General features: G+C 52.8%; 6 protein-coding genes across 13 annotated transcripts; 3 read left to right on the top strand and 3 right to left on the bottom strand.

The window, feature by feature from the left end:
• Window positions 1-1,607: 1,607 nt before the first annotated feature.
• Window positions 1,608-16,529, bottom strand: HROB (homologous recombination factor with OB-fold). Of its 2 annotated transcripts, XM_082602700.1 has the most exons (10): window positions 16,361-16,529; window positions 14,502-14,552; window positions 10,136-11,305; window positions 8,827-8,910; window positions 7,689-7,829; window positions 6,979-7,087; window positions 6,705-6,790; window positions 6,202-6,327; window positions 4,227-4,344; window positions 1,608-2,259 (listed from the first exon to the last, which is right to left on the bottom strand). In XM_082602700.1, the coding sequence occupies exons 1-10, from the start codon at window positions 16,361-16,363 to the stop codon at window positions 2,168-2,170; spliced, it is 1,980 nt and encodes a 659-aa protein (XP_082458826.1). In that variant the 5' UTR covers window positions 16,364-16,529; the 3' UTR covers window positions 1,608-2,167. The 2 variants fall into 2 exon arrangements, 1 of the variants encoding a protein (XP_082458826.1); XR_014291809.1 differs by lacking the exons at window positions 1,608-2,259; window positions 6,705-6,790 and having other exon boundaries at window positions 4,258-4,344.
• A 14,816-nt stretch (window positions 16,530-31,345) lies between these two features.
• Window positions 31,346-66,571, top strand: HDAC5 (histone deacetylase 5). Of its 5 annotated transcripts, XM_082605474.1 has the most exons (27): window positions 31,346-31,516; window positions 36,950-37,160; window positions 44,045-44,119; window positions 55,003-55,262; window positions 55,359-55,503; window positions 55,614-55,728; window positions 56,011-56,141; window positions 56,278-56,424; window positions 56,514-56,626; window positions 56,919-57,050; window positions 57,271-57,493; window positions 58,817-59,028; window positions 59,291-59,602; window positions 60,362-60,527; window positions 61,345-61,478; window positions 61,861-61,981; window positions 62,442-62,491; window positions 62,634-62,741; window positions 63,109-63,164; window positions 63,301-63,388; window positions 64,346-64,465; window positions 64,718-64,815; window positions 64,968-65,086; window positions 65,562-65,695; window positions 65,961-66,045; window positions 66,189-66,354; window positions 66,446-66,571. In XM_082605474.1, the coding sequence occupies exons 2-27, from the start codon at window positions 37,139-37,141 to the stop codon at window positions 66,483-66,485; spliced, it is 3,372 nt and encodes a 1,123-aa protein (XP_082461600.1). In that variant the 5' UTR covers window positions 31,346-31,516; window positions 36,950-37,138; the 3' UTR covers window positions 66,486-66,571. The 5 variants fall into 5 exon arrangements, with proteins under 5 accessions (XP_082461600.1, XP_082461598.1, XP_082461597.1 ...); XM_082605472.1 differs by having other exon boundaries at window positions 44,048-44,119; window positions 55,003-55,503; XM_082605471.1 differs by having other exon boundaries at window positions 55,003-55,503.
• A 1,942-nt stretch (window positions 66,572-68,513) lies between these two features.
• G6PC3 (glucose-6-phosphatase catalytic subunit 3) lies at window positions 68,514-72,871 on the bottom strand. 2 transcript variants are annotated; one of them, XM_082604624.1, is made up of 6 exons: window positions 72,552-72,868; window positions 70,560-70,666; window positions 70,059-70,149; window positions 69,743-69,861; window positions 69,418-69,559; window positions 68,514-69,183 (listed from the first exon to the last, which is right to left on the bottom strand). In XM_082604624.1, exons 1-6 carry the CDS (start codon window positions 72,767-72,769, stop codon window positions 68,820-68,822), a joined length of 1,041 nt encoding a protein of 346 aa, XP_082460750.1. In that variant the 5' UTR covers window positions 72,770-72,868; the 3' UTR covers window positions 68,514-68,819. The 2 variants fall into 2 exon arrangements, with proteins under 2 accessions (XP_082460750.1, XP_082460751.1); XM_082604625.1 differs by lacking the exon at window positions 69,743-69,861 and having other exon boundaries at window positions 69,016-69,183; window positions 72,552-72,871.
• Window positions 72,872-75,501: 2,630 nt separating this feature from the next.
• LSM12 (LSM12 homolog) lies at window positions 75,502-95,950 on the top strand. The gene is made up of 5 exons (XM_082602690.1): window positions 75,502-75,689; window positions 77,531-77,664; window positions 91,356-91,465; window positions 92,880-93,006; window positions 93,792-95,950. The coding sequence occupies exons 1-5, from the start codon at window positions 75,566-75,568 to the stop codon at window positions 93,882-93,884; spliced, it is 588 nt and encodes a 195-aa protein (XP_082458816.1). The 5' UTR covers window positions 75,502-75,565; the 3' UTR covers window positions 93,885-95,950.
• Window positions 95,951-107,463: 11,513 nt separating this feature from the next.
• On the top strand, window positions 107,464-110,993 carry TMEM101 (transmembrane protein 101). The gene is made up of 4 exons (XM_082605225.1): window positions 107,464-107,641; window positions 107,953-108,133; window positions 109,018-109,164; window positions 109,947-110,993. Exons 1-4 carry the CDS (start codon window positions 107,505-107,507, stop codon window positions 110,253-110,255), a joined length of 774 nt encoding a protein of 257 aa, XP_082461351.1. The 5' UTR covers window positions 107,464-107,504; the 3' UTR covers window positions 110,256-110,993.
• Window positions 110,994-111,080: 87 nt separating this feature from the next.
• NAGS (N-acetylglutamate synthase) lies at window positions 111,081-116,875 on the bottom strand (the record flags this gene model as incomplete). 2 transcript variants are annotated; one of them, XM_082605224.1, is made up of 7 exons in its annotated part: window positions 111,081-112,578; window positions 113,778-113,960; window positions 114,059-114,230; window positions 114,782-114,962; window positions 115,262-115,475; window positions 115,590-115,864; window positions 116,435-116,875. In XM_082605224.1, the coding sequence occupies 7 exons, from the start codon at window positions 116,858-116,860 to the stop codon at window positions 112,425-112,427; spliced, it is 1,605 nt and encodes a 534-aa protein (XP_082461350.1). In that variant the 3' UTR covers window positions 111,081-112,424. The 2 variants fall into 2 exon arrangements, with proteins under 2 accessions (XP_082461350.1, XP_082461349.1); XM_082605223.1 differs by lacking the exon at window positions 113,778-113,960 and having other exon boundaries at window positions 116,435-116,860.
• Between the last annotated feature and the right edge of the window lie 20,476 nt (window positions 116,876-137,351).

Raw genomic sequence — 137,351 nt, 5'->3', positions numbered from 1 at the left:
GGGGGATGAAGCACACAAGAAACCAGGGCATCTGTCAGGATCGTGAGCAGTAGAGACGAGAGCTCAAGGGGGCTGAGTGCAGATGGGCACCGCAGGCCAGGGGCAGGGGTGGTTTAGGTGCAGGAAGACCACCCGGCATAGATGGGCGGCTCTGGCCCAGATCTAAGCTACAGAGGTGGAGCTGGGGGGTTAGCAGCCCGGGGAAGAGAAAGAAGTGTGTGGTGTGCTCAGGGAGGAAGACCCAGTGAGAGTGTGAAAGGGCCGCGCTGGTGAATTAGCCCCTTCTTGTTCCTGGGCTTGGGCCACAAAAGCCTTCTAGAACAGAGCCCCACTGCCACCAGCAGCCAGCTGAACACGGAGTTCCTAAAGCATCTGTTCACTTCAGCTTTGAGACTGGGATCCGTGGGATCAGCTTTTCTTTGGAAAAAGGGAGACTAACACCTTCTCCCAGAGCCGTACCAAGCCCATTGGAGGTCCTGACTCACAGCTGAGGTGAAGGCTGAGGCAGAGGCAGGTGAGGTTGGCTGTCAAACTGGGGTCTTTAACCCACACCCCCTCCACCATGTGTTGAGAGAATCTTCCTTTCCTCCCTTCATTCCAGAAAGGAAAACAAGGTTGGTTGGCAACTTGGTATAATTAGACCTTTTACACCCCACCCATGACCCTTGTCCAATTCTTGCCTGAAAAGCGGTACAGAGAAGCTACAGAGGTGAAGAGTTGCTTGGCAACAAAATAAATAAAGTAGTAGTGGACTCTAACCCAAAGTATAAAATAAATATCCATGAGTCCACACTGATATAAATGGGTGGTTGAACAAAAGATAAGGGAAAACAGACCGATCTCCCATGCAGAAGAATTCCAAATAATCCATGTAGATATTCTGCCCTTAAGAAGGTAGAACATAACTCCTCATCCCTTAAGTGTAGGCAGCAGAGTGAATTCCTTCCAAAGGGTATCGTGCATAAAGGGAGAAAAAGAGTAACTTGACAGTGGAGAAATGTGGCAAATCTGACAATCCCTACGTCAGCCAGGTGATCAAGGTCAACACCAACCCTTGATATGATGTGATGAGAAAAGCACCTTACCTCTGAGGTCTTCCCCAGTCTAATCATGGAGGCACACCAGACAAATTCCCATAGAGGGACATCCGACAACGTGCCGGACCTGCGCTCCTCGAAGTTGTCAAGGTCATTAAGAAAGAAGGAGAGTTGGAGAAACTACCACAGCCAAGAAGAACCTAAAGGGACGTGATGACTAAATGTAACGTGAGATCCTGGAAGAGAAAAAGGACATCAGGGGGAAACTGAGAAATGTGAATAAAGTATGGAATTCAGTTAATAGTAATGTACCAATACTGGTTATTTAGTTGCAACAAATCTACCACACTAATGTAAGATGGCAGCAATAGGGGAGACCGGGTGTGGGGTATATGAGAACTCCCTGTAACATCTTTGCAATAATTCTATAAATCTAAAACTGTCTACAAGAAAAAGTTTATGGTAAAAAAAAAAGCAGAGAGAGAGAAAACAAGTGGCTTGGCTCTGCCCTGGCCAAGGTACCACCGGCAGGGCCGACCGAACAAGGAGCGGCGAGGCTGGAAACGAGAGGGAGGTGGGTGAAGCAGGCGGCTGCTTTATTTCAGAATAAGGCACCTCAGCCATACCCCTGCCCCCGCTCCTGGGAGCCCTGGGCACAGGCGAGCTGGCCAGCTACAGGCCTCAAGAGACGAAGCAGAGGGAAGTCTGAGCGTTCCTTCCTTGTCCAGAGGGACAGGTCGCCACTGCTGTGGTGCAGCTCCTCTTAGCTCCTCAGCTGCCCGCGGACTAGGGAGTAAAGGGACCAGGCCCAGCATCCTCTAAATTCAAGCTGAGGTGGGAGAATGGCACACCTTCCCTGTTGGAGGAGGAGAAGGAATATGCACCCGAGGGCTTGGAGGACAGTAGAGCTGGAGAGTTGATCCTGGGCAGAGTTCCGGTTGCCAAAGGAAGACCCAAAGTGACGGCACTGCAGAATCCGAGGGATGAGGGTGTTCTCAGGGTAAGTGTCCAGGGTGGGAGCAGCAAGAGAAGTCCCGGAACCTTGTTTTCCAATTGTGTTGGTCTTCCTCTCTCCCCGGACGTGATCAGACACAACCAGAGCTTTGCCTGGGTGCTGAGAGGCTGCCGGCTCATGGTGGGTGCCCTGCCTTGGGGAAGTCCCAACTGCTGGTGCCACGGAAGAAGTCCTCAGGGAGCTCGCTCAGGAGTCCATCTAGGTCATCTGCGGAGGGGGAAAGAGAGGGCAGGGAGACTTAGTGATAATATTAGGGCTCCACGTGACTCAGAGCCAAGGCTCCCGCCCCTCGGGAGGGCTGTCAGGAAGGTGGCTCGCCCGACCGCCAGCTCCCACACTGACCGGCCTGAGGCCGGCCCGCCTTCCACCTCCCCTCTGCCCCCCACATACCCACACACAACAAAGGCAGAGGCAAACGCCCGGGCCACTTTGCTAAGCAAGAGGCTCCCCAGGGCCTTCCTGGCTCCTCTTTCCATCCAGAGGTACAGTGCCCGAGCAGAAAGGCTTCAGAGGTCCCCTAGTGCAACCTCTGCTCTGGACAGAGGGAGAAAGAGGGCCAGAAGCGTCATTACATGTGTTCAGAATCACACAGTTCATTAACCTGGTTTCTCATAGGCAGAGTGGGAGACATCATTGTCCCCTCCCCCAAAGTGCCTTGTGGGCAGAGGGGACAAAAGTAACTGTCCCCGACTACAGTTCTTGGATGGGGTGCTTCTGTCTGAGAACTTGGAAACAGAGCTGACCTCAGTAAGCCCTGCTGCTCCTCTGACTGCTAACAAGGGCAGCTAACACGTGCCGGGGTGTGCTGGGTGCCAGCACAGGGCTGCACACGTTATACTCATCACTTTATTTCGGGCTCACCGGGCCCCTTTCGAGGGCATCTCATGGTAGATCGTGTTATAATCCCCACTTTACCTGAGAGAACAGGGTTTAAAGAGGTCAACAACTTCCCCAAGTAGCATCCCTTTGACACCAGAGCCATAGCTTCCAACTAGAAAACGCCCGCTGAATGGACGGGATCAGGCAGCCCTAGAGTCAGTCAGGCTGGAAACGATACCTGCAGAGGCCAGCTCCCAGTCTGGCACAGAGCAGTCGATACACACTGCTGCTGGAAGGACAGACGTCAGTTTGGGGGCATTCAGATTCAATTAGGGAGACCAGCACTGCACTCAGGGAAGCAGGACTGGAATTGGATTCTAACGAAAAAAGCTGCCTCTCACTAGCTACACTGTGACCGTCGGAAGAAACACTAGGTTAAATGGAGTGAGCCAGCCAGCGTGACCCTAGGAAAATGGGAATCATAGAAGGAATCCGCATTTGTGTCTCCTAGCGCTGCCCGGCCACCACCAGCAGCTGCCTTCCTGACAGGTCTGTCCCTACAGTGGAGATACGACACCAACCACACCTTCTACAGGCAACTCGCCTCACTCTTATACTATGACCACCAGCAACCTTCTGATGATGGTTCGGCTTGTCATCAAGCTGACTTACAAGGAGACAGTGCAAGATTCTAGAGAAGATTCCAGCATACAGGGTAGATGCTATTTCATACAAAATAAAGAAATGGGCTTTGTGGTTTATCCATTGGTCTACTGTGAATTTGGTTAACATTGAGACACCTATTCATAATCCCACGAACTTTGGGGCCAAACAGGGTTGAATTTATGGAATCAAAGAGCTAAGGACCAGACCTGGACTGTGTTTAGCTTCACCTGGGTAAGGCTCCCTCCAGAGGAACAAGTTGGCCCTGCCCTAAAAGGTCTGTATTTGGGCCTCTCAGGTCTGTATCCTGGTCCCACCCTAACCACATGGATGTCTGACCCCTCAGCACCACCTGGAGGGCCTTGGAGCTTAGTCACTATGGGGAACTCTGCCTCTGAGGTCTGGCCATCAGCCCACAGAAGACTCAAGGATGGTGCCAGTCTATGTCCCCCTGTGGCTAACAGCACATGGCCTGGAAACTGGGGAGCTTCGGTTCACATTCTTTGTGTTAATTAGTTTGTGGCCTGCAGCCTTGCCAGAGAACACACCACATTTGATTTCTGTTAAGATTCTGTAAGATCCAAAGATTCACAGGAGGAGGAACAAGATGCAGCCAGAACAATCTGGCTGAGCTATTCAAGAGGGAACAGAAGGAGAACCTCTTTTGCTCCTGGGTGGGCTGACGGCCTTACCTGCTTCTGGGAGTTCTTTCTCAGGTGATGCCCCTGCCTCTGGGTTCTGTGCTATTCGGAGGCCTTTCCCAGGCTTCTCGGGCTCATGCTGGAGGCTTTCATGGACGCTTCCTGGATCCTGGGGACAGAGGACCTGGTCACCAACACCTGTGCCCCTGACATCCCTCTGGACAGTTCTGCCCAAACAACCTCAAAGGAACAGGTGGGGGCTCAGGAAAGACAGGAGAGAGGAACGTGGCAGCGGCCAGTCACCCAGGCCCATGCTGTGGGGAGGGGGCAGAAACGCCAAACACGCCAAACAGCAGACAGTTAAAAAAATAAAAGAGAAACAGAAAACTTTGGGCTGATTTTCTTTTCTAATTCTGCTGGTATCTGATGTTTTAGGGAATCTCTATAACTGGAGCAGAGAGTGAAGACGCCATTCAGAATTATGCTGAGGAGTTAGCCTGGAATTAAAAATGAGCTGTTAACAATCCCCAAACTAGCTAATATATGAACAGGTAATTAAAATTAGTAATTAAAGCTGTTAACCATGGTTAGCCCTAGGGAATGGAAGTGGAGAAGGGTCAGTTTCATATTGCTTTATTCTGTACTATTTCAATTTTTTTCAACAAGTATGGATGACTTGAAAAAAAAATTTTTTTTTTTTTTTTTTTTTTTGGCTGCACCTTGCAGCGAGCGGGATCTTAATTCCTTGACCAGGGATCGAACCCATGCCCCCTGCAGTGGAAGCACAGAGTCCTAACCACTGCACCACCAGGGAATACCTGGGGTGACTTGAAATTTAAAAGGAAATCAAGATGGGACTTCGCTGGTGGCACAGTGGTTAAGAATCCACCTGCCAATGCAGGGGACACAGGTTCGAGCCCTGGTCGGGGAAGATCCCACATGCCGGGAGCAACTAAGCCCGTGTGCCACAACTACTGAGCCTGCGAGCCACAACTACTGAGCCTACGCGCTGCAACTACTGAAGCCCGTGCGCCCTAGAGCCCGCGCTCCGCAACTAGAAGCCACTGCAATGAGAAGCCTGCGCACTGCAGTGAAGAGTAGCCCCCGCTCGCCGCAACTAGAGAAAGCCACGTGCAGCAACGAAGATCCAACGCAGCCAAAAAAATAATTTAAAAAAAAAAAGGAAATCAAGATGCTTTTTTTAGAAGTGGGGTGATATTGAGAGAATGAAGAAGGTTAGGGAGAAAGATGAGAAGCAGCAAGTTAGAACTAAACATGTAACTTGACTAGATGTCATCGAGTCTAACCCACTCATTTTATAGACAAAGCAACAGCAGGGGAGGGGACAGGACTTGCCCAAGGTCGTGTTACAAATTTCCAGCAGAGCAGGGCCATGACCTAGGTCTCCTGACCCCCAGGCCAGGTCATGACGACAACCCAGGATCCCAGGAAGGTGGGGGTGGCCACAGATGGGACACTGTGTGCCAAGTCAAGGCCGGGCCCTGCACACTCACCCTGGAGTGGAGCTGCCTGGGACCCAGCCTCCCTTGGTTCCCAAAGGAGTTCTGGGCCGGCGCCCCCTCACCTAGCAGAGGTGGGAACCAGGAGGGAAGATGCAGAGCAAGTGCTGGCCCACCTGAGACCACCTGTAGCTGGCTGCTCTCTGCACTGCCACCTGCAGCAAATCCAGCCCTCAGCCACTCACTGAGGGCCCCACCCCATCGTGGACCCTCAACTCGGTTAGTTCTCAAGTGACTCCCACGCTCTCCGACGTTCAGGTCTGCCATCAGACACTCAGGGATCCACCCAGAAGCCAGCTGCTCCTCTAGGTCCTGTTACTGTGCCATCTGGCAGGTGGCTGGACCAGGGACAGGAGGAGATGGCCCTGTCCCCAAAGGGCATCTTTTCACCTCAGGGCAACTGTCCACTTCACATCCCTGCTCCCCAGGATAGAAGAGGGGAAGAGATCGGAAGACCCAGGCGGAAAGCGGCTCTACCCATCCCCACTCCATCTTGCTCCTCTTACCTTGGGGAAGGGCTGAGATGGCTTGAGGAAGTTCCCATCCCCAGAATCTGGGCTATAAACGTGGACCAGGTTGTTGGGCGTCACGTTGAGGTAGTGATTTCGGAGGGAAGGAGAGAACACTCCGATCTGGAGTAGAGAAAGGGGGGGAAGGTGTCCAGTGTCCTGACAGAGCGCCAGGTGCTGCCGGACGGCCACCCAGTCCCGCCCGCCTCACCCGTGCTAGCCTCTGCACCAGGGTCACAGAAATCACTCCTGCTGCAGCCCTGCTGCCAGAGTAGAACCGCGTACCCCATCCTCGGCCCCTCACAGCACGACCCCCACCCCCATCTGCCCCCTGAAGGATGGCAGTCAGGCCTTTACTCGGCTCCAGTGAGCCAGGGTCTTCCACTAGGGCAGCCACTCTCTGCCTGGGCCCTGGGAGGACAGGGAGCCAGAGAGACAACCCCCGGGCTTTCTCCAGGGCAGGAGGCGGGAGAGCAGGTCCCCACCTGGAGCTCCCGTACCTGCTTTAGCAGCAGCACTGAGCCAGGCTTCAGCTCATTCTGGCGTGTCTCCAGCAGCAACCTGTGCACCGTGCCCTGCATCTCTCCTGCAAACACCACACCACCCGTCAGTATCAGGGTCAAGGGCAGCACAGCGACTGGTTTGGGCCCTGGCTGGGAAGGGGGTTGTAGACTGCCTCAATTTTCCTAACTGCAAATGGAGAGGGTGGCTCCTCCTCACCTCCTGACCTCAATGCGGCCACTCGTCAGACACTCCCAGGACTTAACTCCTCACCCGTGGGGTCCTTGAAAACCGCACTGGCGTCCACTGTGCTCCGAGTCAGGGACTTGATCATCACTGCCATGTTGGGGACTTTGTTCCTGGGCAGCTGCTTCAGGGCTGCCTGGTTACAAGGAGAGGCATTTGCTGAGCCAGCCACGTCCCACCTGTAAGGCTCCCAAGTGTGCCAGGGCCACGCAGGGAGTGGGGGCAGACCACTGGTGTGGTGATGATCTTCCTTTTCAGAGGGCACAGGGGCAGCCTAAAGGGCTCATCCCACCTCCCTCTGGCAGACCCGAAGCTGGCGGGCCTTTCGTTTGTCTCCCCTGCCTCCTTTCTTTTGTGTGTTTATGTGTATGTATTCATATAGAGCTCCGTCACACAGGCCACAGGCAGGAATACGTCAGCACATGGACTAACATGAGTCTGCACGTGACCTTTGACCTCTGGGGAGCTCTAGGGGTAGCAGTGTGTTTACCTTACCCCATTCAGGGCCCAGATGTGCAGAGACATGCCCATAACCCACCTCCACCTCTGCCAGATACTGTGAAAAGGCAGGTGAGTGGAAGATACGGCCAAAGGGGCTTCGTGTTGCCACTCAGAGACAGGCCTGGGGTAGCAGGGAGCAAACAGAGAGCCCCTTTCCTAAGGTGGAGCAGGGCAGGAGGTTGGTGAAAGGGATAAAAATGGTCTTCCCTTTGGGTCTCAGCACCCAGGACCCTTACCTTCCGCAGCACCATGATGATGCTGTAGGTACAGAGGAAACAGGTAGGGTCTCTCTCATCCAGGCCCAGAGCCGATTTCATGGTCAGCCAGGGCCCTCGTCCAAAGTCCTCCTCCACCGATGCCTGGGAACTAGTAACAATCTGGCACAACAGAGCACAAGGGGAGCCTGCATTAACGGGTCCGCTTTGCTCGAGGCCTTGACTGAGCTGGGATGGAGGGGTGGGAGAGCAAGGGCGAATTCCCTGCAGCACGGTGGCCACACTCTCTCCCTTTATGTATCTCCAAGTTCAGAAAATGGTGTGTGAAACCTTGTGGCATATCACATCTTCCACTGAGAAGCAATAGCAAAGGTACACTAACAAAGGTACTTTCACTGAGGTATTTGTTTACTTTAAATCAGGCCCTGATTTTAATTCCATTAATGCAAAAGGCTATCTATGCTTGTCTCTTACAATGGACTTGCAAAGTCTTAGGGCTAGGGAGCCCCCACATACATCTATAGGCTTCCAGGCAATTTTGAAACCAATTATATTTTATTTGGGGTGCCTCTGGCTTTAACTATTCACCTTCTTATATTAAAAAATGCTTTGAATCCAGGTGAGTATTTATTGCTTTGGAGCTGAAATGGACTGGTGGGTCTGCAGAGCTACAGCAAAGAGAAAAACTTCTAGAGAGAATTAAAAGCAAAAGTGGGTCTGGGAGCGGAGCAGGCCAACCAGAATCCCAGGGAGGAGGGAGGCTGGGTCTCACCCACCAAGAGGGAACCCACCAGAGGCAAGATGAAGCCAGATCCTTCCCAGCTTGATTCCCAGAAACCTGAAAGGCAGGGTTCCTGAGATACAGTTTCGACAGCTATTACACTCTCCTCCTCTGAGGGAAGATGGAGTTAGCTGGGCCTTTCTTTCTTAGCTGGGAAAGAAAGCTGGGCTCATGGTATCGGTACACACATCTCTGGCATCAGGATAGGCTTCACTTTATGCCAGGAAAATTGCCACCTCCCCATATGCCCTGTGGTGTGTGACCCCAGGGAACAGGCCGAGCAGCACAGACTCTGATTCTCAGCTACTGAAACATGTAGGGATGTCCCTCACTCTTAAATGATCCCCAGGAAGTTAACATTTGCATGGAATTAGTTACCTCTGCCCGGAATTTAGCCAGAGCACCATGAGTCGGAGTCTGGGGCGTGGAAACCATGATGTCGTCCAGATTTTTCCCACTGTGCTACAAGGGGAGAGAGGAGGAGAAGGCAAGAGCAAGCTCAGCAGCTGTTATTTACAAGTACAGCTTCTTGTCTGGGTTACATAATGAGTTCAAGAAACTATCAGGGACAATTAACACATAGTACATCTCTCCTAACGAAGTCTCAGGAGCCTAGTTGGCAGCTCAAAAAAGATGCTTTGGGGATCGTTTTGGGAGTGTGAGGAAGCTAGAGCTGGCCCAGGAACAAACCCCAGGGCTTCCTGAAGGGGGCGATGACGAATAGAGAGGCCTGAGATGAGTAAAAGGCAGCTTTCCCCAAACCCCTGCTCAGGGACCTCATCCTTCCCTACAGAGATCCATCCCAGGAGGAATGTACATGATCTCCTTGGATTTCTCTTAAAAGTGCCAGGGAAGAGCAAGTTAACAGGTAGGAATCGTTTCAAACACCCTTCAAATGTGAGGAAAGGGGGTAACCTATCACAACCAGACCAGATCCTCAGAGTCCAATTATCTGGGATCTGATCCAAGAGTAGTTTGATGGACCCTGTCTCTCCACTGCTGCCGAAATCTACACACGCAGCTCAGCCCCAACTCCCCCACGTTGACCCCACACCAGCTATGAGTGATTCTGTGGATCTCCCAGAGCATCTGTGCCTTTGCACACGCTCTCCCGTCTTTCCACTGCTGAAATGTCCTCCAGGACAAGCCTTCCGACACACCCTCCGTAAACCTCCTACTCATCCCTCCAGAGCCCACGCAGCAAGCCCAAGGAGCCTAAAGTCTCCCCAGCAGCCAGGGAATGACCTCTACTCTCCCTGTGCCTTTTATGTGTAATCGTTTGTTTGTGTCTGCTTCTTCCACTCTCCTGGGAGCTCCTTAGGATGGGAATTATTTCTATGTTAATCTCTGTATTCTCAGGTCCAAGCAAAATGCCCAACACATACCAGTCCTTAGCAAATATAAATGAATGAATCTTCCTGCCCTGGTGCTAGGAAACAGTAGATGTTCAACGAATGTATGGAAATTGTGACATTCTCAAGCCTTAAGCATCTCACACGTGGGTTTTCGAGCATTCAATTCTTCCCACTTCTTCTGACTTCCTCCACAGCTTTGGAAACGCTCCCTCTCTGCACTTCCTTCCTCTCCTTCCTGGGGGGCGTGAAGATCCTCTGGGACTCTGCTGCTCTCCTGGGCCCACAGCAGCCTGGGGAGCTCCAGCTCTGGCCAGAGAGAAGCTGTCACTCACCTGGTGAGGCAGGAGCCCAGCTGGGCCGGGGAAGCGGCGCGTTTTGGCACGGGTGGAGGTGCAAGTGGGCTGCTGGGGTGTCCGGTTGGCAGCAGTGACGAGCTGCACCAGGTGGTTCGTGACGATGGGCGTCTGCAGAGCGGCTTGAGGGACTGGGGAAGGACGGGGGCCCTTCAGAGTGCTGACAGGAGACTCGACAGAAGATGCTGGAGCTCGGGGCTGGAAGGGCCCCCGAGGAAATAATCCAGAGATAGTCCTCGAGGGAGTAGCACAGCTTGAGTTGGGAGTCCGTGGTGTAAGAAAATGAGGTTTGCCAGCTAAGCAGGCATTTGGAGACTGGAATGGCTGACCAGGGAAATGATTTTGAGGGCTGCTCTGAATGAGCCTGCCAGCAGCTTGGAGAGGCTGGGGTGCTTGAGGAGGGGGACCACCGGGAGAGACTTCCCAATGGGGCTGCTGACCGCGAGCCATTGCGGCAGTTGGGACAGGAAGGTTACCCGTGGCACCAGGCCTCAAGTGGGACTGTGGAGTCCCACCGCGGACAACAGGATCCGGGGGCACATCCCGGGCTGACGGGACACCAGTTATGTGGGTTGCAGGCATGGGCCCCTTTGGGCAAGGTCTGCTCAGATCAGCTGCCCGGGCCTTTTTAGCCAAGGTTGAGTCCTCCCGCCGCCAGGTGGGCAGGATTCCTGTGGCCTCACCGCTAACTCCAAGTTCCAGTTCCATGACGGGGCCCTCCAGCTCCATGCTTGCCAGGACCTTATCAAATTCATCTTGTTCAGGCCCCTCAAAGCCACCAATCACCTGCTGTTTGCTCTTGAAGGTGAGCTGGGGGTGGGAGACTGAGGACTGGGGTCTCACTGGGGTCTCACTGAGCGCTTCTGTCAGTGTCACTCTTCCCCGATTGCCAGTCCAGCTGCTGGATGTTGAGACAGGCCTTAGGGGAGCTGTTCCTGTGGAAGGTGGACCTCCAACGGCCCTGGGCATGCTGGAGGTAGAAAGGCGGAGTCCCAGGGCTGGCAGGCCCGCAGCCTCTGAAGGAGCAGTGGGGCATGGCAGTAGCTGGGCCTCCTGTGGCCGGGAAGAGACAGGTCTCAGGCACCCAGCATTTACAGGCCGTGAGCCAGCAAACTGGTTCTCTGCATCCTCCACAGCCGACAAGAAATCCTACAAAGAAGCAGAGACAGCGGGTCTTGGCATCTGGAAATCAAGAAACACTCCGCTTTTACCGTTTCGGGCACGTGGTGTGTCTGTGTATGCAGATACTCGCAAACAAGAAACCAAGGTGTGAAAGGCAGTGGTGGACTCTCTCACCACCTTTGACCTTGCCCAGGAGCCCATAACGAGGCTTCTACCAGACGCATTCTAAGGCTAAGTCTTCAGGTAGCTTCTCTCTTTCTTCAGTGTCAGGTGAGGGGTGGGGAGGGGTGGTGGCGGCAGTTGGGGGAGCAGTAGGAGAAGAAAAGGAACCAGGTCACCCAGGAGTCAAACAAATCATCCAAGGTCACACACACATCTCAAGGAAACTAGCTTTGTGGTGTCGAGCCTGTGCACCAGGCATCTAACCATCTGGTCCTGCTGCCTGTCCTCCACCCACTCCTCACCCCCACCACACACACACACACACACACACACGCACATGCACATGCTTAGTCTTCAGTAAGCCAGAGAGTCCTTGGAGCCTGCAAAATAGACAGAAGTTAAATATAGCTTTTCAGGCAAGGTAAATTAAGTATGGATTCCGGTTGGGAAGCAAGGTGAGATTGACACCTTCAAGAGCAACAGACCTGCTCCGAAGGTGTCAGAACTGCTGATTTAACTGACAGGAAGGCCCCCTCCATCCCCACCCCCCGCTGCTGCACTGGACTGTCCAGGCTAGAGAAAGGATCTTTCTTGCTTCGTGTATTATCAGGAGAGTAGCATACTCTTAACAGGACTACTTTAGGACTTAGTAATAATAATATTGTAATTACAGCAGCAATAAAATCCTGATGACCCTGGGAGTTGATGGAGCCCTTTTCCGCTGAAGAGCTCACTCTCAGACATGATGTCATCTGTCTTGGGAAGGGGGAAAGGGACTGGTCATGGAACAGAAACTTGAGCTGTCAGAGTTCTTCACTCTTAATTCCATTACTAGCCTAGCAGTCCTACCATGACCTGGTAAGACCCAGGAGGGTCATTTTTTTCAGCCCGTAATTACACATCTCCAAAGCTGAAAGACAAAGACAAGGACGCATATCTCCTTGACAAAGCTGGCAGTTTTGAATTATTTGTAAAAACAAAAATCAAGTCCCCAAGTGATAACAAAACACCTAACATTTGAAAAACCTCACCGGGTGCCAGGTACCATGTAAACATTTTACCAGAATTCTCTCCATGAGTTCTCATGATGACCCTATGAATAGGTACTATTATTGTCCCTGTTTTATGGATACAGAAACGGAGACTCAGAGAGGTTAAGTAACTTCACAGAACCAGGACTGGAACCCATAAGTGCCTTTGTCACTATGTCTTGGGGCCTCAATGAATGAGACAAGCCAGAGATGGAATTTTAAGAGGTCTGAGGAAGGTCTGTTTTTCCCTTCAAACCTCGGGTTCCAAAAGCCTCAAAGGAAGGGAAGCGTGGGACTGTGGCTGCCAGAAGGGTCCCTGGTGCAGCATTCACCATCTCACTAGGCACCAGTTAGGCAGCCGGACAAATTCTAAACGTGATTTTTAAAGCAAATCACTGGGAGACAAAAAAGTAGATTTGAATGGCTTGTCATTGATAAACTAGAGCAACTCTATTCTATAAATGTAGTTTAATAGCTTCCATGTACTTTAGACTGGAGTCAGGAGGCCAACCTGGCTGTTGGTGTTCTATTCTTATTTATTTATTTATTTATTTATTTGGCTGGGTTCACTCTTTGTTGCTGCACATGGGCTTTCTCTGGTTGCATCGAGCAGGGGCTACTCTTCGTTGCAGTGCGCGGGCTTTTCATTGCAGTGGTTTCTCTTGTTGCGGAGCTCGGGCTTTAGGCACCTGAGCTTCAGTATTTGTGGCACGCAGGCTCAGCAGTTGTGGCTCGTGGGCTCCAGAGAGCAGGCTCAGTAGTTGTGGCGCACGGGCTTAGTTGCTCCGCTGCACGTGGTATCTTCCTGGACCAGGGCTCGAACCCGTGTCCCCTGCATTGGCAGGTGGGTTCTTAACCACTGCACCCCTAGGGAAGTCCCTGGTGCTGTATTCTTAAGCAATTTAATTTACCTTTTGGAGATTTACTCACTTAAATCCTGTTTCTTTCTGAAAAGGATTTGAGATAGCAATTTTGGGCCTCCTAGATGAAACTATATCTGTTAGATCTGAGTGGGAAGACAGCTGTGCAGATCACTACTTCAGTGGTCTCTGGCTGCACCCAGAGATTAGAAATACCCCTGCCTGGGCCCATTCCCAGAAATTCTGATGTAACTGGTGTGTGGTAGGGCCTCGGCAGAGGTGATTCTAACATGCCAGCTTCAGATCTAGTCTAACGTGTCATCTTCTGAGGAGAGAGGAGGAAGGGAAGAATGTTTATGGCAGAAGAACAGCCATCATGTCATAGGAGAGAAAATGGAAGGCCACAGAATGCAGTACTTTGCCCTGGCTCAGGTAGCCAGTTGGTGACCCCGAGCCTCCTGTTGTCCAGTAACTGTGCTGTCTCTGACTCTCCCTAAACTTTCTTCCCACATCAAGTACGTCATCGTGGGGCTTCCCTGGTGGCTCAGTGGTTAAGAATCCACCTGCCAATGCAGGGGACACGGGTTCGAGCCCTGGTCCAGGAAGATACCACATGCAGTGGAGCAACTAAGCCCATGTGCCACAACTACTGAGCCTGCGCTCTAGAGCCCGCGAGCCACCACTACTGAGCCCGCATGCCACAGCTACTGCAGCCCGCATGCCTAGAGCCTGTGCTCCACAACAAAGAGAAGCAACCGCAATGAGAAGCCCACACACCCCAACAAAGAGCAGCCCCCGTTCGCTGCAACTAGAGAAAGCCCGCCTGCAGCAACGAAGACCCAACGCAGCCAAAAAATAAATGAATAAATAAACAAATTTATAATTTAAAAAAGTATGTCATCGTGAAGGTGAATCCAATCATCCACGTGACACAGCTTCCAGGCAAGGGCCCTTATAATTTAAAGGTATGACAATTAAGCAGCTCATCTTTCTGGTTTTTCATTTGTTTCTAAGACAGTTAAGTGGGTTGTTTACATTTCTCATTATTTCTCAGCCTCTCACAGACAAAAAAAGATATACATGCCAAGTAAAAGGAAACTTGGGTTCTGGGCCTGGGTGTTTACATCTTAAGACCTTCTCTGCCATCTCTGTTCACCAACACTTCCTTACCTCATCTTCAAACTCCTCTTCCACAGCAAACAGCTTCTGCAGACTGCATGCCTGAAAGGAAAACAAAGCAGTTGAGGTTGGAGGAGAAATACCGTTTGCAAGTACCTTCTGTCCTCTCTCTGCTTTTTCCCAATTCTAACAAGACCATCAGGTTTACTGTTTTCTGTTTGTTTTTCTGCTAGTGTTGGGGGGAGGAATAAGGGATGAGGAGAGAAGAGATGGGATTTACTTAAAGACTTAGATGACTTAGAATCCTTTCTTGTAAAATAATTCACTCAGGTCCATTTGCACTAATCTTTTTTTTTTTTTTGCCTGTGTTAGGTCTTCATTGCTGTGCACGGGCTTTCTCCAGTTGCGGCGAGCAGGGGCTACTCTTCGTTGCAGTGCGCGGGTTTCTCATTGTGGTGGCTTCTCTTGTTGTGGAGCATGGGCTCCAGGCACGCGGGCTTCAGTAGTTGTGGCACGTGGGCTCAGTATCTGTGGCACACGGGCTTAGTTGCTCCGCGGCACGTGAGATCTTACCAGACCAGGGCTCGAACCTGTGTCCCCTGCATTGGCAGGCGGATTCCTAACCACTGCACCATCAGGGAAGCCCTGCATAATCTTGTAATAAGAGGGAGGAAGCAAAGAGAAGACTGCCCACGGGAGCCTGGTCATTCTTTAGACCCAGCACTGTGCAGTGGGCCTAAGGATTTTGCAACATCCCAAAGGCTTGGCGTTTGGAAACTTTGTCAAACATAAGGGACACTCCCATAAATCCAAGCATGCCCAGCCTAGTGGCCTTGATTCTGAAAGTCAAGCCAGTGGTTTTTATCTAATCCAACACCCAAAAGCTAGGGTCCCAGGAGGTTGGGGTGCCTCCCAGTCCACAGTTCAGTTCCTTCTTTCTGGGCAGCAGGGCTGCTGTGGTCAACATTAAAAGTGTGTCACTCTGGGCTTCCCTGGTGGCGCAGTGGTTGGGAGTCCGCCTGCCGATGCAGGGGGCGCGGGTTCGTGCCCTGGTACGGGAGGATCCCGCATGCTGCGGAGCGGCTGGACCCGTGGGCCATGGCCGCTGGGCCTGCGCATCCGGAGCCTGTGCTCCGCAGAGGGAGAGGCCACGGCGGTGAGAGGCCCGTGTACCGCAAAAAAAAAAAAAAACAACAAAGTGTGTCACTCCTAGAGTCAAGGGCTGTGCCTAAACTCAGACGCCAGAGCAGCGAGAGCTATAGTTAGGGAGACCTATCCCGGAATGTCAAGGATCAGGCTGGAAGGGTTAGGGGGAGGAGGTCCCAAGAAGCGTGACGTTTGAGCACACCGGTTAGGATGAACAGGAGTCCTGCAAGATGAAGTGGGGGCTTCCCTGGTGGCGCAGTGGTTAAGAATCCGCCTGCCAATGCAGGGGACACGGGTTCGAGCCCTGGTCCGGGAAGATGCCACATGCTGCGGAGCAACTACTGAAGCCTGCGCGCCTAGAGCCCGTGCTCCTCAACAAGAGAAGCCACCGCAATGAGAAGCCTGCTCACCTGCTCACCGCAACATAGAGTAGCCCCCGCTGGATGCAACTAGAGATAAGCCCGCGCAGCAATGAACACCGAACACAGCCAAAAATAAATAAATAAATTAATTTTTTTAAAAAAAAGGAAGGCAAGAGGCAGGAAACTGAGGCCCAGAGGGAGGTGAGTGGAGAGACCTTCCCTGGGGGTCCGGGCGTGTCCATGTCGAGTCCTGACTAGGGCCCAGGCCTCCCGACCCCACCAAGCTCTCCCCTAAACCCTAACCCGGCCCTGCAGCTCGCACGGGGGAGGGGCTGGAACCCGGAAGGCAGGTCCTAGCGGCCTGGAGACCGGGAGGCCGGGTGGTCCCATGCAGGGCATTACCATGGCGACGGCCGGTAGTCTCCCGACTCTAGGGGTCACCGGGGCCAAGGTGGCAGTGTCAGAGTCCGGGCGACAGAGTCTCTGGTGCGAGCTCGGAGAGAGGCGTCTTTGTAACCCAGATGGCGGCCGAAGGTGGGTGGTCGGGAAGCTGACCGCTGGCGTCCTAGGCCGCTTTCGAAGCCGCCGCCACTAAGCGTCTCCGCCCTCTTAAAGGGGCAGGTCTATTTCTATCCCGCCGACACAAAGGCCATTCACCGCAGTCTTCCGCCCCGGCCTTAAAGGGAAACGGATGAGCTCTCGGTCGCCCCCCAGCGGCCCCTAGGGCCCAATCCGCTTGTTCAATGCGCTCTCAGGTGAGAGCAAGGTTGGGAATTTGGGGCCCATTGCATCCCATCCTGCCCACCCTCCTCTCTTGTGTTAAGCATACTAGGGACTGAGTACTACAGCGTGACTCTCATTCACACCAGAATCTACCCTGTTGGTTTGTCTGTCTGTTCATCTCTCCATCCGTCCATCCATCTATTCTTGCCACGCGTATATTAAGCAAGGTATTCTCCGTCGGGCTCTTTTCATCCTTCATGTTTCAGCTTAGATCTCAGATCTTCCTTGTCACCTTATCTCTCAAGTAACATCCCTCCCCCCATCACAACGCTTAATTTCCTTCATTGCATTTTTCATTATTTATAATTGTCATGGTTTACATCTTTTTAAAAATATTTATTTATTTATTTATTTATTTATTTATTTATTTATTTTTGCGGTACTTGGGCCTCTCACTGCTGTGGTCTCTCCCGTTGCAGAGCACAGGCTCCGGACGCGCAGGCTCAGCAGCCATGGCTCAAGGGCCCAGCCGCTCCGCGGTATGTGGGATCTTCCTGGACCGGGGCACGAACCCGCATCCCCTGCATCGGCAGGCGGACTCTCAACCACTGCGCCACCAGGGAAGCCCCAAAATACTTATTTATTCATTTTTGGCTGCACTGGGTCTTAGTTGCGTCACCCCGGATCTTTCGTTGTGGTGCAATGGGCTCTTCATTGCATCGCACGGGCTTCTCTCTCTAGTTGTGGCGCAGGCTCAGTAGTTGCCGTGCACAAGCTTAGTTGCCCCGCGGCATGTGGGATCTTAATTCCCCAACTAGGGATAGAACCGGCGTCCCGTGCATTGCAGGGCAGACCACTGGACCACCAGGGAAGTCCCATAATTTACATCTTTACTGTCTGTCTTCCTCACTAGAATATGAGCTCCATGAGGGTAGGGACCTTGTCTGGCTTGTTCAACTTTGTATCCCAGCACTTAGAACAATGACCCATAGAGTTACTGAATGAATGACACAGTGACTACTATTTAACAGGCACAGTGCTTGACACTGGAGATAAAGAAATGAATGGCTCCTTGTGCTCTCAAGTTCATGGACAAGTCAGGGAGGGAATTCCCTGGCGGTCCAGTGGTTAGGACTATGTGCTTTCACTGCCATGGGCATGGGTTCAGTCCCTGGTTCAGGAGCTAAGATCCCACAAGCCGTGCTGTGGCCAAAAAATATATAAAATAAATAAATAAAATATGAACAAGTCAGGGAGATACAGATCAAAAGATAGAGTCCAGGAGAGCTGTGCAGACAGATGGGCAGGGGCCCAGAGATCTGGGAAGGCCAGCTCTTATCACTAAAGCCTACTGTGGTTACTGATTCAGCCCAACCTCAGTTTCCCTCTTTGCTTGTCACAAGAGAGGTAGTCAAAGACACAAGGGTTGCATAGTTTTGAGGACTCAAAAGGCAGGAGGAAGGTAGCTGACTTGAGTTCTTAACAATCTGATCTGAACCAGCCATGGATCTTCCCTAGGGTATCCTGCTTGGTCTGGCCTGATCCCTGGGCAGCCTATGGCTTCCATCATTACTCCGTGTGGACCAACTAACCTGTCATATGTCAGAATGGAGGCCAGAATGGTGATGAGAGAGGAAACCTGGACCTCTAATTCTCATTCAAGTTAGGAATTCCTTCAAGGTCTCTGTGCTTCTGAGCTAGAGGACAAAACCCCAACCCTCCCATTTATAGACCCCCTCTCCTCCCAGGAATCCCAGGCACAGCTCACCCTGTGCCCAACTTTCGATAGTCCTAGAGATCCAGTTACAGAGCTCCCTGTGGATCTGGGCTCTGTCAGCTCCAGTTGAAGGGACACCACAGAGCCCAAAAAGCCAAAAGGAATAATATCAACTCCTACTCACACCGTAATTTCCATCTTCCAATTTTATTTTATTTATTTATTTATTTTAATTAATTTATTTTTGGCTGCGTTGGGTCTTCGTTGCTGCCCGCGGGCTTTCTCTAGTTGTGGCGAGCGGGGGCTACTCTTCGTTGCGGTGTGCGGGCTTCTCATTGCAGTGGCTTCTCTTGTTGTGGAGCATGGGGTCTAGGCGCGTGGGCTTCAGTAGTCGTGGTATGTGGGCTCAGTAGTTGTGGCTTGTGGGCTCTAGAGTGCAGGCTCAGTAGTTGTGGCACACGGGCTTAGTTGCTCCGCAGCATGTAGGATCTTCCTGGACCAGGGCTGGAACCCGTGTCCCCTGCATTGGCAGGCGGATTCTTAACCACTGCTCCATCAGGGAAGCCCCTGATTTTATTTTTATTTATTTGTTTGGCTGCACTGGATCTTAGTTGCAGCATGTGGGATCTTTCCTGCAGCATGTGCAATCTTTTGTTGCCGTGCAGGGGCTTCTCTCTAGTTGTGACCCACAGGCTCTAGAGCACAGGGACTCAGTAGTTGCCGTGCGTGGGCCAAGTTGCCCTGAGGCATGTGGGATTTTATTTCCCCGACCAGAGATGAACCCGCATCCCCTGCACTGGAAGGCGGATTCTTTACCACTGGACCACCAGGGAAGTCCCCACTATGTTGTTTTGCCTTTTAGAATTCCAACAAACTAGGTTCTTAACCTGGGGATTCAGGGAATATGAATCCCTTATAATTGCCCAAAACATCATGTGCCTATGCACATATGCCTTGTTCTGAAAGAAAATCATGGCTTTTATTACATTTTCATGGGTGAGAAGGCTTTGCCTTGCACTGTGTCAGGACCAGGATACAGCCTAACCCCTCATCTCCCTCCATCCCTTATCTTGTCTGGATGCCTTACACTCTACATCAGACCTCACCATCTCCTGCCTGGACTATCGCCATAGCCTCCTGCATGGTCTCCCTAGTCCAAGCTCTCCTCCTTTCTGCCCACTCTTTGAACATGCAAATGGCATACTATCTTTCCACCGTAAAAATTCTTCAATCCCTCCCAGTCACCTGAGGATGACATATAAAACCCCCAGGGACTGCAATGCCCTGGCATCTGATTCCCTGCCCTATCTCATCTCTCAACCAATATCCCAATCAATACCAATCCTTCTCCACCCCACTCATTCTTCATGCCTCATATCACATGCTGCCTCCCCCAAGAAGCCTTCCTTGACTGCCCCAGGCAGACCAAGATTTCCTTCTTGGTTCTCTGCACTTGGGCGCTACCTCCATGATAGCTTAGGTCCCTTGTATGCCCTGTATTGCCTTCAAATTTCCCTGACACCTCCCTGCTGGCCTTTGAACTCTTTCAGGGCAATTGACCATAGGGTTTCACTTTTGTGAGCCAGCACTTGGCATAGGACCTGGCACACAGAAGACATTCAGTAAGCGTTTGTTGAATGACCTAATGCCCTTTGTCAGAAGGGAGTGCAAAGGAGTCTAGGTAACTCCATGCTCATTTCCCTGTATTGTACCTGTACTTATTGGAAGAGGAGCCTCAGCTTCTTAGACACAAGAGAGAGAACACCTGTATTTGTGTGTGTGTGGTGTGGTGTGTGTGTATGTATGTGTGTGTATGTGTGTGGGTGTTTGGAGACAGCATGCCGCACTGCCTGTGGAGTTAGGCAAATGTTGGTTCATATTTGACCCTGCTGCTAACTGGCTGTGTGACCTTGACTAAGTTGCTTTCCCTCTCTGAACCTTAGTTGTCCCCTCTATGAAAATGGAATAATGCATCTTCCTCACAGGGTTGCTGTGAGATTAAAGGAATTAATGCATTGAAATGGCTAACTCCATGCCTGGCACATTGGCAGGGGCTAAACAATGTGGGTTCCCTTCCCCCCTTACTTGAGTTTGCAAACCTGTGCTGAGATTTGTTATGGGAACCACATGGCTTGAGTTTGTATCTATTTCAGCATATTTGCAAATGCATTTCTTCCTAATTTGTATTTTGATCATATGAACAGTTGTATGCAATTCAGGGTGATGATGTGTGTTTATGTGTTTACGTTTGTCTTGGTATGGACAGTGGCATACACTGGAAGTGTGTACACACACTGAGAGCTTTGCGTGGCTGTGTTGGTGGGTGGGTGTTGCATGTTGAATGAGTGTGTGGAATGTGTGTGGAATTAAGTGTGTGTTGTGTGCTACCTACGAGGGTGGGGGTCTGAGTGTATGGGAGTGGGGGAAGGGCTGGTCTGTTTGTGTGGCATTATGTGTGTGAAGGCTGTGTAGACCAGCACTGTCGCATAGAACTTTCTGCCTTGTCCAATAGAGTAGCTATTAATAAGAGCACATGTGGCTATTGAACACTTAAAGTGTGGCTGGTGAGACTGAGGAACTGAAGCTTTAATTGGATTTAATTTTAATTAATTTAAATGTAAATAGTCACAGGTAGACTATTGACAGAAACCTCAAACTTATTCTCCAATGACCAAGTGATGTGCTTCCCCCTCCCTCTTATCATGGAAACCCATCCATCGCGTCCCGACCCCAGCAGGGAAATAGACCCGCTGGAGCCCCGCCCGCGCGTGTATGCGCGTGTGCGCGCGTGTGAGACGTACAGAGGGGGCTGCTACCGCCTCCCCCCAGCCAGCTCCCCCTTCCACCCCCCGCAAGTCCCCAGGCGAGCAGTGAATCAGCCTGACAATGAGGTGAGTCATTCATGAACTGCTCTGGCCGACCCAGCAGGCGGGAAGCTAACGTCAGCCAGCCTCCCAGTCCTACCCCCCAACCCCCCGGTGGGATCGCTCAACCCCACGCACTGCAGATGTTGAAGAGACTGACGCGGGCGGATCAAGGCACTAAAGCTCATCTCCTTGGCCCCTCCCTTTGGTTTGCAATCCATTCATCCTCCAGCCCCTTTCTCCCCTCCGGTGGCATGTGAATCATCACAAGATCCAGTCCAACACCCACCTCCCCCAAGCCTCTCGTGGACGGTCTTCTTCCAAGGTTGGGAGGAGGTGGGGGCAAGGAGGCTGGACACCTGGTGGGGCGCCAAGGTCTGGCTTTGGACGGGAGGCTGACACTCTCCGAACCGTGGGGGTGGGCGGGGCTCAGGGCAGGCTGCAGCCGGCTGGGTCTCTGCGAGCCGACATCCAGCTTGCCTGGAGCATCAAGACCAACAGGGGTCAGCAGGGAAGGAGTTGGTGAAGCTTGCTGCCTGGAGCACCTGTGGCTGGTGGTGAGGCGGGGATGGGGCAGGGGCAGCAACATTCCTCTGGTTTCCAGGGAGGTCCCACATAGTCTCTCCCCAGTACCTGACAATCTTCAGAACCTGGTAGATTCTCTCATCTGCCCTCCTCTACCTGTTCCCCCAACCCCCAGCCTGAACCCCACCACCCGGCATCAATCAGTCTTCTTCTCTTGGGCTGAATGTCACCTGGGCTTGGACAACTTGGTCCCACGGTGGTGTCCCTTACAGGGTCGGAAATAAATCATCAAACACCTTAAAAATGTGTAGACCCTTTGACAAAACAGCTCTACCTCTAAGAATTTATCCTAAGAAAATAAAAACTGACGTGTGCAAGGATTTAGCTACAAGAAGGTGCATCACAGCATTATTTAAAATGGTGAAAAATTTGAAACAACCCAAATTTCCATCAAAAAAGGATTGAATAAAGAAACTGGTAAAACAACACAATGGAATGCTGTGCAACCTTTAAAAATGATGTTGCGGGGCTTCCCTGGTGGCGCAGTGGTTGAGAGTCCGCCTGACGATTCAGGGGACACGGGTTCGTGCCCCGGTTCGGGAAGATCCCACATGCCGCGGAGCGGCTGGGCCCGTGAGCCATGGCCACTGAGCCTGCGCGTCCGGAGCCTGTGCTCCGCAATGGGAGAGGCCACAACAGTGAGAGGCCCGCGTACCACAAAAAAAAAAAAAAGAAAATGATGTTGTGGAAGAAGATTTGACGCCATGGGAATATTTTCATGATGTATTACATTAAAAAATTAGATAGTAAGATATTGTATATTGTGTGATATAATTTTTCTTTTTTTTGAATTTATTTATTTACTTTATTTATTTATTTTTGGCTGCGTTGGCTCTTCGTTGCTGCGCGCAGGCTTTCTGTAGTTGCGGCGAGCGGGGGCTACTCTTCGTTGCGGTGCGCAGGCTTCTCATTGTGGTGGCTTCTCTTGTTGCAGAGCACGGGCTTTAGGCGCGCGGGCTTCAGTAGTTGTGGCTCGCGGGCTCTAGAGGGCAGGCTCAGTAGTTGTGGCACACGGGCTTAGTTGCTTGGCGGCATATGGGATCTTCTCGAACTCATGTGCCCTACATTGGCAGGTGGATTCTTAACAACTGCGCCATCAGGGAAGCCCATTTCTTGAAAAAATATGAACATAGGAAAAAGATTAGAAAAGCATTTACCCAATTACTAATAATTGTTCTCAATGAATTATGCACTTAGGAGTGATTTTATTTTCTTCTTTGTACTTCTCTAATCTCCCTCTACATTAAGAGTTTGTGATTTTTGGGACCTCCCTGGCAGTCCCGTGGTTAAGACTCTGCACTTCCACTGCAGGGGGACATGGGTTCGATCCCTGGTCGGGGAACTAAGATCCTGCATGCTGCTCCACGCGGCCAAAAAAAAAAAAAAAAAAAGTTAAAAAAGAAAAAAAGAGTTTGTGACATTTTACAACAGAAAAAAATAATTATTCAATATTTTAAAAAGCCATTTGTGAGGGTGGTAATGGGAATTAACTGTAAATGGGCATTTTATTGGGTGACGAAAATGTTTTAAAATTGGATTATGTGATGGTTGTACAAATTGGTAAATTTACTAAAAAAAATGTTGAATTGTATACTTAAATGGGTAACTTTTTTTTTTTTTTTTTCCCTCGGTACGCGGGCCTCTCACTGCTGTGGCCTCTCCCGTTGCGGAGCACAGGCTCCGGACGCGCAGGCCCAGCGGCCACAGCTCATGGACCCAGCCGCTCCGCGGCACGTGGGACCCTCCCAGACCGGGGCACGAACCCGTGTCCCCTGCATTGGCAGGCAGACTCCCAACCACTGCGCCACCAGGGAAGCCTGGGTAACTTTTTGTTTAAAAACTCTTAACAAAAGCCATTTGCTGGGCTGTCTTCCAACCTGAACTTGAGGTCTAGGAGTAGGGATGCCAGATAAAATATAGGACATAGGACACCCACTTAAATTTGAGTGTCAGATAAGGAATAATTTTAAAATATAAGTATAAAAATAAATAAGTTTTGAAAAGTCAGGAGCTCTTTATGTAAGTATACAAAATTATTCCTTGTTTATCTGAAATGTAAATTTAACTGGGAATCCTCCCCCACCCCCCCACGCCCCCCCCCACCCAATTCTGGCAACCTTAGTCTGGAATCCTTGTTCCTACAGCATCCCTGGGGCAGAGAAACAGACCTGGGGGTGGACATCTGGGCTTGCACCTCCACCCACCCCTAGGGCAATTCTATAGATACTAAGTCTGGGAGAGTGGGATGGGGATCTCAGGAGCTGGAAACAGCAAGGTGAGAGAGGGTGGGGCAGAGGTCATTTCCTCTGTGTAGAAGGTGAGTTCCTTGCTCAGGGAATGGGAGTGTCAGTAGCATTACAGCTGGCCCTGAACCAAGGGGTGGTAACACCAAGGCTGGAGGTGAGGGTCGGGCTTACCCTTTGCCATGCCCTGGGCTAGCTCTTCACACAGGTACCCCACGTCCTGCTCTAGCAACCAAGGGAGGAGGAGGTCATTGTCCTTTCTTATGAGTGAGGAAATTCTAAGAGGTAAAGTAAATTTCCAAGTTCACATAGCTGGTAAGTGGCAGAGTGTCAGTTGAGGTCTAGGTCTTTACCCTTTCATTGGGGCTGGGTCCAGTGGTTAAACTGATCGTGCTCTGGGCTCTGAGAACCTGGAGTCAGATCCCTGTATCCTTACTTACTGAGTCTGTCGCTTTCGGCAAGTTCCTTAAGTCTCCTGAGCCTCAGATCCTTCATCTTTAAAGTGGGGGCAGGGCTTCCCTGGTGGCGCAGTGGTTGAGAGTCCGCCTGCCGATGCAGGGGACACGGGTTCGTGCCCCGGTTCGGGAAGATCCCACATGCCGCGGAGTGGCTGGGTCCGTGAGCCATGGCTGCTGAGCCTGCGCGTCCGGAGCCTGTGCTCCGCAACGGGAGAGGCCACAACAGTGAGAGGCCCGCGTACCGCAAAAAATAAAATAAAATAAAATAATAAAGTGGGGGCAATAATAATAATAACAACAATAATAATAATAGCAACACGACACTCATCTTGTGGAGTTGGGAGGATGAAGTGAAATGGTGCAGGTAAAGTCTGTTGCCTGCTGCTCTGTCTGTCTGCTGGGCAGGATGAGTCCTCAGTGGGTGTGCTAGAGAGGCCCTACTGCTTGAGGATGATGGAATGTCCTTTCCAGACATGTAAATCAAGCCCTTCTCATTGGGGTGTCCTGGGTCCGCAAGGAGTTCCCAGGAGAAAGATGACACCGGGATGACCCTTCAAACCTGGGGAGACCTCACCGGGCACTGTACCCACAGAGCCTGGGTTCTGCCCTGGTCCTGACACTTACTGATTGCTTAACCTCACTGGGCCTCTGTCTCCTTATCTATAAGATGGAATACATAGCATCTACCTTGTAGAATTGTGAGAATGGTAATACATGTGATGGGGCCTTTCAAAAGGAAGTTGCTCAATAAATGTTTAGCAGAAAGGGGGCAAAATGTATGTCAGGACTTCCCTGGTGGCACAGTGGTTGAGAGTCCGCCTGCCAATGCAGGGGACACGGGTTCGATCCCTGGTCCGGGAAGATCCCACATGCCACGGAACAATTTAGCCTGCGTGCCACCAACTCCTGAGCCTGTGCTGTAGAGCCCACATGCCACAACTACTGAAGCCCGCTTACCTAGAGCCTGTGCTCCGCAACAAGAGAAGCCACCTCAATGAGAAGCCCGTGCACCACAACGAAGAGTAGCCCCTGTTCACCGCAACTAGAGAAGGCATGTGTGCAGCACAAAGACCCAATGCAGCCAACAAAACAAAACAAAAAGTTTGTCAGCCGAAGACGACTTGCTGGAGGGACACAAATTGGGCCAGTTTGGTGTGGCTGTGGCCCATGCCCCTCCGTGTAGCATCAGTCCACTGTGTCTTGTTCTCTATGGTTTCCTGACCTCAGGGCCAAGAGGGCCTTCCAGAATTGCAGTGTCCAATCCTCCGATCACAGAGGGGAAACTGAGGCTCAGAGAGGGCAAATGATTTGCCTGAGCTTCTATAGGCAGAGCTGGCCTGTGTCTCCCAGGTTCCCTCCTTCACCACTGCTTCACTCTGCTTCTTGGGGCTCTGTTGTTTCCACAGGATCATAAGCTCCCAGAGGGCAGGCACATTTGCACCCTCTGTCCTCTTCCCGACATGCATGCCCCGCCCAGAGAAGATACCCTGGAGGGACCTGCAGACATTCGGAATGTGACTGGCCATAACTGCCCTTGCACTGTTGTGCTCGGGTGGCCTTGACTCCTGAGCAGGCAGACAGGAACCCCGTATAGTCCAGGAAATCCTGGGCCTCACTTCCGGGTCTCGGCAGGGCGGTGGGGGAGAGGGTAGGTTTCCTTTTTGGCTACAGTCCCCTGGGCCTCCTGCTCTTCTTGCTGCTAGAGGGGTAAGAAGCCTCAGTGTGGGTCACTCTGGGTCCTGGCGGGTGGGGGGGTGGAGTTAGGCTGAGAAGCTTTTTCCCACCTCTGTCCCAGGCCTACTGGTCACCTGCTGTCCTTTAGCAGGTAGCTAGCTGCTATGCGAGGCTCTTGGTCGATATACTGGCAGCTTTTTTCTGCTTTCTCTCTCTCTACATAACATATATATTAAAGGTACCATGACAAATGGTTGTAGCTGCACCCAGAATTGTCTTTGTTTTTAAACAAATTCACAGCTTATTCCAGGGGCCACAGTGCTGGCTTTCTCAAGGCTCGGCCACTGCCGAGTGAAGAGACAGTGACCCGCTTCCAATCTCTGGGCCAGGAAGGTAGGAGGTAGGAGGCCTGGGAAAGGACAGAAAGTGTCGAGGGCTAGGTAAAGCTTTCAAGTGAGGCATGACTGAGGCCCTCACCTCTAGCCACTTGTTTTGTTTTTGGTTTTTTAGAGCTACAGCTGTAGAATTGTTAGCTCACAGAGCTGGAAAAATCCTCAGAAGTCATCCGTTCAATTATACCATTTTACAGATGAGGAAAGTGAGGTCCAGTGGGTAGCAGCCTTCCCAGGCACCTGTATGTTGCTCTTCCTCCAAACATCTCAAATAGTCAAGCATGACTCTATCCTGGATGCTGGCCTGAAACAGGTTTCCTTCTGCCCCAAGCCTGGAGGAGGGGGTCCTGGGAGGAAGGCAGGAGAGGGAGGGGAGGAGGAAACTGTTTTTCCATCTTTCCTTTTCAACTTCACCTGTTGGACCCTCCAGAAATGTCTCCAGCTGGAAGGAAGAAAATCCAGTCCAACCCTCTCATCCTACAGGTAAAGAAACAGAGGCCCACAGAGAGGAAGGGACTTGTCCAGGGTCACGCTGGGAGGCCTGGGCCAAACTCAGGCATCCCAGGGGCAGTTTTCATTACACTCTGCATAGCTCAGTCCTCAGTGACCTCCTTTGCTTTGTGCCTTGGGGCACATGAATTATTTGCCCTGAAATAAACTCTCTTGACTCTTGAATGTATTGTAAACCGCCCATGGGCAGGACTGGACCTTAGAGCACGCTGAAGGAATGAAGGTCTGGCCTGAACTCTGAAGCCTAGCACTACACCGGATGTTGTCATCACATCTAATTTGGGATTCTCAGAGGGTCAGAACTGAAAGGAACCTTGGAGAACAGAAGGCCGGTCCTGTTCCCCAGATAAGGACACCAAGGCCCAGATGGACTCATCCAATAGCACACGAGGATGGAGCTGATCCTAGGACATAGGTTTTCTCATCTCCTGTCCTGTTTCCTTATTCATTCATTCATTCATTCATTCATTCATTTATTTTGCAGTCCCCAAAGTACCTAGTATTGTGCTAGCCTGATCATTTTTCAATGAGCTCAATAAATTCTTGCTGAATGGACTAGAAACAACATGCCTCTAGTTACAAGTTGCCCTTGGTAATTGATAAAGGCTTTAAAGAATGCGTATTTCCTTTGATAAATATCCAGTAAATCCGTGTTGCATGAGTTTATCAGCTCAGTTCTTCCTTGTGCTATATTAAATATTTTCCACCCGAGGCTGTATTTAGGCACAGCTGGACTATTTCCACACCAGGCACCCTTTGGAGGCCGGCAGGGCCACCTAAAAAGTGTTGCTCCACCGGGGACCAGAGCTGTGGGCTGGACCACTCTGACAAGGGCCACCCCAGAGCCTCTGGAATTCTATCCATGGATCTGAGGCTTTCTACCCCAGGAGAGATTCTGGGTGAGAGTTTGCAGGTAAGGGCACATTGGCACTGGGTGCCCTGTCTGTTCCCCAGGTAATGCTAACTTTATTTATTTATTTATTTATTTTTAAAATTCATTTATTTATCTATTTTTGGCTTCATTGGGTCTTCATTGCGGCACGTGGGCTCTCTCTAGTTGTGGCGAGCAGGGGCCACTCTTCGTTGCAGTGAGTGGGCTTCTCATTGCGGTGGCTTCTCCTGCTATGGAGCACGGGCTCTAGGCGTGCGGGCTCAGTAGTTGTGGCGCGTGGGCTCAGTAGTGTGGCACACGGGCTTAGTTGCTCCGCGGCATGCGGGATCCTCCCGGTCCAGGGATTGAACCCGTGTCCCCTGCATTGGCAGGCGGACTCCCAACCACTGCGCCACCAAGGAAGTCCCTAATGCTAACTTTAGATGCTGTGTGAGTGAGAGGGATGTGGAGGGAGATGGGTGTAGCTGTTAGTTCCGCAGCATTCACCGAGCAGGGAGGAAGGTTGCTCTCTGTCCTGCTCTAAGAACTGGCCAGGACATTTCTCATGATTTTAGATAGGAGTAGCCGCACCCAGAGCCCCTGGCACTGCTGCTCACCACTCCTCGTTTTTCTCCCCAGCCCTGATGCCTCCTTCTCAAAGTCCAACGGTGCTGCCAACCTGTCAGGCTATAGGTTAAACACCTGGCTCTCCTCCGAGATTGATATCCTTCTACCAAGAGGCCAAATTCACCACTGGGTTCCAGGGTCAGAAGTTTTCCCATCAGCTACTAGATCCCATCTGCCCGATCATTCTAAATTGGGAAACTTAGGCACTGGTTAAGGAGACAACCCCGTGACTCCTGTTTCCATGGTGAATGGTCCTGGCAATGGCCCACCCTAGGGACTCATAACAAAAGATAGTTTTATTCTCTGTGAGAGACCCTAAGATCCTTAAAGGCAGTTTCATCTCTATATCTCCAGCACCTACCGTTTGTGCTCAAGAAACGTAAGAAGAAATCATGTGGAATTATTTAACCCCACTTACCAGAGAAGGAAAAATCTGAAGGCTCATCAGGGCCCCATATGGTGAATTCTCCCAACTTCTGGGGCATTTGGCCATGGCGGGGACAAGGTGTTGATCTCAGAAATCTACAGAGAACAGGGCTGGAGTGCTGGGCTTGGGAGCCCAGCTCCCCCAGGCCCTTTTCCTAGTATTTGGTGGGACAGCCAGAGAGACATGGGTCTCAATCCTAGTTCTTGCTTGCATGAACTCTGTGACTGGGCAAGTTATTTAGCTTCTCTGAGTCTCAGTCCCTTCATCTGCGGAATGGAAAGGGCCTGGCCATAGGACAGTTACTGATGTCTATCATACCACATGGGGAGATTCTTCCCCATGTTCTGAGATCTTGAGAGAAGAAATTCCAGAGTCTTCAGTGTCCCTGAAACTTTATCTGCTATATGTCAGGCGATGTACTAGGTGCTGGAAAGGCAACAAAATATATATGATCTTACGGCTTTTCTCAAGTGGCTCATACTCTGCTTGGGGAGGTAAAATATAAGCACTGAAAAAGCAAAATCCCAACCCAACCTAACTACCCAAGAGACATCATAAGATTGCACAAGAATAACAGGAAATGGATGGCACCATCATTACGGGATAGAGGCAAGAAGACCCCTGTCTTGGAGTGACACAGGATGACTTTGTTGGGGTGGCCTTTCTGCTCAGAGTCCACAGTCAAAAAGTGCTTATGCTGGCTAAGTCATTTAACACTCATTAGGGGAAGAGAGCCATATGCCATAAATAGATGTATAGTTACAAATTGTTATCAGCATCAGTGAAAGCATACGTGGGCTTCCCTGGTGGCGCAGTGGATGAGAATCTGCCTGCCAGTGCAGGGGGCACGGGTTTGATCCCTGGCCTGGGAAGATCCCACATGCCACCGAGCAACTAAGTCTGTGAGCCACAACTACTGAGCCTGTGTGCTGCAGCTACTGAAGTCCGCAAGCCTAGAGCCTGTGCTCCGCACCAAGAGAAGCCACCGCAGTGAGAAGCCCGCGCACCACAATGAATAATAGCCCCCACTCACCGCAACCAGAGAAAGCCCGCACACAGCAATGAAGACCCAATGCAGCCAAAAATAAATAAATAAATAAATAAATTTATTACAGAAACATTTATATATTCACTTTTTCCGATCAGATAAGTAACACATGATAATTGCAAAATTTCAGATATACAGAAAAAGATAAAGAGGAAAGCAAAGGTAAATATTTTGCATATATTTTTATAGACTTTTTGATATACAAACATATTCAGACATATGGATCTAGTTTTTTGTTGTTTATAATAATAGAACAATTCTGTAGTACTTGTTTGATTTCTGATTTTCAAGAAAACTGTATATCTTGAGCACCTTTTCAGGTCAATACAGACATATCATTTTAAATATCTGGATCTGGATGGTATTCTACTGAATGGATGTGCCTTAGTTTATTTGCCAATCCCCTACTGATGGATATTTAGGTTTTTTCCAACTTTTCACATCATTAGAAGCAATCTCTTTCCTTCTATACTCATTTTTGAACACAACAATATTTATTTCCTTAGAATACATTTTCGTTAGTGGAATTACCGGGTCACTGACAAACCACCTAGGTTCTATCACACATACTTATATTGTGTTCTAAGGGGAGCTGTGGAAGAGGATAGCACCGAAGCCAGGGACCGGAAGTCTTCCCTTTGAAGGCCTTGGACTATTACTACATTACAGCTCTACCCTGGCCTTTCCCATTCTTTTTTTTTTTTTTTTTTTTTTTTTGCTTGGCACACAGTTAGCGTGTGCGGTCGGAACTGGCGGGTTCGAGACTTGTCCCAGACATCCACCCCCAGCCTGGACCCCTAGCTGGGGCCTCCACGGCCCTCCCAGCCCCTAGGAATCCATCCCCAGTTCCCCTCCCCCACCGCGGGAGGGCGTGTTAGGGAGACGCTTAGGCAGGCAACGATTGCACCATCCACGGTTTGAAAAGGAAGTGGAGGAAGCGCAGGCAGGAAAATCGTGCATCCCAAAGGCCGAGCCCCCAGCAGCCAGGCCCGTACGCCTGCAGCGCTCCTTCAACCACTACTCTCAGGGCTCCTTCAACCACTACTCCCAGGGCTCCGATCCCTTGCCTTCCTTCCCCTTCCCAGCCCAACTCTTTGCTGGCTACTGGCCCTTTTAGAAGCTGTCACGGTGGCGCTGTTGGCCCCGCCCGGCGGGGAGGGCCAAGAAGGAGGGGAGGGGTTGCTGGTGGCTGAAGCTGGGGGTGGGGGTGTGTGTGGGGGGGTGGTCTGGGTCTATTTTTAGCTCCGGGTCGAGTCACGTGACGGCAGTGACGTCTCGAATGTTGTTGTTGGTGGCGGCGGCGAGCGGAGCCGGAGGAGCCGCCGCAAAGATGGAGGAGCCGTCGAGGAGGTGCTGCCGCTGCTGCCGCCGCCGCTGCTGCCGCCGCCGCCCGCGAAGCCGGAGCTCGAGCCGCAGGGGGTGAGCGCGCCCCACCAGCCCCGATCCCATCTCCCCCGGGCTCCCCGGACTCGACGCGGCGCCCCCTCCTCCCGCCGTCGCTGCCCGCGGGCTCCCCGAGCGCGCGTCGCGCTCCGCGCCCCCCTTCGTCCCTCCCGGCGCCCGAGTGCCAGTAGGCGCCCCCCGGGAGCATCGCCAGCCGGTAGCCGGGCCTCTGGGTTACTGCGCGCGCCCCTCCGCGCCCCTCCCCGCCCCTCCCAGGCAGGGGCGCCTTCCCTGCAGGTAAGGGAGGGGCCCGTCTTCCCGCTACCTACACCCCCAGATGGCCGGGAGACCGGCCGGGGATGTCTGATTTGCCCTCTCCCGGGAGGCGCGTGGTGCGTTGCAGGGCGTTTTGAGCCCTGCACCCGGATTCTGTGCAAAGCCCTCTTCGCTGGACACCCTTTCTTGGTACTCTGAGGTGAGGGGCGCTGCCCACCCCACAGCGCTTCTAGCCATACCTCAGAACGCATCCTTGATTTTGTGTCCTTGACATCCGTGCTTGAGGAGGGGGCCTGCGGGCCCACCTTACTTCTCTCTCCCATTATTCCCACCCCCTCCCCCGTGAGGCGTTACTGCGTTTGTTCCCACCCTCTTCTCCCGTCTGACACCCTGGAGCCAGAGAGAGAGAGCTAGGAGGTGAAAGCTGCCCCCCTTCTTGTCTGGGGTGGAGGCCCCCCATTTTTCATCCTGGGTCTGTATCTCACCGAGAGAGGGACACTGCCTGTGCCTTTTAACTTGGGCAGGCTGCTTCCCCACCCCACCCTTCTCTGGGCCCCTGGGGAAGATGAGAATTGGCTGGGTGATAAGTAATTAATCTGGGAGTCTGGTTGTGGGGAGAGAAGAGGGGAACGTGGGAGCACCCCATTTGGGGGAGGAGGTGACCACCTGATGTCCCCCGTTGGCCTTCTGAGATGAGGTGTGTCCCTAAAGAGGAATGGTAGCAGCTGCAGTTGCTCTTGGGGGTGCTCAAGAGACCCACCACTCCGACAGTGACCACTGTGCTCTGGGGCCTGGAATGAGCTTTGGCGACTGGGGGTGATGATGCTGGTGACTGGGTTCAGGGTCCAACTGGGAGGGAAGGATGGAGCAGACCATAGGAACAAAAGGAGGCAAGGGGGTGGGAGATCAGGAGTCTTAGCCAGAAGGACCCATGACCAGACTGCTTTGCAGGACTGGAGCCTGGAGCTGGGTCCTGCCCTGGGCCTCCTCAGGTTCAGAGGATGTAGGCAGGGAGGGTCCTCAGTTCGAGTTCCAGGCAACAGGGGCCCTGAGCCTATGCTGGCTGTTTAGACGCCGGGCTGGGCTGGGCTGGGGATGGTGGGTGAGCCATGTTGGGGGCTGCCTGCTTCTTCATTTCAGTCTTCCTTCCTTCCTCTTCCTCTTAAACACAAAGCTTGGGGAGCCCTTGGGTTGCCTCCCGCCCCTTCTCTTGAATCCTCTCTTTGCTCTCTCTCCCCTTGGACTTGGATCTGGGCTATGTCCAGACAAGGCAGGGTGGGCGTCTCTGAGTTAGAGGGGTGGGCCCCTAGCGTCCCCATTCTATGCCGGGCATGTATGCCTGCCAGGGGCCAGAGAGACAGATACCAGGTGCAGTTTACTTGGGGGCAAAGGATGGAGGACATGCTAGCTCTGTGCCAGCCTTCCCGTCCCCATATATCCTCCCCTGTGGCTGGATGGAGTAATCTGGGGGAGGGGGGAGGGCAGCACTATCACATGCCCCACCCACTCTAAGTAGCAGCAGAGACAAAGGTTTGCATTCCCTTCCCTTGGGGTGGCATCTTAGCTGTGTGTTTAGAAATGGGGGCTGGGGCTGGGGGGTGGCGGTGTGGGGCGGGGAGTTTGTGTTTCTGCAGGGGGGAGGGGGCATCAGCTATAGGAGCTGGGGGGAGCGCAGTTGGTACCGAAGTACCAGCTGCTCTTTAATAATTAATTCTTCCTACTCACATCCCTTTGAGGAGGGATGTCTGGAACACGGCATCAGGCTCAGCCAGCCTGCTGGAGGACGCACTCCTGTTGGTGGGGGGTGGGGGAGAGACGGCGAGGGGGTGCGGTTCTTGGCATTTTTGGAGCACTGTTGCTTGCTCATGAATGAAAACCTGATGCAGCCCGTGAGGGGGCCTATTGTAGCCGACTTTGGCTAATTAAACTTTCTCTGCCTTTCTTCTCCCCCACCCCACCTCACCCCAGCCTCGGCCCCAGCCGTTTCTTGGATGGGGACTCTGTCTGGTAGTGCTGGTGAGGGGGTACCCTTCTGCGTGAGGTTTTAGGGCAAACAGACCCGGTCTTCTGCCCTTTGCCTCCGTCTTGCCCCTCCCTCCCCTCTCACCCCCCCCCCCCAACCCTTTTTCTTTTTCTAGAAATAGCAGCCTCCTCCATCTGGCTTGTGCAGATGCCTGGAGCTGCGTCTGAGCAGACAAACAGAAATGGGCCGATTGCAAAAATGAATTTGTCAGCCTGGTGCCTTTTTTCCTCCCCTGTTGCCCTCCCCCCTCCCTTAGTTTGGGCCCTGGACATCCAAGTCAGCCATCCCTCCTGGCTCTGATCATCTGCAGGCTTCTGGTGGGCCAGCTTGGGGGAAGGCACACGGCGATGGAAGCTTTTGGAGGCTGGGGAAAGTGATCAGCCGTGGCCACGGTCAGGAGGGGTCAAGATGAGAGTTCCTTTGTGCCTTGGGATGGGATGTCTGGGCTTGTAGCTTTCTGATGACGTCTTTGGGGCACATCTCATATTGTGAGCAATCTCAGGCTCACAGGATTTGGTTCAGACAGCTCACCTGGCTGCCTTGACCTGGGGACAGGTCCCCAGCCTCAGTGCTCAGGACTTGGGCCTGCCTCTAGCAGGGCCAGAGCTGGTGTGTTGGCAGAGCGGCTGCCTGGTGGTGCTGGAGTTCAGGTTCCTTGAGGGACAAGATACCTGCAGGGCAGCATTGTGAACTTCGGGCCTTTGAGGCATTGCCTCCTCCTCATGTCCCTCACTTGGCTGCTCTTCTCCTGCCACCCTCTGCCAGAGTTTTTATTGCTCGTGAATGGAATGCGGGATATTCCCCTAGGGTTTTTGCCTTTCCTCCCCCGGCTTAGCCATGAGCTTGTAGGGTGAGATGCAGCTGGTTTCCTGCCGTCCTGGCTGGAGGTGGGAAGTGGGTTTGGATCCTGGGGTGGGACAGAGGTCTGACTGGAAGAGAGAGTTCTCAGGGGATGGGGACAGGGCCCTGGGGTCTGCCTACTTGTGATGTCACGGAAGCCAGGTAGCTCACTGGTTTGGCATCGAAGTGCCAGGAGCCACACAGCTCTTGGTCCCTGACTGCCCACCGAGACCTTCCTATAACAATGGTCAGCAGTGAGTTTCTCTGGCTGAGGAGGCACCCAACAGCTCAGGTTTTTGTTTTTCTTTTTTCCAGCAGTTCGGGTTTTAACCATAAAGCTGCCCTTTCCCCTTGCATGGCCCTCCTTAGTCAAAAATCTACACCTGTCCTGCCTGTCCTGATTAGACCGTGAATGCTGCTTTGTTTCCCAGGGAGGCTTGATGGGGGTGTTGGCAGACACTCTCCACAGGTGGATGGGGGTCTGGGGTCCTGCTACATCCTGCAGGGTGGGCAGGAGTGCAGCCTAACAGAGTCCTGAGCCCCTTGGGAGTTCTAGGAGCCCCTCCCTTCCTCTTCTCCCCAGGGGGTGAGGAAGATGGGGGCTCAGGGCAGATCTTAACGTCGTTTGTGTACCATGGAGGCTCTGCCCCTCCTGAGTGCCCTGTTGTGGAGGGCAGATGGGCTGGGGCACTCGGGCTGCTGGGAATCGTGGGAATTTCTGAACCTGTGTTCCCCAGCGCATGGGAAGGGGTGTGAGCAGGACTGGGTGCCAGCCCCGGGGTGGGCATGGGCTGAGCTGTCTGCCCACGCGGGCCCTGCCAGGGCACCAACAACCCCACCTGCCGCCTTCCTGAGCTTGGCCCCAGTCCTGCGCAGCCTCTTTTGTCCTTGCCCCACACCTGTACCTGCTGGGAGCAATTCAGCCCCTTCTCTCTGCCTCCTCCCACCTCCCCGTCTGAGTGCACCCTTCTCCAGCTACAGAGTCCAAACCTGGGGGCAGCAGGTCTAGGAGGACTTGAGGTCTTCCCACTCTGTGCACGGCATACGTGTGTGCATGTCTGTGTGTACGTTCTTGTGTCCCTGCCGTGGCTGACTCCTGCGCCCCTCGGCTCCAAATGGACCCCACGCCTGGCGATGCTTGATGAGAATGCAGGGCTTCCCGAGAATTTATCCTGCCAGGAGGTGGGCTGTCCTGGGGTGGAGCTGATTGTCTCTTCCTAGTTTGGGGGGCAGAGTTAGGGTTTAAATCTCGGCCTCATCAATCGCTTCCAGCTACCTCGATTTCACTGGGTGTTGGAGGGCCTGCCTTCATCTGGAAGAAAACGAATGAGATCATGTCTAGGGTGGATCGTGGACTGTTTAGGGATGGGCCCGGGTGGGTGCGTGTGTAGTGTCTGAGGCTTGAGGACTCGCTGTGGGGCTGGAGCGAGGTGGGGAGCTGGAGAGGTGGGGACAGGTTGGCAAACTCATGGTCCTGTAATACGGGGACATCCTCTCTTGCTATATTGGCCTCAGCAGGAGTACTGCTGGGCCTTTTGGTGCCTTTGTACAAACTGGAAAACGGTGTCCCTTATTCTGGGTGGATTTAGCCTGTGTAGCTTGGCAGGCAGAGCAAAGGCTGGATTTCAGACCTCGTTGCACAGGGCACAACCTATACAACACACACAAGGCCCTGGGCTTGGGCCTTGGACCCCCAGTCCAGAGGGCACCGGATGTGGGATGAATGTCTTTGTCTTTCGAAATTCTTGGAAACAGCATGGTTAATGGGTAGAGGAAAAGCAATCGTTGCCCTCTTTTCTCTGACCTGTTGTTTTGTTGAATGGGGGAGACCAAGACAGAAGTACATCACGTTTCCAGAGTTGGGTGGCACAAGGATCAGGGAGTACGGAGAAGATGAGAGTCCCACCTCAGGCTACTGGGGCTGGGATACCAGTCTCTCCCTTAAGTTCTGCGAGGGGCTCCAGATCAGCCCTGCGTCTCCCCACTGCCCTGGACAGAGTTCAGAAGCACTTTCCCTGCACTTTCTCCTTTGGTGAGCACCATCTCCCACGTCAGGCACCCTTGGGAGTCTGTGAGGTCTCCCCACCTGGCAGCGGACATTGTCACCTAAAAAAGAATTTTGTTGTGGCTACTGTAGCCATTTCCCTTCCCTTGAGGGCTGACGTCCTCACCAGTAAGAAAGAGAAGAAACCAGGGTCTGGTCCAGTTCTGTGCCCCTGGGCAGGTGGCCCTCCCTCTCTTCCCTAGGTGTAACTGACAAGCTCCAAGGTCTCCTTCGACTCTCAGATTCCAGAGTTGGGGACCTCTAACCCTGCTCCATCTCTCCCCAGGGATGCCGTTCTGAGTGCCTGACTGCCTCGCCCCGAAGGATGGCCTCGGATGGGCGTTAGAGGCACAGCGGCCCCGGGCTCCTGTCCCGTCCGTCTGTCTGTTATCGTCTGTCTCTCTTGACATCACCGCAGCTCCACCCCCTCCCGTCCCAGCCCCCAACGCCAGCTTCCTGCGGGCCCAGAGCCGGCATGAACTCTCCCACCGAGTCGGGTAAGAGCTGGGAGGCTGGAGAAGGCACCTGGGGTGGCTTTGGATGTAATGGGCTGTATGGGTATCCAGCCCAGGCAAGCTGACCTTCAGGGTCTGAGCTGTAAGGGAACAAGGGGTCAGGAGTGGAGAAGCATCGTGAGAAGAGAACAGAGGCAAACCCAAAGTGATTGACCATGGGGTAGACCTGAAACTGACGGGTTGACAGTCCAGCCTGGCCCTGGGAGGGCATGGGTTCAACTCTGTCCCCAGGCCTGCCCTCTCAACTCAGGGACCTTCAATTCCGTGCCACCCTGCCCTGTTCACCAAGACAGGCAGGGCTGAGGGGGATGTGTGCCCCTGAACCTCTGCAGCCGGTCCGGGGATGATGTTGGACGAAGTTCCCTATGATAGCTGAATGTCCAGCTTCCTTTTTGTGGTGGTGTCCTCTCTTCCTGGTGGAGTGTTTCTCTGTGTTCCATACTTTATTCTTAGTGGAGCTTTGCAGGGCCTTCAGCCTCAGCCTATGTTGGGATATGTGGTATTGGGGTGGGCATGCAGTGACATGTTGGCGGAGGAGACTTGGATCTCTCCTTTGAGTCCAGGTAGACATGCCCTGGACATGGAAGGGTCCTAATTTGGGGTCTCTGAGGTTTCTTATTCCCCTCTGCTCGTGGGAGCCTGCCTAGTGCTTCCAGAAATAATCTATGGGTGGGACTCCAGGCAGCTTTGTGTACCGGTGGGTCTGGGTTTGTGCCCATGAGGATGTGTCCAAATGGCCTGAGCTGGACCCTCAGGAGTTTCACAGGGGGGTCTTGGGTCAGTGTGGTCAGAGTAATAACTGCCTTACCTCCTTGGCAGTCTCCTTCTGCACAGACTTAAAGGATCAGAGTCCATCTTGCTCAACTTTAGCCCCCCCCGCAGGCCATCCGGTCACTTAACATCTTTTTCTGTAGGGATGGGAGCTATTTCTCCTTCTTTAGAGATAGGGAAACTAGGGCCTAGAGACCAAAACCCACCTGCAGGATGGTACTGAAGCAGCACCAGGGAGGAATCCAGGCCCCTTCCCCTCTCATTCCCTGTCCTTGTCACTGTGCTAAATCTCATGCTTCCTGTTGTGAGGATCCCCTGCTGGCGACCTGTGGCCCTGACCACAGCCCCAGGGCTTCCAGCAGATTCGATTCAGGGAAGCCGAAGCTGGCGGGATTGCTTGGATTTGTGACATTTGTTTTGGTCAAGGCTGTGCCCCCTCCCCTTTCCAGCATGACACACCCCGGGCACAGACAGAGTAGAGTGCCAGCTGGAGAAGGCTGGACTTGCCAGGTCAGCTTTGCCGATGGGCCCCCTCCTGCAGGGTCTGTGGCTCCCCCTCAGGTCCTCCCGCCTCTGCCTGCCTTCATTTCCCCTGCAGGGGCTGTGCCAGGTGTTAGACGTGGAGAGGTCTGTGTGACTCTGGTGCTGGAGGGGGGCTGCCCTGACTTCCTGCTTCCTCCTCTGAGGCTGGGCTGGCGAAGGGAAGGAGAGGCCTGGTGGGTTCTCATCGGCCCCTCGGCCATCTCAGCTGGACACTGCCCCTTGCAGGGTCAGTTGTGCCCGGCAGGGGTGCCAACCACTCCCTTCCTCTGAGCTACTATGCTGACCTGTCCAGGAGCCACTTCCAGTCACACCGGGCCTGGGGTCTAACCCTTGGCCAAGGGAACAGGAGCCTCGCAGAGACATCCGTTGGTGGCTTGGGGAGGACGTTTTCCAGCTTCGGGAGTTTATTCCCTTACAGTGAAAGGCTGAGATAATCAGCCTCAGATAGATCAGGTCAGTGGGTTGCCTTTCCACATGCAGGTGGTCCGAGTCCCCCTTGTAGCCACTGGTGCCAGGGCTGGCAGGGGCTGGAGGTATCCATCTGCCCTGAGCCGGGCCAGGAGGGGCCTCCAGAGTGGGGCCTATGGAGTTGGCCGTGCCTCCTGGCTGGCTTTCCCGCTCCCCCCAGCAGGGGGAGATGCCGTCTTCTCGTGTTCAGGAAGGAGGGCGAAAGAGAGGGGGCCAGAGATTGGGAAGCTGCTTTTAGGACTGTGGCCAGACCTCAGAGCTGGGATCGTCGTCGTTGTTCAGGGCAGCGCCCTGAGGCCTTTCCCACCGAGTTTTCCCGGGGCTCCAGGCCTGGCTCTCCCGCTTGTGGAGTTCCAGCTGCTCTGGCCCAGGGAGAGGGCCAGCCTCCACACAGCCTCCCCCTTCGAGGGGCCCAGCATCTGCCATTCCCAGAGCTCAGGGTGGCATCTGGGCTGGGGTTGTGGGTGTCCGGCGCCTGGCAGAAGCCTGGAAACCACGTGCTTGGACTCCACGGAAGTCAAATGAAACCATGAATTGTAGCTGGGTGTCCACATCCCGGGTAGACACCTCACAGGGCGCCCCAGGAAGAGCATGAGGCTGTGGGGCTGGGGATAGAGGTGGGGATGAGAATGGTTAGTACCCGGGGCCTGGGTGCCCTGGCCCCTGAGCACCTCCCACCCCCTCCCGAGACTCACTTCTCTTTCCTTAGGGCGCAGAACGGCAGGCCTGGGTGAGGGGCAGTTTCCCTCCATTTCTCTCAGTGCAGGAGCTTTCCTGTTTGGAAAAGAAAAATAGAAGATGGTCCATCCCGGCCTTCATAGCAAACAAGTTAGTAAGAGAGCACATTCCGGGTGAGGGGTGGCAGGTAGAGACTTCGAGAGATTTACTTCTGGGGCTCACCCGTCCTCCCCGGGGAGTGGGAGCTGATCCACTTACCTCTGGGCTGGGCCGAATGCCAGCATTTGACCTGTTTTGCCTCTCTTGCAGTCTTGGGAGTACAGGCAGAGGCCATTGATGGGGCTGCCCGCTTCCCTGAGGAGGCCACTGCCTGGGGTCTGGCTTCTCTTCAGGCAAAAGGGGACTTGAGGAGTGAGGCTTTATTTTCATTTCTGCTTCCCTTAGTGGGACTGAAGGACTGACAGAATGTGCCCCTGGCCAGCCTGGAAGAGCTGCCCTGGGGCCTGGGCCCACTCTGGTCACTGCCCTGTCCTCCATGCTATTGCCCAGAGGAGAGGGCAAGGGTGAGGCGCGAGCCAGTCTGTGTGGCGACAGGGCCCCAGGAGAGAAGGTGGCCAGGTTCCTTAGCCCCGGCTTGGGAGGGAGAGAAGCTTCATGACAACACCTGCCTGCCCAGCACCTCCCAGCTCGCTGCACACTTTCTCTCCTTCCCTTTCCTGGCTGCCCCCTCCTTTCTGGGTGACCAGAGAAACTGGGGCATAGGCGTGGGGTGGAGCCAGGAACCTCGGTGTCCCGCCTCCCAGCCTTGGGCTCCGCCTCTGAGCCCCCGGGGAAGGCGGAGAAAGTGGGTCAGAGTCGGCGTGGGGCGGGGGTCTGGGAAGTGGACTCTGGTGTCCCTTCTCCACTTAGATGCCCCCCTGGCACACCTCTGCACTCACTATAGATCAGGATCTGCCCCGCTCTCCCCTCCCCTGTCCCATCATTCCAAAGGGATTGAAGGCTTAGCATGGGACGTCCGGAGGAGGCAGGCTCAACCCTGAGGGGATGTGCAAGATGCCAAAGTAGGTGTTCACATTTTTCCCAGACTTGGTCTCAAATGAGAGGGTTCAGCCAGCACCTAGCATGGGACCTGGCGCATGTCAGCTCCTGGGCGATGCTGACGGGCTCCAGCATGACTGGGCTCTAAGGGCAGGAGAGAACCGGAGGGCAGGCAGGCCCGATATCTCCAGGACCCCAGGGCAGCGGGCACCCCACACTCCATCTGGGGTGCTCCCCGGCCAGCCCTTGGCTTTTTTACTGTGCACAAAGCAGACTTCGCTTTTTTTCTTTTCAGTCGGGCCCCCACTCCAGCCTTTTGAGCCCAGGAAATGGGAGCCTTCAAGAGCTCAAGGGGCCCCATTAGGTTCTCCTCCTCCAGATTTAGAGGGTTAGGAGGCCTGAGCCCAGCCTCCAGGGGAGGGAGCAAGGTGAGCAAGGTCATTGCGGCACCAAGGAGGGGTTGGTGCCTGCTTCTAATGAGGCTCCTGTAACCCACGCTTTGTGGGTGCTCTCTAAGGTTTGTGGGATGACACATGGGAGAGCTAGATGCGTGGGGATGGAGAAGAGACACGAACCACAAGGACAGGGGCTATAAAGCAAGAAGGATTGAGGTTAGACATTAGGAAGACTTGGTTGCATGACTTGAATCTCCGAAGGAAAAAAAAGACACTTGTCCCCGTCCCAGGCCTCCTCTCTTATTCCCCTGGAGGATTCTGGGAACTACATTGAGGATTGTCTGGCTGTGTCTGACACTTCACTTCCCACTTCAAGCTGTTACTGGAATTCATAGTAGTGCTGGGAACTGCCCCGAGTCCCCGGCTCTGGCCACCTCTGGGTGCCCAGTCTCCTGGGTGCTCCCAGCTTTCCTAAACAGGGAGTCGTGTTTCCTAAGGTTTCTGACTGCTCCACGTTCTGGGGCCCCTGCTTTTGAGTCACCGTAACTGATGATTTCCTCTCTTCCAGAACAGGGCTGCCCTACCATACTCTCCTGCGCCTGGGGCAGGCAGGGAGAGCCAGGACAGGGCTAGCCAGCCCTTCTGGTTGCTTTCAGCGTGGGTGGGTGGAGTCCTGGCTGGGAGGGGCTGCTGCCCCCAGCTTTCTGGGTTCCCTTGAGTCTGCTGCCCTGTCACCTGTTAAGGAGACCTTGACCTTCCCTTCCCTTGCTCTTGAGAGAGCCTGGTTGGCTAGGATGAGGTTGGGGCAAGGGGTGCTGAGCAAAGTCCCCAGACCTACCCTGAAATGTCCACCAACTCCAGACCCCTGTGGGGAGCACCGCTCCATCACCAGTTTTCTGGAGTCTGCCCTGGCTGAGAAGCTGAGGCTCCAGAGCTTTGTTTCGTTCCTGTTGACCTCCAACTCCCCCAGTATACATCTTGCCAGCCAGTCTAGGGCCTGGGAAAGCCCACCTCTACCACTTACCCATCCATGTGATCCCCCCACCTGAGGGCAGGAGGCCCCTTTGCCGTCCCCAGCTGGCAGGAGCCACAGCTACTGTGTCCTTGGTTGGCCAGCTCCTCCTGGCCTCCCGACAGGAGGGTGAGGTCATCCAGTCCAGGGAGAGGACAGGTGTCCCTGGCTCCATGCCTAGAGTTGGGGGCAAAGGGGGCCAGGAGGGGGCTCCAAAATAGCAACTGTGACATCAGGAAGGGGGAGGGGGACACAGACCCAGGAATAACCAGGCTATTAAAAGGCTCCAGTGAGGTCAGGGGGCCAAGTGGGATCTCTGTATCAGTGGGAGGCACAACCTCTGGAGGAAGGTTGGGCCAGCAGTGGGCTGGGTAGGCGGGTGTCACCAGTCTTCAGGGCGCTCTAGCCTTAGGTCCCAGCAGGGCCGCAGGAGCCGGGGCTGCTCTGCCAGGCCTGGGGCTGGTGGCTGGTGGGGAAGGGCTGGATGCTGGCAGCCCCTTGACTCTTCTTGGAGGGGCTCCAACCTCAAGTCTCTTCCTACCTGGGTACTGGGGGTCATTATACCTGTTAATGGAAACCCTGGGGCAGCTTCGTGTGCTCCCTGTGCAGGAGGCAGTGGGCTGTGGTGGTTAGAGCTCAGACTTGAACTTCAGACATCCCAGACCTACCACTGAAACAGCTGTATGACCTAGGGTGAGCGACTTCATCTCTCTGTGCCTCAGTTTCCCCGTCTGCACCTCTCTTCTGAGGTCATCGTGTAGAATAAATGAGGTGACGTATGTGCTGCTCTTAGCATTACACCTGGCACATTGCCACAGGAAGAGCTACCTGTGCTCTGAGAACGGGCAGGTGCTCCCAGGTGCCCTTCCCTGGGTGGGGTGAGGCCTGTCCAGGAAGTCTCCCTGCCCCCTGGAAGGAAGCTGAGCAGCCTCTGGAGGTGACACCCTTAATGGGTAGGAGGGAGCTGCCATTTAGCTGCTGCTCAGGGGTCTCCCTGCTGGTCAAGGGGGTGGGGGAACCACCTCCCAGCTCGGAAAGAGGGCAGAAATTAAATCAACTCCCATCCGTCGGCTGTTAGAGGGACTCCAGGGAAGATGCAAGTTTAGGCCAGGTGGCCCTGTCTGCCACCCTCTCCCGGACCCTTCCAGTTCCTTTACTTGCTCTGGACGGCGAGAGGGCGGATAGAGGGTGAAATCTGGCTTTTTGGTCTCTAGCCCCTCGCCTGCCAAGAGCAGCGCCAGAGCTGCTCCCAGATGCGTGGGTATTCTAGCGCGTGCCCTTCCCCAGCGCAGGCTCTGGCCACCCGGCTCTGTGGCGTTGGCCCTGAATGCAGGCCCTCCCCTCTCCCCATCCCCCTGCCTGGCGCTTCCTCCTGGGGTGGAACGCGCCTCCCCCTCCCCCACTTGGGGCCTCCGCCAGGCCCGGGCTCCTGGCAGCCGGCCGGCGGCTCCCTGAGCATGCTCCACCTATTTATAGACAGGGCCCTCCCCCAACTGCTATTTCAGTCTCCTGCCAGCTGCCGGCGGCTCATTCGGGAAGGAGGAGCAGGGAGCCGGGCCCAGAGCTGTCACCCAGGGCTGGGAGGGAACGCAGAGAGCCCGCCTGCCTGCTCAGCTCTCCTTCCTGTCCCCTGAGTGCTCAGCCATACCCGCTCCTGGGAGCTCTGGAAGGGCCAGTGGTTGGATGCCCCTCTAGCAGGGAGCTGGGCCTGTGGCTCCGGGGCTCCTGGCTCCTCCTGCCGCCTGGAGTGCCCAGGCCGGATGAGGCACCTCCCCACAGCGCGGGTCCCAGCAGCAGTGGCCTGAGGGAGCCCCTGAGCAGCGAGGGCCCCGCCCAGCCACCTTCCCTTTGGCCGACTCCCGCCTCAGGCGGCCCCCTGCCGGGCATGCTGCTGGTGCCCAAGGCTCAGGGGCTTGTGGAGATGCTGCAGACCATCTATGAGACAGAATCCTGTTTCTCAGCAGATGGGATGCCAGGCCGGGAACCATCCTTGGAAATCCTGCCTCGGACCCCTCTACATGGCCTCCCTGTGGCAGGTAAGTGCCTCGGTGTCCCCGCCTGCCCTCTGCCACTGGGCAGCCTTGTCTCTGGGGCTGAGCGTCTGGCTCCAAGTCTCGCCCAGGTGGGGTCCTGCTTAGATCTTTCTGGAGGTCTTTGTTGAGGATATGTGCAGTCAGGGGAGGTGTGCTTACTGGGATGAGCTTCCCTCCTCTCCCTGGGCCAAAACCTGCCCCCCCACCATGCCCTCCAGCTGCACTCTGCTGCATCTCTTCGAGTCCCTTTGGCCTCCGGCAGGGTCTACATCAGCTGCTGGGGGCTGTGGATTACTAGAGGATCCTGGCCTAGTTGGCACCATGGTCAGAGGGGAGGAAGTGGGTCAGTGACCTGCCTCCAGGCTGTCTGCTCCCCAGGTCTGGACAAGACAGGAACCCATAGCCCGAGTGTCCCTAAGAATAAAGGCTACCCCCACTCCTCTGGCTGGGTTCTTAGGGCCAGAGGGTCCAGTGCAGTGATTTCTGCGAGTCCCCAGTCAGGAGTGCCCTGGGAATCAGACACCTGGGGAGGAGGCTTGATGCAGTTGTGGTGGAGGTAGGCAGAGGCTGGCAGCTGGGATGTTGGGGGTCTTGGCTGCCTTGGCTTCTGGCTCCCCCATATCTCTCCTCCCCCCAAGCTTTGGTTTATTCTCAACACATGAGGATGAAGGAATGTTACTCAGGCTCATAGGGCTTGAGGACTCCCTAGCCCTCCCACCTTCTCAGCAGGGACGTTTTTGGCTCTTGGCTGGGGGTGGCGTCCCCCAGAGCCGGGCCACTCCTTCCCTCCCTCCCAGGAACCTGTTGGCAGCATCAGGCCTTCCTGGCACAGCCTCCCCACCAGGCCGGCACCACAAGATGCTTCCTCTAGGGAGGGGCCTGCTGGACCCATGCCCGCTTGGCACTTGGGTGTGGGTGTCTGTGTGTGTATGTATGGGGAATCTTTGCCTCTGGATATGTGGGTGTGGGTCCCAGGCTTTGAACTGGAAGGTGGGAACCATGTGCCTGTGCAAGTGCCAGTGATTTGGCTCTAAGCTGTCCAGGGATAAGGTTGCAGCTGGACTGGGATGTGTGAGAGGATGGAGGTTTGGGGAACATTTGGAAAAGCCTTCAAACCAAGCCTACCGTCTGCCTGAGCAGGGAAGCCCATGTAGTCTCCTAAGGTCACAGCATAACCCTGGGGACCAGCCCTGAGAGTGTCCGTGCAGGCCCCTGGGATGGGGGGTGGAACCTTGGGGCCAGCCGTGCAGAGTCTCTGCACAGTCCCCTGGGAGGGGTGTAAACGCAGAGGGTCGTTCTAGCCCTGGTCTGGTGGAGCCCACAGCTCTAGCTAAAGACCTGCCTGCTCACTCCTACCCTGAAGCCTCTGGGAGTCAAGGTGGTCCCTTGCCAAGCAAAGGGCTGACTGTGCAGAGCATCTGCCTGGGAGGTGGTCCTACCCCATTTGGCAGATGCCATATCAGTCCACCCATCCTGTCCCCCCTGCCCCTTGCCTCCCAGAAGCAGTTGGCGGTTGGCCTGAAGTTTCCTCCTCAGCATGTTCTCTCATCCTCTTTCAAGTTGGGCCCCAGAGTCCTTGCAGGCTGGAACCCCGCTGATCCCATCCCTTCCCTAAGGCTCCCCGTCCCCGCATAGACCCCCCAGCCAGTCCCTCCCCCACCCCGCCCCGACACATGCACACTGCCTAGCCTTCTGAGCGGTGGCGTGGTCCATGCTGGCAGGAGGGAGGCGTGAGTCACCTCAGCGGCTCGGGGAGAGGGCTAAGAATGTTCCCCCTGCGCAGCTCTGATGCTGTGTCTGTGACGCGGCTGGGGACAGATATAGGCCTGGAGCTCGGCTGCCTTGTTTTTTTTTTTTGGACTCTGGAATGTAAATAGATGTTTCAAATAGAAACGCTTTAACCTTTGGGTTAAAAAAAAATCCACCCCGGATAAACACGGCCATGAGGGCCAGGCAGCCTGGTGTTCCCCCCCCAACCCTCCCCCGCCGCCTCCTCTCTCCATCTCTTGATCAGTCTCCAGACAGGATGCAAAAGCCTGTGGCTAAAAAAGCAGGTGTCCAGGGACGCTTCTTGGGCAGTGTGTGTTGCCAGGCCTCCCCAGCCCGAGGGTTTGAGGAAAAGGGGCTTTCCAGGGTGGGTGTCTGCCCTGAACTCTCTGCCCACTCCAGCAGTAAGTCTTTGGAGCCCTATTTTAGGGGCATCCTTGGCTCTCTGGACTGTCCTGTGCGCACTTAGCACAGTGCCTGGCACATGGATGAATGAATGTTGCTTGAGGGGACTGGCATCCAGGGCTGACAGCAGGATTCCTGGGCTCTGTTCTAGGGCTTGGCCCTCGAGGTGAATAGACAGATATGGTAAGTTGCCCTGATGGGTGAGCCAGAGTCTTGGCAGGCGAGCCCACGAAGGGTGTGGGGTGCTCTCCTCTGTTCCTGCTTGAGGACGGGGACAAAACACAGCTTCTGCTAGTGCCGTCAGGTCTTCCTTGATGGATGGGGTCTCTGCCTGGCTCCTTCTGCAACAGCCCAGCACACAGGGGACACCCCTCTCATACAGGCTTGGTCCCGGCTCAGGGAGCCCAGGCGCTTGAACTCTGGTGAGGGATTCCCAAGGATGCAGTGCCGGGGGATCCCCTGCCTCCCTTCTGTTGGGCCTTGGATTTCCCTCTGGCCTGGACTGGGCAGCGTGCTGCTGCTTGGGCAACGTGTAGGATGTTAAAAGCAGGCATGGAGGAGGAGTCTTCTTTCCCCAGTGAGGGAGGGTGTGAATCCCGCTTATGCCAGGAAGGGATGCTATGGTTGTTGGGAAGTGCCATGGGGTCTGAGTTTGGTATTGGGATTTCCCCTGGATATTCTTATTCACGTTCTTCATACCATTCCAAGCTTGGCTAGGTAGGTGGGTGCGTAGGCATAGGGGTGTGGGTAGGTCGGAAGTGCGAGACTGGGGTGGGAGGGGAATTAATATTATAATCTACTAAATGATGGGTATTAGGGTGCTTTCCTTACCTTATCTCCCTTGGAAAGGTATTAATAGCTATGTTTTACAGTTGAGAAGGATCTGAGAAGTTAAGGAACTTGCGCAAGGTCACAGAGTAAATGACGGCTGGGCTTCAGACTCAGGTCTTTGTGTAGGGCCACGTCTAACCCATACAAGAGCTTCCCTGTACAAAGTTTTTTAAAGGCGGCCCTTCTTCCAGGTGGCTATATCCTCAAGCCAGAGTGCATGGCTTAGCACTGGGAGCATGGGCTAGACTTCAGCCCCCAACTTGCCCCTTCAGTTGGGTGCCCTTGTGCAGTACACAACCTGTACAACCTTATGTGGTGGGTCTGTCTTTGTTGCTTCCAAAGTTTTTTCTCCTCGACAAGAGAGACCATTCTGGTCTTGGGGGGCTCCTGAGGTTTCTGGGAGGAGACTGTTTTCTACAAATACTGGGGGCCGCTGAATCAGCTATTTCCCTCCCTGTAGGGATTTCGGCCCAAGCGGGGAGAAGGGGGCTCAGGAACAAAGTTGAACACCCTGTCCCATTCAGACAGCCTCCCCTGCCCCCATCCCCTCCTACCCCACCCCCTCTTCTTGTTTTTGAGACCCTCAGCTGTCCCTTCCCTGCTGCACAGCTGCCAGACAGGAAATCAGATTAACCGTGTCCACGCACACAGCTGTAACAGCTGTCAGGTTGGCAGCAGAAATGCCGCCAGCGGGGGGACACTGTGAGAAGGTAGTTCTCAAACTTTCAGTTGCTGCAGAATTACCGAGGGGAGCTATTAAAATGCGGATTCCCAAGCCTTACCCCCCACCCCAAGGTTCGGATTCCGTAGGGCAGCCCAGGAACCAGCATTTTTAACACATCTCAGATGATTTTGATGTGAGTAGGCTCAGACCATGCTTGGAGTATGGGCAGGGATCCTGTGGACAGGGGTCATGGGGCCTAGCAGCCTGCCAGTGGATGTCACCAGTCTCCCTAGAAGGCCTCGATGGGCTTTGGGACTCTTGGGAAAAGGCCAGCTACAGAGGGAGGGAGGCTGTTGCCTCAGTCAGATTCAAATCCAGCTCCCAGCAGCCTGGCCCTCTGGAGACGGAGGATGTCTTAAGACACTGGGGAGCAGGTGTCTGAATCCCAGTGGGGCAGGGGATTGTGACAAGTGGCCAGGGGGACAGGGCACTCTGCTGGACGCTCCGGGCTGGGCTGCGCTCGGGGAGTAGTGCAGGCAGAGCTCCTGCCCTGGAGCCCCTGCTGTCCACCCCAGGTGTGGAGCGAGCAGTCCCAGCAACATCTGCAGACTTTGAATGGTTAGTGTGCCTTTTAATTGCCTCTAGCTTAGTGCCCAAGTGTTTCCTGGAAATGGCTGGGCTGGGAGAAGTGAGTCTACTTATCCTCCAGAGAGCTGCTCAAGACCAGTGACTAACTCTGTTTTTGCCGGTGAGAGATGCTTTGTGCCTTCCACCAGGGCTCTGCATCCCTTAAGCTTAAGGTCCTTGAGAGGCACAGTCTACCTCAAGGTTTCTGGCGGTCCCGTTCACTTGGCCCCCTTTCCCCCTGCACTCCCGGCTCTGGGGTTCTGGGGCCAACCAGGTCTCCCATCTAGATCCCTGGATCCTTCATACGGAGTTTGGCGCCCTGCTCTCATTAAGTTCAGGGATAGCCTTCAAGATTTCTCCTGGGTTTTGGTGGGAGGCAAGAGAGAACCAGAAGACCCAGGGTTAAGCCCCGGCTCCTCCGCCTCCTTTCCAGGTGACTTTGGATGAATTTCTTCCATCTCTGGCTTTACTTTCTTCCTCTGTCAACTGGGGGAGTTGAGTGGCTGATCCGGCTGGCACTTCCTTCAGTGACATTCTAAGTCTTTGACATCAGTTTCACGTTGCTTCTGCCTAAGAGGGGCTTCGGGTCGCCCGAGTCCTGGCCCCAGGTGGATGTAGAATGGTACTGGGGAGAGGGGTGTTGCCTGCAGCAAGCACAGCAAAGTTAGATACCTGGAAAGGCTTTCTGACTGCCGGGAGCTGGGGCCCAAGAGCAGGGACCAAAGCTTGTGTTCACCTGTGTTAAGTAATGCTTTTAAGGGACTGAGGGATCCCACCGCTGTGGGCTGAGCCTCAGAGGACAGGGTGGCCCTTCTTGGAGCTAACAAGGCAGGGGAGGCTGGAGAGACAGGCTAGAAGCGCTGCCGTTGGGAGGAGGCTCTTCCCAGGGATGCCTCCTCCCGCGCTGGGATCCAGCTGCCGGCCGCTCCAGCTTGTGTTGTGTGGGGCCCACCGGCAGGGCTTTGATTGGGACAGGTTCACAGAATGACCTTGGGACGGTCTGAAATGAGAGCGCTAAGAGAGCTTAGGCTTCACCAGACCGCCAGAGGGGTCCAGGACACACAAAAATGTCAGGAGCCGTTAATAGCCTCTATTAGCACCTCCTGAGATTCTCCCAGGCTCTGCGCCAAGCTCCACTGCACGTGTTATCTCTCCGGAGCCCTAGCAGCTCTGGGAGGTGGGTGCTATTCTTCCTCCCATTTCATAGGTGCCCGCACGCAGCACGAGGAGGGGCTTGGTGTCTTGCCCTAGGAAGTGGCAGAGGCTGACTTGAACCCTGGTGTTCTCTTATTCCAGAGCCCTCGCTCTTAACCATTATGTGATGTGTGTTGGCTTGCACTGCATGGGGAGTTGGGAAAATTGCTAGGTGAGCGTCATCCCCAGCTCGCACATGTGGAAATACTGTCTGCATTGTGGTAGAACCTGTCGAGCCTAAATTGGCCTCCCTAGTCACGTAAGAGCACAGAAATAGATCATGGGAAACCATCCTTGGTGGGGAGGGGTCATCGGCGTCATGGGGAGGAGTGTGAAATGCTGTTCCCTGCCTCCTTCCAAAATCCCTCAAGGCCAGCAAGGGGACAAGAGCCTTTTCCCATTCTCCAGAGGGACAGGACGAGGTCATCTGACATTTAAGGAAGCTGCTGACACCCCAGACTGCTGAGGGAGCTCCCGAGGGCCTGGGTGCTGGTGGAAGGCACTGCCCTCTAGGGTGGGCTGCCAGCCTGTTGCTCTCCAGAGGGGCCAGTTCTCTGAGCACCTGGGATGCCCCGCATTGGAGTTAGCACTGCATAGGTTAGTGTTCAGACGGAGCCCGCCTGAGCTGGGAGCCAGGACACCTGGGTTTGAGTCCCTGCTACTTAAATGGTGAGATCTCCTGCACAGCAGCCTGAGAGGCTTGGTTTCCTTGCCTGTGACACGAGGCAGCTGCAACAGATGATCTCCCCTTTCTCCCTCTTCGCTCTTTTTGTTGGGGGTAGCTCTTCAGATCCAGGGCTTATCTGCAGAGGCCTCATTTTCATCCTGTGTAGACATTCCAAACGGCTTAATACACCCCTCCCTCAAACTCCGTGCACCCTGGCTCCCCTCCTCCCCCCAGCCTTCTGTGGCTGGTGGCTTCTGGGAGCAGGGTCTTTTTAGAGCCAGTTGTTAAGCTTCTTAGGTCTGCCAGGTCGGTCCACACACTGTGGGGCCCCTCCCCCTCCAGTGCTTCTCCAGGGGGAACTCAAGGTACCATTTCCTTGCTGCTAGGGTTTGGGTCACAGGGATACTGGAGTTGGTGACTTCTCCAAGAGAAGGCTGGGAGCCGGGGCATGGCCTGTGGTGTGTTCAGAGCAGGAGGAAGGCTTGACCTTGGTTTTTATTTTGAACCCTTTTCCCAAAGTTGCTGCTAAAAACCTGCTCTTGGCGTGCTAGAACCCCTTGTCTGCTCGGGGGCAGTGTCCCTTTGCCTGGACACACTCCTTTTAGTCTAAGCCTGTGCTGGCAGTCATCCCAGAGGTTACCCTGTCAGCACCTGCGTCATCCTTCCCTTCCCCCCGCCCCCGCCCCGAGGAGTCAGGGTAACCCTGGCTGTGCTGCCCAGAGAATCTGCTGGGGGAGCCCCCGCTGGGCTGATCGGAAGCCCAGCTAGATGGGAAGGAAGTGTCACTGAAGTATCACTGGCGCTGCTCAGTTGTACCCATGAGCTGGGCAGAGTGGTCCCCTCTAAGCCAGAGCCTGGTGTGTGTGGGGCCCTTCTGACGGCTGCCCACCCAGCTGCCTGGGCTGGGGCTTCTCCGGGGAGGCAGTGTTGGTTAGTCCTTCCGAAGGCCGGAGGACAGGATGCTCTTGCTGCCAGTTCCTAAGGCCACAGCTCCCAGGCAGGGTCAGAGTCCCCGGAAGGGGAGGAGTATGGAGCAGGCCGACCTGGACCCTTCTGCCTGCCTCTGCAGGAGGTCCCTGGGTCAGTTACCGGCTTCCTCTCCACTTCTGCAGCTCCCTGTCAGGAGGAGGCCTGGGGTAGGAGGCCGTGCCCTCCCATGTGACCCCTTCCCAGGCCTTTGCTGGCCAGAGTCCCCAGCCTGTCCTCTTAGGGACCAGTGTCCCTCCATCTACTTTCTTCCCTTTCCAGAGGTCCTGCCACCTTTCTCAGTCCACCAGGAGGCGGTCGAGAGCCTCCTCCTATCATGACACTCCCATTTCCCCTTCCAGGTGCTTGGTTCTCAGGGCAGCCACTGCCACCTGCTCTGCTCATGCTAAGCTTGCAGAGGGCACAGATCCTCGAGGGGGAGCAAGGCCAGCCACACTCTAGGTTTCATGCCCAGAAAACTGCATCTGGGGGGCTCTGTGCCTCCCCGCACCCTTTCCCTGACTCCAGCTGTCCAGCCGCAGCCCCTTCCGTCTTGGATGGAGCCGGGTTACTACCTGCAGACCCACGGGCTGCTGCGTCCTGTCCAGGCCCCACAGGGCCTGCAGATTACTATTCCGTCGCTCGTCCTTCCTGCTGGTGTGGGAACAAGGCTGTGTGGCAGAGCCCGCTGGCCGCCCCGCCACCTGCATACCAGTGGGCCTGAGGCTGCGGCTGTAGCACAGGACCTGGCATCCCTGCCACGGTGGCAGCGGCTGTGCAGGAGCCCTGGTGGGAGAGTCCTCTTGCCCGAGCCCGTGCCCTCTCTGCAGGGCTCCTGCAAGGGAAGCCAGCACTGCTGGCGGCAGTTCCAGCCCAAGCAGGGTTATCTGCCGGGAGCCAGGAGCACCTGGACCCCTGCCCTTCCCTGGGCGGGCGGGCGGGCTGGCATCCGGCTCCCACAGCCCCGGCACTGCCGGGAGCAGCAGGTTGAAGCCTGTCCACCTCTTGGCTGAGTGATCAGGGTGCCATGGGCCAAGCCAGCCTTGCCTAGGAACAGATAACACTCCGGCCAGCCTGGGACCTTGCTGAGTGTTTCCAGGGCTGGGGACACCTGAGGCTGGCTGCTGGTTCCTCGCTGCCCACCCTACTTTTGCACCCTGGACAGGGCCGGCCACCTCCAGAAAGGGCCTCTGTAGTTTCCCAGGGCCTTTCCTCCTGGTGCTGGGGCAGGACATGGGTTAGGAGGGAAAGTGTGTGTGTGTGTGTGTGTGTGTGTGTGTGTGTGTGTGTGTGTGTAACCCCACCCTCCTTGTCACATCTGGCCACTCCTGCAGATGTGGCTCTGGCCTTGTGGCCGCAGAGTCGTCAGTGTGGCTGGCGGGCAAACCACAGAGGAATGTGCCCGGCAGTGCTGGGGGAAGAAGGGCTAATGGGGAGCATGAAAGATACTGTGCTCAGGCTACCTTCCCTCTCCCATCTCCAGTGGGTCCCAGGAGCCATGTTCAGCCACGAGGGTAGCATGGCCTTGGCCTTCAGCAGGCCTCGTCCCTGCCTTGGGGGGACACTCATTCAGTGCAGGCTCCCTGGAGAGATCCAGGCTCACAGACTGCAGTGGGTGTGGGAGCCTTTCTTAGCTCAGCCCTTAGCCCCCCTCCCGGCTCCCTCTCCACTCCTGATAAGAGATGGCAGTGGGGGCCTGGGCAGAGGCCTGCTCGTGAGGGCAGGGGACTCCGGCAGCCGTCAGGATGGGGGGGTCTTTCCTTCTGCAGGCCTGGGCTGGAGTGGGCCCCCTTGCCACCGGAAAGTCTGCCCAGCTCCCTGTGGCCTCCCTGGGCTGGAGTGGGGAAAGTGAGGGCTGTCTTTGGAGAAAGAAGTGGAAAAGAAACAAGACGGTCGGGCCCTGCCTCTCACTTCCTCCTTTCCAGGCAGTGGGTAGCTTGCCTTCCCTTTCCTGCAGGCGTCAGGAGGCTTTGTGGGGTGTGGGCTGGGCTTGGGGCTCCCTGCTGGCGTGGTGTTTGCCCAGTTGCCCTGGCAACAACAGGGCAGTGGTGGAGAGTGACATTCAGTGACCAGAGGACAGTATACAGGGATCAAGAGGTCGAGACCCATCTTTCCCATAAGCCCATTGGAATCTTTTGCCACTTCCTGGGGCCCCTTGGTCCATGCGGGCCTGGACGCAAGGTCTTGGGACCCAGCAGGTCCCCTCCACCCCTTTCCACTTTCCCTGCGGGTTCTCCCTGGGACTGGAGTTCTGAGATCTCTGCCTTGGCTCCAGCCAGCCCCCCCTGCCATTACCCTTCTTCCTGTCTGATTCCCTTTCCTTTCCTGTCTCCTCCTCCCACCTCCTCCCTGCGCCTGCCCGCCCATTCTCTCTCTCTTTCCCCCCTCCCCCCAGGCACAGCTGCTCTTTGGCTCACTCTATATATAGCGGCATTTTCAGGGTAATTACAATAAAACTGTTGAAAGGAGATAATCCAGCAAAGGAAGCGAGTCTGACTCCCAGCCCCCTCCTGTCCCTGGTTTGGTGCAGCCCTGCACCCCCCCTTTTCCTGCGGCCTCCTGCTCCCACCCCACCCCGTATTCCCATAGCCTCTCCTGCCCGCCCCATCTGCCCTAGCTGAGTGTGGGGCAGAGAAAAGGGGAACGGATAGGGATGCCCAGAGGGTCTCCACAGGCCTCTCCTGGGCTTAGCGAGGTCCCTGGCTGCTAGCCACATTAGTTCTAGAACTAACGTCTGTGCCTCCGTTTCTCCTGTAGTATATAGACCTCTTGGCAGGGATTGTGTGGTGTTGAGAGGTGGGGGAGGAGGCACAGGAAGGACGGTGGTTAAAAGTATAGGATTTGGGCTTCCCTGGTGGCGCAGTGGTTGAGAGTCCGCCTGCCGATGCAGGGGACACGGGTTCGTGCCCCGGTCCGGGAAGATCCCACATGCCGCGGAGCGGCTGGGCCCGTGAGCCATGGCCGCTGAGCCTGCGCGTCCGGAGCCTGTGCTCCGCAACGGGAGAGGCCACAACAGTGAGAGGCCCGCGTACCGCAAAAAAAAAAAAAAAAAAAAAAAGTATAGGATTTGGAATCACATCTTGGTTCATTGATCACCTGGCTGTATGTCTTTGGTCGTGTTACTTACACCTCTCTAAACCTCAGTTTCCTTATCACTAAAGTAATTCACATAAAATGCCCAGGGGCCTTAACTATCAATGACGATATTCTTTGTTGAACACTCGTGATCTTCCAGGTACCCTGCTTTGCTTATGCATGTTTTCTTTCTTTTTTCTTTTTTAAATAAATTTATTTATTTAATTTTGGCTGCGTTGGGTCTTCGTTGCTGCACGCGAGCTTTCTGTAGTTGCGGTGAGCAGGGGCTACTCTTCATTGCGGTGCGGTGGCTTCTCTTGTTGCGGAGCACAGGCTCTAGGCACGCGGGCTTCAGTAGTTGTGGTGCACGGGCTTAGTTGCTCTGCAGCATGTGGGATTTTCCCGGACCAGGGCTCGAACCCGTGTGCCCTGCATCGGCAGGTGGATTCTTAACCACTGCGCCACCAGGGAAGCCCTGCACGTTTTCTTAGTGAAATTCATGGCTTCGATCTCATTTAATTAAGGCAGAAGGTTGTATCCATAGAGCAGAGGGATTTGAGTCCCCCCTCCCCCATTCTCTTTGGGTCTAGTAGTCCTGCCTGGTAGCTTTCTGGGCCCCAGGCATGGCAGCCAGGGCCCGGTGGGGTCTGGGGTGGCCCACTGACCCCTTCCTGTCTCTTCTCCCTGCAGTGGAGGTGAAGCCGGTGCTGCCAGGGGCCATGCCCAGCTCCATGGGGGGCGGGGGAGGAGGCAGCCCCAGCCCCGTGGAGCTGCGGGGTGCGCTGGCAGGCCCCGTGGACCCCGCGCTGCGGGAGCAGCAGCTACAACAGGAGCTCCTGGCGCTCAAGCAGCAGCAGCAGCTGCAGAAGCAGCTCCTGTTCGCTGAGTTCCAGAAACAGCATGACCACCTGACCCGGCAGCATGAGGTCCAGCTGCAGAAGCACCTCAAGGTGAGCGAGGGAGGGCGCGGGGGTGGGGGGCCACCCAGACCTCTGACCCCCGCCCGGACCCGGCTCACCCAGCCTGCTCCCCCTGCGCCCCTGCAGCAGCAGCAGGAGATGCTGGCAGCCAAGAGGCAGCAGGAGCTGGAGCAGCAGCGGCAGCGGGAGCAGCAACGGCAGGAGGAGCTGGAGAAGCAGCGGCTGGAGCAGCAGCTGCTCATCCTGCGAAACAAGGAGAAGAGCAAAGAGAGTAAGGCCTGGGGCCGCCCGGGGCCAGCTGGGACTCCTGCCCCGCCCCCACGCCTCCCAGCTGTGGGGACCTGGCCCCAAGCTCCCGGTCAGCTGTGCCCTGTCCCGCAGGTGCCATCGCCAGCACTGAGGTGAAGCTGAGGCTCCAGGAATTCCTCCTGTCGAAGTCAAAGGAGCCCACACCAGGCGGCCTCAACCATTCCCTCCCACAGCATCCCAAATGCTGGTAATGGCCCCTGGCAGGCATGGGTTGCAGAGGTGTCCTGCTCAGGGGCTGCTTGGCTGCAGGATGGCAAGGGGCTCCTGGCCTGAAGCCATATAGGGGCCCTGTAATCTCTCCTAGGAGACGAGACTCCCACCCCTGTTTGTCTCCTCGCTGCCCTCCCCAGGATCCATTTCCTATCCCCATGTGCAGTGGATGTTTCATAAATGCAGATTGCTTGGTGGCCGGTCCAGCTGGCTGGGTGATAACCTACATCTGTTTCCATCCCCTCCCTCCACCCTGCAGGGGAGCCCACCATGCTTCTTTGGACCAGAGTTCCCCTCCCCAGAGCGGCCCCCCTGGGACGCCTCCCTCCTACAAACTGCCTTTGCTTGGGCCCTACGACAGCCGCGATGACTTCCCCCTCCGCAAGACAGGTGAGTGAGTACAACCTGGCCTCCCAGGATATGGGGGGGTGGGGGGGGCAGAGGTGGGAATGTGGAGGGGCCAGGCTAGGCTGCAGGTGTGTCCGTTTGTGTGCGTGTGTCTGAGCCCCGGCTGCCTTCTCCCCAGCCTCCGAACCCAACTTAAAAGTACGTTCGAGGCTAAAGCAGAAGGTGGCCGAGCGGAGAAGCAGTCCCCTCCTGCGTCGCAAGGACGGGACTGTCATTAGCACCTTTAAGAAGAGAGCTGTTGAGATCACAGGTGCCGGGCCTGGAGGTAAGGGCTCCTCTCCTGTCCCTGTTCTGAGGGCCGGGGAGTGGGGGATGGCTCCGAGCAGGCCCAGGTGACAGCCACTTCTCCCGTAGCGGCAGCCGTGTGTAACAGCGCGCCAGGCTCCGGCCCCAGCTCTCCTAACAGCTCCCACAGCACCATCGCCGAGAATGGCTTTACTGGCTCAGTCCCCAACATCCCCACCGAGGTACAGGCCTGCCAAGGGCTGGGCGGGTGGGCCAGAGCTGCTTTCTGTCCCGTCCGGTCTGTCTGGCTGAGAGTGCCCAGCAGGGACCCCTCTGCCTGCGTGGACAGGCTAGAGGGACCTATTGCCCCGAAGTGGGATCTGTCCCACGGGCCTCTGAATGGCTCTTACCTCTCAGTCCCCCCAAGGTGGGGCTTGGTGCAGGAAGCGGGGCGCCATTCAGAGCCCTCAGCCTTGGCCCCAGGTGGCCCCCCTTTGCCTGCTCTCATGCTTGTCTCTCCCAACTGCTCCCCAGATGCTCCCCCAGCACCGGGCCCTCCCTCTGGACAGCTCCCCCAACCAGTTCAGCCTCTACACGTCTCCCTCTCTGCCCAACATCTCCCTAGGGCTGCAGGCCACGGTCACTGTCACCAACTCGCACCTCACCGTAAGTACGGGGCACATACCCTGTCCTCCCTCTGGTGTTGAGGTCTTCGGTCCTGGATGCCCCCGGCTGGGGCTGTTGTCCTCCCAGGGTCCTGATGGAGATCAGATGGCCCTCCTGCAGAGCTGGGGGTGGGCAGAGGGTAGGTGAGGGATGCTGGTCCAAAGTCGGCAGGACTGGGGCCAGTATAAACCCCTCCCTCATCTCCATCTCCTCTCCCCAGGCCTCCCCGAAGCTTTCGACGCAGCAGGAGGCCGAGAGGCAGGCCCTCCAGTCCCTGCGGCAGGGTGGTGCGCTGACGGGCAAGTTCATGAGCACATCCTCTATCCCCGGCTGCCTGCTGGGCGTGGCACTGGAGGGCGACACCAGCCCCCACGGGCACGCCTCCCTGCTGCAGCACGTGCTGCTGCTGGAGCAGGCCCGGCAGCAGAGTACCCTCATCGCTGGTGAGTGGGCGCAGCTGTCCGAGGACGGGGTGTCAGGCCCCCCGCATTCTGAGGGCTCAAGGAAGGACCAACTGCCAGGGAGAAGTAGCCAGGGATACTTACCAGCCCTGTCACAGCTCCCCTCCGTGGCATCACTGATTTCTTCCATATTCTACAGACGTTACTGAGTACCTACAGCCGGCCAGGCACTGTTCCCGAAATCTGCCGTCGTAATGGAGCTCACGTTCCAGGGCAGTGCTGTCCAGTAGAAATATAATACGAGCCGTGTGTGTACTTTAAAGTGTTCTAGTGGCCACGTTAAAAAATGTAAAAAGGAACAGGTGAAATTAGTTTGAATAACATATACTTAACTCAGTATATCTAGGATACTATCATTTGAACATAAAATGAATATAAAGAGTTAGCAATGAAATATTTTTTATTTATTTATTTTTTTTAAAAAATAAAATTATTTATTTATTTATTTTTAATTTTGGCTGCGTTGGGTCTTCGTTGCCGCGTGCAGGCTTTCTTTAGTTGCAGCGAGTGGGGGCTCCTCTTGTTGCGGAGCACAGGCGCTAGGCACGCGGGCTTTAGTTGTGGCATGTGGCCTCAGTAGCTGTGGCTCGTGGGCTGCAGAGCGCAGGCTCCATAGCTATGGCGCCCGGGCTTAGCTGCTCTGCAGCATGTGGGATCTTCCCGGACCAGGGCTTGAACCCATGTCCCCTGCATTGGCAGGCGGATTCTTAACCACTGTGCCACCAGGGAAGTCCAGCAGTGAAATATTTTACTTTGTTTCATACCGTCTTTGAAATCTGGTGCGTATTTCACACTTAGAGCACATCTCAGTTGAGACAGGCCATGTTTCAAGTGCTCAGTGGTCACGTGTGGCTGGCAGCCATGGGATTGGACAGCACGGCTTTGGACAGTCAGCCCATAAGTAGCTGGCGGCATCAGAAGAGGTTCTGCTTAAAAGACACGTGATCCTGGCCTCCAGGCTTCCCAGCCCGGGGTGGGATCCTCCACGTCCATGATCAGGGAGGCCTTGCAGTTGGGGACAACTAGTCATTGTTCATGCACACGGAGGGCCCGAGACTATACGTGCTCGTAAGTGAATCCAGGAAGTTTTGCTGGAGGTGGTGGCTCTGAGCTGCGAGACTGTTCAGTTGTGGGGAGGAGGAGGAATGGGGCTCAGGTTTGGGGGCAGGGTGCTCCAGGCCCCTCGCGGGTTTTTCCTGAGTATGGAGGCGGCGCTGTTCCAGGAGGGGGAGAGTCTCGGGGTGGGAGTGGGAGCCTGGCGCCCTGACAGTGATGGTTACTTCCCTCTCCCCACTACCTCCACAGTGCCGCTCCACGGGCAGTCCCCGCTGGTGACGGGTGAGCGCGTGGCCACCAGCATGCGGACGGTGGGCAAGCTCCCGCGGCACCGGCCCCTGAGCCGCACTCAGTCCTCGCCGCTGCCCCAGAGCCCCCAGGCCCTGCAGCAGCTGGTCATGCAGCAGCAGCACCAGCAATTCCTAGAGAAGCAGAAGCAGCAGCAGCTGCAGCTGGGCAAGGTGAGCCGGGAGAAGCAAACATCCAGGGCCGTGCTGGGGTCAGGACACAGAGGGTGCCGGGCTGGCAGGGGGCTGGCACCCAGGCCACTCCCCAGGCTGCATCAGAGGAGCCACCTTGCCTTTTTCTAATTCACATCAAAGGTCTGTACGGGCTGGGCGGCTGCCTGCCGGGGAGAGAGGAGGGAAGGATAGGCCCTCCTGGGCCACAGGCTGCACAGCTGCGCCCCCTCCCAGCTGCTGTGCCTCCTTGATCTGCTCCTAGATCCTCACCAAGACTGGGGAGCTGCCACGGCAGCCCACCACCCACCCTGAGGAGACAGAGGAGGAGCTGACAGAGCAGCAGGAGGCCTTCCTGGGGGAGGGAGCCCTGGCCATACCCCGAGAAGGCTCCACGGAGAGTGAGAGCACACAGGAAGACCTGGAGGAGGAGGAAGAGGAGGAGGAGGAGGAGGAAGAGGAGGAGGAGGAGGAGGAGGAGGAGGAGGAGGACTGCATCCAGGTCAAGGATGAGGAGGGCGAGAGTGGTGCTGAGGAGGGTCCCGACTTGGAGGAGTCCAGTGCTGGTTACAAAAAGGTGTCCCCTCCGCCCCGGCCCTTGATCACCACCCCTGTGTCCTCCCCGCTATCTTTCCACCTTTGCCCTTCCCTCTCCCCAGTCTGCAGTTTCCAGGCTGTGCAGGAACAACTTTTTTAGAGTGAAAGGGGAGCAGGAAAGAGACAAGGGGCTGTGGAAGGGAGGGAGCTGCTTGTGTCAGTCTCGGAGCTGTCTGTGCCCCGTCTGCCAGCCCCTCCCTGCGTCTGGGACTGCCCCCGCCTGTCTGCTTCAGTGTGTGTGTGTGTGTGTGTGTGTGTGTGTGTGTGTGTTTGCGCGCTCGCGAGCATGCACGTGCACGTGGTCTGTGTATATCTGCGTTTCTGCCTGCGTAGGGCCGGTTGTGCGTCGGTCTCTGCGTGCGTGTGTACACACACGCCCCCGCTGTTACTACAGTCTGCCCTGGTGCCTAGCTCGCACTCCATTCATTGCGGACACAGCTGAGCCCTCCGGGCCTGACTCATCCCACCCCCTCTCACACCCCCGTCCCTCCCAGCCTCTTACCTCAATGCTACTCCGGTAGCATGACTCATCACGTCCCCACCCCCATCTCTCTCCATCTCCTCGGGAGATGGAGATGAAGATGGCTAAGGCTGGAGTGTCTCCTGTCCCTGTGGGGAGGAGGTGATACAGAAGAGAAGGGCTGGATTCAGGCCCCCCACCCCCTGGGAGGCCACCTGTCCTCTCTTCCATTTCAGACTAAGCCTCACCCAGGCTCTCTCCCACTCTCCTCCTTCCCAGGTGTTTGCAGATGCCCAGCAGCTGCAGCCGCTGCAGGTGTACCAGGCGCCCCTCAGCCTGGCCACTGTGCCTCATCAGGCCCTGGGCCGCACCCAGTCCTCACCTGCTGCCCCTGGGGGCATGAAGAGCCCCCCGGACCAGCCCACCAAGCACCTCTTCACCACAGGTGAGCCCCGCGCCCGCACGAGCTGTCCTCACATCGTGTGCCAGGGGGCCTGTGCATGGCATCCAGCCTTGGGCATCGTGAAGAGATAAGATACAGCCCCTGCCCTGGAGAGATGGCCAGGGCCCCTCAGAGCGTCCCGAAGGGAGGGAAAACAGGCCTTGGCTCCCTCCCTCTGCACCAGAGCCACCTGTGGTAGTGGTGGCAGCCTCTGCCTCAGTGGGAGGGTGGTGAGTGTCCCTACCCGCTGGGGCAGCGTCTTCTTTCAGGGGCCCACCCCACCACTGCTGAGGGACCACCAGTTTGCGCCCTCGCCACACAAGCCCTGGAGGCCTAGGTGGAGGGAGCCCACTGCCTCAGTTTGGTCCTGCTGTTCTAGCTCCCTCTCTGCCCTGTGAGGTTAAATGTGAGGCCTCAGTCCATTCCAGAAGGCTCTTCCATGTGAAACTGCCCTGTGCTGGGCTCTGAGGGGGCACAGATGCTTGAGGACGGTGTTGGGGGGTAGAGGGGCAGCACACAGGGGCTGTGACGGTGGGGGGGAAGGAGGATGTGCCATGAGGTCAGAACCGACGGGGGTGTCAAGGGCGGCCTGCTGGAGGCTTGAGGAGCAGGGAGGCTTTTGACAGGCGGTGATGGGGGAAAGGGATTTCATGAAAAGAAGAGGGGCAGGTGTGTGGGAGGGCCGCTGGGGTGCCTGTGAGGAGGTGCTGGGACCAGGGTGGGCTGGGGAAAAGCTCAGTGAGCTCTGCTGAGGATGGCGGGGGCCAGGCTGTCACACGGCCCAGAGCAGTGCTGGCTGACAGGTGTGTCTCTGGCCCAGGTGTGGTCTACGACACGTTCATGCTGAAGCACCAGTGCATGTGTGGCAACACACACGTGCACCCCGAGCACGCTGGCCGGATCCAGAGCATCTGGTCTCGGCTGCAGGAGACAGGCCTGCTCAGCAAGTGTGAGGTAAGGGAGCCCCTCCTTCCAGCCTCCACCTCAAACCCAGCGAAAGCCTTTGTGTTTCCCCTGTCGGGGAAGCCTCTGTCTGGGTCTCTTCCTCATTCTCTCTTCAACGCCTGACTTCAGGGCCAGGCCCCCCAGGCACCTCCCAGTTCCATCCCTTGTAACCTGGTTCCCCCATGGTCCCCAGCTGAATGGAGGAGGGTCCTGGACTGGGTTCCCTGGGGGACCGGGGCATACTTTTTCAACAACCTTTGGATCTCCCAAGGCTAGAAAGTGGCTCCATGTGCCCCAGGCTGTGGGGCAGAGAGAGGGGCTGGGCCTCGGGGGAGCTGGGCCTGCGGTGCCGTCCCTCTCACCGGCCTCTCTTCCTGCTCTCCCCTGGCAGCGGATCCGGGGTCGCAAAGCCACGCTGGATGAGATCCAGACGGTGCACTCCGAATACCACACCCTGCTCTATGGGACCAGCCCCCTCAACCGACAGAAGCTGGACAGCAAGAAGCTGCTCGGTGAGCTGGCCGGCCGATGGGGGCGGCGTGGGCCAGGCCAGGTCTTCTGCCCCGTGGGACGGGGGCTGTCAGGAAGACCACCACTGGGGTAGGCAGGTGGGTTCCCGTGGGCGCAGTTGCTACATTGCACGCCTCCAGAGGGCGCCATTCACACAGACTACAACATGCTGGTGGGATGTGTGCAGGAGGATGGGAGGTGACAGGTCAGGCCCGGTGATGGGCTTTGCCCTTCTCCCTAACCTGTCAGGCCCCTTTTTCTCCCTGCCATTTGCCCCAGAGGTAGGATGCCCGCCCCCCCAGGACGGGGGACAGACATCTCCCAGCTGGCATGGGCTGCAGAGGCCTGTCGTGTGCTGGGGCCTGGCCGCCTTTTTCTGTGATTGAGGTTACTGCACACCCCAACCCGCGGCTTTGGCGGTTGAGGCAACTTCCAGAGTAACTCTGTTCCTCTTCCCTGCAGGCCCCATCAGCCAGAAGATGTACGCCATGCTGCCTTGTGGGGGCATCGGGGTGAGTAGGGCACCTGCCAGTGGGGATGGGCGGGTGGTGCTCCCAGCTCCAGCCCCTCCCTTCCTGCCCACCACAGCTGCACCCCCATTCTCGCCCTCCCCCTGCAGGGGGCACGCTGAAGCCTGCTCTCCTGCCCCCGCAGGTGGACAGTGACACCGTGTGGAATGAGATGCACTCCTCCAGTGCCGTGCGCATGGCGGTGGGCTGCCTGGTGGAGCTGGCTTTCAAGGTGGCGACGGGGGAGCTCAAGGTGAGTGTGTGTGGGGCCTTGGTCCTGTTGCCTCAGGAGCAGGGGATGGGGGCAGCCGTGGCCTTCCTGTCGGTAAGACACCATCCTCTGTAATCTCAACTCTCAGGTGTAGGTGTGGGGAGGAGGTGCCAGCTCCAGGCCAGCTGGGGTGTGAGGGGTAAAGAGGGAATGACCAAGAGGCACTAACGTCTGTGCTGTCATGGGTCTCATGTGGCCCTCGGCTGGCGTTCCTAAAGGTTGTGGGATTGATGCTTATGACTTATGTTCTCGTCCTGGCTTATGCTTCTCTCCTGTGTCCACCCACTTCGTGGCCACCTTGCCCGCCTGTCTGCCTCTTGTTTCCGTCCCTCCGTCTGTACCTCTCCAGAATGGTTTTGCCATCATCCGGCCCCCAGGACACCACGCGGAGGAATCCACAGCCATGTGAGTGCCACCGCAGCCCTGCCCCAGACCCACTGCCCTCACACCATCTCCCTCTCAGCAGAGCTGATGCGCGTGTATCTGTGAGCAAACATCCCCTAAGGCTGACGACCTGCCCTCTTCTCTGCTCACCCCCCAGGGGATTCTGCTTCTTCAACTCTGTAGCCATCACCACCAAACTCCTGCAGCAGAAGCTGAATGTGGGCAAGGTTCTCATCGTGGACTGGGTAGGCAGTGGGCTGGTGGGACCAGGGTCAGCCTTCAGGAAGCCTCCACCCCAACCCCACGCCCTCTTCCTCAGGTGCCCGTGCTGGGGCTGTTAGCCCAGCCTTCACAGTCCCATGGGGCCCCCCTCCTCACTAGTGGAGACTCAAAGTGCTTTTAGCCCCTGGTCCACCTTGGCCCCCAGCCCGCAGCCTTGAGCAGCCGAGGAGATTTTCTACCTTGAGTGGTAGAGACAGCTCCTGCCGTTGCTGGAGTCCCTCTTGACTGGGGGCTGACCGTGTGCCAGACACATGGTGCTGCTTCGTGGCCGCCTTGCTACCTAAGTAGTAGGATGTCCATTTCGATAAACAGAGACACTGGGCTGTTGGGGGACTTACCCAACCAAAGTTACTTAGCTTGGGATGTTGGTACTGGGTTTCAGATCAGGCCTGTGGGCCCCGGCATTTCTGCTCCTGCTGCCACGCTGTGCTTCTCCGCCCCTGCCTCTCACGACAGAGGGAAAGGCCCCCACCGCTCCCTGTGGGGAGCAGGCCTCAGCAAGGAGGGGTCTAATCTCTTCGAGGGATCTAATCTCTTGCCCCTGTCACAGGGCTTGCCCCAGCTTGGGCTTCAAAGTTCATGATGTTGGGTTCTTCTTCAGAATGCATCTGTTTGCTTCCAATTCCTGACTAGCCGTACTGTTTCCCTCCACACTGCTGAGCAGAGTGGGCTCGCAGGGAGATCCACCACGTTCGTCCCCTGGCTTTGTGTCTCCTCTGTGCAGTGCCGTGTCCCGGCCCGCAGACCCTGGTTAGAAAAGCGTGGGGTGATTCCGTGGCGAACAGAACACAGATGCCCTGTAGCGAGTGGTGGGCTGCACCCCCAGAGTCCACCACAGGGTCGGGGTGGGCCAAACAGAATTCTGACCTTTGGGTCAGACCCTGGGCCTTTTCCCTGATGCTCCCACCCCTTCCCACTAGGACATTCACCACGGCAACGGCACCCAGCAAGCGTTCTACAACGACCCCTCCGTGCTGTACATCTCCCTGCATCGCTATGACAATGGGAACTTCTTTCCGGGCTCTGGGGCTCCTGAAGAGGTACAGCTCCTGGGCTCAAACGTGGGGCCCTCGGGGAGATAGCAGAATGGGACCTGGCAGGGAGCCATGGAGGCCCATGGTGGTGCTGGTACCTGGGGAGTCTGGGCTTCTAGTGGGAGGACCACGCCAGCCAACTGCCCCTCCATGCAGAACAGAGGTCAGTGGAGTGAGGGCTGGCGGCAGGGCTGAGGGCGGGGCAACGTCTGGGATCCCCAGGCAGTGAGAGTAACCCCTCCCCCACCGTGCTGCCAGGTTGGCGGAGGGCCGGGCGTGGGGTACAATGTGAACGTGGCATGGACGGGAGGTGTGGAGCCCCCCATCGGAGACGTGGAGTACCTAACGGCCTTCAGGTGGGGACTGAGAAGAGCCGAGGGAGGGGTGGGAACCGCCGGGCCCTGCCGTGGGAGGGGCAGAAGGCACTCAGTTCCGCGTGGGTGGAGGGGGTCGGCTCTGCGGGGGGCAGAGCCACCTGCCAGCGTCAGCTTGGGCCCTCCCTTTGCAGGACAGTGGTGATGCCCATTGCCCACGAGTTCTCACCTGACGTGGTCCTGGTCTCCGCCGGGTTTGATGCTGTTGAGGGACACCTGTCTCCGCTGGGTGGATACTCTGTCACCGCCAGATGTGAGCCTGTGGGGGCACCGAGGGAGGCTCTGGAGCAGTGAAGATAGGGTCAAGTGGGAGGTTGGGAGGACGGTTGAAGGCAGGTCTAAGACTTGGAATCATCCTGGCAGCATCCTCCCACTCTCCCTCTGCCAACCCTGGCCTCGAGGGGCAAGCAGGTTGGGGGTAGTATCTCCTCCAGGAGTTGTAGGGATGGAGCTCACTGGTCCCTCATGTTTCAGTGGTGGTTTTTCATGGTGCTCCTTAGGAGACGTGTAATTGGATCTTTTTAGCCTCTTATGTTTTGTCTTTTATGGAGCATTTAGTCCATTGACACTGAATTTTATTATGGATAATCTATTTGGGTTTAAATCCACCATCTTCTTTTGTGCTGTTTGTCCCATCTCTTGTTTCTTTTTCTCTCCGTTCTTACTTTTTCTTGAATTGAGTTTTTTCTTTAACCGTTTCCTCTTCCTCCCTTCACCCGTCCCTAAAGGTTTTGGCCACTTGACCAGGCAGCTGATGACGCTGGCAGGGGGCCGGGTGGTGCTGGCCCTCGAGGGAGGCCATGACTTGACCGCCATCTGTGATGCCTCTGAGGCCTGTGTCTCCGCTCTGCTCAGCGTGGAGGTGAGGGATGCACAGCGGGACTGGGGGAGGTGGGCCAGTAGGCCAGGGGGTAAGGGGCCAGCGAGGGAGGGTCCCTTTCCCGGGTCAGGCGGCACCGAGGGCCCTTGGGGAGGTTTTCCTGATTCCTGAGGACAGGTGGTGGCCAGGGAAAGCTTTCTAAATAGAGGTTTCCCCAGAAGGGCTATGCTTGCCCCTGTCACGGGGCTGAACGGCGGGATGGTTAGAGGGGCAGCCACTCTAAGCCTTCTCTTCCTTCCCCTGCCAGCTGCAGCCCTTGGACGAGGCAGTCTTGCAACAAAAGCCCAACGTCAACGCAGTGGCCACGCTAGAGAAAGTCATCGAGATCCAGAGTGCGTGGGCACAGGCAGAGGGACTCAGGGCCCAGCTTGCCGAGGGGGCGGAGCTTGCGTGACGCCAGGGCCAGGGTTGGGGGTGTCCGTACGTTTGCGGGTTTCTGGCTCTCCCTGACCCCCGGCCCATCCCTCATCCACAGGCAAACACTGGAGCTGTGTGCAGAGGTTCGCTGCTGGTCTAGGCCGTTCCCTGCGGGAGGCCCAGGCCGGTGAGACAGAGGAGGCTGAGACTGTGAGCGCCATGGCCTTGCTGTCGGTGGGGGCCGAGCAGGCCCAGGCTGCTGCAGGCCGGGAGCACAGCCCCAGGTGAGGTGCCCCCCACCTCCCTGCCCTCGCCCAGACTGCTCCCCCCCATCCCGCATTGCTTCAGTGCCCTTCTCTGTGCTTGTGCCCACAGGCCGGCAGAGGAGCCCATGGAGCAGGAACCTGCCCTGTGACGCCCTGGCCCCCACCCCTCTGGGCTTCATCATTGTGATTTTGTTTATTTTTTCTATTAAAAAACAAAAAGTCACACATTCAACAACGTGTGCCGTGTGGGTCTCTCTCAGCCTCGCCCCTCCTGCTCCTCTAAGCTGCCTCAGGCCCCCCCTTCCCCCACCCACTGCGGCCCATGTCTCAGCTCTAGAAGTTTGCGCCCTCTGTAGGGCGAGGGGTACCCTTTCTAGCCCTTCCCTCACGTTGTACCCCACACCCACTTCCTGAATTCTGTCTTTGTCGCCCTTGGAGCTTGGGCCAGCTCAAGGTGGGCCTGGGGCCCAGGTAGCACCTTCCGGTTCTGGGGTCCCCCTGAGCGAGGAGGGAACAGTAAGTTTGGTGCCTTGGCTTCAACTGACTTAGGGGGAAATGCCTTAATTTCACCCTCCTCCCCTCTCCAGCCCCAGGGGAGGATCCGGAGGGTCCCTCTACAGTCTAAAGATGTAGAGTGGAGGGGAGGTGGGCTCCCACCCTGCGATTCTTACTCTTTTCCCCCAGTGTCCTCACCATCTCCACACAGACCCCTCTCTCCTCCTCCTTTCTCCTGGCCTCAGCACCGAAGGGAAGCTTTGTGCTCTAGGATATGGGCCTGAGGTCTGCGGGCAGGGCTGTCTTGCTTTACCCTCCTCAGGGCCTATTTCCCCTTCTCAGGGGCTGGAGAGGGTGAAAGCGTGTGGGGAGGTTTGGAGCTGCACTCCTGGGTTCTGAGGGGCCAAGAGGAGGCATGGAGCCAGGCCTGCTCTCCATCTTCGGCCTCCCTGACCCTCTGCTGGCACAGTCTGGGGAGCGGGGAGAAGGTGGTCCCTGCAGGGGGGCTCCAGGCTGGTGAGAGCCCCCCTGCTGTTCAGGACCAGATTTCCCCAGCCATCTAGCATGCTACAGGCAGAAGGGTCAGTGGCCCACCTCTCTCCTGGGGCCTTTGGCTTTGAAGCCTAGGGATGGTGAGTGGGAGTTCTAGAAGGGCCAGGGCCAGAACCCAGGAGTCTGCCCTCAGCTGTAGCTTGCCTTCCTCCTGGGCTTCCTCTGTGGGCCACCAGCCCAAGGGAACTAAGACCAGGATGGGGCTGGGCACTGCCCTTTCTCTTTCCCAGAAGCCCTGCTAGCCTTCTTGTTTCCAGGGCTAGGAGCCCACAAGGCTTCTAGCGAATGCTCTCCAGCCTGTGGGAAACCAAAGATGGGAAGCAGCTCCTAGGGGGCTGAGTCTTCCTCCCTCCTTCTCCCCAACACCGCATAAACTTTCTTTCCTCCCATCCCCAGGGCTCCACCAATCTGTTTACATATTTATTATCCTAATGGGGGCCTGAGCAGGGTTGAGGGAGCCAGGGGAGGGGCAGGAGTCCCGCCACCATTGGTTCATTGTGCGCTTGTGTCTTGTTAGTGTGTTCTAGATCCTCCTGGGGGATGGGGATGGGGCTGGGCCCAGTGTACCAGGCCTCCCCATGCTGAGCCCCAGCTCCGGGCCGCTTATCCTCCCTCTCCCCACGGCCGGTCTGGTTCTCATGTAAACCCACTCCTTGCTTTGTCTCCTTGGACATGGATTTCAGTTAAGTATTTTGTAACCTGTTACACTGTGTGTCCTTGTGTAAATAAACTTGTTTCTGGCGCCAATGTCTCTGTTCTCTGGGCTCTCAAATGGAGTTGAGGGTCTCATTCCCCCTCCTGGCCAGAAAAAACTACTCTTCTTTTCTCCAGCCCCTGGACTAGCCAATTTAGGGACAAGAGGCTGGGGTGGGAGGGAGTGGGATCTCTGTCCTGTGGGTTAAGAACAAGGTTTCACTGAACATAGCCACAGCATCTCTTGGAACCTCTGTGTGGCCTACGTGGTGATGGTGGGGAGGGGGCCCAGGGCTGAAGGTCTCCCTGTTCCTTCTGACTCTCAGTCTCTGGGGGCACAGGGTCGAAGCGGGTGCAGAACAGGTGGCCTGGCAAGGGTTCCACGTGCAGCCACACAGGCAAGTCCAGTGGAGATGTGCACAGAGTCAAAAGAGGAGTCCAGAGGTGTGGAAGGGCTTTATTGGGGCTGCTCTGAGCCCCTCACAGTGTTACAGGAACCCACTGGTCTCGCTGTTGCCTTTGCCCTTTGGGGACTTGGGAGGGAAGGCAGGAGGAGGACCAGCCTTCCTGGGAGAGAGAAGGCCCTTCTCTGGGGCTGAGACCAGGTGGTGGGAGAAGTAGAAAATTCACCATGAGCAGGGCCTGTTGGGGGCTGGAAGGGGACGGGGCTGCCTCCTCGGAGTGTGGAGGTCACGGAGTGTGGGCTTTGTGTGAGGGAGAGTGGCTGTAGGAGGCACCTAGAGTTAGGAAGAGCGGATGGGTGGTGCTTCCTGGGCACTGAATGTGTGCACCAGCCAGGGTACGAGGGCCAGGACCAGGCATGGCCAGAGGGTGTGCTTGAGGAAATTGAAGATGTAGAAAAGGCTGATCTGTGGGGGGTAGCCCAGCCAGTCCAGGGGGCCCAGCAGCCCCATGGCCAACACAAGGCAGGCTAGCTTCTGGCCGTGTCCCAGGTATGCCCGCCGCACCTGGGCATAGCAGGGGGAGTGAAGGGCGATGCCCAGACCCAGGGCGGCCCCTGAGTCGCGGCTCAGAGAGGCAAAGGGCCGGCTGTCCAAGTGCACCCACTCAGGCCGTTCACACCACTTAGAGGCTAGGTTGATGGACCTGTGGGGAGCAAGAGTTTTCGCCAGGAGAGAGATTCCCCTGGGTCCTAGAGGGCTGATGGCTCTCCACCCCTTTGGGGCCTACCGCCATGTTCTGCCGTGACCCCAGAAGACTCGATGTTTGTGAACAGCTAATGTGTCCCGTTTTAGCTACAACCAACCAGAGACCCACCAGGCCAGGTATAGGTGAGGCAGGACTGACCCCAACTTGCCCAAGCGTCAAAGCAGGACTTACCAAGAAAGGTCCAGGCCCAGCGTAAAGAGGGTCCAATAGATGAGGCTGGCACCCAGCAAGAGGGCCAGTGAGGTCAACCCGTAGAAGCTGAGCTCCCGCTCCGTGGGCACCCGGGGGGCCATCAGCCAGCCCAGGACGGCACCTGGGGAAGTGGGGTGACAGTACCTTCAAGGAGTTTGGGGATATGATCCCCACCCCGAGCCGCAGGGTAGTTTGGCAGGAGAAGGGGGGCCTTGGGGTTGGCTGTACAATGGGAAGATCGTACACTGGTCCTCCCACTGCCAACGGCACCCTCTGGGTCCACCCTGTTGCCCCAGTTGCTCACCAGTTATTAGGCCAGCCAACACCTGGTGAGGGAAATGTGCTAAGAGGAAGACCCGCGACAAGCCGACCGCCAGCAGGAAGGTGCAATAAGCCAAGCTAGGTATCACCCTCACCCAGCGGCTAAAAAGAAGACAGGCAAATGGTTCAGGAGGTGTCCACGCACAGCTGGGCTTCCCTCAGCACCCAGGCACCTCACAGTTTGACCAAATGCCCCAGGGTCTGCAGGACTCCAGCTCCCAGGCTGCCCTGCTGCTGGGTCTTTTGGGTCCAGGGTACCATCACCTCTGCCCCCGTTGGTGGGCAATGCCAAGGTGTACCTGTGGGTCCGAGTGGCCACCTGGGAAGAGATGGCCGTCATTATGGGCCAAAGGGCTGCTCCTGTGATCATACAGTGTCCGGAAGGGCTGCCTGCCAGGGGATTCAGAAGCTTGTGGTGAGAGGATGCGGGTGGAACCCAGGTGCCCTTGGTGATTGCTCAACACAGCTGCCTCCCCATGGCCGAGGGGAGAGCCTTCCTCCAGCACTGACCCTTAGCTGCCTCTGCCCTGAAGCCTTCTTCGTCCCCGCCTGAGGCCACTGCTCTCAGGCTTCTGCCTTGACCTCGGCTCTTGGCTTTCCTCTATACAAGGTGGACAGCTGGCACACTGGCACGGCTGCTCTTCTCCTATAATTCAGCATGGTCTTCCCTGGGCTTCTTTGTTCTCTGGCCCAGTAACTGAGAGGCTGGGCCTCTGATTAGGTTGCCCCAGCTAAAAAGTACTACCAAACGCTCACCGAACCCTAACCACATTGGGAGAGGGAAGTTTGAGGCTTCTCACCTGGACCAGTTTCACAAGAAGAGGGGAACTGGTGAACCTGGGCTGGAGCCTGGCTGTAGTACCCAGACTCATGGACCCACCAAAAGGGCCTGTCTCCAAACAGAAACCTAGAAGAGAACAGATGCAAGATGCCATTCCACGCACACACAGCCAGGGGAACGGGGGGCGAGGCAGGACACCTGGCGTACTCTGGAGGGCGTACAGGCTGGAGTCAGAAAGGGTGTCCAGTTCTGTGCCATTGCCTTGCCAGGGTTTTTTACCTTGGAACAGGAGAAAGCATGCTGTTTGTTTTAAAGGGATAAGGAGGCAAGAGATTGTGGTGTGTGCATATGTGTGCTCTGAGATGCTCCAAAGTCCCATTCTTAGCCCTCCCGCCGCAGGGCCAGCTCCGCTCTTGCCGTCTATAAAGAGCCCAGGACCTGCCCCTCGCCCTCCCTCCCCAGACCCTCACTGACCCTCCTGCTTCCCCTCTCTCCATTTCCCAAATTCCAGCCTGAGTTACTTAGGTAAGCCTCTCGTGTTTGAAAATGGGAGTGGGGAATGGACAAGGAGGCTGGGAGAGAATAAGGAAGACAAAAAAGTTCAAAATCCACTGGCTTAGCCAGGTGCTTCACTGGACCCTGGGAAACACACTGCAGAGGCTGCTGTGGCCAGAAAGAGAAAAGGTGGGAGAGCAGAAGAGATGCTGGCAGGAAGCCAAGTGCTGGGGAGGGAGGTGCAGAAGGGACTTGCCTCTCCCCGCCAAAAAGTGAGCCTAGATCACGCACCAGATGCTCAACACATACTTAGGAAATGAATAGGGGCTCTGCCATGTGGGGGGCGTTAACAGTGTCTACCCAAGGGGGTGGTCTTAGGGGAACAGGACTAGAGAGGAAGGCTTATACAGACTCTGAGGAAGGAGGGCACAAAGCAAAGAGCAATTCAGTAGGAAGGAAGTGATCAGACAATTGCTTTCCGTTTACAGCAGGGATGACGCCCTGGCTGAGAAGAGTGGAAGGGAAGGTATTTTGTTTTTCAGCAAGTCATTCCAGCCCATCCATTCAAGTGTCTCCTATGAACCTCCCCTCCCTCCCCCAGCCTGGAAATCTGGCAACAGAGACAGTGGTGAGGGGTGAGGGGAGGTGCAGCTGCATGCCCAGCGGGAAGTATAGCTCCCTTCTGCACCCAAGAGAGAACAGGTGGCACAAAGAGATACACCCCAAGGGCCCCACCCACTTGCCTGGGGTTCCTGGCTTCTAAGTCTGTGTGCAAAGCCTACTAGTGAATGAAGGGGAAAAGGGAGAAGAGACAGTGCTCCCTGGAAGGCAATGCTTTAGCCCAGTGCCTTTTGAAATTTACTGTGCACACAAATCGCCTGGGGTCCTTGCTAAAATGCAGATTCTGATTCAGTAGCTCTGGCGTGGGGCCTGAGATTCTGCATTTCTAGCGAGTTTTCAAATGCCCCTTGTGCTGCTGGCCATGGTCTGGGGGACCACACCTTAATCTGCAAGACTTTTCTGTCCTTAGCCGCTAGTGTGAAGCCTGGCACAAAGCATGCTTCTTAAAAACTATGTCAAATAAACGAATGAATAAATGAATCAAAGAGTGAGTTGAGAAGCAGGACTTTCTGCTACTTAAGTCACCACGGATGCCTGTTAAAATACAGATTCCCAGCCCCTCCCCTGGAGTCTCAAGATCAGTCTGTCTGAGGTGGAATGGGGTATTTGCATTTTAAATATGCCCCCTTAGGTGATTTCTCTGATCAGGCCCGTTAAACACTAGTTTAATGATTAGGATGGGGACTCTGAGGTCCAAGATGCACAAAGATGCTCATAAGGGAAAAGTCAGTGGCCACGGGGTAGGGGTGGGAGGTCTTAAGGCCATGGGTTCACTGTCGGGGGGTTGGGGGGAAGCCAGGCCTTTGAGGCAGCTGACGAGAGAGATCAAGGACTGCACAGGGCTCAGGGCCTTTGGGGGGGGGGACCAGGACGCCGGAGGGCTTCGCTGTCTCACCACTTGAAGACGAGGTTGAGCCACTCGGTGATGAGGCTGATCCAGAGCACCGCGATGCCCACCCGGCGAGAGGCGTAGTAGGCCACGGGAAAGTAGAACAGAAAGAGGCTCTTGGGGTCGCCCAGAAAGGTGACCCAGAGCCACACGTTCTCCAACCAGGGCAGCTGGTTCTGCAGCGCCTCCGCCATCGCGATGCCCGCGCCCAGCGTGGACTCCATGGCGAGCCCGCGGCCGGCCCGGCCAGGGTTTGAGCTAAAGCGGAAGCCAAGGAGTCCAGGCGACCAGGAAGCAGCTCCTCACGGCCCTCCAAAGCCCACCCTTCGGATCCGAGGCCCCGCCCCCTGGCGGTGGCCCGGAAAGCCCCGCCTCCCTGCCCCGCCCCCGGCAGCCCCAGGCTCGCGTGAGCCAGGCCTCCTGCCGGTGCCGTTTCCTCCTCCTGCGCTCTTCCCGGGCCTCCCTCTCTACTGGGCAGCGCAGGGGACAAATCTTTTCGAAGGCGTTTCCGCAGAGCCCCACGTGGCTGGTATTGCCGGCACGTGGGCAGAGGGCGTAGAGGCGGCTCCAGCTGCTGTTCCGGGTCATGGGACAGACTAACCTGAGAGTCGGCGGTGCGTCCAGGATCCCTCCTTTACTTCTGTGAAGATGGATATGTAATATCCCGGGCCAGGATTCCTTCCAGACCAGACCTTTCTCCTCCAGTACCGCTACCCTCCAAAAATATTTCGAGATCTCTTGGAGAGAAGGCTAGGGACAACCCCTGCTCCGGGGAGCCAGGCATCCCTGGTCGGCGCTGAAGCGGGCCCCTACGTTTGCACACACAGCTGGCTAATCGGTACACGCCTTCCTCCCCCAGCCCAAGACTCTCCTGCTTGAATTCCTCTGCTGTTGATTTGGAGGCTGACAGATCAGCCTCTTGATTTTGAGTGGTCATCCCTAATGGCTTGAGAGTTGTTACGCATAGCACAGTCTAAATCACCCTTCCTCCCAGTTCTGTGCTCGCCTTGCCCCTCTCCTTTCGTCATCTTGTCATGTTGCCTTCCAGAACCCCGCTGGGCAGATAAACCATGAGATAGTAGCTGGGTTGGTAAAGGAACAGGAGAGGCGACAAAAATTGGAATAATCCTTTGGAGGAACACACAGAAAATAGAAATCTCAGCTATTATAGGTGAGGTCTTGCCTAGAGGCAGAGGTGAGGTGGGAGGAGACTGGTGAAGTCGTTCCCTCCTACCTCAAGCAACTTTGTCCTTGGAGAGTTTTTGAGGGGTGAAAATGAGAATGTAAATTTGGGTTCTTCTTGGAAAGAGATTAATTTCACTAATTAAAAAGGTGTGGGGAAAGGAAGCTAGATACAAATCTCATTTCGCTCCCTTGCTAAATGTTTTTCAATTGCCCCTAGGAAAAAGCCTAAATTTTCTTAGTCTTTGAAAGTTTGCTTGGCCTCTAGCCAAGACAACTTTTACCAGCCCAGTCCCACATTCTGTTTCATGATATTTCTGAGCTACTTTATGCTCCCTGAAATCACCAAGCTCTCTCCTTTTAGGGGTCCTGACGTCTGCAGTTACCTCTGCTTAGAACGTAGCCACTCTTTCCCTGCTTGTCTTCCAGGTCTCAGATTTTCCCACTTCTTCCAGGAAGCTTTTCCTAACAGTGCCTGGCAGTCATTTATGAGAACCTATAATCACAATGTTATATAAAAGGTGGAGTGGCAGTTACGTATGACTTGTTATGGGGTAGACGTGAAAGTTCTCTGGAAAAACCCAAGTATGAGGGAGCAGTATGTTTATTTCTATTACAATGATTGTACTAATATGGGCCCAACTTTAGGAAGTTGATGTCTCTTGCAAGGCAAGGAAACACTTTTGAAATTTGTTCAGGTTAAGTAGTGCCAGGACTGGCCCTTTGCCTCCCTCTCTTTGCCTGTCGTTACTCATACATGAGGCTCTAGAATTTCTTTAGTGGAAGGGTAGGTGGGTTAGGGATGGCAACTGGTGATGGTAGGGCTTGAAAATGCATCTGCATCGTACTTACATGTTAAGAAAACTGTTTCGTATATTAGATAGTCATTAATGGGGGGCCCAAAACTCCTGCCCCAGGGCTCCCTTTGTCAATACCATTGCTCCTCATTCTGGCTCTTTGCCCGGTTTTCTAGAGGAGAGGGCAAGATGGGAGATGGGGAAGCATCTTGAGTTCCAACAGTGATGGGTGATCACGGAGGAACTACCATTTATTAAGGATCTACTACATGCCATGCATTTGTACACATTATCTCATTATCTCCCGCTCCTCCTAACTACTCTGTGAGGTATTATCTAATATAGCATAGCAGTAAATAGCACCGTCTTTGGAAACAGGTAGACCGGATCCTTGCTAGTTGTGCGACCCTGGACAAAGTTTAGTCTAAGACTTAGTTTCTTCCTCTGTAAAATGAGGATACTGATTCCTACATCGAAGGGTTGCCGGATGCTCAACAGTGATAATACAGAAGGAATAAAGAAAAGAATCAGGCTTAGTAATTTGCTCAAGGTCATATAACTCAGTGGAATTCCGATTCCGTTTTAGTTAACTCTACAGCCAATGTTCTTTCCACTACCACTTTGTAGTTAGGTGTAACCGTTTTGAGCAAGTTTAGTTAAGTCTTCTGGGCCTCGGATTCCTCATTTGTAAAATATAGAGTTCATTCATCAAACCCTTGTGTCAAGGTGTGCACGTAATGGAGACTGCAGTTCCCTCCTCCCTCCCCTTTTCATTCCACGTAGGTCATTTATCCTTAACTTCTAAAATGGACCTTGCAAGCCTGTTACAAACCGGGCGCAGCCGCACAAACGTAATTATTCACATTCCTCTTTATTTCCTCTTTTCTCCTCATCCACCTAGGCTCCCGCCCCACCCAGTCCAGGCCACGCCCTAGCGTGTGACGTCAGCACGCCCCGTGCGTCGCGGCGCGGCGCTCACTGGGGGCCCGGCTTTCGCCCGCTGCTGCCGCCGCCGCCGCCGGCCGCGGCTGCTCTCCCAAGATGGCGGCTCCTCCGGGCGAGTACTTCAGCGTTGGGAGCCAGGTGTCGTGCCGGACGTGCCAGGAGCAGCGGCTGCAGGGCGAGGTGGTAGCCTTCGACTACCAGTCCAAGATGCTGGCTTTAAGTATCCTTCCCTGCGCGGAGCCCGAGGCCGGGCCGGCGTGTATGTGCGGCGGTGGGGGGGCGGGGGACGACGGCGGTGGCTGGGGCCCTCTCCGGGCCTAGGGGCGACCGGCTACCGCGGCGCCCGGAGCGCATGCGCACGGCCCTGAGCTCCCCTCCCCCTCTCGCGGGTCCCTCGGTCCGCCTTGGGGACCCTTGTCTCCCACCCCTTGTGGGAGCTGGGCCCCGAACGAGGGTGAGTGGGTGGAGGGGGGCTTGACACGCTGATGGCTTTTCGGGGGGAACGCTAGGAGAGGGGACACAGTAATCCGGAGAGGGGTGGCCGTGGGGGGGGCTGGTGATTGGAGCTCGGATGGGAGGGGGACGGGTAAAATCATGTGGGGAGACGGTGTGTAGAGTAAGGAACTGCTAGTGAGTGGGACAAGGGTATGGAGTTCAGGAGGGGTTGTCCACTGATGGGATTTGGTCCAAGAAAGGGCGGTGGGGTGGTGACCAAATGGGCCTCGCCTGTTTGGGGGGAGAGTAACTGCAGGACAGAGTTTGTAGCAGAACTGGGGATAGGGGCTTGTTTTGCTGGTGCTTGTGTATGCGTGGTGCCGCTGGGGGCAGGGAGTGCTGAATTTTCGGCTTCTCAGTGATTTGGAAGTTGCTGTTTTGGGGATGTTTGTATTGGAAACCTGGCCTAGAGAGAGGACCACGTTTTTCAGGGGCTTATCTATGGATGTGTGGGTTACAGGTGAAAGAGTAAACTGTCTTCTCTTGTCAGCCCAGCACATGGAGTCCTGACTTCTCCATAGCAGTAGCCTTCCCTTTGGAATGTGTCAGTGTTTAACAGAATGGAAAAGGTGGTCTCTTTCTTTGGGGTGGAAGTGATTTCTGAATTACTCCAGGAAACTCAGTCATGGAAACAGAATACTACCTGGTTGTAATACATGTGCCACCCCTTCCCCTTTTATTTGAGCCACAGGTGGGTTTATTTGGATTTTTTTTTTAAGAGTAATCTCTTATGGCACCTTTCAAAAGGAAATTTCTTAACTGAGTCTGCTGCTGCCTTTGGCAAGTATTTTAATTCATTTAACTACTGGTTGTGGATTTGTAGCTTAGGAAGATGTCCTTTGAAACTAATTACAGCAAGAACAGTTGCGGTTTTTTTTTAATTTTTGTTTTTTTGAACACAAGACTTCATACCTGGACCAAGTAAGACCTTTTACATTAGTGGTTTAGTTGGAAGGGTTTCGGAATGAAGAATTACTGTACCTTTATTTGACAAACAGTATGCTTTTGAGAAATGGTTGGAGAATGAGTGAGTGAGTGCGTGAATGAATGAATGAATGAATGGGTTAGCTCGCTGGGTCACCTTGAGTGAGCTTCCTTTCCAGTGTTGTAGTTTTCTCCTGTGCAAAATGGGAAATCTCAAATCTGAAAAAGAGAACGGAGTACTGTTCGGATATAGGGAGTATTATTCTACCAAGAACAGAAAGTACTTGCTCTTCAGTGTGGTTCATTACGTTCAAGACCAACGGTATGCATAGCGGCATTAAAACTGTATTAAGCCTCTTCACAAAACCGGTAAAGAGAAGGTGACAGAAACACTGTTGAGGCTTCCAATTTTGGATTGTGTGTGGCTTTGAAAAGCTTGAGATCTTTTGGTTATGGGGTTGTGCGGCAGGAAAGTGACAGGCAGAGATTTCCTGAGGAGAGGTGTGATTCTTGTGAGGCTCCCTCTCTTGCTTGTGGCACACCTTTTACACAAGCCTTGGGTGAATTGTGTTTTCCATGCCCCTTTGGGATGTGTCCGTTCTCTGCTTGCCCCTATTTTCCTTAACTTTATTTTTTCACCAGAATGTCCCTCTTCCAGTGGAAAGCCCAACCACGCAGACATCTTGCTCATAAACTTACAGTATGTTTCAGAAGTGGAAATAATTAATGACCGAACAGAAACCCCTCCTCCCCTAGCTTCACTCAATGTTAGTAAGGTAAGGACTTGAGGGCAGTTCTGGTTCTCCAAAATGATGGGAAATTTGAGTCTCATTGACTCTTGGTGGTACATACATTGTCCATTGTTTGTTTTTCATTTTTTTCAGTGATTTACAATTGCTTGTTTTGATATATTTTTTAAAAAATATATCAGTTTAACTTTTCTCTTTATTCCTGGTTATCTTCAGAAGATTTTAAGAAATGTCTTAATGCCCAAATAGAGAAATAGAGTTGAGAGCTGGCTTTTGTCCTTTGTGAAAGAGGGCTTCCCCGCCCCCCTGCATCCTGCAGTCCATGTGTGAACTTCCAGTGTTGGGAGGGTTGGGTAGGGGCGTTGCTTCTGAACCTCCTGAAATTGTGTATGTGTGCACATGAGAATATATGTTTCCTGGGTGAAGATTTGGAATATGTTTTTAGATTCTCAGAGGGGTTAATGACCTACAAAAATTTGAAAACCACTGCCTTAGAGCTTTGTTTTTGTCTTTATGTTTGAATTTCGAGGTCTAACAAAATTAGAGTTTTAGGATATTTTAATCTTGGATGTACAAATTGGTCTCTGGGAACCCTCAAATAACTTTCCTGATTCTTTAGTTCTGTTAGCCAGAGTTCATGTTGATCAATAATAGTAATACCCCAAGCCCTCTTGTAGCCTTTGCTGTCCCCTGTACTTGGAACACCCTTTCAGAATGACTGGAGTCGTATCCATCAGGACTCAGTTTAATGGCACCTCTTTCAAGAGGTCTTCTCTGATCACTCAGGCTAAAGTGATTTGCCCCCATTATTCTCTCTTACAGTACCTTAGCCTTCAGAGATAAGGTGACATATCATTTATAGTCCAGTCTGGGACATTTTCGAGAGTAAAGGGGGGGTGGGTGGCGCTTTTGTTTTACACGGAGACAAGTATAGATGGGTGTGTCCTGGGCAAATTGCGACTTAAGGTTACCCTCTTCATAGCTTTTTTGTAACTATAATTGTATATCATTTGTTTACTTTTCTATCTAACCAAAATTCGTTTTGTGGGGATCGGAACTATACCTGTTTTGTTCATCACTAAAGATACAGAGCCTTGCACAGAGTAGGTGCTTCGTAAGTACTTGTTGAATGAATAAGTTAGGCCTTCAGTTTTCATAACCGTTGCCTTTCCTTAAGTCTCTTGAATTAGTGTGGTGGAAGTTTTTTTCCCTGTATAAGAGTATTGTAATAATGTATATTCTCTTGCCTCTCTTGGGAATGTAGTGTGTTTGCTACAATTCAGCAAAGCAGGGAGGCACTCAGGCAGCTGAAACAAAGGAGAGCGACTGAGGCTGGCAGAACGCAGTTACCTCAGATCTGGAGCTCCCTTCTTTCTAGATTCCAGGGAAGTGCCACACTTTTTTTTTTACTGGTGTCTGAGGACAGATTCAGAAGGGTCTTGGGTTTCACATTAAAGGCTGTTGCGTACAGAATGTCCCATTCTTAGACTTACAGATTTTTGGAACACTGGCTCAGTCCTCCTGTTAAAGTATAGGTCGTCTTTGGATGATCTTCTCTTAGCAGAAGAGATTATTTATTTTATTTTCGGCTGTGTTGGGTCTTTGTTGCTGCGTGCACGCTTTCTCTAGTTGTGGTGAATGGGGGCTACTCTTCATTGCGGTGCGCGGGCTTCTTGTCGCGGTGGCTTCTCTTGTTGCGGGGCACGGGCTCTAGGCGCACGGCTTCAGTAATTGTGGCACGCGGGCTCAGTAGTTGTGGCTCACAGGCTCTAGAGCGCAGGCTCAGTAGTTGTGGCGTGCGGGTTCTAGAGGGCAGGCTCAGTAGTTGTGGAGCACGGGCTTAGTGGCTCCGCGGCATGTGGGATCTTCCCGGACCAGGGCTTGAACCCGTGTGCCCTGCATTGGCAGGCGGATTCTTAACCACTGTCCCACCAGGGCAGTCCCCAGAGGAGATTTTAAAAGTTCCAAATAAAATAGTTTATGCCTGGTATGTTGAGGGTGAAAAGGGCTCTAAGTTATCCTTTAGTGTTTGTAGGGTATGAGAAGTTTGTCAGCAACCTTTAGTGAGTAGTCGAGGAAAAGTTATCTGAAAGAGGGATGATTTTCTCAAATTTAAAAGATACAGGATTCTGCTCTTGTGACCACCAAGTGCCACCATTTATCTGAGAGGGGCTGGACTGGTGTGGGTGGGACTGTTAAGTGGGAGGTGTTGAGAAGCAATTCTTTTCTTACATTTGACTTCAAGTATAAACGGTTCTTGGTTATTAGTTTGCAGATTATCTTTGCCTTTAGGGTTTTGCTTTCTGCTGGTCCGTTGTCTACTAGCATTATTGTAAACTAGTTGTTTACCCACTCTTTCAAGAAAGCAGCCAGAAGTAATAGGTTGTGGAATACCAGAAATCTTTACTTTTCTTACTTTGTGGCCTGCTTGCCAAGTCTTGAAAAAGGAGTCAGAAACTGAAGACTAAAATTAGGTTGGAGGGCTATCTTTGGGTTTCATTTATTCATCCTTCATTCGTAGCGTTGTTTATGAATAAGCTATATTGGTTTTCCCTTGAAACCAACCTTTGAGGATGCTTTGTGATTCTTCCCGAGGGCTCTTGCTGTTCCTGAAAACAGCTAATCTGGGCAACTACATGTTGCTTGAATGACATGAAAAGTTCTTCTCATTTACGAGCATGCGCTTGAGGTTCCTTTTTAGGGTGGAGGATTGTTTAAGCGTTTTAGAAGGGAACTAAAGTGCCTTGAAACCCCTGGGAGAAAACTGTTGATACTCGCAGTCTAGGGAGCAGCCACCAGAGGCAGGCAGCCTCCAGTGTGTACGCCACTTGCAGTGGAGGATAACATCACGTGATGGCTCATCTTGCTGACATAGTAAGTGCTTTGTTTAATTAAACCTGTTGATATAAACCGGATATTTACTCCGACCCAGCAGGAAATGGAATAGAAGGCCTTTTAAAGGAAATATTTAATTCCAGCCCAACTAGAGATGGTGTGAACTAGCAGTTCTTGGAGATGAGCTTGTTTTGCTTTTGGTTGGCACTTTCACTGCAGGCTGAGATGTCCTGTGTCTGTCCACAGCAGTGAGATGTAAGAGGAAGCTTGGAAGAGGACAGTGGGGTCGCAGAAGGTGGAAGTTTTGAATGTCATTTTATCTTCTCCACAGTAACATTGTACCCTGTAAAACTGTTGCCAATTTCCTGACTGTAAAAGTACAGAAGCACACCAGAGCCAATCATAAGTGAGGTTCAGGTTATTCACCACGTGGCTTATTAGTTTTCTGTCACGAGGAAGGTTTAAGTATTGCATGAGGATGAGAGCCCAGGGTCTGCATGGTAGGGTGAAGTAAAGTGTTTCTTGACAAGTTCCTTTGACTTGACTCCACATTTTGTTCTCTGGGGATAAAGATTGCCCAGTGAGTTAGCTCTCAGGTGATTTGGGACATGTCAGTATTAACAGAGTTCTCTTTTACGTAGCATTTATCAAACATTTACTGAAAATTATTTTGTGCGAGGCATTGTGGTAAGCTCTGTTGGGGACCATACCTTACATTTTTCTAGGGCTTTACAGTTTACAAAGAGCTTTGACACATCTCGGTTCATTCTCAAAACGATGCTTTGTGATCTTTAGAGTGTATTCTTTTCCTTTTAGTTTAAGAGATGGGAAGATAGGTTTATCAGTTTAAGTGACTTGTTCTAGGTTATATGGCAAGTAGTGTGGGAACTAATACTTTTACATGCCACCCTCTGAACTAGTGATCGGTAGACATCTCATTTAATCCTAGCAATAGTTCTTATGGTGGGCGTACCATCACCATCTTACAGAAGAGTAAACTGAGTCTCAGAGAGGATGAGTCACTAGCTTAAGGTCATTCAACTAGTAAGTGATAGAGCTGGGATTTGAACTCAGGTCTGATGTTTTGATGGCAAAGTCCCATGTTTTTTCTGCTTCTGTGTGCTTACCCAAGGAACTTATAGAGTAGGTTGGTGACATGAAATGAGCATGCAGATATCTATAATCCTAAGTAATATTTCTGAGTAAAGAGAAACATCTGTGTTGTGTGGTCAGGAGCAGAATGGTCTAGTAGAAAGAACATTGGGGGCTTCCCTGGTGGCGCAGTGGTTGAGAGTCCGCCTGCCGATGCAGGGGACACGGGTTCGTGCCCCGGTCTGGGAGGATCCCACATGCCGCGGAGCGGCTGGGCCCGTGAGCCGTGGCCGCTGAGCCTGCGCGTCCGGAGCCTGTGCTCCGCAACGGGAGAGGCCACAACAGTGAGAGGCCCGCGTACCGCAAAAAAAAAAAAAAAAAAAAAAGAACATTGGAACCAAGTGGATTAGTCTTTAAAGTCACTTCTCTGCCTCTTAACCTTGCTGAGCATCAGCTTTCTCACCGTAGAGATGGGGTCATGTTAGTACCTATCTCATAGAGTTGTTTGGAGGATTAGGTCCAGTTGACCAGAGTTGGCAGATGTTAGTCCTATTCTCCCCGCATTAGCTATGTGCAGCCAACTGATGTTCCTTGAATTATGGTGTAGGAGCAGGACGGGGGGAGAGGGACAGTATGACAAAGGGAAGCAGCCAAGAACATTGGCACTGTTCCTGTGTCAGTCTTTCCTGATACTGGATCTGACGTTCACTCAGATATCAGAACTTGCCAACCCAAGACTGGGGAAAATCAAAATTATATTGGATACCTCTTGTTGTGACCAGAATTAACGTGAATTTCCAGGGCAGTGTTATCAAGTGGCATAATTAAGTGAACAGTTGCCTGAGTACTGGAGGTTAGTGTGAGCAGTCACAGAACCTAAGAGGTTGTGCTTTCAACTCCTGAGACTCTTAGGAACAAACTCACTGAGACAGCCAAGGCAAGTGTTACGTATTCATTTGTTTGGATAAATGCCTCCAGTGCATCGAATGACATGTAAGTCTTCTTTTCACTTTGCTGATTTGGAGAAGACTTTCTGGAGGAGATGCTCGCATGTTGTGCAGGAGGCAGGAAAAGGGACAAAGCATGGAAAAGTGAACTCCACAGATAAGGCATCTACCTCCCTTACCAAACCACTGACTGATTGATCAGGCTGTTTTGAGTATTTATTACCCATTTGTACCTTACTAACCAGCAGTGAGTGATTAAATAGAAGAAGAACCAGGAAGAAGAGATTCAAAGAGCTTTTCGTCAGCACCTGGTAATGAAGAATGAGTGCTGCCTTTGGATAAAAATGATACTTGGGAGATTGGTCTGGGAGTGGAAGGGCCTGGGAAGGCTGAGAAAATGGAAGAGTCACAAAGTTCACTTTTGAAAGGAACTGACGTCATTGCTTACCTTTAGGTATGACGTCACACAGGGAAGAACTGACTTGGTTTTTGTTTTGATTTCTGACCAGCTTGAAAGCTAAGATTTAGCATAACCTTACGGCTTTCAGTTGATGTGAGGGATAATCCTCAAGTATGAGTAAATTCCTGGGGTCGTTGGTAGCTACTGCACTGTGGCCTGTGTTCATGGACCTATCCTGTTAGCTGAGACCTTGACCATATCTTGACCCTAATGCGTTGAGGTATGGAGTTATCACCAAGTAGAATCAGATGACTTGGCCACCCTATGTTTAGGTATGTATATATGAGTAAAAGGTAGAGTGTGTTCATATTATGAAAGTGGAAGGGAAATAACTTGTCTAGGGAAGGCAAGACTTTTTTGTCAGATAAAATTTTTTCTGGCTTCTAGAAGCTACGTGTAACCTACTGGCTCACTTGATTAGAATATGTTGTCAAGGCCACAGTCCCAGGTTAGAGTCCACCAGTAAGTTTTGCACCTGACTCTGAGCAGACAGCTTCCTCACAGAAGTGCCATGAAGATGCAAGTGTGGGCTGAAGAGGAAGAACCCATCCTTGCTGAGCAACAGGGACACAGTAAGTAGGGAGTGGTGTGAGATGAAGTCAGAGGGGTAGAGTGATTGACTGCCATTTAAAAAATCACTAACCTTTGAAAGAGGTCACATTTGGTGGCATTCAAACATTGGGGTCAACCTGATAACCATAGTAGGGGGTGCAGCGTTCCAGGCTAGGGCTCATGACTCACTTCAGGCTATAGTGCATGGCAGCCAGCTGACTTGGTGGAGCCCTGCTCAGGTCAAGAGTTTGGTTCTGAAGGGGGCTTTCCTGACATCACAAGGGTGTGGGGAGAATCGTCTACGTGAAAAGACAGATTGCTCGGCCCAAGTGACTGGCAGAGATGTGCCATAGGTGTGTTGTTGCAGCCACCTCTGCATTCTATCTCTTTCACACAGAGACGATTCAAAATAAGCACTTTACTGATAGCTCAGTGGTAGTATCTCTTACAGTGTTAAGAAAGGGGCATTCTAACTGGTTTAATTTTCCTGGCAGAGATGAGGCTTGGGGGGAAGAAAAAAACAAGTGGTGCAGTCAAGTTCTAGCATTGGAATTTAAGGCTAGCTTAGATAAATACCAGAAACTACCCTGGAGAGTGAAGCAAATTGTACATGAACTAGAAAGTTAAAGGATCTATATACCGTGCCAAAAGCTAACAGTATAGTGTGGTAGAATGTGGGAAGTTTGAAGAACTGGGTTCTTTTCACAGCTGGGCTGCTAATGAATTGTTATATGACTGTGTGTTAGCCACTTAACCATTGGGAACTGTTCTGTGAATCTCTAATAGTCAAGGTTTCTTTTCCTTTGATCTGACTTCCCTCTCTCCCCCTCCCTTCCTGGTGCTGGGAATGTCAGGATGATTAAGATAATGCTTTTGCCCTCAAAAATCTCATGTTTGGGAGTGGTGAGAGACAGCAGAACTTAACTTTTTGAAGGGGGGCAGCAAACCTTTTCTGTAAAGGGCCCAATAGTAAATATTTTAGGCTTTGTGGCTATACATTCTCTGTCACAACTATCAACTTTGCCTTTGCCGCAAAAGCAGCCGTGGGTGATATGTAAACAAATGGCCATGGTCGTTCCAATAAAACTTAACTAAAACAGGTGGTTGTCTGAGTTTGCCAATCCCTGGCTTAGAGTCATGAACATTTTAGGAAAGCCTTCTCGGATGTAACAGTGGAGTAGGTCTTGAAGAATAAATCACGATTGATTAGGTAAAGGGAGGGAAGTTAAATGGAATCCAGCTGATTTGGATTGATTTCAGTTTGTCCATCTCTGCGATTTAGAAGCTTTTGCTGTTCTGTCAGTGAGCTGAACTGGTGGCAGTTCTTAGAAATGAGGGAAGGGGCCAGTTAAGTGCCAGTGTTGGCGTTAGACGTCTATCGTACTGAACTCCGATAACAACCCTTTAGGATGGGCCCCCATGAATGGACTAAGGCTCAAGAGAGCTTATGCATCTCGCTCAGATTCATGCAGCTAGTGAGTGGTAGGTAAGGGTTTGATCTGGAATCTCTTTTGTTCGGGGTGGGGGGACAAGGGGTGGCTTTTCTTTCTTACTTTTCTTTTTCTGCCCTCTTCAGAGCCCAGGAAACGACAGCACATGGTTCTTTCACTATCTCTGACTAAAATCAACTCTTTATTCTATAAGCAAATCCCCATTTTGGCACATAAAGTGCATTTTCCAACTTACTATTCCAGTTATATTTTGGAAGTTATTCTGTTAAGGATTTATAGCCTCTCTAGCAGCTCTTACAGAAAGCAGAAGAGAGAGAGAGCCCTGAGCTCATTGGCTAAAGGAAGGTTGGATTATATGGATTTTTTTGAAATAACCCACAAGCCACCTTCTCTGTGCTAATAATAATGATGTTATTATAATAATAATGTTAACAGCTAATATTTGTACAGTGCTTTACAACTCACCTAGTGCTTTCACCCACGTTATCTCCCTTAATCCTTACGGCTGTGTGTGAGATGGCTAATTTGAGCGTGTACTCTCACAGATAGGTTGCTGAGGTCAAATTTCAGTTTATATCTGCGCCAGTTTTTTTTCCTGGCAGAGTCCTGCGGAGGTTCCACAGCAGTGCTGGTGTCAGGGGCTTGGGACTAGGAAATTACTCTGCTGGTGTCCAGGAGGTTTAGCTGTCTTTTGTAGCTATGAATAGTGTTTGTTGACATAATTACAAACAACTAAGAAAAACTATTGACTTTGCTGGCAACTAGTTTTTGTTCTAAGCCAGGTGAAGTATAAAACTTTGCTTATAGCCTGTACTGGCTGACTTGAGGCTGGCCTGTATTGTACGACAGCAATATGGTGGTCAGAGCCTGGAGACTGAGGTGGCACTGTGGCCCCTGGGTTTGCAAGGGTGTTTTTCCTTTTTTTTTTTTAAACATCTTTATTGGAGTTTAATTGCTGCATGGTATTTTTCATCAGAGCTCAACGCTGTCAATGCACCTTAACTTTCTAGTGCAGAAGACTTGCTTGACTTACGTTCTCTAGTCTTGGCACATCAGAAAATGATGGGTTCAGGGAATAGCCATTATTATTGGCCTGAAATGCTTTCCCACACAGGATCTGTTTTCTTAAAAGCATTCCTATGAATTACCGTCAACCAGAGAAATAAAGGATGTCCTTGAGGTTTAGGGTGAAACTGGGACCCTTTTCAGAAAACAGAGGCCCTTCACTAAAAGGCAGACAATTGTGTTCTGTACAGAGGACATTGATGGAAATGTCAGAATTCACTGATAAAAAGAGAAGATGGCAGCTGAGGCTTAAAATGTTTTCTCTTTTATAAAACATTTTCTTTTACATTCAAATTTATAAGTGTATTTTCAACATTTCTCTTATTTCTCTTAGGTGGAACTATTTGAGTATAGTGCAGAGTTCAGAATGCAAGCTCTGGAATCAGACTGTCTGGGTTCAAGTCCAGACTCTCCCACTTGTGACTTGGTAAACTTGGGCAAGTCCATCTGTTAAGTTGGAGTAATTTTAGTCCCTATTTCACAGAATTGTTGGGAAGATTAAACATTTAATACGTGTAAAGCATGTTGTTGCGTGCATTGCGTGGAGTAATTTCTCACTCAACAAATTAGCTCTTAGGATTTCAATGTTCACTGCCAGGCCTCTTGGACTCTACTGTTCCCCTGTTTGATTCAGTGTTTTGGTTCATTTTATGTATTCTGGGACATGACTTCAAGTAGGGTACTCTATTTGAGTTCCCAGCTATCTGAGGTTGTAAAGAACAGTATTTTATTAGAAAGTTTCAGACAGGAGCTTTCAGCCAGGGAGCAGGAAGACTTGGGGATATTGATAGTTGGAAGAAATATATATATATATATATATATATATATATATATATATATATATATATATATTTTTTAAATAACTTTATTTAATGAATCTCATATTGATGAATATTTGGGTTATTTAGGGGTTTTCATATTATTCATCTATCTCAGGTTACTTTTTTAAAAATTTATTTATATCATGTATTCATCTTTGGCTGCGTTGGGTATTCGCTGCTGTGCGTGGGCTTTCTCTAGTTGCAGCAAGTGGGGACCACTCCTCGTTGCTGTGCGTGGGCTTCTCAGTGCAGTGGCTTCGCTTGTTGTGGAGCACGGGCTCTAGGCATGCGGGTTCAGTAGTTGTGGCTCACGGGCTCTAGAGCACAGGCTCAGTAGTTGTGACGCACGGGCTTAGTGGCTCCGCGGCATGTGGGATCTTCCCGGACCAGGGCTCGAACCCGTGTCCCCTGCATTGGCAGGCGAATTCTTAACCACTGCGCCACCAGGGGAGCCCCAGAAGAAATATTTCTGAGCCCGCTTGTTGCTAGCCAAGAATGAGGGCTTTCCAGGAGTGCGCCCCAGAACTGAAACAGCGGGAGCAAGCGTGGGCCCTTAAGATGACAGTGGGTCTTGGCTGCTTGGGTCGCCATCCCTCAGCCTCCGTCGGGGCTTGCAGGCAGCACTGCCAGTTCTGGGCAGCAGCTGCAACGCTTCCTGACCCCTCTGTGAGGGCAGCTGGTTGGAGGCCTGAATACAGAGGGAAGACAAACCAAGAGTGGCTCAGTGGAGCCAGTAGGTCACATCCAGCAGGTTCCTCTCTGGACTTTGCTTCCCTTGCTGGATCAGCTGTCACAGCCTGTTAAATACTTGCAGTAGGAATCCCTCTGGATTCCTCACAGCACCTGTGCTTTCCTGGTCTGGGTATGTGGAAATAAGATGGCCCAGCTGGTTACCAAGTAACAAGATGAGGTTATAACAAGATGCTTGGATTATGTTGTTGTGGCTGCTGCTGCTTCTCCATGTCACTGAGTGCAGGAGAGATGTGTTGTCGCTGTTCACTGATTCACTCACTTGAGGGTTACCCAGCAGCAGGCATGACTAGAAGCCTTTTAATATTGATGTGCTCTGGAGTCAAGTTCATGCACTTTTCTTTGTTGCCCACATCAAGATGCTATATATAAAATGGCCAAGAGAGGAAGAACTGGTTAGTAGACAAGGACTGAATGTTTTCACTGGGAATTGTGCAAAATAAAAGGAGAGGTAGATAAATGCAGGTTGTCTTGTGCAGTTATTTCAGTTAGGTCACATGTACATTAGTAACATATGTATTTGTAGGTTTGTGCTCCGTTTGCCTGAACCCAGTGTATTCTTAAAGTTGGTGCCTTTAACATTCTTTATGATTCTAACCAGTTAGTGCTTCAGTTTTACTCGGGAGAGAGGCCAGCAGTTAGCATGCTTGCATTGAAAATGAATGTAGTATGGTGATAGTTACTGAATTTAAAAACTGCAGTCCTGATGACCCTCCGAAGCCTAAAAGGCACACCCTACACCTTCTCTATTGGGGACAGCTTTTATTGGTTCTCTCTGGCCATTTGACAGTAACCATAAACTTATTAACTTGGAGTAACTGGACCGTTTATAGATATGCATTAGTTTACAAAAATATGATGTGGGGAAATGTAGAGCTACAGCTAACTTGAGGGTAGAGTGATAGTCACTTGCTTTACAAAAGGAGGCTTGTCCACATTTGTCATGGGTTTTCAGGAACACGTGTGAAAAGAACAGGGTAATCTCCCTTCCCTTCTCACCCCAATTTTGAGAAGAAACATTTCTAGATTCTTTTTGTGAAGGTAATCTTCCTCATGCCTAATTGATGCAGTTCTCTGTGGGAGAAATTTACCCCATTTATACAGCTTCTTAGTGAAAGCAGATCTCTGTAGCTGAATATTAGGTTTAAGCATTTTCAGATAGCCATGAAAATACAGTTCATAAACTGGCAGCTGGAGGCTTCAGGGTTTGCTGTGAATCCAAATCCCCAAAGCAATTGCAGGTACAGGTAGAGTAGTTGAGGATATTGGGGCAAATTGAAATAGTCAGCTTACACTGATTTCCGCTGACTTTTCCAAGGCTCTCCCTTGTATCATTTAGCATTTGGGATCAGTCTGCACTGTGGGTTGAGATGGAGAGTCATCTAGTCCATTCTGCTTTGCTTTCAGACCCTTTAGAAGAGATTGTACAACAGGTATTTGGCGGAGGTTGGGGGGGTGGGAGTGGCTAGGGCGTATTTTGAAATCATTGTTCTGTAACCATTGTGTTGATTTGACTCAGGCTGTCTAAACAAATCACTTGTGGCTGAGATTTATATCCATTTTACTCTGCCTCTGGCAAAAATTCAAAAGTGGTTCTTCTTGCAGCCTTCCTGCCCCTCCCCAACCCCAGCTTAATTTGTCAGTTCCATTCTTAAATATTCTGCATGGATGCCTGCTTTTCTTGAGCCAACTCTTGTCTTCCTGAATGGGTGCTGTTACTATCTAGGCAACACAAGCTTTATAGAAGCAGCTTTGTCTGACCCAACATTGGGAGATGTTTTTGGTCTTCAGGGATAAATGTTTTTAAAAAGACCTCAAAGTGAGACCCTTCTGCCTGCTCATGGGGTAAGCATCTGCCTGACCACTAGCCACTTCTCAGGAGCTCTGCAGGAGCTTGGTTAATCCAAGGGAGCTCTGCTTCCCTCCAGTTTTCCTTTCTTTCCTTGGAGACTTCAGATTTTCTTCAGGATTGTTTGGGAAGTGAGACTCAAGGAAACTCCTTGTTACTAGGGTTTTCTTGGTGACCAAGTAAGCTTTGCTTGTTGCTACTTAAAATACACCCCCAGCAGTTCTCGTTCCATAGAAACTGAGTGCTTTCAAGCCACGAGGCTTCCTTGCTGCAGTTGGGATTGCCGGTGCTCAGGGGAATGCTGTCAGCCCTGTGCATTTCCTTCTCTGTAAAGTTGTAACCTCGTGGGGCCAGAATGGCAGGACCTGGCTTGAAAGATCATTTATTTACTGCTGCTGTATTTGTCTCTCTCCATGTCCTGGGGACCAAGTGAAAAGGGAGCTCTGGCTTTAAATCACTGCAGAGCTTTGGCCTTTCTTCCCCCTTTTACCTAGGGAGTCCGAAGCGACAGCATGTATGAGCTGCGCTCTTATCCCCTCCTCCCTCAGACAGTCTTTGAAACTCAGAGGCAGTTGAGACTCCTCAGTTACCCTAACCTGTTTGAAGGCCTCCTCTTCTCTTCTTCATAGTCAAACCCACACTTAATAAAGTGCTTCATTTTCCCAACAGTTAGACACTTTGCTTGTTTTTCCCCCTGTAGAACTATGTTTGGCTTATGGTTTGAAAGGTCACTGTTAAAGCAGCATATGAATGTTTAAGAATTCCAAGCATCTAGGTACTTTGGGAATGTGCTGGAGGTATGACCTCTCTTTGCATTTAAGGAGCTGGCATTTGGGGGCAGGTTGGGTGTTCTCATGTGTACGTTTGTGCATATGTCTTTAGTATACTGCAGCGTCAGTATACTAAGTATATGTTCTTGTTCATGGGTCTGAAAATCTCCAAGTCATTTGTTTGACTTTCAGATGCATTATCTGCCTCTCGTGTAAACCATCAGTGTATTTGTTTTGTCTTCCACTCGAATTTGTACTTCTGTAGTCTAGCAACCAATAGCGTGGGGTGGGGACCACAAATGTGTTAGAGGGGAGAGACAGGATACCCACCCCTGCTGGGAGCGATTTACTAGATTTGAGTAGACCTACCAGATTTTACTACAATTCTTGATCAGTGTATGGTTGTTCCACTAGCGGGCAGTTAAGGAACAGACACGCGGTAGAATGCAGACCATTCCTTTTTTTAAAGAGCATGGTAGCTATAGCCCGAGCCGAAGGTGGACAGTATCCATGGTTAGGTTTCTTGGAGTCCTGGCTCCCCATGTGAGTACAGATAATGGTACTATAATGGTTGTCAAGTCTTTAGAACTTCAAATCCTGGTCTTTGAAGGTGTGGTAGACATTTATTTCTAAACCTGAGGCTCTAGTGCAGTAGCTGATAAAAATTCTTAATTCTTTCCTTTCGTAGAAATGTATGCATTACCTTTTATCTCTGAACCACCACTTCCCATCAGGTAGGCCCCCCCCCCCGCCCCCCAGTCATACTCTATAACCTTGCCCTGTTCTATTTTCTTCCTTGCACTTAGCCCTGTCTGAAGTTATCTTGTTTGTTTTTGTTGATAGTCGGTCTCCCCTGCCCCATTCTGTGCTGTACCTCTAGCTTAGTACAGTGAATGTCTGGCACATGGTAGGCATTCAGTAAGTACTGGAAGGAACGGATGTTTGCCAGGAATAGCAGTAACTGTTGAGGTATATTGTGTGTGTTTTTGTTTGTTTCACTTTTGGTCTCTGAAAAAACTGAATCTACCCAAACCAGTCTCTTCCAGCATCTTTTCCTCAACTTAGGTCCTGAAGGAAGGATGAAGGTGAACGCCTTTCTGAGTCTCTTCCCTTTCCCCCACCCTAGCTTGCCAGCAAAGCACGGACAGAGAAGGAGGAGAAGCTGAGCCAGGCCTATGCAATCAGCGCCGGTGTCTCCCTAGAGGGCCAGCAGCTCTTCCAGACCATACACAAGACGTGAGTTGGGGGGAGCATAGGGGCCCCTTGCCCCGGGGCTGATGCTGCCTGCCGGTGCTGTCTGGTGGCTGATTTGGGGGTAGTTATGTTTATGAGTGTCACAAGGGGAGCTGGGTAGTGTGTTGGCAGTACCTCGGCTTCCAGGGATGCGGTGCTTGTTGCCTTTCTATATGGTAGAATGGTGTAATCTCCAACAAGTTGTCTGCGCTGGGCTTCAGTGTCTTCATCTGTAGAACTTAGTTTTGGATTAGAGTATCCCCAAGGGTCCCTTCCAGACCCAGTGTTCCATAATTTAGAACTAGTGATTTCTTTCTCTTTTATTATTTTGATCTTGTACCTTTCTCTAAAAGCTGACGCAGTCTTATTAAGGGAAAGTTATATCTGTCTCCCTCTTCCCAACTATATATTGGGGTGAACATAGGGAGGTAGGGAGAGCAGAAGGCCACCTTATTACCACCTCATAAAGGACATTTTGTCACAGCAGAAGTCATTTGACTCTCCACTAGCTTCCCTAGCTGCTGAAAAACTGAAACATTTGACACTCCCCCTTCCTCCTGCTGCCTTCTGTTACCCTATTTAACCACCTGAGTCTGGTGCACAGATGGTAGCTGGCATCAGAGCTGTTTGAGGCCATGGTGTGAGTATCTAAGCATTTACAGGTATGTGAAGGAACTCTCATGGCAGTGGCAGCTGCCCTAGGTTCCATGTGTGAACTGGGATGGATTTTCCCGGTCTGGCAAGTTACCCAGCTGTCTGATCGTTGAGAAGGGCCAGTGTGAGGAGCAGCTATCCTTTCGGGGGGTGGGAAGCAGAGTACAGATTGCACTAAGATGGGGAGTTTGTTCTGCCTTTTTAAAGGTACCATTTCCCCCTAGGCCAAAGGTTGGCAAACTACAGCCCGTGGGCCAGATCTACTCATTTGTTTATGTATCATCTGTGACTGCTTTTGAGGTACAGCAGCAGAGTAGTTGTGACAGAGATTGTATGGCCTGCAAAGCCAGAAATACTTGCTGTCCGACCCTTTATAGAAAAAATTTGCCAACCCCTGCCCTAGGCTGCTGTTTAAATTGAATCTAGTGGCCTGAGCCTAGCTCTTTATTTGTAAGTCAAATTAGTTTGGACTTCTGAGGCTGCCACCAAGTTTTCTGTGGTTTTTCGGGTCCCTAATGCTTCAGAGTAACTCTTCTGGACCATCCTTGGAATAAGTGTGCATTGGTTTCATTGCTTTTCCTAGCCAGTGGTGCCCAGGAAATGCTTCTTGGCTACTTCTCCCTATGGGCTGATGGCAACCAGTTATTGGCTGAGTGGTGAGCTAGGAACTTGGGGTTAGCTTTCCGGAGTTATTTATTCATCAGGCAGGAGGTGTGGGATGCCCCGCAAGAGGTAACTTTCACCTGCTCTCTTCTCCTTCCAGCATTAAAGACTGTAAATGGCAAGAAAAAAACATCGTAGTCATGGAAGAAGTTGTTATTACACCCCCATATCAAGTGGAAAACTGTAAAGGCAAAGAGGGGAGTGCACTGAGCCATGTACGCAAAATAGTAAGTAAAGGAGCCGTGAAACCTTAGGGAGAGGATGATTCCTCAGCCTTCTCCCCTCCAGCCTCAGGGCAAGACATTACGCCACAGTCCCTGCCCCTTTTGACACAGCCAGCCTGCGAGCAGCCCTGCCTGATCACCCTGCCTCCCTGCACCATGGTGTTCTGCAGCCATGGCTTGGACACTTGCGGGGTGTGGAACCACTGGGCAGTGCAGAATAAAGCGAGTGGTCAACCCCATGTCCTCTGCAGTGTGGCTTTTTGGAAATTATCCAGACCATTCCATGATACTGTGTCTGAACCCAGGCAGGGTTCTTCTCGGGAAGGGCTGGTTGGTGTACATCAGTGGTTGTTGGAGTCTGTGACCCTTCATGTGTCATCTGACTTTCTAGATTGAGTTGCAGCATTTGTAAAAACAAACTGAGCATTGAGAGACCAACATTGTGGATGTAAAAAGTTTTAAGACTGTAATTCCCCACCAGCTTTTCATTCTGCACTTGTGTAAGGAGGGGAGAGGGAGTTTGGGTCATAATAATCTCCCTTCATACTCTACTTTATAGATTCCCCTTCTGTTAGACAGTCTTAGCTGAAGCTGCAAAAAAAATGTGGCTGAAACGAGAGGACCCCCCAGCTATCTTGTTGGGAAGGCCAACAGACAGCAAGCGCAAAGGTGCTGAATAATCCACGAGCTAGACAGCCAGGACGGGCTGTTGACGTCTAGAGTGAACTGTTTGGGAGGCCTTGTGTGCCCATCTCTTTTTCTGATCTAGGCTGACTGGTCTCTTTCAGGTTGAAAAACATTTTAGAGACGTGGAAAGCCAAAAGATACTGCAGCGTTCACAAGCCCAGCAACCACAGAAGGAGGCTGCCCTGTCATCCTGAGTCCACACATACATAGGACTCTTCCAGCATCCAGCCAAGGAGGCGATGGTGGTGGCTTCAGCGGAGGCAGGCCGGGGGAGGGAAGGGATTCTATATTTCCTGTTGGCTCTTGTCAACAAAGGGTCAGCATTTCCAAATCTTAGACTTGAACAAACAAAACACCCAACAGAAAAGAACAAGAGAATAATTTAAAAGTTGAATCATTACTTGACTAACAGACTTCGGTCCACCATGTCCTTTTCACAGCCCCCCTTCTGGAACAGTCACCTTGTTAATTTTATTTTTGAAAATTCCTTTCCTGCTCTGCCCTTTCACCTCTGACTTTCCTTTCCCAGTCTGTCTCTGCCATTCTGTTTTTATAAGTGGCTACACTTGCCTTCTGCGTGATTGAAAGAAACTTTTACATCTTCTCTTCCAAAATAAAAGTAACAAGCTGACTGTGTTACTTAAGTTGAGACTAGAGCAGAACACAGAGGTCTCACTTTAAATTTTTCTTTTTTTTTTTTTTTTTTGGTTTATTTTGTTTTTCTTTTTTTGCACAGGGCATGGCTTGAATTAGTTTTATTTTTCTTAACTTTAAATATATATATGAAAATATATATTAAAATGTTCTCTAAATATTTTCTGCTTCTTGCAGGTCTCTTTTTACTAGATCATGGCCGCTCTTCCCACCTCATCCCTCTGAAAATAAAAGTCTATTGTCCTCCCCACCACCCATAGCCAGGCAACTAACTTGACTTAGTTCACAGCAAGAATCTCCTGCAGCACTTTGTAGAGCCAGTGTATGCAGATGGGATCTGGCTTTGAGGGTTCCTGGTAGCTTTTCAGTCTTTAACTGTATGTGTACCAGTCTCACATTCGGCAAAAACCTCAGGATTCTCCCTCTGCCTTTGTCTTACTTCACGGTACTAGAAGAACTTCCTCACCGCTCTCCTGTCTCCTAGATGGGAGCGTCCACTGTCCTTTCTCCTGTGCCCTCTGCAGGAAGAACTATTTTGCACGGCACATCTCAGCTCCTTCTCGAAGGATGGTTTTCTTTCATGAGAAACCTGGAGTCTGCCTGTTCCGACCTCTCTTTAAGTCTGTATCCAGAGCCGCTAGCCCAGGAGAAAGCTTGGGTGACCTATCACTTCTCTTCTGCCAACCTCCTGCTCCTATGCCCTTCCCTACCCCCCCTTAAGTTTTACAAGCTTATGACAGTTTGTATGTGCTCAGCCGATGGGCAGAAAACCTGGGAAGAATTTCTGGACTTTAGCCCACCGGCTTGTCTGGTTTGACTAACCTGCTGAGAGTTAAACTGGCACCCATTGCCTCTGTTGCCTGTAAGGCAGTCCAGTGGGTAGAGTGTGCCACCATCTGAATATCAGGCACCGTGGCGTGGGAGGTGGGTGATGCTCATGTGACTGGCTAGAGCTTTGGGGGTGGGGTGGGGGTTAACTACTATTGCTTTGGCCATGATCTCTTTCCCCTTCCTTTTTTTTTTAATTAAATAAATGGATCAAAATTAAATAATTCAAGCCCTGCCTTCAAAATGAAATTTTTTTTTTTTTAGTATTGTTTAGCAAAAACAATAAAACCCAAATTTTTTTAACCATCACTCCTGTCTCGGGTTTGTGCGTGCTTTAGAGGCCCCAGAGGGAGGGGTCTGAGGATGTGTGTGTTTGGTTTAAGCTTTCCCTTTAAACTCTCTGCTTCCTGCTCTTTACCCTCTCTCCTCCTACCCCTGAGAACTCATCCAGAAAACAGTGCCAGGTATATAAGTTAAGAAGGGGATCCAGGGTTGGGAGCTGCATGTAGGTGGAGTAGAGGAAATAAAGGGGGTGGGTACGTACATGAGACCGTTTGTTACAGGACGGTTGGGAGGAAAAATGAGAGAAGACTGAGGAGTCTACTTTCATACCACCTGCCATTGGCCAGAACTTGATTTAAAGTACCAAGCCTTTGATTTAGTCCGCATGGACACGTAGACTTCTGGAGAAGATAAAAGAGGGAGAAGAGAGGCGCCCTTGCAAGGTCTAGAAAACCTGAGAGATGCAATTAAAGAAGTGAACGTGTTTAATGGGAAATGGCAATCCTTGAAGGAAGCTCTGTGTCACGTGTCCCACGTCATCACTTTCTCCCCGTTGGTCTCTAGGTCTGTGAATGGGAGACTGGGTACCAACTGTTTCTGGTAGGAAGCACTTTTGACTCTTTGGTTTTAGTTCATGAAATGATGTGGGGGAACTTTGAGCAATTCAAGAGGTGGAGTTAGTATGGTGGGAAAGACATGCAGTGTGGAAGGGAGAACAAGGCTTTGGAGACAAAAATAGTTGGCTTCACATTCTCACACTTCCAGTTCCTCGCTTTGTGACTACGGATATGTCATTTTATTTGTCCAAGCTTTAGTTTCCCCACCTGTAAACATGAAACTAATGCTCGTCTCCTAGAACTGACGTGAAGGGTTAAATAAGATATTTGAAATGCTTAATACTTAGAAGGTACTCTGTAATTGTTAGTATACATGTTAGCTTGGTCCTGGGGTTGTTAAATCTGGAGATGGGATTGAATTAGCTGGTGTTCAGAAGCTCCAGCTTTGTTTTAGAAGTCTTTGTTCAGATGCCATTTTAAGTGAGGCCAATATGTAAAACATTTGGGCAGAGACAGGGGGCCTCGGAGCCCTGCCCTCTCAGTCTCTTACAGATCTCATCCCTACCTCTTCCCTGAAGTCTCTGAGAAGTTTCTTTGATTATCATTTGAAAACCACTCATTTTACAGAAGGTGAGTGGGTTCCACCAGGGCCAAGTGACTTGTTTAGAATCCTGCCGCCGCCCACAGTGGCGGAACTGGAACGAACCCCAGGCTTTATGCGCTTGTGGGCTCCTGGTGCTTCCCTGTGACTTCACGAACTGATGGTATGTGTATTGTTCACTTTGTTAGCCAGGTTTGGGGTGGAACGCAGAGGAGCTTGGTGAGAGTGGCAGGAGTTGTGCCCCGGATGGAAAGAACATTGAACTGTTGAACGTGGTGCAGAGGGCGTGCGTCTATGGTGGAACACGTACAGGTGGTTTTGCAGTGTTTCCTTAGTTTTGTGGCATTCTCCTTTCTCCTGAAACACACATACCTTTACACCCCAGCGCCCGGTCACCACCGCACGGCCACATACATGCCTTTGGGTTTACTGCTATTTAGAGCGTTTGGTCAGTATGGTATAAACAGCCTTACCACGGTGAGTTGATACTGAATCTGTGCTGTTGTAAGTCTGAACAGCTCATGGCTGATTTATGTTTGGTGTATTGAATATTGCTCAAGCACTTCAATATTAGTTAAGGGGCTGCAGCTGGGAACCACTGATTCACGGTAAAGGCTCCTTGACATTTAAAAAAAAATAATTTTATTTATTTAGTTTTGGCTGAGTTGGGTCCTTGTTGCTGGGCGTGGGCCCTCTCCAGCTGCGGCGAGCGGGGGCCACTCCTCATTGCGGTGCACGGGCTTATTGCGGTGGCCTCCCGTTGCGGAGCACGGGCTCTAGGCATGCGGGCTTCAGTCGTTGTGGCTCACGGGCTCCAGAGCGCAGGCTCAGCAGCTGTGGTGCACGGGCTTAGTTGCTCTGCGGCATGTGGGATCCTCCTGGACCAGGGCTCGAACCCGTGTCCCCTGCATTGGCAGGCGGATTCCCACCCACTGTGCCACCAGGGAAGCCCTCCTTGACATTTTTGAAGGTAAGAATGTGTCAAAAATCAGTTTTCCCATAAGACATACTGGTAAAGGCAGATGTAGAGGGCTTTCAGTCATGCACAGAAATAGAACCAACTGTCCTGCTGACGTGGAGGAGACTGAGAATGTGCAATACCAGAAGCTTAGGAGCTGCATTGTACGGGATGTGTTGTGGGGACAGGCTGGGGACAAGAGTTTGGGAACTGGGATTGGTCGTCTGGGTTGGAGGATAGTCCTTGTTTACATGGCAGATTTGCTTTCCCATCCCTGCTGGAGGCCACTGGTGCCAGAACGTTCCCCTTTAAGAAACGTGAAATCGTCATGTACTGCCTAGACTTCAGGGGTTTGACATAACGGCATGAAGTACTTTACAGGTGAAAAAGGGGTGCTGTTGGGCTGCCATCCACTGGTGATAGACTGCTGCTGGGTAATGAAGTTTCAGAGTGAGTTGGTTCTTCTTTATTATAAAAGCCTTACATGGCTTGTTACAGGAAAATGAGAAAGCAAGGCAAATATTTTCCATCTACCACCCCCCCAAAACATTACTGACATCTTTCACATCCTCTAGATGTTAACACCCTTCTTGCTGACCCTTGCATTTCTGAAAATGCAGCGTGCTTCACCATGTCAAAAGAAACTTGCCCACCAGTTCCCTCATCCCCAGCCCACAGAGTGCACTCTGTAATCTGTTGGCATCTTAGAATTGATACATGTAAAAGGTATGGGGGCTAGCTGATCTCTAAGATTACTTCCAACCTCAATAATCTGTTCTATTTTATTTTATCTTCTCCGTCTTTTCCTACAATGCCTTGCTTCAGTGCCACCTGTGAAGCCATCTTTGACAGTGAAAATGGAAAGGGATTCCTACAATTTGTTTATATCACTCATACCATGAGGCATGTATAACCTACATTATAGTTATTTGGGTTTATCTTAAATGGTCTGATGAGGAATTTTGAGGCCCTAAGGCAAGGATAATGTATTATTCCCTAGCATCCAGCCATCAAGGTAAGACTGAAGGTAGAGTTTTGAAAGTCAACAGTTTAATAACTGGATGAGTTGCCTGAGCCAAGATGAAAAGTGGTCCAGACTGACTTGAGTTTTTGTTTTTTTTTTGTGGTACGCCGGCCTCTCCCATTGCGGAGCACAGGCTCCGGATGCGCAGGCTCAGCGGCCATGGCTCACGGGCCCAGCCGCTCCGCGGCATGTGGGATCTTCCCGGACCGGGGCACGAACCCGTGTCCCCTGCGTCGGCAGACAGACTTTCAACCACTGCGCCACCAAGGAAGCCCCGCTGAGTTTTGAGGAAAGCTTGAAGTCAAGTTTGGAAAAAGGATGAGGGACCAGTAAAGAACATGGGAGGAGCTGGGGAGGAGGGTGTACCGGGTTCCAGCTTGAAAAGCACCAGGGCCCTCCCCCAGGTTTCTCCAGAGCAGACTTTGGCAGCTAGGACCAAGGTAGGTCAGATTGTGGCCTCCCAAATTTCCAGTTTTGTTGAAAAGACTAAAAAACGAAATTCCTGAACTGGCAAGGTAAGGCAATTCTCTAGTGACTTCGCAACCAACCTCTCTTCCCTTTCCCCCAACTAATCCTGACGCTGACTGCAGCAGTTAGTCTTTAGTGGAGGGACTAAAGTGGTGGCTGCTTTTTCTGATCTGGCCCCCTTTCTGGTCTGTCTCCTAGCTTAAAGTAGGTGCTTATGCTTACTGTAGGGAGGTACGTGTACTGCTCTAAAGAGAATATTCTGGGATGGCTCCCGAGATGTAATTTAAACTGAAATGGGAAGAACAAGGTGCCAGCAAAGGATGCTTGGTTAGAGGGACCAGCAGGAGGTAAAGTTGAGGTTGACAAGAGCTTAGGGATGTTTAGGAACTGCTAGAATGTAGGAGGCTGAAGCCTAGTGAGCAAGATGGAGAAATTGGCAGGAGCCAGATCATGCAGGGCCTTGTAGTCATTGTAGTAGGGACTGGAATCTCTGTTCTTGACACAGTGGGAAGCTGTTAGAGGGTTTTAAGCTGTCAGGGGATTTAGGCTGATGTTAGATGGCAACAGTGGAAGCAGAAAGACTGTTGGCATTAAGAGCCTGTTGCAGCGGTTCACACGAGACGGTGGTGGTGGCAGAAACATTGCAGGACTGATTGGACTGGCTAATAGCTGGGATGTGAGGGCAAGGTGGGCAGAGAAAGAGGAGCTAAGAAGGAGATCTGAGTGGATGGCGGACAGCGGGAGAGGAGGAGGTTTGTGGGAACGTGGAGTTCTGTTATTTTGTCTCACCCATGAAAAGCCGGAGAGCAGATTGGCAAATGGGCAGCTGGATAACGAGCTTGGAGTTCAGAGGAGAGGAGTGGGCTGGAGCTAGACTTTCAGGAGTTGTGACCTCGTCCTGAATGCCGAGCAATGGATGAGGATCCATGGCCACAGTAGGGGTTCTGGCCTCTGATTGAAGGGGGCCCTTCCTGCATAATAAAGAGGAAGGAAGGAGAAGGTAGTACCGCTGCAGGTGAGCTTGTAGGTTTGGCAGGGAGATGAGGGCGAAGGAGTATGTGGCCAGTGGCTCAGTAAACACGCGAGGGAACGACCTGAAGATGGCTGAGTGCTCTTTAGAGGTGCTTGCTCATGCATTAGGTTGCAACCGCGTGGCCACTGTGAGTTATATTGAGTGACTTGGTGTAGACACAGAGGGTGGATAGTTGGGTATAAGCAGGATGGGAGGTTTATCAGCTCTGTACTGTGGTGGGAGAAGGGAATTCAGCTGAGGATGTTTGCAAGGGGGAGTGATTATAGCAGTGGTCCCTTGACCCTGACAATGCATGCTGCTGTCAAATACAGTTCGGTTCTTGTTCAGATTAACCTTTATGAAAGTGTCTTGCCGTCATCCACATGCACTGGCTAAGGGAAGGATATGCAGCCACGTAACTCCAGAAGGCAGTGTGTGAACAGTGTGCTCCTAGACAGGATGCTTCTAGTTCCAGGGGTGGCCCAGGTGTGGTATCCGAAGCTCAGCACAGGTATCCTAGCACTTAGAAATGCCAACGATCTTGGAGCTTATATGGATATTTAAACTGCCTCCCAGTTTAAATATCCACTCTTAAAGCATCCTTGACAGGCTGCCCCTACTCGAACACTTCCATAGATGGGGAGCTCATTACTTTGAGAAGCAACATGTGGTAGCTGTACCTCGCCGTTTGGTCCTCCGCGCAGCAGCTCTAGAACTGAGGCTAGAGCTCCGGTCTCCTGCACTCTAGTCCTTGCTCTTTATGTCCTTGAGTGAGGGTCACTGAAGTAGCTAAACAGGCAGATATGACTGGGAGCTGTCTTGTCTTCTCCAGTGAAATGGCTTATTTTTAGCCAACTATTCCAGCCTCTGAAGAGCTTTTAAAAATTTTTGGTGCTGGGCCTCCCTGGTGGCGCAGTGGTTGGGAGTCCGCCTGCCGATGCAGGGGTTACGGGTTCGTGCCCCGGTCTGGGAGGATCCCATATGCCGCGGAGCGGCTGGGCCCGTGAGCCATGGCCGCTGGGCCTGCGCGTCCGGAGCCTGTGCTCCGCAGCGGGGGAGGCCACAACAGTGAGAGGCCCGCATACCGCAAAAAAAAAAAAAAAAAAAAAAAAAAAAAATTTTGGTGCTGTAATCTAATATACTAGTTAACCATCCCAATGTTGTGTTCCAGTTTTTATAAACTGTCTTTTCATATTATCTAAAGGGATATCATGAGAGACTTTAATAGGATCCAGATGTTTGTCTGTGATAGCCACCTAACAACTCTTATCAAAAAGGGAAATAAGGGCTTCCCCGGTGGCGCAGTGGTTGAGAATCTGCCTGCTAATGCAGGGGACACGGGTTCAAGCCCTGGTCTGGGAAGATCCCACATGCCGCGGAGCAACTGGGCCCGTGGGCCACGACTACTGAGCCTGCGCGTCTGGAGCCTCTGCTCCGCAACAAGAGAGGCCGCGATGGCAATAGGCCCGCGCACCGCGATGAAGAGTGGCCCCTGCTTGCCACAACTAGAGAAAAGCCCTCGCACAGAAACGAAGACCCAACACAGCCAAAAATAAAAATACATACATACATACATACATACATACATAAATACATAAATAAATAGCCAAGCATTTAAAAAAAAAAAAAGGGAAATAAACTTGTTTGGGTAGACTCACGTGGGCACCTAGTGGCCATCATGTTTTCGGTAACTGATGAGACTACCTGTTCCATGAACCCTTTTTGAATTTTGTTAACTGTTGTTACACTTATCTGACTTTTGAAAATTGGAACTTGTGCTGAGTTCTAGTCTGGCAACCCTCTGTGTGTAATGTTTTCTCAAAAATTACTGAGTGATTCCTCAAGTTTTTCCGGTATAATTTGCTTGAACCAGATCACTTGAATTAATTCAAAGGGGCTCAAGTCTGATCAACCACAAGCCGAGACTAATTTCCCACGTTGGTGGTGGCTCGGCTGCTCTTACCATTCTGGGCATCATCTGTATTATTCACCTGTGACCTTGACTTCTTAGGGGGATGTTTGGCTGGCATGGGAAACAGTGGCCCACTCTTTGGGGCCCTGTAGCTTAGTGGCTAGGCGCTTGCCTGGATTCAAAAAAGCCTGAGTCATGTCAGATTTCACCTCTGCCACTAATTAGCAGTATGACTTGGCAACTTACCTTGCCTTGCCAAGCATCAGTTCCCTCGTCTGTGAAATGAGTGTCTTAGTTGAGAATTAAATGAAGCCTTTAATGAGATGCCTGGCCCTTGGTAACCATCTCTTCCATACGGCCATTATTATTCTCTTTAAGAGTTTGCTGGGTGGGGCTCATGAGCACACTCAGGAACCTAGAGAGAAAGTAACTTGTTTAGCCTCCCAGGGCAAGGCAGAAGCACGGGGTACCCTGGCCCCAGACCCTTCTGTTGCAGAAGGAGATGCTGGGTACTCCTGGAAGGCCAGAGTGTACTTTGACCTTTGGCCTAGTGAGAACAAGAGGGAGCATTCCCTTCCTTTGCGTCCAGATGTCTTAGGCAAGAAGTAGGAATGAAAGAAGAGACACCGGGCTGCTTCCTCACTTGAGGAGGGCCTGAGTCTCCAGAAGGAAGAGAGAGGTTGAAGGGGGAACACCTGCTCTTAGAAAAGCAGGGCAGGGTCCTGCTCCCCTGGATATAAGGCCAAAAGGCCTTGGAGATTTCCTCAACCTGTCCTCCATCCCCACCCTCAGGGTTATGGCTTCCTGAGAGCTGATTGCTCCTGCTTTGGGGGGTGGGGCTCTGGCAGGAGGCCAGCAGGCAGGTAACTAGAGCTGAGCTTCCTCTGCCATTCCTGGGCTGGGAGTGCACTCAGCAAGTAGTGCCAGGAATATATGTGAGTGCCCAGGGCTTCCGCCTGAGGCCCCGACCTCAGTGGCCAGATTAGGCCAGCATCTAGCTGAAGCTCTTCTTGTAGGAGAAGGCAGCGTTTCTCCTGTGATCGTGTGGGAAGTAAGTGAGGTGGGGTGTGGAGTGTGAGTAAAAAAGGTCTAGAGGATTAAAAAGGCCATCTTCCTTGATCGCCTTTCATCCTAGTAGGAATAATGGAATGGGGGGGTGTCTGGGGCTGGGGGATCTGGTTGCTGGGGTCTCAGGCTGAAATGGCTTTTGCCAGAAGCCTAGGTAGCGGGTAAAATCTTGGGAGATGGAGGGAAGGTGACCTTGAGACCATGTTGGGGGACCTGGCAACATGGTGAGACCTCTGAATGGTGTTTGTGTTTATTTTTCTTTCCTAGCGTCACCGTGCTTCCCCAGGCTCCTGGGTGGAGGAGTGTGGCGCGGGTTCTCAGCATCCATGACGGCCTGGTGCCATCCTCACTCCAGCCCCTCATGGGGCAAGGATGGGGCAGGTGTGGCCACTCCTTCCTCACAGTGACCACGGCCACAGTGGTGGCATCGGCTTTGCTTGGAGTCTGGCGGCAGTGTGGCCAGCACCATGTACCTGCCCAACCTTGGGCATTGTGTGGACTGTGGGGGCCTCCACCTGCTCAGCCCCCTCCCAGGCTCCCTGACCATTTAGCTCTTGGAGCTGAGCCACAGTAGTCTCAGCCACCTGGCAGGTGGCTCCTTCCACGGCCTGTGGGGACGGTGGTGCGCTGCTTTCTCACAGCGTCCCATGGGACCTGGCTGGTGGAGCCCTGGGTGAGGGGCCTGGGTTTCCTGGAGCATCTGGCCCTCATCCACACCAGCTGGCTCACCTGTGCCCAGAGTTTTCCATCACCCTGTGCTCTCTGCTCTGTCTAGACCTCTCACAACCTGCTTGCTACCCTGGAGCCCTGCAGCCTGTGGGGCCTGGGAAACTTGGGGCAGCTGGACCTGAGCCACACAGCCGGGCTGAGCTGGGCACTGCTGGAGCCAGGGGCCTCTTCCACCTGTGCTGGCAGGGCTGGCTGGGAACCGGCACAGCGAGTCAGGGGCACCAGCCTGGAGGTGCTCTCTGGCTGGGACCGACATCAGCAAGCTGGAGGCTGAGGCCTTTGCAGCCCTGCGAGCGCTGGGCCTGCTCTCTATTGTAGGCAACCTGCTGCAGCATGTCAAGTTCAAGATGTGGCGGGCATCCGGACAGCAGGCATGCTGCTGCTGCTGACCAGTAACCCCTGGGTCTGTGACTGACCTGCAGTGGGCCCTTGGGAAGCCGGACCACCTGTGGCACTTGTTTGTGGCTGACCTGGGTAGCATGACTTGTGGTGGCCCTGGGTGGCTGGCGGGGTGGTGCTGAGCAGTGTGGAGCCCCAGCTCTGCCTTGGCTAGGTATCGGGCACCATTCTAGTCAATGTGGCTGTGGTCATGGTTGAGTGCAAGTGCAGGCGGGGCCCCAGGAGAACTGGAGAGCAGGAGAGCCCTCTAGAGAGGCAGCTGGAGGAGGGGGAGAAGATGGAGCTGTGAGAGAGGAAAAGGGATGGTCCTTAGAAGTCTTCGGGGCTCAGTTGTTTGCCCAGGCAGGGTGGGAGGAATGGTGGGAGGGAAGAGAGAAATGGCTGTGTTCATCTCTCAGGGCCTAGGGCCAACCACCTTCCTCACATATTTCCCCCGATCTAGCACAAGGCCCTCTTTTCCAGCCCTAGAAAGAGGGATCTGGCCCCTAGTCCTCAACACTTCTTTGGGGAAGAGGACACTAAAAGGTAGAAACTGAAGACCAGAGGGAACTGGGGTGGGATGGGTACAAGGAAAGCATTAACCCCCATCTCCTTCCCCTTCCTCACACATGTCCCTGGGCTCTGCTGTTGGGGACTTGATCAGAAACTGGTTGCTAAAGTTATGATGGAGGTGGGGTAAGAGTACTGTTCCCGTGGGCACAACCCAGGCAGGCTCCTAGAACTATTTTGTGGATGTACACTGTCCCAGTTCTCAACACCTTAGCTCCTTCCTGATGGCTGTGCATCTTGTCCGGTTTGAATCGGGGTTGGGTGAGGAGATTGGAAAAAGAAAATCAGTTGGAAAGTTGATTCTGTAGTATGTGCCTGCATTTTGGTGAAGAAAACTTGCCTCATGTGGTGGGGGGTGGGAGGGGTGGGAGGGGAAGGCAAAATGACCTTTAACCCGGTCTTTTTCTTATTCCCCTTGACTGGCGTTTTCCCACCCCAGCAACCACACAATCTCATTCCCTAGTTTTCTGCCTGGATACATCCCTTTCTCACATACCCAGGCTTTATCCTAGTGACTTTGTAAAAAATTAGATGTGAAAAGGTGTTTTGTTGTCCCAAGCTTTCACTGGCTGATTGGTAATTTTAAATTCATATTGTCAGAAATGTTTCTTGGACAGGAGGCCCCTTTCCCAGGGAAGTGAAAACAGACCTCCTGAATTAAATGGCCTTGTGGGAGTGCTTGTAGAGTCTTAAATTGAATATTAGAAGATGAATTTGTATGTTGCAGGGTGGTGGTGGGGTGTGCAGGAAGATAGGTGGGGGTGGCTTTGTGGTGGCAATCCCAGAGTGTCCAGAACTTTTGCTCATTTACTTATTCAACAGATGATTCCTGGGGCAAGAAATAGCGGTAACACCTTTTCATTTATTTATCTATTTGGCACACATTTCCTGAATGCATCCTGTCTACTAGGCCCTGAGGATATAATTGTAAACAGAAACCAGACACTGTCCTTGCCCTCATGGAGCTCACAATCTAGTGTTAATCTAGTCATCAACGACAACAAAAAAATCACAAATATATAATTGCCAGTGTGCTGATTCAAAGGAAGGGTGCCGGGCTTCCCTGGTGGCGCAGTGGTTGAGAATCTGCCTGCTAATGCAGGGGACACGGGTTCAAGCCCTGGTCCGGGAAGATCCCACATGCCGCGGAGCAACTAGGCCTGTGAGCCACAACTACTGAGCCTGCGCGTCTGGAGCCCGTGCTCCGCAACAAGAGAGGCCGCGATAGTGAGAGGCCCGCGCACCGCGATGAAGAGTGGCCCCCGCTTGCCACAACTAGAGAAAGCCCTCACACAGAAACGAAGACCCAACACAGCAAAAATAAATAAATTAATTAATAACTCCTACCCCCAACATCTTCTTTAAAAAAAAAAAAAAAAAACGAAGGGTGCCTTTTGGTTATGAGAACATAAAATAGAGGAATTAAGAACAAACAGCACCCAAGGAGAAGTGGGGAAGACCAGATGGAAACCTGGCGCAGCTAAATTGACAAAAGGTGGTAGTTTGGGCTAGAGTGGGAGCGTCGGTGCTGGAGAAATGGACTGCCTGAGTTGTCCCATCTGTCCACATCAGATCTCTCTTCTCTCAGGGGACAGAAGGAAGGCAGACCAAGGTCACACTTCTCTACGAGCGGCTCTTAGGAAAACCTCTTTTTTTTTTTTTTTTAACTTTTATTGGAGTATAGTGGCTTTACAATATTGTGTTAGTTTCTACTGTACAGCAAAGTGACTCAGCTATACGTATACATATATCCCCTCTTTTTTGGATTTCCTTCTCATTTAGGTCACCACAGAGCATTGAGTAGAGTTCCCTGTGCTATACAGTAGGTTCTCATTAGTTATCTATTTTATACATAGTATCAATAGTGTATATATGTCCATCTCAGTCTTCCAATTCATCATACCCCCTCCTTTCCCCCTTGGTATCCATATGTTTGTTCTGTACGTCTGTGTCTCTATTTCTGCTTTGTAAATAAGATCATCTATACCAATTTTTTCAGATTCCACATATATGCGTTAATATGTGATATTTGTTTTTCTGACTTACTTCATTCTGTAGAGACTCTTACAGTTTCTCAGTCCATCCACGTCTCTACGAATGACCCAATTTCGTTCCTTTTCATGGCTGAGTCATATTCCATTGTGTATATGTACCACATCTTCTTCATCCATTCCTCTGTCGATGGACATGTCCTGGCTACGGTAAGTAGTGCTGCAGTGAACGTTGGGGTGCATGTGTTTTTCTGAATTATGGGGAAAACCTTTTACTTTCAGCTTAAACGGAAGCAGAGGGATTTCCTCTGGGGTGTGTGTGTGCGTGTGTGTTGTGTACACCATTTATTGAACCCCTACTATGTGCTCGAACCAACACTGTCACATTTAAACCTCACAACAACCCTGTGAGATAGGTGTCATCTCCGTTTCCCAGATGAATCTTGGAAAGTGTAGGAGATATGCCCAAAGTCACAGGGTTGCGTTAGGGTTGGAGCCTAAGTTTAGCTGCATTCAAAGGCTAGTTCGCTTACTGTTCCTTCCTGTACTCTAGTTTTCAACTTTGCAGCTACAAGAAGGGACCCTTGAGCCTCCATGGGCAGAAGGAAAGACAACCCTGCAGCTAGAACACTTCCTTCGGCCCAGAACTAGAGAGCGAGAGCTTTGTTTCCTGACGGAAGGGGGGAAATAAAACCCCGCGAGACCCGGAAGTTGCGCGTCGCGTCCTCGCGTCGGCCTCCTTGGCCGCGGGGTGAGGCCGCGGCGGACTGCCCTTCCTCAAGATGGCGTCGAAGATAGGTTCGCGACGGTGGATGCTGCAGCTGATCATGCAGTTGGGTTCGGTGTTGCTCACACGCTGCCCCTTCTGGGGCTGCTTCAGCCAGCTCATGCTGTACGCTGAGAGGGCCGAGGCGCGCCGGTGAGCAGGCCCGCGCGGCCGCCGAACGCGGTGGGGGCGGTCCGGCCTGTCCCAGGAACGGGGGTGCGGTGAGGTGGGGAAGAAGTTGCGGCCCAGAAGTTGGGACCCTTGGACTGGGAGGAATTGGGACCTTGGACTTGTTAGGGACTCTGGTCCGGAGCAAGGTGGGCATGGAGCGTAGTGTGGGGGTCCTAGCTATGAGAGGGGCCGCCGGCTTGGGGAAGCAGTGAGCTTGCGGGAACCCAAGGGGTCTCAAGGCTCTTTTCCCCTCTTCATTCTGTCCTCGTTCCTTCCCCCCTCCCGGCTCTCAGGAAGCCCGACATCCCAGTGCCCTACCTGTACTTCGACATGGGGGCGGCCGTGCTGTGCGCTAGCTTCATGTCCTTTGGAGTGAAGCGGCGCTGGTTCGCTCTGGGGGCCGCACTCCAGCTGGCCATTAGTACCTACGCCGCCTACATCGGGGGCTACGTCCACTACGGGGACTGGCTGAAGGTGAGCCCCTTGGCCCTAAGTGGGACTTCGGTGGGGTGTTGGGGAGCCAGTGCCCGGGACAGTTGGGCAATGCCTGGTGCTAGCCAGGAGCACAGTGCGAAGCCTGGAAAGGCTGCACCCCCAGGCGTGTAGAGGTTATTACAGACAGCAAGAATGGAAGGACCTTAGAGACCACGCAAACCTCCCCTTCAGAGTGTGGAAACTGAGGTCCAGAGATGCGAAACAGACTTTCCCAAAGTTACACCACAGTTAGCATTATAGGTGTGACCAGAACCCAGGTCACCTGGTTCCCAGAACCCTTTAAACCATTAGTTATCTCAGACTCATAGGGCAAAAGGGACCTTAGAGAGTAGCTGGTCCACCCAACCGACTTTATGAAATTTATCTAATCCTAGGGCAGCATTTAAGCCTGTAGATGCCAGGACCTGTGCCAGGCACTACAGGCTTGGGAATAAGCCTGGACCAAGGCATTACCTGCAAGGAGTGGACTGTCAGTCCAGTAGGGGTGGCAGATGTGTGAATAGCTATAGGACAGTGAGATCAACGGTTAGTTATGGAACAGCATATACTATATAGCAGAAAGAACATTGGGCTTCGAGTGTGCAGACCTGGGGGTGGGGAGGGGGGTAACGCTTGGTATCTGGGTTCTGCCACTTACTTTCTGTAGGACCTTGGACAATTTTCTTAACCCCTCTGGGCCTCAGTTTCTACTTCTGGTAGAAAAATTACCTATCTCTGCTCTACCTGCCCACCACACTTGGAAATGGTAAGAGGGCTCATCAGGTGGAATGGGATGTATAGAGATGGGCAGTTCTGCGCTCCGGGCAGCCAGGAGAAGTGTGGTGGCTTCAGGTCCTGACTGGGGTCCCCTCGCCTCGGCCTAGGTCCGTATGTACTCTCGCACAGTTGCCATCATCGGTGGCTTTCTTGTGCTGGCCAGCGGTGCTGGGGAGCTATACCGTCGGAAACCCCGCAGCCGTTCCCTCCAGTCCACCGGCCAGGTCTTCCTGGGCATCTACCTCATCTGCGTGGTAGGTTGGGGGACTGTTGGCTGGAGGTGCTTGATGGGGAGTGAGAAGTGAGCCCGTGCCTGGCGCCTGGCAGAACCCAGGGAGGTGGGCAGGACGAGGCCTTGCATGTAGTTCCTGACGGCCTGGCTCCCGGCGGCGGCCCCTGCCGGATTCTGGACCTCGGGGGCCCTTCGAGTGCCTGAGACCTGGCTGAGAGTCCCTTCTTCCAGCATTATTGCCACTGGGGAGAGAAGAGGACGGGTTGACCCTTCAGTCCCAAGCCCGAGAGCCAGGAGAACAAGCGGGACGGGTCCTCTCATGGCTTCAGCCCCCAGAGGACTGGGAGAGGGGACAAAGGAGAGGTTTGGTAGAGTTCAGGTCCCAGATGGGACTCTGCCACTTAGAGCTGATGGGGCTGCCTAGCGTAGCTAGTTATGTCCTCCCTGGTGCTCGGGGAGGCCAGTGTGGATGGGGACGTGAACAGGCCCCAAGTCACTTGGCTTCACCTTAGTTGCTGGGCACCATCTCCCATGTGCAGAGCTCTGTATTCAGAGGTGAGAGCCCCGGTCTGACTGTGGAAGCTCCTCCCTTCTGAGACCCCAGGGTGAGGAGAGACAGAGGTCCTAACCTCATGGAGCTCCCTAGTCAGATGGGGAGACACAGGCTTTACTCTCAGAAAGCCCCAAGTCTGAGAGGGGAGTCAGAAGCCCACCTTGTAGGGGCTGGCTTGCATGCCCGGGGTGGCCTTACCCAGACAGGCTCCTCAGCCTGTTGGAGAGCCTTAGAGGATGGTGTGTCTCTAGGCCTACTCGCTGCAGCACAGCAAGGAGGACCGGCTGGCGTATCTGAACCATCTCCCAGGAGGGGAGCTGATGATCCAGCTCTTCTTCGTGCTGTATGGCGTCCTGGCCCTGGCTTTCCTGTCAGGCTACTACGTGACCCTGGCTGCCCAGATCTTGGCTGTTCTGCTGCCCCCGGTTATGCTGCTCATTGATGGCAATGTTGCCTACTGGCATGACACGCGGCGTGTTGAGTTCTGGAACCAGATGAAGCTCCTTGGAGAGAGCGTGGGCATCTTTGGGGCCGCTGTCATCCTGGCCACCGACGGCTGAGTTGCACAGCGGGAGTCTGAGATGGGTGCAGGGAGCCACTGAGGGCTACCCTACCTTCCTCCTTGCTGGCCCAGTTATGTTTATTTATGCTTTTTGGTCTGTTTGTTTGATCACTTGCGTCGTGTGCATGTGTGTGCGTACGCATGTGTGTGCGTGTGTTGGTAAGAGGCAGGTCTCTTCCCCAGTTCCTGGGCTTGGGCCTTGGTGGGGTGGGAGCCCTGATGACTCTGCCTTACAGGTTTCTTTTTCCTGTTTGTTACGAGGAGAGCTGAGGCCAGCTGCTCCCTTGGCTCTCCTGTCCCAGGGAAGGGAGTAAGGCAGGGCTAGGGTGGGGTACTGAGAGTGGGAGACAGGAGAACCGGAAGTGAGCCAATGTGAAACATCCCTTTTTGAACCTGGCAGATGCAGCTAGGCTCCGCAGTGCTTTTCTGAGACTGAGAGCGAGTGAGTGTGTACGTTGACACGTGGCTCAGGCCCAGGAGGAGCAGGGGGGCCGGGCACCACGGAAGTCATGTGGGCTTTCGGGGTGTGCCAGGGGCAGAAACAGCACTAGCTGTCACCCACCTTGAGGGTAGAGCAGGCCCCAGTTTTCTCTGGGGTTTGCAGGGGTGGGACAGGCAGCAGCCAGCTTCCTGCCTCTGGCCTTCTGTTTCCAGCTCCGTGGTTGGCCTGGTGGGGGTGAGTGCCCTCCCAAACACCAGACCACACAGTCCTCCAAAAATAAACATTTTATATAGACATTTGGCTTTGCTTCTCTGTTCTCCCCACGGGGCACTTAGCCATTGGCTGGGATTGATCTTGGGTTTCTTGAAATACCATATCTGGTTAAGCCCCACCTTGATCCGCCCATGATCTTCCCCCTGTTCTGAGAGTTCCCACAGTCCTTTGGCTCTCTTTTCAAGAGTCTCCGAATGCTCCCTGTAGTATATGCTTTGACCTTTCACTTCAGTCCCTCTTGTGGCTTATCTTTTCCTCCCCATCTGGTGCCAGCTCTTTTCGAAGAAATCTTTGGTGAGGGCAGCTAGAGGGAGAGAACTGATATTAAGTGTCACTGAGGCTGAGGAGGTTTCATTTCACAGGTGAGGAAATGGAGGCTCAGAGAAGGTGAGCAGCTTGCCTCAAGCCACAGAGCTGGATTCCAGGTCAGGTCTGTCTGATGCCCACGCCCGGATATGTACGCGACACCAGCCCTCTCTTGGGGGTTGGTTGTGTCACAGCAGCCCCATGTGTGTTTGTGCCACGGTGACCCTCTCCCTACTCGTCCGCACGCCTCCTGACAGAAAGTAGCCCCAGCAGCCAGTATGGTGCCTGGCACACGGTGGGGGACAAAAATGTGAAATGAAACCTCGGGCTTTGGACTCCTACCCGTCTGAGATGTTCTCTTCCTGCAAAGATGGAGACACAACCTCCAGGGGGCCCCAGGGGACAACATCCAAGTCTGGGCTTGGCCCTGAGCCCTGCCTGGAAAGGGAGCTGGGGCTGCAGTCAGTCTGGTCTGTGGCATGGAAGATGTTTCCCAACTACGGGGTAGGGGAGTCTCTCTGGTTACTGCTGACAGCTGGGGGAGGGAGGTGGCGGCAGCATTCATCCAGGGGCCTCGGCCTCATTTAGCTCCTCTCTTCCCTCTAGGAAGAGGTTCCCCAGCCCTCAAGATCTTGTTTCCAGAGGGTCACTGCTAATTTCCTTTCAAGTGTGAGCTGACTTTCAGACAAGTATTTGCATTTTAATCAAGGTCTCCTGAAAAGTTGCAAGACCCGAAGGAACTAAAACGAATGGTGGAATATCAGGCAGATGTGGGTGATATTTTGGGCAAAGGGAGCCTCACAGCAGCACAGAGGCCACAGACACTGGCCCACCCTTAAGCCTTGAGTAGAGCCCTCAAAGGCAAGCCCTCCTCCCCCCAAATCCCTAGACTGAAAATTCAAGGCCATCTGGTTGTGGCTTTGGAGCAAGTAGGGGGTCTTGGGCAGGCCCTTCTCCTTCCTGCACTTGTCCTCACGTGGGTGCCCTCCTCTGGGCAGGGTAGAGTAGGGGCTGCTGCCTTCTCTGCAGCTCACTCAGCCAACAAGCCTGGTCCGGCCTGTGGCTGCCTCGGGTCACCTTCAGCAGGCATGGCTTTTGGTCCACCCTGGCTGTCCCAGGGCCTGCATGCAGGGCTGGTAGAGAGGGTCAGCTGCCTGGGTCAGAAGCCGGCTTGCAGAAGGAGTCTGGCAGCCCCTTGGCGTGGTTGACCAGCTCGTAAGAGTCCCGGATGTCGGCCAGGCCAAACCAGAAGAAGATCCACTGCTTGTTGGAGAAGCTGCCATCGCTGTGTTTGAAGTACCTGGTGGAGGTGGGAGATAGGTTTTAGGCAAGGCCAGTGCTCACTACTCACTGGTTCATTTACTGAGGACCTACTACAGGCATACCTCGTTTTATTGCGCTTCACTTTATTGTGCTTTGCAGGTACTCCGTTTTTTTTACAAATTGAAGGTTTGTGGAAACCCTGTGTAGAGCAAGTCTATCAGGGTAATTTTTCCAACAGCATTTGCTCACTTTGTGTCTCTGTTGCATTTTGGTAATTCTTGCAATATTTCAAACCCTTCACCAGCAAATAGATGATTATTCACTGAAGGCTCAAGTGATGGTTAGCAGTTTTTAGCAATAAAAGTATTGTAAAATTAAGGTATATACACTGTTTTTTTTTTAGACATAATGCTATTGCACACTTAATAGACTAAAGTATAGTGTAAACATAACTTTTATATATACTCGGAAACCAAAAAATTCATGTGATTTACTTTATTGCAATATTCATTTTATTGTGGAGGTCTGGAACCAAACTGGCAGTATCTCTGGGGTATGCCTGTACATGCTGGACACTCGGCTAGGACCTGTGGTCTGTAATCTGATTTTATCCTTATAGCATTAGCCAACAGCCTGGTGGTGTTACGCTTTTTTCACAGAGAAGCAGCTAAAGCTCAGAGAAGTTAGCTAACTAGCCAGAGTCACACAGCTAGGAGGGTTAGAGTGAGGCCCTCTTTTGTTCTCTCCACACTGCCTTGGCTGTGCAGCCCGGGGAGGGGTTCTTGTTCACTTCTTGGTGCCCACAGAGCAGGGTAGTGGGGGATGAGGTGATAATTGCAGAAGGAAAGAGAGGAGGGAGTGTTCCACTGGAGATGCAATGGGCCTGGGGTCAGAGCTTGGCAACTGGGCCTGGAATAGAGCCCTGAGGCGCTGGATTTCTCCAGACCCTGGGAGAGGCAGGCTGCTTCCAGGTGGATACTGTCTTCAAGGAATCTACCCTAGCAGGGCAGGGTTAAGTGTGCTGTGCCTCTAGGGAAATCTCAGACTCCGTGTGTGGTCCACTCCCTGGGGAATGTGGGGCCACACTGAGCGGGCCATTTCCCTTGGGGGAGAATGGCTAATGAAAGAAGGGGAGGCCCAGCCTTCCTAGCTGGTGGTCCCCGGGCGTAGCTGGCCAGAGCTGGAGAGGAGAGTGGGGGCGGGGCCCAGCCCAGAGCCGGGAGGGGCGGGACCTACCAGGGATTGATGGGGTTGGTGACCCGGGAGCGCCAGAAAAGCGTCTGCAGGTCCTGCCGCAGGCGCTCCCACAGCATCTGGCCGGAGCCTTGGCCCTGGCGGCTGGAGCTCACCACAAACTTGTCTAGATACGGGGTGCCCCCAAGTACAGGCTCCGTGGTCAGAATGGCAGCCGCGTTGTACCTGGCGCAGCGGGGGAGAGGCAGGCTGGGACCTCTCCTTGGTCCAAAGCTCCCCGGCTCTGTCCCTTGGTCCCTGCCCTCTGGGGCCCGCAGGCTCACCCCTCAGAGACGTAGACAGAGTGCAACCTCGGGCGCAGCGAGGCCAAATAGTCGTCCCGGAGCTTTTTGCCGAAGCTGACGTTGACCAGGTTCACCAGGAGGCCCTGGTCCAGGCTGTCCAGGCTGCGCACGCGCAGCATCCGCTCGGCGTTCTTGAACAGCGTCCCGGACCCTGGGGGTGGGATGGAAGAGGAGGGGTTAGTTCGGCCCGAGATCCAGGTCCCCTCCGCTCCTCCGTTTGCGCAGCCTGGTGGGGGTTCCAGATAGGACAGGGGCTGGTGGGGCAATTACTCTCTGGGAGCTCGCCACAGTGTGACGCTTCCTAAGATCTGCGTAGATTTATGCGCGACTTGCACTCAGGGATTTGCTTTTTCCCCAGGCAGTTTGTCCCTCAAGTTCCGCCTATCGCCTGTAGTCCCACCTACCTCTCCTAGTCCCGCCTACCCTTGCCCTCCCCCGCCCCTGGTCCCGCCCGCCCATCCAAACCCCGCCCACGTTTCCTAGCTCTGTCCATTCCACTTGGTTCCGCTGGGTCTGTGGTTCCTCCCACCCACCCAAGTCCCTCCCATCTGTCTAGTTCCAGCCAAGTTCTAGCCCAGGGCCGTCCACCTCCTAGCTCACCTCCCCCAGGTTTGGCAAGAGCAGGAAGCCTTTACTGTCTGGAGAGGAAGCCGCTTCTCCTGGCTCCCCAAACCCCGGCGCGCCCCCCGCCCCGGCCCTCACCCTTGTTGCTGAAGAGCTCGGTTAGCAGCGTGCGGGCGTCGGTGATGACGGCCGAGGAGTGGTGAGGCAGGCGGCTGAGCACGTCCACGATGAGCCGAATCTGCTGCCGTTCCTTGGTGCTCACCCACTCGGCGTTGGTCACTAGGTCCAGGTCGGCGGGCAAGTTCACGTTACTCAGGACCTGTGTCCAGAACAAGGGGGTGAGCCTCCGACCTGCAGCCGGACAAGGACTGTGCCCCCGCCCCACGGACCTCTCCTCACTGACCCCTTTTCCCTTACTTCCTCCCAAAGTCCTTGGCCAGGGAGGGCTCAGATCTGAGCACCATAGGCTGAGTCCCTCCCTGACACTCCGTTTCCAACCCATGCGGCTGGAGAGAGAGTGACTCTGGGGCCCGTCTGGGGGGCGTGCAGGGGACCTAAGAGAGGGGCTCAGCCTGGCGCAGAGTCGCGGGGAGTGGGGTCCAAAAAGAGGAGACACACCTTGTGATTGCTGTCGTGCAGACCGCCCCTGGTATTGAGGAAGATGATTTTGGTGGGCCGCAGCGCCTTGGCCAGGGACGCGGTCACCTCCAGTGAGTCCAGGAGCACGGAGCGGCGGGCGGCCGTCTCCCCGATGGGACACAGGATGGGGATGCTGCCCGACTCCAGGCACCACTGTAGGAGGTCGGTCTCCACCGAGACGATGCCGCCATAGCTGTGGGCCAGACGTGGTGCTCAAGGAGGTTGCCTCCAGGACCCGCGGGTCCGGGGCTGGGCCGGCGGAGTAGCGTGATCTGAGGACGCAGGGGCAGGCAGGGTCAGCACTCACCTGGCATGAGGGGCTGGCTCAGCAGCGGCCAGCACCGACCCGCCGCCAAAGAAAGGCACGGCAGTGGCGGCATTGTGCCGCAGGGCGTCCACCAGCACCTTGCATCTCTGGGCAAGCTGTGCCTTGGCCTCCCAGAAGGAAAGACAGCCCGAGGGCGCCGTGGGAGCGGGCAGCCCCAGGACCACCAGCGGCTTCATGTCCATGCGCTGCAGGAAGGCCAGGGCGAAGGCCAGGCTGGATACGGCCTTAGGGCACTTGAGCACCTCCTCGTCTACCTGCGGAGGAGTGGGCGTTCAACGGGCACGACACCGACCCTGACTCCTGCTGCACCCGCTTGCTCCTACAGCCGGGTCCTCAGGGCCCTCTCGGGGCCCCCACCCTGCTCAGGAGCCGTCAGGCTCCATTTCTGGCCACCTGCGCCCACCTGCTTCGCCCTTTGTCCCGTTGGGACTTGCCATCCTCTTATCTCACACTAGTGTTCCTCCCTCCGCTCCTCCCTGCGACCTTGGACTGTAGGACACCTTAGGGGGAGGGGTGACGCAGGCGGCTTCTATCCAGGTTCCCCAACTGCCAACTGAACCCCTAACTGCGCCCAGGATGGGAGGACTTCTCTGGCGCATCACGTTTGACGGGCTGGGGACCCGAGGCTCCTCACCCGGGCTGGGCGCGAGACTTTTCGAGGAGCGCACAGCCTCGCGCAGTCCCAGGAGCTCGTCTGGGCTCCGTCGAGCCCCTTCCTGGCTCCGCTGTGCAGAGTCCGCAGCCCGTCCTGCCATGCCTGGCGAAACGTCGCTACACAACCCCCGTCCCCTGTCGGTGACCCGGCCGACGCCGGGCTCTCTCACCTCGATGACGGCAAAGGGCCTGTCCGCGGAGTGGTGGCAGGTCTGGAACTGCGTGAGCCAGTGGCGCGCCTCCCCGGGGCTGGCCCCACACTGGTTCAGGAAGGCTTGGATGTCCCGCTGCACCAGCGAGCGGCCGGCCGGGGGCCCGGGGGAGTCGGGGGACACAGGGGGCGCGGGGGGCAGTGTCCACGACAGCTCCTCCGCTGCAGGCGAGTGGGCGTCGTACACGGCGCCCTCGGCCTCCTCTTGGGCGGGCTGGGCCGGCGCCCAGGCGGTGCTGAGCCGGCGTCCCGGGCTGGTGCCCCTGGCCGCCCGCCGCCATGCGCTGCCGCTGAGCCTCCGGGCGCCCCCAGTGCCTTGGGGGCCGCGCAGCCTCCCGCCCGCAGGGGCGGCCCGCAGGGCCCAGGCCAACCGCGCCGTCGCCATGACAACCAAACCAGCTCGCCCCCCCACAAATGACCGTCTGTCCAGAGCTCCTGGCTCTGGGGGCCTCTTAACCTACGGCGGGGCGGGGCTGGGGCTGCCGGGGCGGGGCGCCGACGGGGGGCGCGGAGTCGCCTCCGGGTGCGTTTGAGGAGGATCAGGCCATGGATCAGAGGGCGGCGCCGACAGGATCCCCCGCCCCTGGGGTGGGGGGATGGAACCCACTGGCGAGAGTCACGAGGCAGAGATAAACGGTGGCTGGGTGTCTTTAATTTGCTGCCAAGGCCGGTTCCAGGAAGGGCTCAGGGGACCCACAGGTGGATTTGGCGCTCTGCGGGGTCTTGAATGATTAAGGGGGAGTCTGATTAGGGCAAGAGAGGAGAGCAGGTGGCAGTTGCCGCCTGGCTGAGGGAGGAGACTGGAGGGAGAGGTGGGGGAAGAGTGAAAGCGTGGAGGGCGGGGATGCCTCTGTCCTGTTGGAGCGCAAAGAAGATGGAATCACGAGGTTACCAGAGTTTGCCAAACGCCAGCCACTGGGTACCACCTTGAAGAATTTTGTCATATCTTCAAATCACCCCTTATTAGTGTTAAAGTTTTTCTTTAAACTTTTTTTTTTTGCCAGAGAAACCAAATGTTATAATATGGTATAATGAAATTAACATTCTGAATTATGAAAAAATATGACATATGCCTTCTTGCTTCCTCTACCACACCCCATCCCCCATCCCCCATCCCCCCCCCAGTGCAAGCCTCCATCACCTCCCACTTCTATTATCTCAATCCTCTGCTAATTAGACTTCCTGCTTCCACCCTTGCCCCTTCAGTCGACTCTTCAATGAACGGCTAGAATTAATCCTGTGACTTGGCAGTCCAGTGGTTAAGACTCCCCCTTCCAATTCAGGGGGTGCGGGTTCAATCCCTGGTCGGGGAGCTAAGATCCCACATGCCTCGGGGCCAAAAAAAAACAAAATATAAAAAACAGAAGCAGTATTGTAACAAATTCAATAAAGACTTTAAAAAAATGAACTTCTTAATTTTAAAATTTATCCACGTCAGGATTGTAACTAGAAGGCCATTATCACTTGAAAGAAAGTCTTACAAATAAAGAGAGAACAAAATGTTATAAATTCCAGCTGGATAGTTGCCTGCTCCTCTTGTAGAGATCCCCTAGCACACTGTGAGGCTTTCTCCAAGGTAGAATAATAGCTGCTGACACATGCAGAACGCCAAGCACTGTGCAAAGCACTTCACAAATAGTAACTCATTTAATCCTTACAATGACTCCAGAATCGGTATTATTATTACATCCATTTTATAGAGGAGGAAATTGAGGCACAGAAATATGTGAGGGACAAGGTCAGTGAGTTTGTAAGCAGTGGAGCTGGTCTTTGAAGCAAAGCAGTGTTGCTCCCGATCCATGCTCTTAAGCAAGATTTGAAAAGGACTTGAAAACTTTCACAGGATGTGATTCATTGTTGCTTAATACCGTATCCCCTGTGCTGCCTAAAAACACCTGGTGTGCTAACAGCTGTACATATCCTGCCCTCGGTTACATTCTATCCCGATGGGGTCCCACCCTCTGTCTTCACAGAGGGCGGTGAAATCAACTGTAGAGGGGAGGTGACTTGGCCGACGTCACACAGCTTGTTAGTGTCATGGCTGGACCCTTGACATCCTGAGTTCCTACCCCATGCTCTTTCCTTCCTTTCGTACAGCTCTGTGTTCCCTGTGCTGGGTGTCAGGCTCTGCCTGAATGGGGAGCAGCGGTCTGGGCTCTCCTCTCCTGAGTATCCCAGAGGATGCTGCGTGAGTGCACTGACCCTTCCAAGGATCCCCCACCAAAACACACGTTCGCATGAACACGTGCACACGTACACAAGCGGGCACATACCCACACACAGCACAGCACATACACGCACCGTCCGGGGCAGGAGACTCCTGGCACGGGGGGACGGGAGCTGACCTCTGTGATCTCCTCCATTGACTTTTCCGTTTTCCTACTAGAAATCCTGAGTTCCAACAGAGTGAAGCAATGGCAGGGAGGGTGTGTACCCCTTGCCCTGAGGGGCCACCTCCAGGGCCTTTGTTCTCTTCTCTCTTTATTGCTGCCCCTCCCGATCCCCACACTTCCCAGAATCCACTAGAGGAGGTGGTCTTAACCCTTGGAGCCCAAATCATGTTCTTCTTTCTGCTCTCACAGACCCTCCACCTCACATGTGCTTCCCCTTCCTGGTCTCTCCATCCAAGCCCCTCGTCAGAGCGCCCACCCTCCCGGGCCACGCTTTACTCAGAGTTCCTCTTTCTGGGTCTCTCCCGCTTTTGCTGCTCTGGGTCTCTGCCCCTACCCTGGCCCCTCTTCGCTTCTTCCAACTAAAGAGTACACCCCTTTTAGGTCCTTTCCCCCAGCTGCGGCTGAGTCCTGCTTCTTGCCAGCTTGGGGCCCCCGTGAGGGCAAGGATGGCCTCTCCCTTCAGACTGGGGCTTCCTGAGAGCCCGCCAGGTCCAGCAGCCAACAGCATCCTCCCCATTTCCCCTGGGCCGGTGGGGCAGACCCTGGCTGGGGAACTCCTTTCCTCTCCTTTGGGTTTCAGCCCAGAGGGCCGTGTCCCCAGGCAGCCAATGGGGCCCAGGGATACCCCGAGTAGATGATTAACTCCAGGCCGGGTGACCCTGGGGCCACTCTCCCTGGAGAAGGCCAGCCCGTGGTTGGGGAATTGGCCCTGCTTTCTGGAGGGGATGGCTGCGGGTATGGGGTCAACACCGCTACCTGACCCACCCCTCTGAACTGAAGACCTACAGGATCATTGTTGGCCTATGGTTCCTGCTTGAATTTTATGTTTTCCCCTCTGAAGCTGGCTGATGTTTCATCTTTCAGAGAAAAGCCTATTGTCAATGGGCCCAGAATCAGGCTCCTATCTTCTAGTCAGGCCTCGGGTCCTCGAGATGCTGGGAGCAGACACAACCTTCCAACCCCTCCAGACACTCGCCTCAGCAGGGGCCTCAGCCCTGGGCACAGGGGCTGGTTTGAAGGGCCAAGGTTTTCCCTCGCATGAGAGTCCTCCTTGACTGCCGCTTAGTATAGGTGGGCATGGAGGTGACAGGGATCTGGGCAGGTGAGGGTTGATAGTTGACCATCCCAATCACATCACCAGAGGGGACATACACACAGATACACAAAGTACACAGAAGTAGAGACCCACGCCACCCTTTGAGATGCACACAGATACACAGGTGTGAAGACACACAAGCGTACAGAGATACACAGAGTATATAACATGGAGAGCTGCAGCATCCATAGTCACACAGATACATATGTGCACATAGAGAGATACACGTGTATAGACACACAGCTATACAGAGAGACACAGGTCCACTCAGACACACATATGCATACAGAATTGTGTACATTTGTGGAGGCTTTCTCAGTGACTGTGTCATACATAGAAACACACGCATGTTTACATGGAAGGATACTGAGAACACACAGCTATACAGCCAATTGTAGTCATTGACCTCCACAGGGATATTTAGATCTGGAGATACAAATGTACACAGACTTGTGTACACACACACACTACATGCAGAGTTAGAAGCAGAACCCACTTCTCCCCGAGACCATACCCATCTACCCATGTACAGAGGCACACAGCCATACTCATTCATATGCCCGGATGACATCTGGCATATAAGAGGTGCCCAGTAGTTATTTATTGGATAAATTAATGAAGAGAGGACAGAGAGAAAGAAGCAGAGCCTGTGGAAAGAAACGTCTGGCTTCATGGTTTGTGGGGTCTGTGGAATCTGTGTGCGTGGGCTTGGCCCTAGGATTGCCCAGGCAGCCCCAAGGCGGCCCTCTCCACCAGTGAGGAGCACACAGTATGTGCCAGGTACTGAACTAGGTGCTCTGAGGAAGCTGTCCCATTTTTTTTTTTTTTTTTTTTTGGCTGGAAGTCAGGAGGCCTGGGCTCTGCCACTTCCTAGGATGCAAAGGTTTGGGCAAGGCTTTTAACTTCTATGAGCCTCAGTTTTCTCACCTGTAAAATGGGGGAAAGAAAACTTAATCTCATTGAATCGTGGTGAAGATGTAAAGGTCTCTGTGGGCACGCAGTCAGCCAAATCCTGGCAAACTTTATAGGACAAACAACCTGGTTTCTTCAACAAATAAGTTGCAAGGAAAGAGTAGGAGGGGAAGGATGAACCTATAGATCAAAAGAAGAATTTTAAAAGCCTCTTTTCATCCTTATTTGGATTCTGATTCAAACAAACCATAAAATATTAGACGATCAGGAAAATTTGAGCACAAAAATACTTGATATATTAATTTTTTAGATGTGATATGGTTGTTAATGTTTTAAAAATGATTCCATATCTTTTAGTATACATACTGAATATTTATACATGAACAGATAAGATGTCTTGAATTTTCTTCAAAATAACCCAGGAGAAGGGAAAGCGGGGTGGGGGAACAGAGCCACAATGAGTTAGGAGTTGCTATTTGTTGAAGCTGGATGATGGATACAGGGGATTCACTATACAATCTCCCAACTTTTATGAATGCTTGGACGTTTGCAAAATAAAAGATTCAATGAATTCCCATAGGTGCATGTTCCCAGTCTGACATAATGTAAACACTTAGTAAGAGCTAGTTTTCTCCTTCCAGGCATAGTTTTCCTCCAAGGCATAAATATGTGCAATACTAAATACTCCACAAATACATAGTACAACGTGGAGGAGGAAACCCACAGATTTATGGATATTAAGATTTTCAGTTCCAAGTGTGCCATGAACCTCTTGTCCAGCAGGGGGCTCCCTACTCTCTGCCTCTCTCTCGCTGCTGCCCCGGGGGTTTGTTAAAAGGAATAGACAACCAGACGTCAGGGAAGTAATCTGAGACTTGTTCTCCCATCTCTTTACTTGGCTGCCTTGTGAGTAAACTCTTTCTCGGCTGCGAACCATGGCATCTCAGCGTTTGGTTTGCTGTGCGTTGGCCAAACGGACCTGCTTTGCTTGGGCACACTCTCCTTATCAGGAATCACCATTCATCAAGTTACGCTGATGTTACCGGAAACAAAAATCAGCACTCAGAGGTGGTATCCGACCCATTCTCCGGCCCCTTTGTCTGATCTGCTTGGAAGATGGCGCCAAGCCTCCCTTTTACATTCATCTCTTCATCTCTCCTGCCCACCGTGCTGTCCTCAGTCTCCGTTCCTTCTTCCTTTGTTATGTAAGGTCTAGGTGTCCCTCCCGGAGACCCCTGTTGTGCCCTCAGTGGTGTCCCCGAGTCCAGCACGTTAGCACACCCCATCATTTAAGCGGAGAGCAGTGCTCGCAGTGTACCACGGGGCCTCCAGGAGCTGAGAGAGGTCTGGGGACAGAAAGAAGCCACGAAGAGTCCCTTGGAGTTTCAGGAATCGTTCCGGGTTCTTCCAGAGCATGGTATGGCCAACACGAGGAGTCACGAGCCCTGGGCTTGAATCCCACATCCAATTCTCCTTCATGGTGTGACCTTGGACCAGCCCTTAGACTACTGAACCTGTTTCCTCATTGTTAATCAGGAGAGAATAATCCTTAGTTCACAAGGTCAGGGTGAAGATGGAACAAGCTCTGTGGAGACCATGAAGATGATACAGTGTTCCCATCAATACTTGTGGTGGCCTCTTCCCAGAGAGCCACCGCCCCTCTTCCCCTATTGCAACAGGCAGGCAGCCTCTTTTCTGAACACTGGTGTCCTTCGATTATTGTTCCCCTTTATTTATTTAATTTTTTTGCGGTACGCGGGCCTCTCACTGTTGCGGCCTCTCCCATTGCGGAGCACAGGCTCCGGACGCGCAGGCTCAGCGGCCATGGCTCAAGGGCCCAGCCCCTCCGCGGCATGTGGGATCTTCCCGGACCGGGGCACGAACCCATGTCCGCTGCATCGGCAGGCGGACTCTCAACCACTGTGCCACCAGGGAAGCCCTCCCCTTTATTTTTAATTCTCTGACTCTGAGGGTTTCAGTACAACAGCCATTAACCACATGTGTCTGTTCATTACTTGAAATGTGGCTGGTTTTAATTGAGATGTGCTTTTTAAAAAATTTTTTTAATTTTAATTTTGTTATTGAAGTAGAGTTGATTTACAATGTTGTGTTGGTTTCAGGTGTACAGCAGAGTGATTCAGTTGTATATGTTATATATTCTTATATTATTCAGTTATATGTACATATTCTTTTTCAGATTCTCTTCCATTATAGGTTATTACAAGATATTGAGTATGATTCCCTGTGCTATACAGGGATCTGTATTAGAAAATGGGGTCTGGCTGCTTGCCACTCAAAAGCCAATAACGAGGGACTTCCCTGCTGGCACAGTGGTTAAGAATCCGCCTGCCAATGCAGAGGACACGGGTTCGAGCCCTGGTCCGGGAAGATCCCACATGCCGCGGAGCAACTAAGCCAGGGCGCCACAACTACTGAGCCTACGCTCTAGAGCCCGCGAGTCACAACTACTGAGCCGACGTGCTGCAGCTACTGAAACCCACGTGCCTAGAGCCCGTGCTCTGCAACAAGAGAAACCACTGCAATGAGAAGCCTGCGCACGGCAACGAAGAGTAGTCCCCTCTCGCCACAAATAGAGAAAGCCCCCGTACAGCAATGAAGACCCAACACAGCCAAAATAAAAAAAAAATTTTAAAAAAAGAATAGATTATCAGCAGTGTAAGAAAGATGATGCACTGATGCACACAGGCAGGCCTGTTAGCATCTGATAGGGACATTTTCTCTGAGATGACAGAAGGAAACAGAGGGAGAGAAAAAGCAGGATTTGTCCATAACTCTGTGATAGGAAGGGTCTTCCTTCAGTTTCTGCAAAGCGTGCAGGTACAGCCAAAAAAAAAAAAAAAAAGCGAACTCCTCAGGTACTGTTCTAAGCACATGATATGTATTAACTTACTTAATTCTCACATAATGCCATGAAGTTAGGCTTTACCTTTTTTTGTTTTTGGCTGCCCCACGCAGCTTACAGATCTTAGTTCCCCAACCAGGGATCGAACCTGTGCTCTCGGCAGTAAAAGTGGAGTCCTAACCACTGGGCCACCACGGAATTCCCACCATTATTACAGAGATCCTAGGAGGCTGGTTTCAGACAAGTGGAGGTAAGGTGCTTTCAGGGTATAGGCTGGGCTTCCTAGCAGACAACTGGAAAAGGGGCCTGGAGCTCAGGAGAGAGGTCTGGGCGGGAGAGGTATGGAGAGGGTGGTAGATGAGACCCCTGATCCTAGGCATGAGCTGCCAGGGGGGTGCTGTAGAAAGGGGAGAGGTTGGAGGGGGTCCAGAGTAGGAGGCCAGCCAGGAGTCACCAAGAATCCACAGGTGGTAACGTTTGAAGAAGGAAAGGGCAGCTCACATTGTAGATGCCCCAAAGCCTGAGAAAAGGCCATTGGCTTTGGGCCTCCCTGGTGGCGCAGTGGTTGAGAGTCCGCCTGCCAATGCAGGGGACGTGGGTTCGTGTCCCGGTCTGGGAGGATCCCACATGCCGCGGAGCAGCTGGGCCCGTGAGCCATGGCCGCTGAGCCTGCGCGTCCGGAGCCTGTGCTCCACAACGGGAGAGGCCACCACAGGGAGAGGCTCACATACTGCAAAAAAAAAAAAAAAGGCCATTGGCTTCACTCATTAGTGAGTTCTCTGTTTCAGTGGGGTGGTGGGGAGGTAGGGTGGGAGAACCAGGTGGCAGAGGGTTGGGGAGAGGTGTGGGATGAGACCATAGCATGGAACTCCTGGGAAAATTGAGGCTGGAGAAAGCAGCAGGGCTACAGTACTCAAAGTATGGTCTGTGGCATCCCCTGGGAGATGGTTAGAGATGCCCTATCTGGGGCCCACTCTAGGCCTACTGAGTGAAAATCTGCATTTTAATGAGACCCCCAGGGGATTTTATGGGCATTAAAGTCTGAAAAGTAGTGGAGCAGAGATGTGGGCTGGTCCCTAGAGGTCAGGAAAGGTGGCTTTCTATATGGGGATGTCCCTAGTGAGTTTGAGGAGGTGAAGAGGGAGAGGTGAAGACACTGGGGTGAGGACTGAGGGTTGTGCGTTTATGGCTGGGCAGGGGTTGGGTGTTGTGTGGGACTCATGGCTAAGGTAGTATGGTGCTAAGTGGTACAGTATTTCCATGTCACGTGGTTGAAAGCTCTGTGTGTTCTCCAGAGGAGAGGTGTGTGTGTGTGTGTGTGTGTGTGTGTGTGGTGGCATGTGTGAAGGTGAGATGTGGGACAGTATGTGTGTTTTTTATACATCAAAAAGTCAACTAATGGAAATTTCATAGGTGCATCCTAAGATGTGCATGTCCAGAGGTGAGGTTAATGTGTAGGTAGGGGATTGTGGGGCCTCAGGGCTCAGAAAACTGTCCTAAGGATGAATAGTCAGCCTCCGGGGCTCAGGGAACTCAGGGCGTAGGTCCACACCCCAAAATACTTTTCTGATCCTCAGCGGCTGGCGGAGGTGGATTCCGCTGTGTGCCCGCAGGCTGTTATTACACACTAGTGCCACGAGAGGGCAACGCCGGCCCGGCCACGCGGTACGAGATCCTGGTGAGCCCCGGGCTGGCCGCGTCCCGTCCGCCCGCAGTGCCCACATCCTCGAAGTAAAGAGATCCGCGCGAGGGGCCGGTGGGAACGCACCCTGGGCGGTGGGTTTGGGGGGGGTGGACTCCCGGCTCTCTCGTGCCAAGACTTACGCCCCTCCCCCCGAGCTCTGGCCCCCCACCCCCACCCCCAGCCAGCACCCTCCCAGAGCCACCCCATCTTCATGTGCCTCTCTCGGATCCCTTACTCCAATCCTCTTCCCTAAAAACCCAGCCTGCAGGTCAGGGAGTGAGGGTACAGTCAAAGAGGGGAGGCAGGGGCCAAGGCATTGAAAGGAGTGGGGGTATTATTTGGGGCAAAGATGAGGGGAGGGGTCTCGGGCATCCTCAGTCGGGACGGGACGCATTAATGGAGCTCCCGCTGGGTACCCGGTAGGGCGCTGGACGAGTAGAGACGGGGATCGGGCACGGTCCTTGCCTTGATCTGGGCTCAGACACGCAGGTTCAGGTCCCAGCCTCAGAGACTGGCCTCGGGCTGGCTTTGAATAGGATTTTCGCTCCCTCCCACGCAGAGATGGATCCTCTGTTTCCCTTTTCCCAGCAGGGAGAAAACTCGCTTCCCTCACTACCTTACCGGTTGTTTGTACCGGGAAAGTACAAATGTTCCTCGACTGGACTGTTAGTGTGGTGGGCAGGCGAAGGGCGGGGGAAGGGCACAGCCCAGGGTGGGTTGAGCCAGTACCGTGGGTGAGGACTAAAGAGACCTGGGGAGCCACTGAGGGATACTGAGGAGGAGAGTGGCCAGATCCCAGCCGGGTTCTTGGAAGAAGGAAGGGATGTGGGATGGGGTGGGAGGGGTGGGAGGGGTCGATCCCAGGCAGAGAGGCCAGGGTCCTGACAGTGGGAATGGAAGGAGGAGCTGGTGGTTATAATTAGGATACACTTTTTTTAAAAAATAAAACTTTTTTTCATTATAAAAGTAATTTAGGGAAACAACTGAAAACTGGATAAACAAAACCCACCTAGTCTAGTAATACAGCTGCTGTTTGCATTTGGTCTGTCTCCTTCCAGGCTTTTAAAATATATTTCTAAAACATGGCTGTGTTATTGTGTACATATTAATTTTCCTGAGTTTTCATTTATCAGGATGTCACGAACATTTTTCATATTACTTCCTGCATTCATTTCCTAGGGTTGCCTTAACAAAGGACCACAAACTGGGTGGCTTAAAACAGCAGAAATGTATTGTCTCACAGTTCTGAAGGCTAGAAATCAATCAAGGTGTCAGCAGGCCATGCTCTCTCTGAAACTGGTAGGGAAGAAGCCTTCCTTGCCTCTTCTAGCTTTTGGTGTTTGCTGGCAATCCTTGGCATTCTTTGCCTTGTATCAATAGATGCATCCCTCCAATCTCTGCTTCCACCGTCACCTGACAACCTTCTCCGTGTGTGTCTCCTCTTCTTATAAGGACACCACTCCTACTGGATTTTTTTAAAATTGTTTATTTATTTAAGCTGCACTGGGTCTTCGTTGCGGCACACGGGATCTTCCTTGCAGCATGATGGATCTTTAGTTGTTGCATGCGGGCTCTTAGTTGCGGCATGCATGCAGGATCTAGTTTCCCAGCCAGGGATTGAACCCAGGCCCCCTGCATTGAGAGCGTGGAGTTTTACCCACTGGACCACTGGGGAAGTCCCAGTCATACTGGATTAAGTGCCATCCTACTCCAGTATGACCTCATCTTAATTAATTACATCTACAACGATCCTATTTCCCAGTAAGGTCACATTCTGAGGTACGGGGGTTAGAATTTCAACATATCTTTTTGGGGACACAATTCAACTGATAGCACTTCCTAACTGGGCCTTGTAGTGACTGCCTAAGATTTCAACAAGGGTAAAATTCCCTCACTTAATTAATTTTCTATTATTAAACACTTGATTTGCATCCAGTTTCTATATGATTATAAACAATGTCCTAATTAGAACTTTATGCATTAAAATTCCCTCATATTGTTGAATGACGTTTTTTAAGGATCAATATTCATAAAAGTTTATGAAATGTTTTAATTATGTTATTGGTTTGGGGAGAGGTCTGGTGTGGAGAGAGGAAGCATGGAGAAACAAAATGAAGAAAAGAAGAATTACACATAGGTCCATCAGCCAGAGATAGTTTCCACCAGCCTGTCGTATATATATATATATATATATATATATATATATATATTTTATATGTGGACCTCTCACTTTTGTGGCCTCTCCCGTTGCGGAGCACAGGCTCCGGACTCACAGGCTCAGCGGCCATGGCTCACGGGCCTAGCCGCTCCGCGGCATGTGGGATCTTCCTGGACCGGGGCACGAACCCCTGTCCCCTGCATCGGCAGGCGGATTCTCAACCACTGCGCCACCAGGGAAGCCCTGCCGTATATTTTTATATACACTTACTACCCTTAATTTTTTTCTTAGTTTAGACGTTGTTGCAGGTAACATTTTGGATCCTGCTTTTCCCACTTAACATTAGATCCTAGATAGTTTCTCATCTCATAGACTTCATAATCATGTTTTGGGTGACTGCATGATGATAAGACTATTTTAAAATAGGAATATTTTAAAATCTAATATTGAATATGCTATTATTAGATATTTATAATGCCTCCAAGTTTTTATTATTATAAATAAACTGTGGTACACATTTTTTGTGCTTAGATTTCTTTTATTTATTTATTTATTTATTTTGGCTGCTTTGCGTCTTCGTTGCTGCGCGTGGGCTTTCTCTAGTTGCCACGAGCGGGGGCTACTTTTCGTTGTGGTGCGCCGGCTTCTCACTGCGGTGCTTCCCTTGTTGCAGAGCACGGGCTCTAGGTGCACAAGCTTCAGTAGTTGCAGCAAGTGGCCTCAGTAGCTGTGGTGCACAGGCTTCGAAGCATGTGGGATCTTCCAGGACCAGTGATTGAACCCGTGTCCCCTGCATTGGCAAACGGATTCTTAACCACTGGACCACCAGGGAAGTCCCTGTGCTTAGATTTCTAAATTGAGTTTATTTCAGTAAGTGCCCAGAAACGGAATTTCTGGGTTAAAGTACATGAATAATTTTAATATTCTTGAGTCTTTGGAAGTTGCCTTCCTTTCCAATTGAAATATAATTGATGTACAATATCATATAAGTTACAGTTGTACAATACAGTGATTGACATTTTAAATATATATTTATTTATTTTATTTTTGGCTGAGTCGGGTCTTAGTTGCTGCATGCGGGATCTTTCCTCGCAGCGTGCAGGCTCCTCTCTAGTTGTGGCATTCCGGTTTTCTCTCTCTAGTTGCGAGGTGTGGGACAGGGGCTCTAGGAGGCGCGGGCTCTATAGTTGCTGCGCTCGGACTTAGTTGCCCGACCAGGGATCGAACTGGCATCCCCTGCATTGCAAGGCGGATTCTTTACAACTGGACCACCAGGGAAGTCCCTGGAATTTGCTTTTCGAAAGGGTTGTACCAATATACACTCTCATCAGCCATGAAAGAGTGTCTATGTGCCAGCACTCTTGTCAGCAGTGAGTTTTCTCTTTTTTTTTTAAGTTTTGAAATCTTACCAGGTAAAATATGGTATCCCTTTTTGTCTTTTTTGTAACCAATGATGCTAAACTATTTGTTCTAATGTTGCTTTTCCTCTTTTGGAGTTGTCTGTTCACGGCCATTTATCTTTTGGGCATTCTAATGTTTTACTTAGAGATTTGTACATTCATTTTACACATAAAATATACTAACCTTTTGTCATAATGACCATAAGGATTATTTCTTTTTTAGTCTGTTGACTTTCATTTGAAAAAAAATAGTTACTGAGAAATGCAAATCAAAACAAGAGTGAGATGTCCCCTTACACCCATCAGGATGGCTACTATCAAAACCCCAAGAAAATAACAAGTGTTGGTGAGGGTGTGGAGAAATTGGAATCTTTGTGCACTGTTGGTGGGAATGCAAAATGGTGTAGCCACTATGGAAACAATATGGCAGTTCCTCAAAAAAATTAAGATGGGAAATTGTATGTTACGTGTGTTTTACTATAATTAAAAAAACCCACAAAACCTAGGGAAGCAGAAAATATAACACTAAAAAAGTTATTGGGTTCTGTGTGAAGTATTTTTGTATGCTGGGCACGGAGATTATAAAAACAGGAAGACATCAAGGTACCCACGCAACATGAGGATCGAAGTAGAAAGCACCATCCCAATGCAGTTTCATGTCTGCTTTGATAGAGGGTCGAGCAGCCAGGGTTCAGGGAGCAGTCAGGGGTGACAGCTGACCCAGAGTGGGTGAGGGGTGGGGTGGGGGTCAAGTTCCTTGTGGAACTAAAGCTGGAACAGCTTAGGAGTTAGCCTGGCAGAGGGAGGAGGTCTGAGTCGTAATTTCGGCTATGCTTTTATGACACGCACACACGCTTAACGCTTCCGTGGACAAGGCTGTTGTTGACCTTTCTCTTTGTGATTTCTTCCAGTGGTTTTATGCTCATAAAGAGCTCTTCCCTCAAGAAGTCTGATGGTTCTGTTTCTTCCTGGTTTCCAGTGGTTCAGTCTATTTTTACATTTAACTCTTTGATCTACCTGGAAATTATTTTGGTGATTGATGGGGGGATAAAGGACCCCAGTGGAAAGGCAAAGAGGCAGAAGGGGAGGCTGGGTGGCTACCAGGAGCCCTGCCTTCATTGCTCATCACCCTCTCTCCTCCCTGTGGTTCTTTTAGGTGATGGCTGGTGTGTGTGTGTGACCGAAGCCCTGGGTCATTGGAGGTGATGATCCAGTAAGACCACGTTGGCCTTGAAGTATGAGGGAAGCAGAGCAGACTGCTGTAAGGACTTCCAGCATAGGGATTACACAGGATGGGACGGAGGTGTATGTGCCGCCTCTCCCTGCCCATCCCCTGCCACCCAAGCTGTCACTCTCTGCTCCCACTCTCCCCCTCCTTATAAATAACTTTATGTATCTGTCTGTTTGCTTGTTTGGGGCTGTGTTCCTGCTAGACCGTAAGCTGCTAGAGGACGCACGCCTTGTCTCTCTTGCTCTCTGTTGTATTTCCAGTGCCGGGAACAGGGACTGGCACAGAGTAGGTGCTCAGGGAATATGGGGTGAATGAAGGAAAGGAAAGAATGGCCTCTCTGAGCTGGCCCCGCGGGGGTGCAAGCAGGTAGGGATCCAGGAGGAGCTGCCATTCCGAGCATCTGCTCCAAAGCCTGTGGGCAGATTGCTGGGCGAGGGACTGAGGATCCAAACCCCCCAGTCTGGGGCAGACCTGTTGTGTCTGGTTTTCTGTTCTGCATTCCATGGGGGGAAGGGAGGCTGAGGGGCTGGGAGTCTCCCTCCCACAGATGTTCTCTGTAGCTGAAGCCGGGGCACAGAGGCAGGGGTAGGAGACGGTCAGAGGCTGGGCCTGTGTCTGAGCCCAAAGGGACAGGGCTATGGGAGCCATGGGCTGAGTCATGGAGGCGGCTGCTCCGGATGAAGTTTCCTGTCTCGGGGGATCAGAGACATTCATTACAGCCAGGACGAGAAGTAATTAAGCCAGAGAGCAGCAGGGGTTGGGGGAGAGGGACCTGCTTTTCTCAGTAGGCTCCTGGTGTAATTAATCAAGGCAGAGGAAGGCAGAGCTCTGCACAGTCTGGGAATATCGTTAATAGAAACATGGCTTCACAGCCTCAGTCACCCACATCTGTGCTGACCACCAGAACAGCAGGGGCCCAAGGAATGTGATGGCATCTGGTTCCATGAGGCACCTGAGACAGAAGAAAGAGCTCAGGCCAGGGCTAGACTGGCCCAACCCACAGCCCCGGTATTGCCATTTACCTGCTGTGGGGCCTGGGGCAAGTTGCTTAACCTCTCTGAGCCTTAGTTTCCTTATCAGTAGAATGGCACTAATAACACGGATCTCACAGGAGTGCTCTGGGGATTAAATGTAAAATGCTTAGCAGTGCGTCTAGCATGCAGCAAACACACGTAGAGTTGGGATTCAAAAAGTAGTCTGTGGCAGCTGGGTGTGAGAATCCACGTGGGAGCAGATGACGGGGTGGGGAGTCCAGAACACGCAGGCTCTCCTGACGGGGTCCCGTGGTTCTGGGTCCTGGGGCAGGCAAAACAGCCTCGGGTATCGTTTAACAGACACTCTGTACTTTTTTCCCATTATTTGTGGTCCTTACAATGACCCTTGTGAGGATGTTCTTATGCCCATTTACAGATGAGGAAACTGAGGCTCAGAGAGGCAAAGTGGCTTGCTGAAAAACAGTGGGTTGTAGAGCTGGGATTCTAGTTTAAGCCTGCCTGGTGCCACAGTCCTCAAATGACCCTTTCCTTTAGGCTGCAAGGCTACAGAAACTTGGGGTACACAAGGCACAGGAAACCAAGTGACCCCATCCTGGGGTGAACCATGGGAGCAATGGGGCACCCAACCTCCTGCTCAGACACCCCACAGGCCGTCCTCCCTGGACATACACTTGGGCATGTGTCTTCAGGGGAGAAATTGCTGGACACTCACCTCTCTCTTTATGGGCCAAGGGCGTGTCTCCACCTCGTTACCTAATCCTGGAGAATCATGGGTCTCTGCTCCTCTCAGGTCCTGAGTCTGGCCTCTGCTTTTTCCCTGCTGAGACCACAGCCCCACTGGGTCCTACCTTGGGCCCTCACTCGTGGCCAGAGGCTGGAAAGGGTAGGAGAGGCGGGCTGGACTTTGACACCGGGCCAGGGAGGTGGTGGTCGATTATACACCTTTTGTTCTCATTTCTTTTGTTTGTTTTTGATTTTTTCAATTAGAACTTTTCTGATTATAAATACATATTCATTCTAAACTAGAAAAATTACAGAGAAGCACAAAGAAAAAAACCACCTGTTATCCAATCTCAAGAGATAATGCTCTTAACATTTATTTTAATTTTAATTAAAAAAAATTTTTTTATTGGAGTATAGTTGATTTATGATGCTGTGTTAGTTTCAGGTATACAGCAAAGTGAATCAGTTGACATATATTGACATTTTAATGTATAGAATATCCCTACAGGATTTCTTCCTAGAAATATATATATATATTTACAGACTCAGAATCATTCTATATGAATTATTTTTGTACTCTGCTTCCCCCCGTGTAAGCATATGTCATAAACATTTCCATATCATTTAACATTTTTCTAAAACGTGATTTTAATGACTCCATTAAAATAGTACATCCTTCCTATATACTATAATTTACCATTTGGGGGATTTGGGTTGTTTCCCTTATTGTGTGCATGCTGTTATTGTTAATTGCAGTTATGATGAGTATCCTGGTGCTTATCTCTGGATGTGTCCATTGGTTACATTCATAGAAATGGAAACTCTGGTTGAAAGGTTATACACATTACCAGCCTTCTGAAAGTTCTCTTACAGTCTTGTCTTTTTTTTGATAAATTTATTTATTTATTTTTGGCTGTGTTGGGTCTTCGTTGCTGTGTGCGGGCCCTCTCTAGCTGCAGCGAATGGGGGCTACTCTTTGTTGCGGTGCGTGTGCTTCTCATTGTGGTGGCGTTTGTTGCGGAGCACGGGCTCTAGGCGAGCGGGCTTCAGTAGTTGTGGTGTGTGGGCTCAGTAGTTGTGGCTCGCAGGCTTAGTTGCTCCCGTGGCATGTGGGATCTTCCCTGACCAGGGCTCGGACCCACGTCCCCTGCGTTGGCAGGTGGATTCTTAACCACTGTGCCACCAGGGAAGTCCCTCTTTTACAGTCTTATCTCTAGTGTTTGCAAAGGGGTCTGGGCAGCACTGGGCATTATCATTAAAAAAATCTTTGCCAAAAGTTTTTAATAGAAAAGAAAAGTATCTGTTTTAATTTGCATTTCTTTGATTAATAGTGGAATTGAATCAATTCACATTTGTGAGTCATTTGTGCATTGCCCTTCCTTACTTTTTAAAACAGGCGTCTCTGTGACTCTCACCGACTTATGTAACCTGACTGGATTTAATTAAGAGCAAAATCGAGATTTAACGACCTTACCAGTTGAGACTAGACTTAGATAATCAGTATCAGTAACCTCAGAGCCGACTTGGTGCCTGACACCCAGACAGATGTGGCAGTGCCGAGGCCGGTCTGGGAGCTGCCTTCCCGGCTGTGCCTCAGTTTCTCCATCGGTAAACCGAGGAGGCTGGACTAACCAGCTGGTGTCTTATGAGGAGGCCGGTGCAGGCTCGGGGTTCAGGCAGCACCAGGTTCAAATCCATGTGCTAAGGTTTTTAACTTCTCTAAGTCAGCAGTTTCCACCTCTGTAAACCGGGGCTAATAACAATGCCTCCCTCACTCAATTGCTGGGAAAATGAAATCAGATGATAGTGATGTTTCTCAGGCAGCCCTGTGCCCCAGTTAAGCCTTGGTCAAGTTGATATTATTTTGATTATTATTATTACTAGTAGTAGTAGCCGCAGCAGCAGCGGTAATATTTAGGAATTCCTGTTGAGTCGCCTGCTTGCATCCATTGGGAATCCAGGTCAAGACGTGGATCCCACAAGGGGAAGGAGGCCGGGACAGCCAGGTGTTCTTGCGGCAGCCAGGCTGATGGCCACGGTCTGGGCGGTGGGGAGAGGAAGGAAGCAGGGCTGACCGAGCAGGAGTGGGCAGCAACGGGAGAGGCGCTGGAGGGGCTCCGGCCTCGCCTGGGTTGGAGCTCCACTGACAGGGATCCCGTCACTTTTCCTGGCTCCGCGGAGCGATCGGAGGTGGTGGGGTGCCGGGGAGTGGCGGTCCCCTCCGCTTCTTATCAGCGGTGGCCGGATGAGCGCGCGGTGGGGAAGGGTTCCGGGCCGGGGCTAATGCAGGCGGGCGGCGGGCGCCGTGTTTGCTGAGATAAGCGCGCAGCTCTGTACACAGATGCCACTTAGCTGCGCAAACAGGCGCCGCTCGCCTCGGGATGCTCAGGACCCCCGGGTGGGCAGGGCGGGTGCGACGGCGGCTTCCCGGCCAGAGCTGCGGAGTATGGGGTGAAGGGTGGGAGCGCTTGAGGAGTGGGCATGTGGGGGGTGGGGGGTGCTGATGAGCCGCGGGGCGTTGTCAGTTTTAGGAGGGTGTGCCCTTGAGCCGGTGGGAGTCCGTGTGGGTCTGAATGGAAGCATGTGTGAAGTGTCTACGTCCCTGAACGTGACAGTTGGGTGCCTGAGCTTGTGGGGTGTTGGCAGTGGGCGCTAGTAGGTATCAGAGGGACTGTGCCATCCTGTGATGTGTGAGCCTCCAGGGCACATCCTGCAGTGTCCCCTTAGCCAGGCCCCAGGGACCTACTTGTCCACTGCTCCCTAACAAGCCTCACCTTCCTCCCCTTGGGGACAGGCACCCACACCCCTGGGTTCCCAGAAGTGGGAGGCTCAGGCTGCTGTGTCCCAGCAGGGCTGGGACTGTGGGACACTGAGCAGAGCTTGGGGCAGCACCAGGCAGAAGTCAGGGCCGGAGAGCCCCTGGAAGGCAACACCCCCCCGCCTCACTGCCTGCTCTATCCCAGGGCTGTCAGCTCTGTCCCCACATCCCTCCTTTGGCCCCCATCTTCCACTCCTAGCTGCCTTCAGGACCTCAACATACTGCTGGAGGCTGCAGACTTGGGGCCACCACCCTTCTCCTCCTCCTTAGGATACCCCATGCCCAAGGTAGCCTGAGGGAGAAACTGTCTTATCTAGGAAAACATGAGCAACTGCCCAGACCAGGGAAGCCTGCCAAACATAGACTGGTCATAGGTGTATGGCCCAGACTCCCAGCTGAGAGCAGAATCCAGCTTGGCTCAAGTTCAAGTGTAAGCCTCACTGACATCTGATTAGCTTGAAAGACTGTCCAGTCCTGTGCAGTCATCCCTGTTCCTGCCACATGCTTAAATCTGCTTTTTTTCCCTACTTTGTCCAGAACCTTGGCTAAACTTTCTCTGATTTTGCCTGATTCCTGCTTGAAAGCAAGGCTGCCAAGTACTAGGATCCAGGTTGTGCACTGCACTAGAGCATTGAATCTCAGAGGCATCGTTCACATTGTAGACATAGGGTAATATATATGAGCATGTGGTGGCCTCCTCATCAAGTCCTTGATTGAGAGGGGAGCCTACATAGGTACCCAGGGCCATGTATGGGAAAACACTCACTGGCACCCACATGTGCAAGTGGCTTGACCCCATCCAATCTGTGCTCCAGAGTCCTCTGGCTTTTCCTGACAGCCTGCTACCTGGGATGTGCTTCCCAGCCCATTCACTCTGAAGTGGGGATGCTTGCCAACTAGTGTTGACCTGCCATTCAGATTCAGGGTTGGGGAGATGTGTGTGGGTGAGAATGTGGGTTCAAATGTGAATGTGCCTAGGGCTTCCATCGTCTGGGGTTCTGGAGTCCCCTGACCCTGTCCAGGCAGAGCTGGACAGAGCTGGAGGTGTGTCTGCACAGTGATAATTTCATCCAGTACCTGAAAGAATGCATGTTCTCTGGCTGCCAATTTAAAATGTTTATGCAAATTGATACATTGGACTGTAGTGACCATACCACTAAGAGATTGGAAAGGCAAGCCACAGAGTGGAAGAAGAGATTTGTATAGGAATCATATCCAAAGTATATAAAGAACTTGTACAAATCAATAAGAAAAAGGTAGACAATTTGATAAACAATTGGATAGAAGGCTTGAAAAGGCAATTCACAAAAGAAGTCAAACATACGAAAAGAAAACAAACAAACAAACAAACAAAAAAAACATACGAAAAGATGCCTAACTTTATTTGTCATCAGGCAAATGCAAATCAAAACCGCAATAAGGGACTCCCCTGGTGGTCCAATGGTTAAGACTCCATGCTTCCAATGCAGAGGGCACGGGTTTGATTCCCGGTCGGAGAACTAAGGTCCCACATGCCGCGCAACGTGGCCAAAAAATAATTTAAAAAAACCCCAAACAAACCCACAATGAGCTACCACTACACATCCATCAGAATAGCTAAAATGCAAAAGAGAGATAATGCCGTGTGTTGACAAGGATGTGGAGCAACCAGAACTCTTATCCTGCTGGTGGGAGTGTAAACTGGTACAACCACTTTGGGAAACTGTCTCTATCTACTAAAGCTTAACATATGCACCCTATAATCCAGCAGTTCCACTCAAGGATATATACTCAACAGAAATGTGTACATGTAGTCACCAAAAGACACTTCCAAAGATGTTCATAGCCTCAGTATTCATAATATCCCCAAACCTGAAACTACCCAAAATGCCCATCAACAGTAGAATGAAGAAATAGGGACTTCCCTGGTGACGCAGTGGTTAAAAATCCACCTGCCAATGCAGGGGACACGGATTCGATCCCTGGTCCGGGAAGATCCCACATGCTGCGGAGCAACTAAGCCCGTGAGCCAGTATGAACTTAAAAAAACAAACAACCATATTGCTGAGCCCCATTCCCAGATTCGAGTTCAGTAGGACTAAGATGGGGCTTGAGACTGTGTAGTTTTTTTTTTTTTTTTGCGGTACGCGGGCCTCTCACTGTTGTGGCCTCTCCCATTGTGGAGCACAGGCTCCGGACACGCAGGCTCAGTGGCTATGGCTCACGGGACCAGCCGCTCCGCGGCATGTGGGATCTTCCCAGACCAGGGCACGAACTCGTGTCCCCTGCATCGGCAGGCGGACTCTCAACCACTGCACCACCAGGGAAGCCCAAGACTGTGTAGTTTTAACAAGTTGCCAGGTGATAATGTTGCTATTGATCTGGAGACCTCACTTTGAGAATGACTTCCATAAACACACAGGGTTTTATTTTCTCATGTGAAAAGCCCAGAGGTTGGCAGCCCAGGGTTGGTGTGACACTGAATTGTCAGGGACCCAGGGTCCTTCAAGCTTTTCATTCTGGCTGCCACATGTGTCATTTGCCTCATGGTCCAATATGGCTGCTTGAGCTCCAGCCATTAGGTCTTCCTCCAGCAAACAAGAAGGAGGAATAAGCAGGAAAAC

The sequence above is a fragment of the Mesoplodon mirus genome (genome assembly GCF_964341445.2).
Source record: "Mesoplodon mirus genome assembly, chromosome: 18".
NCBI lineage: Eukaryota > Metazoa > Chordata > Mammalia > Artiodactyla > Ziphiidae > Mesoplodon > Mesoplodon mirus.
Note: the sequence above shows the minus strand (reverse complement) of the source record. Positions and strands in the feature narration are given on the sequence as shown.

Excerpts from the sequence above, each read along its gene's own strand:
- HROB (XM_082602700.1), bottom strand. Across the intron at positions 11,306-14,501 it reads AAGAGGAGTTTGAAGATGAG|GATTTCTTGTCGGCTGTGGA; the intron begins GTAAGGAAGTGT and ends GCTTCTTTGTAG. Across the intron at positions 4,345-6,201 it reads CATCTCAGCCCTTCCCCAAG|GATCCAGGAAGCGTCCATGA; the intron begins GTAAGAGGAGCA and ends CTCTGTCCCCAG.
- HDAC5 (XM_082605470.1), top strand. The coding sequence starts at position 43,969 with ATGCTGCTGGTGCCCAAGGCTCAGGGGCTTGTGGAGATGCTGCAGACC. Across the intron at positions 61,982-62,441 it reads GGACAGCAAGAAGCTGCTCG|GCCCCATCAGCCAGAAGATG; the intron begins GTGAGCTGGCCG and ends TCTTCCCTGCAG. Across the intron at positions 66,046-66,188 it reads GAAAGTCATCGAGATCCAGA|GCAAACACTGGAGCTGTGTG; the intron begins GTGCGTGGGCAC and ends CCTCATCCACAG.
- G6PC3 (XM_082604624.1), bottom strand. The coding sequence starts at position 72,769 with ATGGAGTCCACGCTGGGCGCGGGCATCGCGATGGCGGAGGCGCTGCAG. Across the intron at positions 70,667-72,551 it reads CTCAACCTCGTCTTCAAGTG|GTTTCTGTTTGGAGACAGGC; the intron begins GTGAGACAGCGA and ends GTTCTCTTCTAG. Across the intron at positions 69,560-69,742 it reads GTTGGCTGGCCTAATAACTG|GTGCCGTCCTGGGCTGGCTG; the intron begins GTGAGCAACTGG and ends CCACTTCCCCAG.
- LSM12 (XM_082602690.1), top strand. The coding sequence starts at position 75,566 with ATGGCGGCTCCTCCGGGCGAGTACTTCAGCGTTGGGAGCCAGGTGTCG. Across the intron at positions 77,665-91,355 it reads CTTCACTCAATGTTAGTAAG|CTTGCCAGCAAAGCACGGAC; the intron begins GTAAGGACTTGA and ends CCCCCACCCTAG. Across the intron at positions 93,007-93,791 it reads TGAGCCATGTACGCAAAATA|GTTGAAAAACATTTTAGAGA; the intron begins GTAAGTAAAGGA and ends GGTCTCTTTCAG.
- TMEM101 (XM_082605225.1), top strand. The coding sequence starts at position 107,505 with ATGGCGTCGAAGATAGGTTCGCGACGGTGGATGCTGCAGCTGATCATG. Across the intron at positions 107,642-107,952 it reads GAGAGGGCCGAGGCGCGCCG|GAAGCCCGACATCCCAGTGC; the intron begins GTGAGCAGGCCC and ends CCCGGCTCTCAG. Across the intron at positions 108,134-109,017 it reads ACTACGGGGACTGGCTGAAG|GTCCGTATGTACTCTCGCAC; the intron begins GTGAGCCCCTTG and ends GCCTCGGCCTAG.